Below are 107,838 nucleotides of genomic sequence, written 5' to 3' on the forward strand. Positions count from 1 at the left end.
TAATAGTGAAGACATCAATACTATGAGATAACGCATATGGAATCTTGTAGTAACCAAACATTTGTACAAAAATGTTGATTCTTCAATGTAGCAATCCTTTGCCTTGATGACAGCTTTGCACATTCTTGAAATTCTCTCAACCAGTTTCATGAGGTAATCACCTGGAATGCATTTCAATTAACAGGTGTGCCTTGTTAAAAGTTAATTTGTGGAATTTCTTTCCTTCTTAATACATTTGAGCCAATCAGTTGTGTTGTGACAAGGTGGGGTTGGTATACAGAAGATAGCCCTATTTGGTAAAAGACCAAGTCCATATTATGGCAAGAACAGCTCAAATAAGCAAAGAGAAATGACAGCATCAAGAATTTAAGACATGAAGGTCAGTCAATACGGAAAATTTCAAGAACTTTGAAAGTTTCTACAAGTGCAGTCACAAAAACAATCAAGCGCTATGATGAAACTGGCTCTCATGAGGACCGCCACAGGAAAGGAAGACCCAGAGTTACCTCTGCTGCAGAGTATAAGTTCATTGGAGCTACCAGCCTCAGAAATTGCAGCCCAAATAAATGCTTCACAGAGTTCAAGTAACAGACACATCTCAACATCAACTGTTCAGAGGAGACTGTGTGAATCAGGCCTTCATGGTCGAATTGCTGCAAAGAAACCACTGCTAAAGGACACCAATAAGAAGAAGACTTGCTTGGGCCAAGAAACACAAGCAATGGACATTAGACCGGTGGAAATCTGTTCTTTGGTCTGATGAGTCCAAATTTGGGATTTTTGGTTCCAACTGCCATGTCTTTGTGAGATCCACCGTGAAGCATGGAGGAGGAGGTGTGATGGTGTGGGGATGCTTTGCTGGTGACACTGTCTGTGATTTATTTAGAATTCAAGGCTCACTTAACCAGCATGGCTACCACAGCATTCTGTAGTGATACGCCATCCCATCTGGTTTGCACTTAGTGTGACTATCATTTGTCTTTCAATAGGACAATGACCCAACACACCTCCAGGCTGTGTATGGGCTATTTTACCAAGAAAGAGAGTGATGGAGTGCTGCTTCAGATGACCTGGCTTCTACAATCACCCAACCAATTGAGATGGTTTGGGCTGAGTTGGACCGCAGAGTGAAGGAAAAATAGCCAACAAGTGCTCAGCATATGTGGGAACTCACTCAAGACTGTTTGAAAGGCATTCCAGGTGAAGCTGGTTGAGAGAATGCCAAAAGTTTGCAAAGCTGTCATCAAGGCAAAGGGTGGCTACTTTGAAGAATCTCAAATATAAAATATATTTGAGATAACACTTTTTTTGGTTACTACATGATTCCATATGTGTCATTTCATAGTTCTGATGTCTTTACTATTATTCTACAATGTAAAAAATAGCAAAAATAAAGAAAAACCCTTGAATGAGTCGGTGTGTCCAAACTTTTGACTGGTACTGTACGTGTGTGTGTCAGTAGAGGCTGTCCTTGGTGGTGGAGGTGTGTGTGGTGGTGGAGGTGTGTGTGGTGGTGGAGTCGTCAGGTACGGAGCCCCTGCGGGAGGCTCTGTGTCTGCAGCGTAGGAGGGCCTGCAGCTCCCTGGACACAGAGCTGCTGAAGAAGGTGTAGATCCAGGGGTTGGTACATGAATTCAGACTGGCCAGCAGCATCAGGATGGTGAACGCCACGCCTACATAGAGAGAGAGGACACATGACGCAAAGACACACCCACACACGGCAAGACAAAGGCATATACTGTACAGAGCCTATAGAAAGTCTACAGTTGAACTGTTTTCACATGTTGTTGCACCACAAAGTGGGATTGAAATAGATGTAATTCTGATTGTTTGTCATTGATCTACACAAAATACTCCATAATGTCAAAGTGCAAAGAAAACTCAACACATTTTTACAAATTAATAGAAATTAAAGAACTAAAATATAGTCATTGCATAAGTATTCATCCCCTAAATTACGCTCAACAAAAATATAAACGCAACATGTAAACTGCTGGTCCCTCATATGTCATTTTAGAGAATTTAGCAGTACATCCAACCGGCCTCACAACCGCAGACCACGCGTAACGATGGCAGTCCAGGACCTCCACATCTGATTTCTTCACCTGTGAGATTGCTGGGTGGTTGGGGTGGTGCTGAGGAGTATTTCTGTCTGTAATAAAGCCCTTTTGTGTGGAGAACTCATTCTGATTGGCTGTGCCTGACTCATGGCTGCGCCCCTGCCAAGTCATGTGAAATCCATAGATCAGTGCCAAATGAATATATTTCAATTGACTGATGTCCTCACATGAACTGTAACTCTGCAAAATCTTTGAAATTGATGCATGTTGCGTTTCTATTTTTCTTCAGTATAGTTCAGAAGTAAAAATTGGTTTAACAAATCACATAAGTTATATGGACTCACTCTGTGTGAAATAAAAGGGCTTGACATGATTTCTGAATGACTAACCCTTCCTCTGTCCCCCATACATTCAACATCTGTAAGACCCCTCAGTCAAGTATCGAATTTCAAGCACAGATTCAACTACAAAGACCAGGGAGCTTATCGAAAGCCTCATAAAGAACGGCAGTGATTGGTAGATGGGTAAGAATAACAAATCAGACATTGAATATATCTCCAGTCGTCTGCAGCAATAGCCCATCCGTGAAAAGGATCGACGAGTTGTGCCATTTGGGACACCTCAATAGAGAAGTAAAGGTCATGAATCCCCGCCTTCTCTTTGGGATCAACAGAAAAAAATGAATATATAATAGTACCAGTATTCAGTACGGAAACGAACTGTTCACGAGTTTTCCCCAGTTTTTGGCTCTATTACACGTCCTGTAAATTTCCTTCTGGAACAAAAACCTTGAAACTTTACCTATTTAATTTAGCCACTTCTAACTTCTGATATTCAGTTTTTATGTAGGACACTCTGCACTGGCCTCTCTCTCTCTCTCTAGGACACTCTGCACTGGCCTCCTCTCTCTCTAGGACACTCTGCACTGGCCTCCTCTCTCTCTCTCTCTAGGACACTCTGCACTGGCCTCCTCTCTCTCTAGGACACTCTGCACTGGCCTCCTCTCTCTCTCTCTCTAGGACACTGCACTGGCCTCCTCTCTCTCTAGGACACTCTGCACTGGCCTCCTCTCTCTCTCTCTCTAGGACACTCTGCACTGGCCTCCTCTCTCTCTCTCTCTCTCTAGGACACTCTGCACTGGCCTCCTCCCTCTCTGCCTCTCTCTAGGACACTCTGCACTGGCCTCCTCTCTCTCTCTCTCTAGGACACTCTGCACTGGCCTCCTCCCTCTCTCTCTCTCTCTAGGACACTCTGCACTGGCCTCCTCTCTCTCTTGGACAATCTGCACTGGCCTCCTCTCTCTCTTGGACAATCTGCACTGGCCTCCTCTCTCTCTAGGACAATCTGCACTGGCCTCCTCTCTCTCTAGGACAATCTGCACTGGCCTCCTCTCTCTCTCTAGGACAATCTGCACTGGCCTCCTCCCTCTCTAGGACACTCTGCACTGGCCTCCTCTCTCTCTAGGACACTCTGCACTGGCCTCCTCTCTCTCTAGGACAATCTACACTGGCCTCCTCCCTCTCGCTCTCTCTAGGACACTCTGCACTGGCCTCCTCTCTCTCTCTAGGACAATCTGCACTGGCAACCTCCCTCTCGCTCTCTCTAGGACACTCTGCACTGGCCTCCTCTCTCTCTCTAGGACACTCTGCACTGGCCTCCTCCCTCTTCTAGGACACTCTGCACTGGCCTCCTCCCTCTCTCTCTCTCTCTAGGACACTCTGCACTGGCCTCCTCTCTCTCTCTCTCTCTAGGACACTCTGCACTGGCCTCCTCTCTCTCTCTCTCTCTAGGACAATCTGCACTGGCCTCCTCTCTCTCTAGGACACTGCACTGGCCTCCTCCCTCTTCTAGGACACTCTGCACTGGCCTCCTCCCTCTCTCTCTCTCTAGGACACTCTGCACTGGCCTCCTCTCTCTCTCTCTCTCTAGGACAATCTGCACTGGCCTCCTCTCTCTCTAGGACACTGCACTGGCCTCCTCTCTCTCTAGGACAATCTGCACTGGCCTCCTCTCTCTCTAGGACACTGCACTGGCCTCCTCTCTCTCTAGGACAATCTGCACTGACCTCCTCCATCTCTGCACTGACCTCCTCCCTCTCTGCACTGACCTCCTCCCTCTCTAGGACACTGCACTGACCTCCTCCCTCTCTGCACTGACCTCCTCCCTCTATGCACTGACCTCCTCCCTCTCTAGGACACTGCACTGACCTCCTCCCTCTCTGCACTGACGTCCTCCCTCTCTGCACTGACCTCCTCCCTCTCAGCACTGACCTCCTCCCTCTATGCACTGACCTCCTCCCTCTCTAGGACACTGCACTGACCTCCTCCCTCTCTGCACTGACGTCCTCCCTCTCTGCACTGACCTCCTCCCTCTCTGCACTGACCTCCTCCCTCTCTGCACTGACCTCCTCCCTCTCTGCACTGACCTCTAGGACACAGATGTGAACACCTGGAAGGGGTGTGCGAGCAGCAGGGGATAAAAACAGGTCATTTACTGACACTAAGATGTGTTATGTGTTCTGTGTTCTGTGCTTCAGATGAGAGAAGAAAAAACAAACCCAGAGTTTAGAAGTTGGAAGGCAGCTGTACTGTCAGTAATGACTTGGCTTATTGATTTGCTCTGCTTTGCTTTACCATGCACTGCCAGCTAAACTGGGACAACAACATAGGCTTTCTCTCCAACACTTGACAGAGTGCTAGTTGAGTTGAGTTATGTTACGGTGGTGTTACATAAATTATAGTTTTGAATCAGTGAATCAGAGGCAGTGCTCAGAGTAATGGATGCAACGGGATAAATGGACAGGTATAACCGATCAAAGACTTGGTTTTCATGCGTTAGATATATTATTATGAGACATCCTCCCACCAGCCTCCACTGTTCTGGATATGAAGAGAAGATCATATTTATTTTGACCTCAATGACTAAAATATTATATTCACTATAGATTTACTCCTAAAATTAAACTTAGATTTCGACTTGGGGTCTAGAGGTTGAAAGGAATCAAATTCACTCTGTATGGAAATCTAAGGCAAACTCCAGGGTGTTTTTGGACATACAGAGGAGCTCAGTGTTTCCATGTCCTCCGTGTGCTCCGTGTGCTCCGTGTGCTCAGTGTGCTCCGTGTGCTCCGTGTGTGTTTCCGTGTGCTCCATGTGCTCCGTGTGCTCAGTGTGTGTTTCCGTGTGCTCCGTGTGCTCCGTGTGCTCAGTGTGTGTTTCCGTGTGCTCCGTGTGCTCCGTGTGCTCCGTGTGCTCCGTGTGCTCAGTGTGCTCAGTGTGTTTCCGTGTGCTCCGTGTGCTCAGTGTGCTCCGTGTGCTCAGTGTGCACCGTTTGCTCCGTGTGCTCCGTGTGCTCCGTGTGCGTTTCTGTGTGTGTGTTTATGTGTATGCGTGTTTCTGTGTGTGCGTGTGTGTGTGTTGGGCTGTTACGGTGACCGCATTACTGATACACCGGCGGTCATGACCGCTGTCAAATTCGGCACTCTATTTTCCCTCTAATCATTCTGACATCAATGCAAACGTAATTGAAAATCAAATCAAACACTTAATATGACAATGATGAGATGGCCTATAGGGAGGAGGTCAGAGAACTGGCAGTGTGGTGCCATGACAACAACCTCTCTTTCAATGTGAGCAAGACCAAGGAGCTGATCGTGGACTACAGGAAAAGGCGGGCCGAACAGGCCCCCTTTAACATCGACGGGGCTGTATTGGAGCGGGTCGAGAGTTTCAAGTTCCTTGGTGTCCACATCACCAACGAACTGTCATGGTCCAAACATACCAAGACAGTTGTGAAGAGGGCATGACAACACCTTTTCCCCCTTAGGAGACTGAAAAGATTTGGCATGGGTCCCCAGATCCTCAAAAGGTTCTACAGCTGCCCCATCGAGAGCATCCTGACTGGTTGCATCACCGCCTGGTATGGCAACTGCTCGGCATCTGACCGTAAGGCGCTACAGAGGGTAGTACGAACGGCCCAGTACATCACTGGGGCCAAGCTTCCTGCCATCCAGGACCTGTACAATAGACGGTGTCAGAGGAAAGCCCATAAAATTGTCAGAGACTCCAGTCACCCAAGTTATAGACTGTTTTCTCTGCTACCGCACGGCAAGCGGTACCGGAGCGCCAAGTCTAGGACCAAAAGGCTCCTCAGCAGCTTCTACCCCCAAGCCATTAGACTGCTGAACAATTCATAAAAATCGCCACCGGACAATTTACACTGACCCCCCCTTCTTGTACACTGCTGCTACTCGCTGTTTGTTTGTTACCTATGCATAGTCACTTCGCCCCCACCTACATGTACAGATTACCTCAACTAGCCTGTACCCCCGCACACTGACTCGATACCGGTGCCCCTGTATATAGCCTTGTTATTGTTATTCTTATTGTGTTACTTTTTATTATAACTTTTTATTTTAGCCTACTTGATAAATATTTTCTTCTTTTTGAACTGCACTGTTGGTTAATACACTTGTTGTATTCGGCGCATGTGGCAAATAAAGTTTGATTTGATTTAATGAGAACCCATGACCTAATGTTGAGCATCATTTCTATAGGCTATTCATTTGCGTGAGAAAACAGAGTTTTGAAGGCCTCGATTAAAAAGAGGAGGATCCCATTAGCTTTTTATAGATGCTAGGCCGACTATATTTATTTCTAAACTTTCCTAATATAAAGCACATTGCTTTGCTTGTTTCCTCCATTCGCTATTTAAGTGCATAGATGACATGTATTTTTTCCGCTGCCCCTTTTCAGAGACAGGTGCATGATAATAGTCCATTCTAAATCAAAACTAATTTCACACAAATATTATTTAGTATATGTAAAGACAAGATTAAATCAAGAATAGTCTGATGGGTGACAATATTAGCCTATCACTTGTGAATAATATATTATCACTTGTGAATGATGCCCAGCTTGTGTGCTGTAAGACAAGAAACAGAGCATGCGTTTTTTTAGAATTAAAAAAAATCATAGTCGCACACCTCATGTAGCCTAGCCCATAGACCTATATGTTTTGATAAGGTTTGTATCACACCTAAAGTGGCCAACTAACTTCTTAAAATTAAGCACAATTATCCTCTTTACAACTGGTATACGTAGGTGGCGTGAGTTTCTAGTTTGGGGAAGAAAATACACCATAAAAATACACCTTTATGTTAAGGATCGGACCCTTTTTTTCAATTTTCGCCTAAAATGACATACCCAAATCTAACTGCCTTTAGCTCAGGCCCTGAAGAAAGGATATGCATTTTCTTGGTATCATTTGAAAGGAAACACTTTGAAGTTTGTGGAAATGTGAAAGGAATGTAGGAGAATATAACACATTAGATCTGGTAAATACAAGAGAAAGGCAATAATGTATTATTCCAGCCCAGTTGCCATTTAGATTTTGGCCACTAGATGGCAGCAGTGTATGTGCAAAGTTTTAGACTGATCCAATGAACCATTGCATTTCTGTTCAAAGTTTTGTATCAAGACGGCCCAAATGTGCCTAATTTGTTAATTAAGAACCTTTCATGTTCAAAACTGTGCACTCTCATCAAACAATAGCATATTACAGCTTTCACTGTAATAGCTACTGTAAATTGGACAGGGCTGTTAGATTAACAAGAATTTAAGCTTTCTGACAATATCAAATATGTCTATATCCTGGGAAATGCTCTTGTTACTTACAACCTCATGCTAATTGAATTAGCCTACGTTAGCTAAACTGTCCCGCAGGGGACCCACCGATCCTGAAGAAGTTTTAAAGCATTACATGCATTTGTGGTCACTTTTAAGAATGGTGTTTTCCCACTAATTGATAGAATTTTCGAACATTTGTGCTTATAGCCTACTGCCGTGTGCAAATTGCTGCTCTTATAATGTGAAGAAATAGCTTAATAGTTTATCAACATTTTAAGTTAAACGTTCTGATCTGTTGCATCAACCTCATTGCTTTGGGGATCTATCGCTTCCCACAACTGTCCCAGAGTGTTTGGAATATTTCTTTCTCACACAGAAGGACAAGTTGACCAATAGAATAGGTCGATTTTTATACTATGGGGAATTGTAGATTGACATAGGCTAGTGCTTTTGCTGTTTTTCAGGCCTACTCATCTTGTTGGCTGACAAAAAAAAGAGTGGGCAGTGAGAAGGACCCAATGACGTGACGGGCATTGGCTAATAATAATTGAGATATCTGAGAGAGGCATGTGAGTGAGCACGCAGCCGGGAGAAGGGAATTATAATTATTATATTCAGCCCAGGGCACAACGGCCACTGTCCGCAAAAGGCATGGATTAGAGGGCATTACAGCCACACAAGGGGGATGCCACCGGGAAATTTGAGGCATTATCAAGTGCTTGTCAAATTGTGAATGAGAGACTGATCAAGTGTGTGCAGCCTGCGCAAGAAACAGAGCAGAGCTCATGCCTTTCATGCAACTTTTTTCAAATCATCATTTGAAATGCAGCCTTAGAATGTTCAAAAAATCTAAACATATAGCCCAGACTTTGAATCACAACTAAAGTTGCATAAATAACTCTAAGTTAAGCATATAGAAGGACCTGTTTCTTTATTCATTTGTTAAATGCATGTGAGCACTCCCTCAGAAATCGTTTGGATAAAATATCCTTTCTATTCTATTCAGCTATGTTCAATTGTATTCTTCATACTATAAAATAATACAAAATAATGCCACGGAATTCTAAGCAGATCTTGTCTGCTAAATGAACTAGTGTAGCCCACAGCCAAATGGCATAGCCAGATCAGGGCCTAACATAAGGACAACACAAAGTATGCTATTCTGTTCTTCTGAAATAGACTACATTTTATTCATATCATGTTTCTTTAGGCCTGTCTAAAATAAATAATGGATTTACTGTGATTGTGTAGGCTATATTAAATTGATTTTTAACTGTTCCAAAGGTCTACATCAATGGCTATGCGTGGAAGCCAGGAGATGCTAAATGTGTTTATGTTAATTAATTGGCAATTGGCAATTATTTGCTTGACAATCACCAACTGACAAAATGTAATGACTGCCACAGCCCTTGTATGTGCGTTCGTGTGTGCTTTTTGGACCTCTTACCTTGGTCTGGAGGGTTGGGATCCCAGGCGGCCCAAAGCTGGACGATGAAGAAGGGGGACCAGCAGACTGTGTACACCAACACTATCACCAAAGTCATCCTCACCGTCTTAGACATGGCTTTGGAGATGGAGGGGGGCGTCAGGGCCAGGGGGGGTGGGGGAGGGTACTCCAGGGAGGGGCGTGGAGAGGGGACATGCCGGGTGGAGGAGGGGAGCTCGAAGGAGGTGTAGGACTCATGGCAGTAGCAGCCACCATTGTTAGGAGGCACTGAACCACCACTACATCCGCCAGAGGTGACTGGGCCATGGGAGTCATGTGATCTGGGAACTCCAGCTGTACTGGAGCCCCTTCGCTCACTAAGGCCATGGTTGGAGGGGAGGGGGAGGTTATCTGGGGTGTTGAAGGGGTTTTGCTGCGCTGCTGCTGCTGTGTGGTCATTGTGACAGCTGCTGCACTGTGGGCAGGGGGATGGGTAGTCATAGCAGTCTGATGGGGGCACAGCTGTAGACAGGGGGGAGAAGGGGGAGAGAGGGGTAAAGAGAGAGCTGGAGGGGTTGTTGTTCATAGTCTTTAGAAGCTGTCCTTCTCCTACTCCTCTTCCCCCTCCTCCACCTCCTCTCCCCCCTCTTCCCCCTTCTCCTCCTCCTCCTCTCCCCCCTTCTCCTCCTCTCCCCCCTCCTCCTCCTCTCCCCCCTTCTCCTCCTACTCCTCTCCCCCCTTCTCCTCCACCTCCTCCTCCCCCTCCTCCTCTCCCCCCTCCCCCTCCTCCTCTCCCCCGCTCCCTTGTCATTCTACCGTCCTCCTTTTTGACTCTGTGGAAGCGGAAGATGACAGCATTGTTCTTCTTGAGCTCTGCTGACACCATCCTCTCTGACTTCAGATAGATGTTGTTGTGAATCTCTCTGAAGATCCGGATCTGGAATGAGATACATTTTTTATTTCTCCTCTCTCTTCATGTAGTGTTGTGGTGTCTCTCTTTATGTAGTGTTGTAGTGTCTCTCTTTATGTAGTGTTGTGGTGTCTCTCTTCATGTAGTGTCTCTCTTCATGTAGTGTTGTGGTGTCTCTCTTCATGTAGTGTCTCTCTTTATGTAGTGTTGTGGTGTCTCTCTTCATGTAGTGTCTCTCTTCATGTAGTGTTGTGGTGTCTCTCTTCATGTAGTGTCTCTCTTTATGTAGTGTTGTGGTGTCTCACTTCATGTAGTGTCTCTCTTCATGTAGTGTTGTGGTGTCTCTCTTCATGTAGTGTCTCTCTTTATGTAGTGTTGTGGTGTCTCTCTTCATGTAGTGTTGTGGTGTCTCTCTTTATGTAGTGTTGTGGTGTCTCTCTTCATGTAGTGTTGTGGTGTCTCTCTTTATGTAGTGTTGTAGTGTCTCTCTTCATGTAGTGTCTCTCTTCATGTAGTGTTGTGGTGTCTCTCTTTATGTAGTGTTGTAGTGTCTCTCTTCATGTAGTGTCTCTCTTTATGTAGTGTTGTGGTGTCTCTTTATGTAGTGTTGTAGTCTCTCTCTTCATGTAGTGTTGTGGTGTCTCTCTTCATGTAGTGTTGTGGTGTTTCCCTTCATGTAGTGTTGTGATGTCTCTCTTTATGTAGTGTTGTGGTGTCTCTCTTTATGTAGTGTTGTAGTCTCTCTCTTTATGTAGTGTAGTGTTGTCTCTCTTTATGTAGTATTGTGATGTCGCTCTTTATGTAGTATTGTGGTGTCTCTCTTTATGTAGTGTTGTGGTGTCTCTCTTTATGTAGTGTTGTGGTGTCTCTCTTTATGTAGTGTTGTGGGGTCTCTCTTTATGTAGTATTGTGATGTCTCTCTTGTCGTGATGGGTGTTTTGTCCTGTATTTGTATTTTTAATCCCAGCCCACGCCCCCTGCAGGAGGCCTTGCATTGTATATAAGAATTTGTTCTTAACTGACTTGGCTAGTTAAATAAAGGTTAAATAAAATAAAAAGATAATCCATCCACCTGACAGGTGTGGCATATCAAGAATCATCATTACACAGGTGCACCTTGTGCTGGGGACAATAAAAGGCCAATCTAAAATGTACAGTTTTGTCACAGAACACAATGCACAGATGTCTCAACTTTTGAGGGAGCATGCAATTGGCATGCTGACTGCAGGAATGTCCACCAGAGCTGTTGCCAGATAATTTAATGTTAATTTCTCTACCATAAGCCACCTCCAACATCTTTTTAGAGAATTTGGTAGTACGTCCAACCGGCCTCACAAGCGCAGACCATGTGTAACCACGCCAGCCCAGGACCTCCACTTCAGGCTTCTTCACCTGCAAGATCATCTGAGATCAGTCACCCGGAAAGCTGATGAAACTGAGGACTATTTCTGTCTGTAATAAAGCCATTTTGTGGGGAAAAACTCATTCTGATTGGCTGAGCCTGGCTCCCCAGTGGGTGGACCTGGCTCCCAAGTGAGTGGGCCTATGCCCTCCCAGACCCACCCATGGCTGCACCCCTGCAAAGTCATGTGAAATCCATAGATTAAGGCCTAATGAAATTATTTAAATTGACACATTTCCTTATATGAACTGTAACTCAGTAAAATCTTTTAAATTGTTGCATGTTCCATTTATATTTTTTATTCAGTATAGTTAAAACTAATAGAAAAACGTAACATAGACAATAAAAACCTATTTTGTAACAGATTGCTAAACCCAATCATCCCAACACAGACACCAAACACAGACTTATTGTCCTTTTTAACTCAATTAAAAGTCCTAAATTCTGTTTCCGAAAAAAGCACATGACTCTAGCAGGCCAGGTCTGGGTCTTAGAACAATGTCCTGCCAAACCACATTAAGAAGGACATAATTTGATCAGACCTGGGTTCAACTACTATTTGAAATAATTTCAAATACTGTAGCTGAGCTTGATTGTGCTTGATTGTGCTTGCCTGGAACAGTTTTACCTAATTTCTATCAACATGTTAAATGTGCAACCAGAGGGAAAAGAACTCTGGACCCCCTATACTCCACACACAGAGATGCACACAAAGCTCTCACTCACCCTCCATTTGGCAAATCTGACCATAATTCTATCCTCCTGATTCTTGCTTACAAGCAAAGATTAAAGCAGGAAGCACCAGTGACTAGATCAATAAAAAAAAGTGGTCAGATGAAGCACATGCTAAGCTACAGACTGGAATATGTTCCGGGATTCCTCCAATGGCATTGAGGAGTACACCACAGCTGTCATTGGCTTCATCAATAAGTGCATCGATGACATTGTCCCCACAGTGACCATACATACGTACATACCCCAACCAGAAACCATGGATTACAGGCAACATCCGCACTGAGCTAAAGGCTAGATCTGCCGCTTTCAAGGAGTGGGACTCTAACCCAAAAGCTTATAAGAAATCCCGCTATGCCCTTCGATGAACCATCAAACAGGCAAAGCGTCAATATAGGACTAAGATCAAATCGTACTACACTGGCTCTGACGCTCGTTGGATGTGGCAGGGCCTGCAAACCATTACAGACTACAAAGGGAAGCACAGCCGAGAGCTGCCCAGTGACACGAGCCTACCGGACTAGCTAAACTACTTCTATGCTCGCTTTGAGGCAAATAATACTGAAACATGCATGAGAGCACCAGCTGTACTGGAAGACCGTGTGGTCATGCGCTCCGCAGCCGATGTGAGTAAGACCTTTAAACAGATCAACATTCACAAGAGCGCAGGGCCAGACATATTACCAGGACGTGTACTGCGAGCATGTGCTGACCAACTAGCAACTGTCTTCACTGACATTTTCAACCTCTCCTTGTCCAAGTCTGTAATACCAGCATGTTTTAAGCAGACCACCATAGTGCCTGTGCCCAAGAACAGTAAGGTAACCTATCTAAATGACTACGATCAGTAGCACTCACGTCTGTAGCCATGAAGTGTTTTGAAAGGGTGGTCATGGCTCACATCAACACCATTATCCCAGAAACCATAGACCCACTCCAATTTGCATACTGCCCAAACAGATCCACAGATGATGCAGTCTCTATTGCACTCCACACTGCCCTTTCCCACCTGGACAAAAGGAACAACTATGTGAGAATGCTATTCATTGACTACAGCTCAGCATTCAACACCATAGTGCACTCAAAGCTCATTAATAAGGTAAGGATTCCTGGGACTAAACACCTCCCTCTGCAACTGGATCCTGGACTTCCTGACTAGCCGCCCCCAGGTGGTAAGGGTAGGTAACAACACATCCGTCACACTGATCCTCAACACAGGGGCCCCTCAGGGGTGCATGCTCAGCCCCCTCCTGTACTCCCTGTTCACTCATGACTGCACGGCCAAGCACGACTCCAACGCCATCATTAAATTTGCCGATGACACAACAGTGGTAGGCCTGATCACAGACAACAACAAGACAGCCTATAGGCAGGAGGTCAGAGACCTGGCCGTGTGGTGCCAGGACAACAACCTCTCCCTCAACGTGATCAAGCCAAAGGATGTGATTGTGGACTACAGGAAAAAGAGGACTGAGCAAGCCCCCATTCTCATTGACGGGGCTGCAGTGGAGCAGGTTGAGAGCTTCAAGTTCCTTGGTGTCCACATCACCAACAAACTAACATGGTCCAAGCACACCATGACAGTCGTGAAGTGGGTACAACAAAACTTATTCCCCCTCGGGAGACTGAAAATATTTGGCATGGGTCCTCAGATCCTCAAAAGGTTCTACAGCTGCACCATCGAGAGCATCCTGACTGGATGCATCACTGCCTGGTATGGCAACTGCTCGGGCCTCTGACCGCAAGGCACTACACAGGGTAGTGCGAACTGCCCAGTAAATCACTGGGGCCAAGCTTCCTGCCATCCAGGACCTCTATACCAGGTGGTGTCAGAGGAAGGCCCTGAAAATTGTCAAAGACACCAGCCACCCCCTAGTCATAGACTGTTCTCTCTGCTTAACTGCACTGTCGGTTAGGGGCATTTCACTGTAAGGTATACACCCTATTGTATTCGGCGCATGTGACTAATAGCATTTGATTTGAACATTGGAACCGATAGAATAGCAAACACACCGAAATGGCAAACATACCGATCTGGGGAACTCCAGGCAGGTTAAATCAAACACTGAAAGTATATGAAAGATTTCAAATAATATTTTTGAACCCAGTTCTGCACTTGATATGAAACACAAATTAATTCAATGTCCTTAATCTTTGGTTGGGTTCTGGTTCATTTGTTTGATATTCTGGTTCCCTGTGGGGCACCTCACTGTGGGTAGTGTCCTGACAGGCTGGCCACACAGCAGTGAGTCTACAGAGGGCTGTGTTAATTAGGCCACTGGAAACATCTCCCACGGGATGCTACATAACACCAGCCACTGAGCCTGTCCAGTCTGATCTGATAGAACTGACCCCCTGGAGCTCATTCAACAATGCCTGCCAAATACCGCTCCATCAAAACAGAACACGTTTTATTCATGCTTGACATGCTTCAGTTTTTGGATTCTGTGTATTTTATTGCCTCGGGGGTGGCAAGTAGCCTAGAGGACTCTTTTCCCTATGTAGTGCAGAGGAGGCTAGTAGTAGGAGCAATAGGAGGACAGGCTCAATGTAATGGCTGGAATGAAATCAATGTTTCTATTTGTTTGATGTGTTTGGTACCATTCCATTGATTCCATTCCAGCCATTACAATGAGCCCGTCTTCCTATAGCTCCTCTCACCAACCTCCTTTGTTATAGTGCACTATTTAAGGAATAGAGTGCCATTTGGGAAAAAGCCATAGTTTAAGACGCGGGCAATAATGAAATGGGAACTGAACTGGTAACATGAGGGCTGCTGGTCTCTGATCCCAGGTTGTGCCGTAGAACAAGGCACCCTCCAGGAGCATCGCAACGTGGTTGACGCTGCTCCTCTCAATGTGTGTGTGTATGTGTCTGGGGGACTTGGGAAAAAGGCAAAGGACTCATTTCTATTCTAGGTTTGTTCTGTCGTCACACTGTGTTGTGTCCTTGTTGCCGTACCTGGCAGACAGTGATGATTAAGGCTGTGTGTGTGTGTGTGTGTGTGTGTGTGTGTGTGTGTGTGTGTGTGTGTGTGTGTGTGTGTGTGTGTGTGTGTGTGTGTGTTTGTTTTCAGTAGTAGACAGTACCTGGCAGACAGTGATGATTAAGGCTGTGTGTGTGTGTGTGTGTGTGTGTGTGTGTGTGTGTGTGTGTGTGTGTGTGTGTGTGTGTGTGTGTGTGTGTGTGTGTGTGTGTGTGTGTGTGTGTGTGTGTTTCAGTAGTAGACAGTACCTGGCAGACGGTGATGATTAAGGCTGTGTGTGTGTGTGTGTGTGTGTGTGTGTGTGTGTGTGTGTGTGTGTGTGTGTGTGTGTGTGTGTGTGTGTGTGTGTGTGTGTGTGTGTGTGTGTGTGTGTGTGTGTGTGTGTGTGAGTGTGTGTGTATGCGTGTTTCAGTAGTAGACAGTACCTGGCAGACGGTGATGATTAGTGCTGGCAGTAAGAACACTGCTAGGGTCATCCAGGTGATGTAGGCCTTGAGCCCCCACGGCTCAGCGAAGTGACCCCAGCACTCAAACTCTCCTGGAGACACCTCCGACCGCGAGAAAATGAAGAACTGAGGAGAAGGGAGGAAGGACGAGACAGATTGAGGAGGGGGGAGAGAGGGAGGGAAGAGTGCGAGGGTGGGAGGATGGAGGGAGGGAGGAGGGAGTGGTGAGGGAGTCAAAACCAAACACATTTCTAACTAACAGAACAAGAGGCCACACTGTCTAGGAAACTTCCACTGATGTCATGATACAAAAAATAAGCCAAAAATGGGAATATCTTGAATTTCACTGCAGGCTCTGGGGTCTGGGCAGAAGTGTCCCTTTGAGACTTTTACTTAACCTTTAGTCATGCTGAGACCAATGTCTCTTTCACAGATCAGCCCTGTATACCCATCTATCCACATAAAACACATCAATATACACTACACACATCAATATACACAACAATATACAGTACACATCAATATTCACATAAATACACAAAAAGCAAACACAATGAGCCAGCATGTCATCTATCTGGTGCACACCTGAGGTAGCCTATACCGAGGTACTACCTGAGGTAGCCTATACCGAGGTACTACCTGAGGTAGCCTATACCGAGGTACTACCTGAGATAGCCTATACCGAGGTACAACCTGAGGTACCCTATACCGAGGTACTACCTGAGGTACCCTATACCGAGGTACTACCTGAGGTACCCTATACCGAGGTACTACCTGAGGTAGCCTATACCGAGGTACTACCTGAGGTAGCCTATACCGAGGTACTACCTGAGGTAGCCTATACCGAGGTACTACCTGAGGTACCCTATACCGAGGTACTACGTGAGATAGCCTATACCGAGGTACTACCTGAGGTAGCCTATACCGAGGTACTACCTGAGGTAGCCTATACCGAGGTACTACCTGAGGTAGCCTATACCGAGGTACTACCTGAGGTACCCTATACCGAGGTACTACCTGAGGTAGCCTATACCGAGGTACTACCTGAGGTAGCCTATACCGAGGTACTACCTGAGGTAGCCTATACCGAGGTACTACCTGAGGTACCCTATACCGAGGTACTACCTGAGGTAGCCTATACCGAGGTACTACCTGAGGCAGCCTATACCGAGGTACTACCTGAGGTAGCCTATACCGAGGTACTACCTGAGGTAGCCTATACCGAGGTACTACCTGAGGTAGCCTATACCGAGGTACTACCTGAGGTAGCCTATACCGAGGTACTACCTGAGGTAGCCTATACCGAGGTACTACCTGAGGTACCCTATACCGAGGTACTACCTGAGGTAGCCAATACCGAGGAACTACCTATACTGAACAGCCGGGCCAGTGTCCCTACCTCCATCTTGTTCTGAGGGCACGGCGCTGCTGCCAAACCCTGAGCTCACCTGTGTGAATTGGTTGTTTGTTTATAGTTATATTGCTCAATATCTCTCAATTTTGAAACTGGATTTTACATTGCATGTGTGACTCTGTTCGTCCTGTTCATCCTGATCGCTGTAATATGCAAAAAAATGTACAATCACTACCGGAGGTTATATGTAGTCAGTGAGTAAATCAACCACAACCACCTTCTCCCGTGAGTTTCTACTCTCTTTCAAAGATAAAGCTCACACTCTCCAAAACAGCAATGTCTTGCCTGATGGTTGTTTTACAAAGTCAACAAGGGAAACTAAAAAGAAACTAGGCTCAAGAGGTGCTGTCAGAAACAGACAGACTACAGGGGTGGGAAAGCCATCACCCGCTCCCAGTGATCACCCTGTCAAATGTGCGGTCACTAAATAATAATCACTCCAGAGAATGCATTTCCACTGCTTCAGAGTCCAATGGCGGCGAGCAGTTCTTGTACTGACATTGCTTCCAGAAGCAGTTTGGAACTCGGTAGTGAGTGTTGCAACCGAGGACAGATCATTTTTACACGCTACGCGCTTCAGCACTCGGCGGTCCCGTTCTGTGAGCTTGTGTGGCCTACCACTTCGCGGCTGAGCCGTTGTTGCTCCAAGATGTTTCCACTTCACAATAACAGCACTTACAGTTGACCGGAGCAGCTCTAGCAAAGCAGAAATTTGACAAATTGACTTGTTGGAAAGCATCCTATGACAGTGCCACGTTGAAAGTCACTGAGCTCTTCAGTTAAGGTCATTCTACTGGCAATGTTTGTCTATGGAGATTGCATGGCTGTGTGCTTGATTTTATACACCTGTCAGCAACACGTGTGGCAGAAATAGCCAAATCTACTAATTTGAAGGGGTGTCCACATACTTTTGTATATAGTGTATGTGCCTGGACCTAACAATAAGGAAGCTGCTGACAGGATTACAGACTGTTCAATGCTTCAATTTCACGATCGGCTGACCAGACAGCATTTGTGCTTGGGGATTTTAATACGCTCTCACCTCCCCACTCTGCAACTGTACGTCACTTGTCCGACTCGCTCAACGCGCATTGTGGACCAGTGTTGTGGCAACGTAGATGACACATACAAGGCAGTGTGCAGAGCATCCATCAGGAAATCAGACCATAAAGTTATCCATATCCTATCGAGATACAGCCAGCAGGTGAAACACAAAAAACCTGTAGAGAAATCCATTCAGGCATGGAAAGAGGAGAGCAGGGAGGAGCTGAAGGACTGCTTTGATGTCACAGACTGTGGGGGGTTCCTTGACTGTTGTAGGAATCCCCATGAGTTGACAGACAGTATCACATCTTACATCCAGTTCTGGGAGGATACTGTCATTAACACAGAAACTGTGAGAGTATTTCCCCAAAACAAGCCCAGGGTGTCTAAGAAATTGAAAATGTGCCTAAATGAAATTAAGTTTTCTTTCCTAAAAGTAGATACGGATGCTGTAAAGAAGAAAGAAAAGGAATTCAGGTCAAACATGTGGAAAGCTAAAAGTGGAGCAGAGGTTCTGTACAGGCAATCCAAGACAAGCATGGGAAGGAATGCAATGATGGGAGGAGAGAGGAGGAGAACAGAGAACAATCACATTGCAGACTGTACATCCTTTGTAAATGACCTTAAGGAAGATTTGACACCGTTGATTTTTAAAGACCAATGTCAAACAAATATGTGACAGCATCCCCAATTCCTCTCCTGTTCAGATACCAGAGAACAAGGTGGCCTCAAGCCTGTCACATATTAAGCCACAAAGCAACGGGCCCAGACGTACTACAGGGCACGTAATGAAGGTCTGCACCGACAAGCTACAAGGGAGTCTTCACACGACTGTTTCAACTCCTGCTGAGCACCTGCACAGTGCCAATCTCCTGGAAGGTGCCAACCATTGTACCGGTGCCTTAGAAGCCAAGGGCCAAATCAACAAATGGCTTTCGACCTCTGGCCTTCATGCCCCTTTGGGCCAAATGCATGGTGAAGGGTTGTCAGTAAGCACCTTACCCTGTCCATAGCAGATCAACTGGACCCATTACAGTTAGCCTATAAGGCCCAGAGGAGGACTGAGGATGCTACCCTGACCTTGGTGAACATGGTGGCTAGTCACCTTTAACATGCAAAATCATATACATTTTATTTATTGATTTTAGTTCAGCTTTCAATACAATGCATATACACACACTGCTGAAATTACTGCTGGACCTGAATGTCAATGGAGGCCTCACATGTTGGATAAAGGACTTTTTCACTGACTGACCACAGAGGGTCCCCAGGAGTGGGGCCCTCTCTGATTAACTGACCCTGACCACAGAGGGTCCTCAGGAATGGGGCCCTCTCTGATTAACTGACCCTGACCACAGAGGGTCCTCAGGAATGGGGCCCTCTCTGTGGTCAGTGGTCAGTTGTGAGCGAATGTATCAATGTCCTCTATGTTTTTAGTTTACGCAGTATGATGGACTGACTGGTTTAAATGTGTGTGATGTGTGGATGCATGTGTATGTGATTATTTTAATGTCAGGTGATGCCAAAGATACATTTCCATCCTGGATGGAAAATCAACTTTTATTCTATTCTATTTATTCTATCTTGTTCTGAGGGCAGCTCTACCTCCATCTTGTTCTGAGAGCAGCTCTACCTCCATCTTGTTCTGGGGGCAGCTCTACTCCATCTTGTTCTGAGGGCAGCTCTACCTCCATCTTGTTCTGAGAGCAGCTCTACCTCCATCTTGTTCTAAGAGCAGCTCTACCTCCATCTTGTTCTAAGAGCAGCTCTACCTCCATCTTGTTCTGAGAGCAGCTCTACCTCCATCTTGTTCTGGGGCAGCTCTACCTCCATCTTGTTCTGAGGGCAGCTCTACCTCCATCTTGTTCTGAGAGCAGCTCTACCTCCATCTTGTTCTAAGAGCAGCTCTACCTCCATCTTGTTCTAAGAGCAGCTCTACCTCCATCTTGTTCTGAGAGCAGCTCTACCTCCATCTTGTTCTGGGGCAGCTCTACCTCCATCTTGTTCTGAGAGCAGCTCTACCTCCATCTTGTTCTGAGAGCAGCTCTACCTCCATCTTGTTCTAAGAGCAGCTCTACCTCCATCTTGTTCTGAGAGCAGCTCTACCTCCATCTTGTTCTGAGAGCAGCTCTACCTCCATCTTGTTCTAAGAGCAGCTCTACCTCCATCTTGTTCTAAGAGCAGCTCTACCTCCATCTTGTTCTGAGAGCAGCTCTACCTCCATCTTGTTCTAAGAGCAGCTCTACATCCATCTTGTTCTGAGAGCAGCTCTACCTCCATCTTGTTCTGAGAGCAGCTCTACCTCCATCTTGTTCTAAGAGCAGCTCTACCTCCATCTTGTTCTGAGGGCAGCTCTACCTCCATCTTGTTCTGAGGGCAGCTCTACCTCCATCTTGTTCTGAGAGCAACTCTACCTCCATCTTGTTCTGAGGGCAGCTCTACCTCCATCTTGTTCTGAGAGCAGCTCTACCTCCATCTTGTTCTGAGAGTAGCTCTACATCTTGTTCTGAGGGCAGCTCTACCTCGAGGTTTGTTGGGTGAAGTCAACGGTAAGTGGTCAAGCAGAGGCTGTCATGTTAGGGCTAGGGTTAGGGATGAGCTGGGATGTGGACATTAAGCTAGGGTTAGGGTTAGGGTTGGGGCTAGGGTTAGGGTTAGGGTTGAGGGTTAGGGTTGGGCTGGGATGTGGACATGAAGCTAGGGTTAGGGATGAGCTGGGATGTGGACATGAAGCTAGGGTTAGGGTTGAGGCTAGGGTTAGGGTTGAGGGTTAGGGTTGGGCTGGGATGTGGACATGAAGCTAGGGTTAGGATTGAGGCTAGGGTTAGGGTTGAGGGTTAGGGTTGAGGGTTAGGGTTGGGCTGGGATGTGGACATGAAGCTAGGGTTAGGGTTGAGGGTTAGGGTTGAGGGTTAGGGTTGGGCTGGGATGTGGACATGAAGCTAGGGTTAGGGATGAGGCTAGGGTTAGGGATGAGCTGGGATGTGGACATGAAGCTAGGGTTAGGTTTAATGTCCCCTACAGTACCTACCTGTGGTTTGGAGAGAAGTAGGGTCAGGCCCCATGACAGGGTAAGGGTCGGGGTCAGGGTTAGGGTCAGGAAGCAGTGATAGCGTTCCTACCTGTGGTATGGAGAGCAGTAGGGCCAGGCCCCAGGCCGTCAAGATAGGGGTGTTCCAGCGCGACACGGACCCACCACGGTAGGCTTGCAGTGGGCAGCAGATGGCATAGTGCCGATCTACCGTCATGGCAACGATCATATAGGAGGACGCGAACATCCCTACGATCTGCAGGTACTTTACTGAGCGACACAGAAAATCTGGCCCCTGGAACCTTTCTGTGATGTCCCACACCAGCTGGGGAAGTACCTAAGGGACGGACAGGAAACAGGAGGATATTAAACTTTGCTATGTTAGATACTAGCATACTACTTAGAATCCATCAATCAATACATGATGCTAGTGTGGAAATAAAAACAGAGTAGACTAGCTCCTAAAGCAATGGAATAAAAATAATATTTATTTGAATGCTCAGGCCATTTCCATTGTGTTTTGAGAACTGCGCCCAGTCCACCACACAATGGTGGGCGAGTGTGTACTTACTTGACAGGTCCACACTCAATACATAAGGGCAGCCAGTATGTCAGTGCGTTAGAGGGTTGGGGAATAGTTGACTCATTCATATTGTTGGAATCAAAGCCATTAGTAAACATACTAGAGTGGTCATGCTAGCTAGCTGCACCATAACAGTATGTCCTCATTACATAGATCACTCATAGGCTACTGATGATGAGTACACCAATGTGGTGCCTAGCAACCAGAAGAGGGTTGGGATCAATCTCAAGAAAACTGGAGTCGACTCCATACCCTGAGGTGTCAGTCTCACCTGGAACAGCGCCACCACCAGGTCAGCAAGACACAGGTTGACCATGAACAGGTGCATGGGAGCGTTCTGTTTCCTCCTGCGGAGCAGCACCCACAGTACAAAGCCGTTTCCCAGGGTAGTCAGGGCCAGCACCAGGCCCAGCACCCCTATCTCGGCCCGGGCAAGGCCCAGATCCCTCACCCTGGGCTGGGGTAAGGCTTGGGGCGTGGTGGTTGAGACGTTCTCTGGGATAATCCAATAGTAGGACCCTGCGCCTCCATGAGAACTGTTGAGGGACGTGAAGTCGGAGAAGAGGGAGGAAGTGAGGTTGTTTCTTCCTGCCGTCGCGGATGTCAGAGAGGAGTGGCCTAATCCATCCCAACCCGTTTTCTCTGAGATACTTTCCATGCCTAAGTAATAACAAAAATGAAACAACAGAAACCTTAGAAAAAGAATAATGATAAAATCTCTCCTGAGTTTGTTTGGGGAGGGAGAGGGAGAGGGCACAGAGGGCCTGTGGAAATAACCGAGGGCTAAATCCCAACTCCGGTCTCTACCGGAGCATGCGAGTCACAAGCTTACCTTGTTTGTTTACGTTCAAATAAACATTTCGGCTAAGATCTGATAATAAACCATTGGTTTGTTAGTTTGGGATAATCCCGTTTTTATTAAATTATCTTCAATTGCCCCCCAATTTGTTGGACAGACGAGTTGTCTTACTATCCCTCTCCCCTTCCTTCCTATGTCTTAGCACTGTCTCTGTCCAGACATCTTGTCAAAACTTCTGGCATCTTTCATTGACATCTTCCAGGGTCAATATAACAGGCACAAACTCTGTGATTTTGGGAATAGAGCTGCATGCTTCTAGCAAGAAAATAGAAGAGAGAGAGAGAGAGAGCGCGAGAGAGAGACAGAGCACTAAAATAGACCCCATTAGAGACAGCCCAAACACTTTGTTTCATTGATTGTGATCTTCCTGGTAGGTTTTGTCATGAAGATTTAAATAACTTTTACAGGTCATTTCATTGTCTTGTTATAAAACAAACATTTGACGGCCTTATCATTCATCACCATTACCACAAAATTGTTATGTTTGAACAATACAGTCAAACACAATATTTAATCAAACAAATCAAATATTGTAATGTGATTCAACTTTTCAACTTATTGCATATTTCCTGTCAGTGTGTATGTAGGTCAGTAAAGCTGTGTTTTTATGGAACACTTCTACAGTACAGACGGGTTGGTTGTTTAGCCACAAAATTGAGGCGTGCGCAACTATGGGACGAAATAGATCGGGTTGGCTTAAATGGTTGACAACATGTAAGCTATATTTTGTCTCCAATGTTAATTGAAAACATAAATAAATGAGCACAATTAACACTTGTTTGTCAAATACATTGTTACAGTTGTTGGTTATCTAGCTAGCGAATGTTAGCCATATGAACATTGATATGAAATCAGTCAAAACACCTAGGAATCTGACCATCCAGAATCACAACAATAGGCTGACTTCTGCTCTATGGAAGTGCACACATCGTTTTCGTGATCTCGTCAGCTAACCCATCTATGTCTGTTGGTGACAGTTATACTGTATGTATGTTGGTAACAGTTCCACAGTGTTGGTAACAGTTCTACAGTGTTGGTAACAGTTCTACAGTGTTGGTAACAGTTCCAAAGTATGTCTGTTGGTAACAGTTCTACAGTGTGTCTGTTGGTAACAGTTCTACAGTGTTTATGTTGGTAACAGTTCTACAGTGTTGGTAACAGTTCCAAAGTATGTCTGTTGGTAAGAGTTCTACAGTGTGTCTGTTGGTAACAGTTCTACAATGTTGGTAACAGTTCTACAGTGTGTCTGTTGGTAACAGTTCTACAATGTTGGTAACAGTTCTACAGTGTGTCTGTTGGTAACAGTTCTACAGTGTTGGTAACAGTTCTACAGTGTATCTGTTGGTAACAGTTCTACAGTGTTGGTAACAGTTCTACAGTGTGTCTGTTGGTAACAGTTCTACAGTGTGTCTGTTGGTAACAGTTCCACAGTGTGTCTGTTGGTAACAGTTCTACAGTGTGTCTGTTGGTAACAGTTCTACAGTGTATCTGTTGGTAACATTTCTACAGTGTGTCTGTTGGTAACAGTTCTACAGTGTGTCTGTTGGTAACAGTTCTACAGTGTGTCTGTTGGTAACAGTTCTACAGTGTTGGTAACAGTTCTACAGTGTATCTGTTGGTAACAGTTCCACAGTGTTGGTAACAGTTCTACAGTGTGTCTGTTGGTAACAGTTCTACAGTGTGTCTGTTGGTAACAGTTCTACAGTGTGTCTGTTGATAACAGTTCCGCAGTGTGTCTGTTGGTAACAGTTCTGCAGTGTGTCTGTTGGTAACAGATCTACAGTGTTGGTAACAGTTCTACAGTGTGTCTGTTGGTAACAGTTCAACAGTGTGTCTATTGGTAACAGTTCTACAGTGTTGGTAACAGTTCTACAGTGTGTCTGTTGGTAACAGTTCCACAGTGTGTCTGTTGGTAATAGTTCTACAGTGTTGGTAACAGTTCTACAGTGTGTCTGTTGGTAACAGTTCTACAGTGTGTCTGTTGGTAACAGTTCTACAGTGTGTCTGTTGGAAACAGTTCTACAGTGTTGGTAACAGTTCTACAGTGTGTCTGTTGGTAACAGTTCTACAGTGTTGGTAACAGTTCTACAGTGTGTCTGTTGGTAACAATTCTACAGTGTGTCTGTTGGTAACAGTTCTACAGTGTTGGTAACAGTTCTACAGTGTATCTGTTGGTAACAGTTCTACAGTGTTGGTAACAGTTCTACAGTGTGTCTGTTGGTAACAGTTCTGCAGTGTGTCTGTTGGTAACAGTTCCACAGTGTGTCTGTTGGTAACAGTTCTACAATGTTGGTAACAGTTCTACAGTGTTGGTAACAGTTCCACAGTGTGTCTGTTGGTAACAGTTCTACAATGTTGGTAACAGTTCTACAGTGTGTCTGTTGGTAACAGTTCTACAGTGTTGGTAACAGTTCCACAGTGTGTCTGTTGGTAATAGTTCTACAGTGTTGGTAACAGTTCTACAGTGTTGGTAAAAGTTCCACAATGTGTCTGTTGGTAACAGTTCTACAGTGTGTCTGTTGGTAACAGTTCTACATTGTGTCTGTTGGTAAGAGTTCTACAGTGTTGCTAACAGTTCTACAGTGTGTCTGTTGGTAATAGTTCTACAGTGTATCTGTTGGTGACAGTTCTACAGTGTTGGTAACAGTTCTACAGTGTGTCTGTTGGTAATAGTTCTACAGTGTGTCTGTTGGTAACAGTTCCACAGTGTGTCTGCTGGTAACAGTTCCACAGTGTTGGTAACAGTTCTACAGTGTGTCTGTTGGTAACAGTTCCACAGTGTGTCTGTTGGTAACAGTTCTACAGTGTTGGTAACAGTTCTACAGTGTATCTGTTGGTGACAGTTCTACAGTGTGTCTGTTGGTAATAGTTCTACAGTGTTGGTAACAGATCTACAGTGTGTCTGTTGGTAATAGTTCTACAGTGTTGGTAACAGTTGTACAGTGTGTCTGTTGGTAACAGTTCTACAGTGTGTCTGTTGGTAACAGTTCTACAGTGTGTCTGTTGGTAACAGTTTTACAGTGTTGGTAACAGTTCTACAGTGTTGGTAACAGTTCTACAGTGTGTCTGTTGGTAACAGTTCTACAGTGTTGGTAACAGTTCTACAGTGTGTCTGTTGGTAACAGTCCTACAATGTTGGTAACAGTTCTACAGTGTTGGTAACAGTTCCACAGTGTGTCTGTTGGTAACAGTTCTACAATGTTGGTAACAGTTCTACAGTGTGTCTGTTGGTAACAGTTCTACAGTGTTGGTAACAGTTCCACAGTGTGTCTGTTGGTAATAGTTCTACAGTGTTGGTAACAGTTCTACAGTGTTGGTAAAAGTTCCACAATGTGTCTGTTGGTAACAGTTCTACAGTGTGTCTGTTGGTAACAGTTCTACAGTGTGTCTGTTGGTAACAGTTCTACAGTGTTGGTAACAGTTCTGCAGTGTATCTGTTGGTGACAGTTCGACAGTGTTGGTAACAGTTCCACAGTGTGTCTGCTGGTAACAGTTCCACAGTGTTGGTAACAGTTCTACAGTGTGTCTGTTGGTAACAGTTCCACAGTGTGTCTGTTGGTAACAGTTCTACAGGGTTGGTAACAGTTCTACAGTGTGTCTGCCGGTAACAGTTCCACAGTGTTGGTAACAGTTCTACAGTGTATCTGTTGGTGACAGTTCTCCAGTGTGTCTGTTGGTAATAGTTCTACAGTGTTGGTAACAGTTCTACAGTGTTGGTAACAGTTCTACAGTGTGTCTGTTGGTAACAGTTCTACAGTGTGTCTGTTGGTAACAGTTCTACAGTGTTGGTAACAGTTCCACAGTGTGTCTGTTGGTAATAGTTCTACAGTGTTGGTAACAGTTCTACAGTGTGTCTGTTGGTAATAGTTCTACAGTGTATCTGTTGGTGACAGTTCTACAGTGTTGGTAACAGTTCTACAGTGTGTCTGTTGGTAATAGTTCTACAGTGTGTCTGTTGGTAACAGTTCCACAGTGTGTCTGCTGGTAACAGTTCCACAGTGTTGGTAACAGTTCTACAGTGTGTCTGTTGGTAACAGTTCCACAGTGTGTCTGTTGGTAACAGTTCTACAGTGTTGGTAACAGTTCTACAGTGTGTCTGCTGGTAACAGTTCCACAGTGTTGGTAACAGTTCTACAGTGTATCTGTTGGTGACAGTTCTACAGTGTGTCTGTTGGTAATAGTTCTACAGTGTTGGTAACAGATCTACAGTGTGTCTGTTGGTAATAGTTCTACAGTGTTGGTAACAGTTGTACAGTGTGTCTGTTGGTAACAGTTCTACAGTGTGTCTGTTGGTAACAGTTCTACAGTGTGTCTGTTGGTAACAGTTTTACAGTGTTGGTAACAGTTCTACAGTGTTGGTAACAGTTCTACAGTGTATCTGTTGGTAACAGTTCTACAGTGTTGGTAACAGTTCTACAGTGTGTCTGTTGGTAACAGTCCTACAATGTTGGTAACAGTTCTACAGTGTTGGTAACAGTTCCACAGTGTGTCTGTTGGTAACAGTTCTACAATGTTGGTAACAGTTCTACAGTGTGTCTGTTGGTAACAGTTCTACAGTGTTGGTAACAGTTCCACAGTGTGTCTGTTGGTAATAGTTCTACAGTGTTGGTAACAGTTCTACAGTGTTGGTAAAAGTTCCACAATGTGTCTGTTGGTAACAGTTCTACAGTGTGTCTGTTGGTAACAGTTCTACAGTGTGTCTGTTGGTAACAGTTCTACAGTGTTGGTAACAGTTCTGCAGTGTATCTGTTGGTGACAGTTCGACAGTGTTGGTAACAGTTCCACAGTGTGTCTGCTGGTAACAGTTCCACAGTGTTGGTAACAGTTCTACAGTGTGTCTGTTGGTAACAGTTCCACAGTGTGTCTGTTGGTAACAGTTCTACAGGGTTGGTAACAGTTCTACAGTGTGTCTGCCGGTAACAGTTCCACAGTGTTGGTAACAGTTCTACAGTGTATCTGTTGGTGACAGTTCTCCAGTGTGTCTGTTGGTAATAGTTCTACAGTGTTGGTAACAGTTCTACAGTGTTGGTAACAGTTCTACAGTGTGTCTGTTGGTAACAGTTCTACAGTGTGTCTGTTGGTAACAGTTCTACAGTGTTGGTAACAGTTCCACAGTGTGTCTGTTGGTAATAGTTCTACAGTGTTGGTAACAGTTCTACAGTGTTGGTAACAGTTCCACAGTGTGTCTGTTGGTAACAGTTCTACAGTGTGTCTGTTGGTAACAGTTCTACAGTGTGTCTGTTGGTAACAGTTCTACAGTGTTGGTAACAGTTCTGCAGTGTATCTGTTGGTGACAGTTCTACAGTGTTGGTAACAGTTCTACAGTGTTTCTGCTGGTAACAGTTCCACAGTGTTGGTAACAGTTCCACAGTGTTGGTAACAGTTCTACAGTGTGTATGTTGGTAACAGTTCTACTGTGTGTCTGTTGGTAACAGTTCCACAGTGTGTCTGCTGGTAACAGTTCCACAGTGTATCTGTTGGTGACAGTTCTACAGTGTTGGTAACAGTTCTACAGTGTGTCTGTTGGTAATAGTTCTACAGTGTGTCTGTTGGTAACAGTTCCACAGTGTGTCTGCTGGTAACAGTTCCACAGTGTTGGTAACAGTTCTACAGTGTGTCTGTTGGTAACAGTTCCACAGTGTGTCTGTTGGTAACAGTTCTACAGTGTTGGTAACAGTTCTACAGTGTGTCTGCTGGTAACAGTTCCACAGTGTTGGTAACAGTTCTACAGTGTATCTGTTGGTGACAGTTCTACAGTGTGTCTGTTGGTAATAGTTCTACAGTGTTGGTAACAGATCTACAGTGTGTCTGTTGGAAATAGTTCTACAGTGTTGGTAACAGTTCTACAGTGTGTCTGTTGGTAACAGTTCTACAGTGTGTCTGTTGGTAACAGTTCTACAGTGTGTCTGTTGGTAACAGTTTTACAGTGTTGGTAACAGTTCTACAGTGTTGGTAACAGTTCTACAGTGTGTCTGTTGGTAACAGTTCTACAGTGTTGGTAACAGTTCTACAGTGTGTCTGTTGGTAACAGTCCTACAATGTTGGTAACAGTTCTACAGTGTTGGTAACAGTTCCACAGTGTGTCTGTTGGTAACAGTTCTACAATGTTGGTAACAGTTCTACAGTGTGTCTGTTGGTAACAGTTCTACAGTGTTGGTAACAGTTCCACAGTGTGTCTGTTGGTAATAGTTCTACAGTGTTGGTAACAGTTCTACAGTGTTGGTAAAAGTTCCACAATGTGTCTGTTGGTAACAGTTCTACAGTGTGTCTGTTGGTAACAGTTCTACAGTGTGTCTGTTGGTAACAGTTCTACAGTGTTGGTAACAGTTCTGCAGTGTATCTGTTGGTGACAGTTCGACAGTGTTGGTAACAGTTCCACAGTGTGTCTGCTGGTAACAGTTCCACAGTGTTGGTAACAGTTCTACAGTGTGTCTGTTGGTAACAGTTCCACAGTGTGTCTGTTGGTAACAGTTCTACAGGGTTGGTAACAGTTCTACAGTGTGTCTGCCGGTAACAGTTCCACAGTGTTGGTAACAGTTCTACAGTGTATCTGTTGGTGACAGTTCTCCAGTGTGTCTGTTGGTAATAGTTCTACAGTGTTGGTAACAGTTCTACAGTGTTGGTAACAGTTCTACAGTGTGTCTGTTGGTAACAGTTCTACAGTGTGTCTGTTGGTAACAGTTCTACAGTGTTGGTAACAGTTCCACAGTGTGTCTGTTGGTAATAGTTCTACAGTGTTGGTAACAGTTCTACAGTGTTGGTAACAGTTCCACAGTGTGTCTGTTGGTAACAGTTCTACAGTGTGTCTGTTGGTAACAGTTCTACAGTGTGTCTGTTGGTAACAGTTCTACAGTGTTGGTAACAGTTCTGCAGTGTATCTGTTGGTGACAGTTCTACAGTGTTGGTAACAGTTCTACAGTGTTTCTGCTGGTAACAGTTCCACAGTGTTGGTAACAGTTCCACAGTGTTGGTAACAGTTCTACAGTGTGTATGTTGGTAACAGTTCTACTGTGTGTCTGTTGGTAACAGTTCCACAGTGTGTCTGCTGGTAACAGTTCCACAGTGTTGGTAACAGTTCTACAGTGTGTATGTTGGTAACAGTTCTACAGTGTGTCTATTGGTAACAGTTCCACAGTGTGTCTGTTGGTAACAGTTCTACAGTGTTGGTAACAGTTCTACAGTGTTGGTAACAGTTCTGTAGTGTATCTGTTGGTGACAGTTCTACAGTGTTGGTAACAGTTCTACAGTGTGTCTGCTGGTAACAGTTCCACAGTGTTGTTAACAGTTCCACAGTGTTGGTAACAGTTCTACAGTGTGTATGTTGGTAACAGTTCTACTGTGTGTCTGTTGGTAACAGTTCCACAGTGTGTCTGCTGGTAACAGTTCCACAGTGTTGGTAACAGTTCTACAGTGTGTCTGTTGGTAACAGTTCTACAGTGTTGGTAACAGTTCTCACAGTGTGTCTGTTGGTAACAGTTCTACAGTGTTGGTAACAGTTCTACAGTGTGTCTGTTGGTAACAGTTCCACAGTGTGTCTGCTGGTAACAGTTCCACAGTGTTGGTAACAGTTATACAGTGTGTCTGTTGGTAACAGTTCTACAATGTTGGTAACAGTTCTACAGTGTGTCCGCTGGTAACAGTTCCACAGTGTTGGTAACGGTTATACAGTGTGTCTGTTGGTAACAGTTCTACAGTGTGTCTGTTGGTAATAGTTCTACAGTGTGTCTGTTGGTAATAGTTCTACCGTGTTGGTAACAGTTCCACAGTGTGTCTGTTGGTAACAGTTCTACAGTGTATCTGTTGGTAACAGTTCTACAGTGTGTCTGTTGGTAACAGTTCTACAGTGTGTCTGTTGGTAACAGTTCTACAGTGTGTCTGTTGGTAACAGTTCCACAGTGTGTCTGTTGGTAACAGTTCTACAGTGTGTCTGTTGGTAACAGTTCTACAGTGTTGGTAAAGAGTTCTACAGTCTGTCTGTTGGTAACAGTTCCACAGTGTGTCTGCTGGTAACAGTTCCACAGTGTTGGTAACAGTTCTACAGTGTGTCTGTTGGTAACAGTTCTACAGTGTGTCTGTTGGTGACAGTTCTACAGTGTGTCTGTTGGTAACAGTTCTACAGTGTTGGTAACAGTTCTTCAGTGTGTCTGTTGGTAACAGTTCCACAGTGTGTCTGTTGGTAATAGTTCTACAGTGTTGGTAATAGTTCTACAGTGTTGGTAATAGTTCTACAGTGTTGGTAACAGTTCCACAGTGTCTGTTGGTAACAGTTCTACAGTGTGTCTGTTGGTAACAGTTCTACAGTGTTGGTGACAGTTCCACAGTGTGTCTGTTGGTAATAGTTCTACAGTGTTGGTAACAGTTCCACAGTGTGTCTGTTGGTAACAGTTCTACAGTGTGTCTGTTGGTAACAGTTCCACAGTGTTGGTAACAGTTCAACAGTGTGTCTGTTGGTAACAGTTCCACAGTGTGTCTGTTGGTAACAGTTCTACAGTGTGTCTGTTGGTAACAGTTCTACAGTGTATCTGTTGGTAACAGTTCTACAGTGTGTCTGTTGGTAACAGTTCTACAGTGTGTCTGTTGGTAATAGTTCTACAGTGTTGGTAACAGTTCCACAGTGTGTCTGTTGGTAACAGTTCCACAGTGTTGGTAACAGTTCTACAGTGTGTCTGTTGGTAACAGTTCCACAGTGTGTCTGTTGGTAACAGTTCTACAGTGTGTCTGTTGGTAATAGTTCTACAGTGTTGGTAACAGTTCCACAGTGTTGGTAACAGTTCTACAGTGTTGGTAACAGTTCCACAGTGTGTCTGTTGGTAACAGTTCCACAGTGTGTATGTTGGTAATAGTTCTACAGTGTTGGTAACAGTTCTACAGTGTTGGTAACAGTTCTACAGTGTGTCCGCTGGTAACAGTTCCACAGTGTTGGTAACGGTTATACAGTGTGTCTGTTGGTAACAGTTCCACAGTGTTGGTAACAGTTCTACAGTGTTGGTAACAGTTCTACAGTGTGTCTGTTGGTAACAGTTCCACAGTGTGTCTGTTGGTAACAGTTCTACAGTGTATCTGTTGGTAACAGTTCTACAGTGTGTCTGTTGGTAACAGTTCTACAGTGTGTCTGTTGGTAATAGTTCTACAGTGTTGGTAACAGTTCCACAGTGTGTCTGTTGGTAACAGTTCCACAGTGTTGGTAACAGTTCTACAGTGTATCTGTTGGTAACAGTTCTACAGTGTGTCTGTTGGTAACAGTTCTACAGTGTGTCTGTTGGTAACAGTTCCACAGTGTGTCTGTTGGTAACAGTTCTACAGTGTGTCTGTTGGTAATAGTTCTACAGTGTTGGTAACAGTTCCACAGTGTTGGTAACAGTTCTACAGTGTTGGTAACAGTTCCACAGTGTGTATGTTGGTAATAGTTCTACAGTGTTGGTAACAGTTCTACAGTGTTGGTAACAGTTCTACAGTGTGTCCGCTGGTAACAGTTCCACAGTGTTGGTAACGGTTATACAGTGTGTCTGTTGGTAACAGTTCTACAGTGTGTCTGTTGGTAATAGTTCTACAGTGTGTCTGTTGGTAATAGTTCTACCGTGTTGGTAACAGTTCCACAGTGTGTCTGTTAGTAACAGTTCCACAGTGTGTCTGCTGGTAACAGTTCCACATTGTTGGTAACAGTTCTACAGTGTGTCTGTTGGTAACAGTTCCACAGTGTGTCTGTTGGTAACAGTTCTACAGTGTATCTGTTGGTAACAGTTCTACAGTGTGTCTGTTGGTAATAGTTCTACAGTGTGTCTTTTGGTAACAGTTCTACAGTGTGTCTGTTGGTAACAGTTCCACAGTGTGTCTGTTGGTAACAGTTCCACAGTGTGTCTGTTGGTAACAGTTCTACAGTGTGTCTGTTGGTAACAGTTCTACAGTGTTGGTAAAGAGTTCTACAGTCTGTCTGTTGGTAACAGTTCCACAGTGTGTCTGCTGGTAACAGTTCCACAGTGTTGGTAACAGTTCTACAGTGTGTCTGTTGGTAACAGTTCTACAGTGTGTCTGTTGGTGACAGTTCTACAGTGTGTCTGTTGGTAACAGTTCTACAGTGTTGGTAACAGTTCTTCAGTGTGTCTGTTGGTAACAGTTCCACAGTGTGTCTGTTGGTAATAGTTCTACAGTGTTGGTAACAGTTCCACAGTGTCTGTTGGTAACAGTTCTACAGTGTGTCTGTTGGTAACAGTTCTACAGTGTTGGTGACAGTTCCACAGTGTGTCTGTTGGTAATAGTTCTACAGTGTTGGTAACAGTTCCACAGTGTGTCTGTTGGTAACAGTTCTACAGTGTGTCTGTTGGTAACAGTTCCACAGTGTTGGTAACAGTTCTACAGTGTTGGTAACAGTTCTACAGTGTGTCTGTTGGTAACAGTTCCACAGTGTGTCTGTTGGTAACAGTTCTACAGTGTATCTGTTGGTAACAGTTCTACAGTGTGTCTGTTGGTAACAGTTCTACAGTGTGTCTGTTGGTAATAGTTCTACAGTGTTGGTAACAGTTCCACAGTGTGTCTGTTGGTAACAGTTCCACTGTGTTGGTAACAGTTCTACAGTGTGTCTGTTGGTAACAGTTCCACAGTGTGTCTGTTGGTAACAGTTCTACAGTGTATCTGTTGGTAACAGTTCTACAGTGTGTCTGTTGGTAACAGTTCTACAGTGTGTCTGTTGGTAACAGTTCCACAGTGTGTCTGTTGGTAACAGTTCTACAGTGTGTCTGTTGGTAATAGTTCTACAGTGTTGGTAACAGTTCCACAGTGTTGGTAACAGTTCTACAGTGTTGGTAACAGTTCCACAGTGTGTCTGTTGGTAACAGTTCCACAGTGTGTATGTTGGTAATAGTTCTACAGTGTTGGTAACAGTTCTACAGTGTTGGTAACAGTTCCACAGTGTGTCTGTTGGTAACAGTTCTACAGTGTGTCTGTTGGTAACAGTTCTACAGTGTTGGTAACAGTTCTACAGTGTTGGTAACAGTTCCACAGTGTGTCTGTTGGTAACAGTTCTACAGTGTGTCTGTTTGTAACAGTTCTACAGTGTTTATGTTGGTAACAGTTCCACAGTGTTGGTAACAGTTCCACAGTGTTGGTGACAGTTCTACGGTGTTGGTGACAGTTGTACAGTGTTCGTAACAGTTCTACAGTGCTGGTAACAGTTATACAGTGTTGGTGACAGTTCTGCTAGCAGTTCTACAGTGTGTCTGTTGGTCTGTCTGTCTAACTCTCCTTCTGTCTGACATAAGTCCTGCTTTCAGTTGTTTTCATTCTCATACTTTCCCCGGCTTGATATGACTTCTTCTCCCTCTATCCCACTCTCTCTGAATCCCTCTCTCCCTCTCTCTTTCTTCGTATCCTTCTATCCCCCTCTCTCTCCCTCTATCCCCCCCTCTCTCCCTCTTTCCCACTCTCTCTGAATCCCTCTCTCCCTCTCTCTTTCTTCGTATCCCTCTATCCCCCTCTCTCTCCCTCTATCCCCCCCTCTATCCCCCCCTCTCTCCCTCTATCCCCCCCTCTATCCCCCTCTCTCTCCCTCTATCCCCCCTCTCGCTCTCTCCTCTTCTCCCTGTATCCCTCTCTCCCTCTCTCTTTCTCTGTATCCCTCTATCCCCCTCTCTCTCCCTCTATCCCCCCTCTCTCCCTCTATCCCCCCTCTCTCCCTCTATACCCCTCTCTCTCCCTCTATCCCCCCTCTCTCCCTTTATCCCCATCTCTCTGTATCCCTCTCTCCCTCTCTCTTTCTCTGTATCCCTCTATCCCCCTCTCTCTCCCTCTATCCCCCCTCTCGCTCTCTCCTCTTCTCCCTGTATCCCTCTCTCCCTCTCTCTTTCTCTGTATCCCTCTATCCCCCTCTCTCTCCCTCTATCCCCCTCTCTCCCTCTATCCCCCTCTCTCCCTCTATACCCCTCTCTCTCCCTCTATCCCCCCTCTCTCCCTTTATCCCCATCTCTCTGTATCCCTCTCTCGCTCTCTCTTTCTCTGTATCCCTCTATCCCCCTCTCTCTCCCTCTATCCCCCCTCTCGCTCTCTCCTCCCTGTATCCCTCTCTCCCTCTCTCTTTCTCCGTATCCCTCTATCCCCTCTCTCTCCCTCTCTCTCCCTCTATCGCCCTCTCTCTCCCTCTATCCCCCCCTCTCCCTCTATCCCACTCTCTCTGTATCCCTCTCTCCCGCTCTCTTTCTCCGTATCCCTCTATCCCCCTCTCTCCCTCTATCCCCCCTCTCTCCCTTTATCCCACTCTCTCTGTATCCCTCTCTCCCTCTCTCTTTCTCCGTATCCCTCTATCCCCTCTCTCTCCCTCTATCCCCCCTCTCTCTCTATCCTCTCCCTGTATCATCTCTCTCTCTATCCCTCTATCCTTCACTCTCATAATCTTTCTCATCCCTCGTTTATACCACATACATTCCTCCTCTCCCTCTCTTTTTTCTCTCTCTCGTTCACATTCTCTCTCGTTCACATTTGTTCACATTCTTTCTCTTCCCTCCAATCACACCCTCTCTTGATCCCAATAAAAAACAGTTTATTTTCTCCCATTTATAAATAAATAGCACAAAAGTAAATATAATTGATATGAATGAAACTGACAATTTGAGAAACAGAGTCGTGGGATAGGGAGACCAAATAAACAGACAGAGAGCAAGAGAGGGGAGGAGGAGGAGGAGGAGAGAGAGAGAGAGAGAGGGTGGATGTGGTGGAGGAAGAGAGAGTGGTGAGAGTATGGATAGAGGGAGCGTAGGGGCAGCTGAGGCAAGCCACCCAGATTAGGTGTAAGAATAACAGAAAAGGTGAAGACAGATGAAAGATAAGGCAGGCGCAGGAGAAGGTGGACAAACAGAGGAGAAGAAGAAGGGACAGGTAACTAGGTCATAATGATTCTAGAATTACCATGGTGAGAACAGGTGTGACCTGACTGATGTTATCAGGAAGTGGGATGTAAAATCCATCTGAATATACTTTTTATATACCGGTATTTATTTACATGTATATAACCTTTATTTAACCAGGCGAGTCAGTTAAGAATGACTAGTTATTTACAATAACAGACTACCTGGGTATAATACTCACTTTGAGAGTTAGAGGTCAGGTTGTTCTGGAAATATATATTTGGAAACTTCCATAGCTCCACTCATATTATTTCTTAATTGGGTATGACTAACAAGAAATTACAAGGTTTGCAATCAGTTCTACAACAGCCACTTAATGGGCAATTTGCTGCAAGAAATAATGTTTATACTGGCTGGTAAGCGTGATAATACAGCATGACTTATTCTTCTAAAGTGTTACCAACTGTGCTGCTCTCTGCCAGAGGAATGTTGCTGTAGAGAAGACCTGGGTTCAAATACTATTTGAAATCTTTCAATTACTTTGAGCGTTTGCACTATACTGTCTAGATTACCAGATGGGCGGGGTTTAACGGTTTGGGTATATTATATTGGTCCGTTAAGCCAGACAAGTTTAATCAAGCACAGATAAAGTATTTGAAATTATTTCAAATAGTATTTGAACCTAGCTCAGCTGTAGAGGCGTGACAACGCAACACAGCTGCATTGCTCTAACCTTGGCCCATGGGCTGGCCCACTCTGCTCAGCAGGCAGAGAGTGATTAAGAGAGAAGAAGAGGAGCAGAACCAGAGTCTCTTTCTCTCTGAAGTGTGTGTGTGTGTGGCGCGTGCACGTTCATGCATCTATGTGTGTGTGTGGTACAATATGTGTGTGTGTGTGTGTGTGTGTGTGTATGTGTGTGCCCATGTCAGGATAAAGTGACTAAGGGGACAGTTTAAATCAGTGAGGGGGACACAGTTTTGGAGGGTTCTTGCGTTGGAATTATATTGAATTCTGCTTATATCCCGCTATACCACAATAAACACCAAGTTTATATGCCGAGACTCCAAGACCATTGATTGAGTGCTTTTTGAAGTGACAGGTTAAGCCTATCTCCGCTGTGTCAGCAAAATGGACAGCACCTTACACACTAAAGCCGTTTTGGTAATTAATATAGTCTACGAGAGAGACAGTGTAATTCACCTGTTACAAACAGCCTATGTGAATGCAGCCATACCATCAGCTGTCTTAACAAAATAATTCAAACTAAATGCTGAAAGTAGTAGCCAAGTTATTTATGCAAACAAAAATACAGAATAGCGGTTTGGCTTAGAATACTGACACAACTGTGAACGAATGAATGCGAATAACATTTCAGCCGAACCAAGTCGGCCTAGAAAACTAAATATTACATTGATAAAGGCATTACAAAATCTACTGTAAATTTAGTTACATTAACAAACACAGATTAAAAAAAGTGAAAGGAGATCCAAATAATCAAAACATTAACTACAGCCTACTACAGTGATATACAGCCTACAGCCTACTACAGTGAGATGCAGCCTACAGCCTATTACAGTGATATACAGCCTACAGCCTACTACAGTGAGACACAGCATACTACAATGAGACACAGCCTACTACAGTGAGACACAGCCTACAGCCTACAGCCTACTACAGTGAGACACAGCCTACAGCCTACAGCCTACTACAGTGAGACACAGCCTACATCCTACTATAGTGATATACAGCCTACAGCCTACTACAGTGAGACACAGCCTACAGCCTACTACAGTGATATACAGCCTACAGCCTACTACAGTGAGACACAGCCTACAGTCTACTACAGTGAGATACAGCCTACAGCCTACTACAGTGAGACACAGCCTACAGCCTACTACAGTGATATACAGCCTACAGTCTACTACAGTGAGACACAGCCTACTACAGTGAGATACAGCCTACAGCCTATTACAGTGAGACACAGCCTACAGCCTACTACAGTGAGACACAGCCTACAGCCTACTACAGTGAGATACAGCATACAGTCTACTACAGTGAGACACAGCCTACAGACTACTACAGTGAGACACAGCCTACAGCCTACTACAGTGAGACACAGCCTACAGCCTACTACAGTGAGATACAGCCTACAGTCTACTACAGTGAGACACAGCCTACTACAGTGAGACACAGCCTACAGCCTACTACAGTGAGATACAGCCTACAGTCTACAGCCTACTACAGTGAGACACTGCCTACTACAGTGAGATACAGCCTACAGCCTACTACAGTGAGATACAGCCTACAGCCTACTACAGTGAGATACAGCCTACAGCCTATTACAGTGAGATACAGCCTACAGCCTACTACAGTGAGATACAGCCTACAGCCTACTACAGTGAGACAGACTACAGCCTACTACAGTGAGACACAGCCTACTACAGTGAGATACAGACTACTACAGTGAGATACAGCCTACAGCCTACTACAGTGAGACACAGCCTACAGCCTACTACAGTGAGATACAGCCTACAGCCTACTACAGTGAGACACAGCCTACAGCCTACTACAGTGAGACACAGGCTACTACAGTGAGATACATCCTACTACAGTGAGATACAGCCTACAGCTTACTACAGTGAGATACAGCCTACTACAGTGAAATACAGCCTACAGCCTACGGCCTACTATGGTGAAATACAGCCTACTACAGTGAGATATAGCCTACATTCTACAGTCTACTACAGTGAGACACAGTCTACAGCCTACTACAGTGAGATACAGCCTTCTACAGTGAGATATAGCCTACAGCCTACAGCCTACTACAGTGAGATACAGCCTATAGCCTACAACAGTGAGATCCAGCCTACAGCCAACAACCTACAGCCAACATTCTACTAGTGAGAAATGCAACCTACAGGCTACTACAGTGAGATGCAGCCTACAGCCTACTAAAGTGAAATGCATCCTACAGCCTACTGCAGTGAGATACAACCTACAGCCCACAGCCTACTACAGTGAGATGCAGCCTACAGCTTAATACAGTGAGATGCAGCCTACAGCCTTTTACAGTGAGATACAGCCTACAGCCTACTACAGTGAGATACAGCCTAGAGCCTACAGCCTACAGCCCGTGTATTGATGGCAGCATTCGCACAAAACTGAAAGCGCAAACCACTGCTTTTAATCAGGGCAAGGTGACCGGAAACATGACCGAATACAAACAGTGTAGCTATTCCCTCCGCAAGGCAATCAAACAAGCTAAGCGTTAGTATAGAGACAAAGTAGAGTCGCAATTCAACGGCTCAGACACGAGAGGTTTATGGCAGGGTCTACAGTCAATCACGGACTACAAAAAGAAAACCAGCCCCGTCGCAGACCACAATGTCTTGCTCCCAGACAAACTAAACAACTTCTTTGCTTGCTTTGAGGACAATACAGTGCCATCGACACGGCCCGCTACCAAAACCTGCAGACTCTCCTTCATCGCAATCAACCTGAGTACAACATTTAAACTTGTTAACCCTCGCAAGGCTTCCGGCCCAGACGGCATCCCCAGCCGCGTCCTCAGAGCATGCGCAGACCAGCTGGCTGGTGTGTTTACGGACATATTCAATCAATCCCTATCCCAGTCTGCTGTTCCCACATGCTTCAAGAGGGCCACCATTGTTCCTGTTCCCAAGAAAGCTAAGGTACCTCAGCTAAACTACCATCACCCTGTAGCACTCACTTCCGTCATCATGAAGTGCTTTAAGAGACTAGTCAAGGATCATATCACCTCCACCCTACCTGACACCCTAGACCCACTCCAATTTGCTTACCACCCCAATAGGTTCACAGACGACGCAATTGCAATCACACTGCACATTGCACACTGCCTTATCCCTTCTGGACAAGTGGAATACCTATGTTAGAATGCTGTTCATCGACTACAGCTCAGCATTTAACACCATAGTACCCTCCAAACTCGTCATTAAGCTCGAGACCCTGGGTCTCGACCCCGCCCTGTGCAACTGAGTCATGGACTTTCTGACGGGACTCCCCCAGGTGGTGAGGGTAGGAAACAACATCTCCACCCCGCTGATCCTCAACACTGGGGCCCCACAAGGGTGTGTTCTCAGCCCTCTCCTGTACTCCCTGTTCACCCATGACTGCATGGCCATGCACGCCTCCAACTCAACAATCAAGTTTGCAGATGACACTACAGTGGTAGGCTTGATTACCAACAACGACGAGACAGTCTACAGGGAGGAGGTGAGGGCCCTCGGAGTGTGGTGTCAGGAAAATAACCTCACACTCAACATCAACAAAACAAAGGAGATGATCGTGGACTTCAGGAAACAGTAGAGGGAGCACCCCCCTATCCACATCGACAGGACAGTAGTGGAGAAGGTGGAAAGTTTTAAGTTCCTTGGCATACACATCACGGACAAACTGAAATGCTCCACCCACACAGACAGCGTGGTGAAGAAGGCGCAACAGCGCCTCTTCAACCTCAGGAGGCTGAAGAAATTTGGCTTGTCACCAAAAACACTCACAAACGTTTACAGATGCACAATCGAGAGCATCCTGTCGGGCTGTATCACCGCCTGGTACGGCAACTGCTCCACCCACAACCGTAAAGCTGTCCAGAGGGTAGTGAGATCTGCACAACGCATCACCAGGGGCAAACTACCTGCCCTCCAGGACACCTACACCACCCAATGTCACAGGAAGGCCAAAAAGATCATCAAGGACAACAACCACCTGAGCCACTGCCGGTTCACCCCGCTATCATCCAGAAGGCGAGGTCAGTACAGGTGCATCAAAGCTGGAACTGAGAGACTGAAAAACAGCTTCTATCTCAAGGCCATCAGACTGTTAAACAGCCATCACTAACAGTGAGTGGCTGCTGCCAACATACTGACTCAAATCTCTAGCCACTTTAATAATTCAAAATTGGATGTAAAAGATTTATCACTAGTCACTTTAAACAATGCAACTTTATATAATGTTTACATACCCTACATTACTCATCTCATATGTATATACTGTATTCTATACCATCTACTGCATCTTGCCTATGCCGTTCGGCCATTGCTCATCCATATGTTTATATGTACATATTCTTATTCATTCCTTTACACTTGTGTGTAAAAGGTAGTTGTTGTGAAAATGTTAGACTACTTGTTAGATATTACTACATGGTCGGAACTAGAAGCACAAGCATTTTGCTACTCTCGCATTAACATCTGCTAACCATGTGTATGTGTCCAATAATATATGATTTGATTTGATTTACTACAGTGAGATGCAGCCTACAGCCTACTACAGTGAGATGCAGCCTACAGCCTACAGCCTATTACAGTGAGATACAGCCTACAGCCTACTAGAGTGAGATGCAGCCTACAGCCTACTACAGTGAGATGAGGCCTACAGCCTACTACAGTGAGATACAGCCTACAGCCTACTAGAGTGAGATGCAGTCTACAGCCTACTACAGTGAGATGCAGCCTACAGCCTACTACAGTGAGATACAGCCTACAGTCTACTACAGTGAGATGCAGCCTACAGCCTACTACAGTGAGATCCAGCCTACTACAGTGAGATGCAGGCTACAGCCTACTACAGTGAGATACAGTCTACAGCCTACAGCCTACTACAGTGAGATACAGCCTACTACAGTGAGATGCAGCCTACAGTCTACTTCAGTGAGATGCAGCCTACAGCCTACTACAGTGAGATACAGCCTACAGCCTACTACAGTGAGATGCAGCCTACAGCCTACTACAGTGAGATACAGCCTACAGCCTACAGCCTACTACAGTGAGATACAGCCTACAGCCTACTACAGTGAGATACAGCCTACAGCCTACTACAGTGAGATGCACCTACAGTCTACTACCGTGAGATGCAGCATACAGCCTACTACAGTGAGATACAGCCTACTTCAGTGAGATACAGGCTACTACAATGAGATACAACCTACAGCCTACTACAGTGAGATACAGCCTACATCCTATTACAGTGAGATAGAGCCTACAACCTACTACAGTGAGATACATCCTACAGCCTACTACAGTGAGATGCATCCTACAGCCTACTACACTGAGATGCAGCCTACAGCCTACTACAGTGAGATGCAGCCTACTACAGTGAGATGCAGCCTACAGCCTACTACAGTGAGATACAGTCTACAGCCTACTACAGTGAGATGCAGCCTTACAGCCTACTACAGTGAGATGCAGCCTACAGCCTATTACAGTGAGATGCAGCCTACTACAGTGAGATGCAGCCTACAGCCTACTACAGTGAGATGCAGCCTACTACAGTGAGATGCAGCCTACAGCCTACTACAGTGAGATACAGTCTACAGCCTACAGCCTACTACAGTGAGATGCAGCCTACAGCCTACTACAGTGAGATGCAGCCTACAGCCTACTACAGTGAGATGCAGTCTACTACAGTGAGATGCAGTCTACTACAGTGAGATGCAGCCTACAGCCTACTACAGTGAGATACAGTCTACAGCCTACAGCCTACAGCCTACTACAGTGAGATACAGCCTACTACAGTGAGATACAGCCTACAGTCTACTACAGTGAGATACAACCTACAGCCTACTACACTGACATACAGCCTACAATCTACTACAGTGATATACAGCCTACTACAGTGAGATGCAGCCTACAGCCAGCCTACTTCAGTGAGATGCAGCCTACAGCCTACTACAGTGAGATACAGCCTACAGTCTACTACAGGGAGATACAACCTACAGCGTACTACAGTGACATACAGCCTACAGCCTACTACAGTGAGATACAGCCTACTACCATGAGATGCAGCCTACAGCTTACTACCGTGAGATGCAACCTACAGCCTACTACAGTGACATGCAGCCTACATTTACTACAGTGAGATACAGCCTACTACAGTGAGATGCAGCCTACAACCTACTACAGTGAGATGCAGGCTACAGCCTACTACAGTGATATACAGCCTACTACAGTGAGATACAGCCTACTACAGTGAGATACAGCCTACTACAGTGAGATGCAGACTACAGCCTACTACAGTGAGATGCAGCCTACAGCCTACTACAAACAAATAGGCCTATAGGCTCGCTTAAAACATGGGAAATCATGCCGCTCATGAGTTCAGCAACACTGTGTGATATGGCACAATACACTACTGTCGATTAAATTTGACCCACGTAATCAATGAAGCAATACCAGCCTACCATAAACACGTTTCCAATACGTACAGTTCCATTTACGACCACGACAACAAATAGGCTACCAAGAAAACCATAATAGAATGTATCTATTTCTATGATGAAACATGCTGATATTTATCTATACCCTGGGGCATTATTTGCGTTCTTGCATTGGAATTATATACAATTCTGCTTATATCACGCTATACCACAATAAACGTAAAAGTTCAAATGCCGACACCATTGAGTGCATTTGACCAAGTAATGACAGGTTGCCACGAAATCGCCGCTGCGCTCTATCAGCACCATGGGCAGCGCCCTACACATTAAAATAAGTTGATAGAAAATCTAGGCTGGAGTCCTTTTGCAATTCCATACCCTAGATTTTTGTTGAAATGACGCAACTGGCTATACCACCAACATTTTGACAAAACCCCACCAGCTAGATTGTTTCTTACTTTTTCAGACGAGTTGCAGCCTCCTTGGTGCTATTTGGAACTTCCTGAGTAATCAATTATTCCATTCTCCCTAAACATCTTCTTGTATGATCACCTTGAAATGCGAGTTGGATTAGTTTAGATTTCCTCGGGTGTAGCATACTTCTTTTGTGCTGACTGAACAAGTTTGTCAAAGTGGAAAATTAGTTTTCGCATGTAGAAGTTGACACCCCAAAAGTCAATAAGTTTAAGTGCAGTAAGCACGGTCGGCATAGCGGAGAGAGGCCCAGATAATCGTTGCAGGATATCAAGTGGGGTCCATTTATCCTCGTTGGAGCTGTAGCGGCGATTTTAAGTCTGCAAAAACTGGTGAGCGACATTAAACTCAGCTTCAACCAAGTCTGTTTTACTTAGATCCAGCAGTGGTTTTACCTTTTTCACATCTAGAAAGTCATGGCTCTCTGGGTCAAGGGCGCACAGGGCCTCCACCAATTGACTGTTGCGTTCGCTGAATCGTTCAGACATTTCACCAACGACAGCATCCAACATGCTGAAGAACAGTCCTTTACACTCCTCTGTCCTGCTGGCCTACTGTACTGTCCACCACATATCGTTGGAGATTTGTACTTACATAACGTCGTCATTTGCTTGGAGCAGGTGGTGAGTCAGTGCCACTGGCACTGCACTGTGCCCGAATGGCTTCGAAATCGCTGTCACACCTCAGCTTATCGACGCACTAGAATGCATTGCGGACCACTTTGACTCCAATGTAAAGATCTGTTGCTTTTGCCTGGAGTAATTTGTTTGGAGGATCGAGAAGATTGAGGGTTATGTGCACCATGGTGGATGTAAACTTAAAGCCATGGTCTGGCACCGCAGTAGGCAGCCCTGAAGCCTCAAGTCTTACTTCTGGGTTGTACAAACACGTGTTTTCAATGTCAGAGAGGAACTTCACAATGCTGTCAACCACTGACACAGTAGCCAGTTGTCCCCTTCTCCTTTGGCTTTGTCTGGGTACTTTGACGAAGGCAATTAGACCCACCCACTGGGGAGCCAGGCTCAGCCAATCAGAATTAGTTTTTACCCACAAAAAGGCTTTTTTACAGAGAGAAATACTCATTCGCAAATCTTGCTGCTGTGATGGCACACTGTGGTATTTCACCCAGTAGATATTGGAGTTTATCAAAATTGGATTTGTTTTTCTTTGTGGGTCTGTGTTATCTGAGGGAAATATGTGTATCTATTATCGTCATACATTTGGCAGGAGGTTAGGAAGTGCAGCTCAGTTTCCACCTCATTTTCCACCTCAGTCTGCACATAGCCTGTCTTCTCTTGAGAGCCAGGTCTGCCTACGGCGGCCTCTATCAATATCAGACTATGCTCACTGAGTCTGTACATAATCAAAGCTTTCCTTAATTTTAGGTCAGTCACAGTGGTCAGGTATTCTGAAATGTTGTACTCTCTGTTTAGGGCCAAATAGAATTCTAATTTGCTCTTTGATTTTGTTAATTCTTCCTAATGTGTCAAGCAATTATCTTTTTGTTTTCTCATGATTTGGTTGGGTCTAATTGTGTTGCTGTTCTGGGGCTCTGTGGGGTGTGTTTGTGAACAGAGCCCCAGGACCAGCTTGTTGAGGAGACTCTTCTCCAGGTTCATCTTTCTGTAGGTGATGGCTTTGTTATGGAAGGTTTGGGAATCGCTTCCATTTAGGTGGTTAATGTCTCTTTTCTGGATTTTGATAATTAGCGGATATCGGCCTAATTCTGCTCTGCATGCATTATTTGGTGTTTTACGTTGTACACGGATGTGGGTGTTTGTCCCATTTTGTGAATTCTTGGTTGGTGAGCGGACCCCAGACCTCACAACCATGAAGGGCAATGGGTTCTATAACTGATTCTAGTATTTTTAGCCAGATCACAATTTATATTTTGAATTTTATGTTCCTTTTATGGTGTAGAAGGCCCTTCTTGACTTGTCTCTCAGATATTTTCACAGCTTTGTGGAAGTTACCTGTGGTGCTGATGTTTAGGCCGAGGTATGTATAGTTCTTTGTGTGCTTTAGGGCAACGGTGTCTAGATGGAATTTGTATTTGTTGTCCTGGCAACTGGACGTTTTTGTAACACCATTATTTTTGTGTTATTTTTGTGTTTTGTAACACCATTATTTCTGTTGCCCTCTGGGCATACCCTTCGCTACCTCTTCACCCCTCCCTACCTCCTAACCCCTCCCACCCCTCCCTACCTCCTACCCCTCCCTACCTCTTCACCCCTCCCTACCTCCGAACCCCTCCCATCCCACCCTACCTCCTAACCCCTCCCACCCCTCCCTACCTCCTACCCCTCCCTACCTCTTCACCCCTCCCTACCTCCGAACCCCTCCCATCCCACCCTACCTTCGAACCCCTCCCATCCCACCCTACCTCCGAACCCCTCCTTAACTCCTCACCCTTCCCTACCTCTTCACCCCTGTCTACCTCCTAACCCATCACACCCCTCACTACCTCCCTACCTCCAACCCCTCCCTACCTCTTCACCACTCCCTACCTCCTACCCCTCCCTACCTCTTCACCTCTCCCTACCTCCTACCCCTCCCTACCTCTTCACCCCTCCCTACCTCCTCACCCTTCCATACCTCCTCACCACTAGGGCTGTTGCGGTGACCATATTACCACCACACCGGCGGTCACGAGTCATGATGGCAGTCAAATTCCACATGACCGTTTAGTCACGGTAATTAGGCCTCTCCAAGCTCTGATGCTACTGCTGGTCACTAGTAGCCTACCAAACTTGCTAACTGCCTGGTACTCAGCACTGTATTGTCACTCTAATCACTCTGACATCAATGCAAATGTACCTGAAAATCAAATCAAACACTTCATGAGAGCCCATGAGCTCACGATGTGCAATATTTCTATAGGCTATGCAATTGCGTGAGAAAACAGAGTGATGGCTTCTAATAAAAAGAGGAGGCTTCCATCAGCGTTCTATAGGCTAGGCCTACTATATTTATTTCTCAACTTTCCTAAGCACATTGCTTCTCTTTACAACAGGAGTATAGCCTACCTGGCTGGCATGACAATAAACCACAGGGAAAAGCGTCCTCCATTCGCTATTTAAGTGCATATATGACATGTATTTTTTCCCGCTCACATGTTTCGATACAGGTGCATGATAATGGTCCATTCTAAATCAAAACAAATGTCACGCATGTATTATTTAGTATATGTAAAGACAAGATTATATCAAGAATAGTCTGATGGGTGACAATATTAGCCTATCACTTGTGAATTATATATTATCACTTGTGAATGATGCCCAGCATAAGAAACAATGCATTGTCCGCTAAATGAACTAGTGTTTTTTATTTCACCTTTATTTAACCAGGTAGGCTAGTTGAGAACAAATTCTCATTTACAACTGCGACCTCGCCAAGAATAAAGCAAAGCAGCAAAGCAGACACATACAACAACACAGAGTTACACATGGAATAAACAAACATTCAGTCAATAATACAGAACAAAAAAAGTCTATATACAGTGTGTGAAAATGAGGTAAGTTAAGGGAAGTAAGGCAATAAATAATATACTAATTAAACACTGGAGTGATTGATGTGCAGAGGTTGAATGTGCAAGTAGAGATACTAGGGTGCAAAGGAGCAACATCCATTTGGCATAGCCACATCAGGACTTAACATAAGGACAACTCAGAGTATGCTATTCTTTTCTTCTGAAATAGACTACATTTTCTTCATATCAGGCTTCTTTAGACATGTCTAAAATAAATAATGGATTTATTGTGAAAGTGTAGGCTATATTAAATGGATTTATTAGACTAAAATGGCTTGTAGGCTATGTCTGGAAGCCAGGAGATGCTACCTGTGTTTATATTACGGATCGGACCCTTTTTTTCAATTTTCGCATAAAATGACATACCAAAATCTAACTGCCTGTAGCTCAGGACCTGAAGAAAGGATATGCATATTGTTGATATCATTTGAAAGGAAACACTTAGAATTTTGTGGAAATGTGAAATTACTGTAGGAGAATATAACACATTAGATCTGGTAAAAGATAATACAAAGAAAAATGCAAGAGAAAGGCCACAATGCATTATGCCAGTTTAGGCACAATTTAGAGTTTGGCCACTAGATGGCAGCAGTGTATGTGCAAAGTGTTAGACTGATCCAATGAACCATTGCATTTCTGTTCAAATTCTTGTATCAAGTCTGCCCAAATGTGCCTAATTGGTTTATTGATACATTTTCAAGTTCATAACTGTGCTCTCTCCTCAAACAATTGCATTGTATTATTTCACTGTAATAGCTACTGTAAATTGGACAGTGCCGTAAGATTAACAAGAATTTAAATTTTCTGCCTATATCATACTGTACGTCCTGGGAAATGTTTTTGTTACTTAAAACCTCATGCTAATTACATTAGCGCATGTTAGCTCAACCGTCCCGTGGGGGGTTAACCAATCCCGTAGAGGTTAATTAACAGTCAATTACCGTGAGACTGACAGTTATTTGCTTGACAATCACTGGCTGACAACATTTTGTGACTACCACAGCCTTACTCACCACCCCCCTCTCTCTACCTCTTCCCCCCTCCCTACCTCCTCACCCCTCCCTACCTCTTCAACATGTACTGCACTGATACAAAATGACTGATAATTTGAAATTTATTTGAAATTGAAGAAATTGATAATAAGAAGATTGTGGGAGCTGTAATGTTAGGTTTCAGTGCAGCCTTTGATATTATTGACCATAAGCTGTTGTTGAGAAAACATGTGTTATGGCTTTTCAAACTCAGATTGCCATATCGTGGATTCAGAGCTATCTAATACAACTCAGAGGGTTTTCTTTAATGGAAACTTCTCTAATGTCAAACACGTCAAGTGTTGTGTACTTCTCTTTTCTATTTTTACCAATGACCTGCCACTGGCATTAAATAAAGCATGTGTGTCCATGTATGCTGATGATTCAACCATATACGCATCAGCAAGGACAGCTAATGAAGTCACTGAAACCCTTAACAAAGAGTTGCAGTCTGTTTTGGAATGGGTGGCCAGTAATAAACTGGTCCTGAACATCTCTAAAACTAAACACATTGTATTTCGACCATGTAATGTGTTCCATGTTCTTCATTCCAGAACGTCCATTCTCATGTACATAAAATATGGATTCTTTTTTATTTTTGAATTTCCCATTAGGTTGACTACAGAACAGCCAGGTACAGCAGAACATTGTCATGTCTGTGTCTTAAAATGGCACCCTATTATCTCTGGTCATGTGCCGTCGCTGGGTTGCGGCTACGAAAGGTTCAGCAGGCTCTTAGCACTTCATATCTGTCTTAAAATGTACTGGCACTCTATTGGCATAACTTTTATTGACCATTTCAACACTTTTTGGAAACAAAAGATGCACTCAAAACATCCAGGAGCCTGGACACTCTCTTCACATTTCAAGGCACGTTAAGATATTGACTCAGAGACAGACCAAGTCCCGCTTAGGTAATACCTACCCTCCTTTATAAGCATTATTGTCGTACTGTTGTCTATATTGCCAGGGTTGTTGTCAGTTGTAATCTTGTACCCATTCGTTTGAACTCCACTCTCAGATCTGCTATTGTTAGCTCAAAAGGGGAGTCCACTGGTCTTCTCACCCAGTGTGTTAAGTTTAAATGTGAATTCCATAAACTTCAATACCCCCTCGATTTTCAAATCACGTAGAGGGCTTGGGCTGTCGCACGATAGCAACCAAAGCACATGTAAGTCAGTTTCTAACATTCCATCATTGGTTACTATAAGAGTTCCTCATATGGACATTGGCTGCGGCCTCAGGCCCTATGGTGCAGTTCTATGCAATCTTATGGCGAAATCAACTATATTAATATCAACCATCAGACGGCCCGCAACCACCTATTGAACGTAGCTTGTTTGAGTTGGAGTTTCCATGTGACTTTAAAAATCATAAAGGACTTGGGTTGATACATCTGAACATTAGGACCTTACTTCCTAAACTGGATTATATCAAGATCTGGGCTACGCAGGCAAATCCAGACATTCTGGTATTGACTGAAACTTGAATCTCTGGGGATATTCTGGACTCTGATATTTATATTGAGGGTTATCATGTGTTCAGAGCTGACAGACAGGGTAGAGGTGGTGGAGTGGCACATTTTTACTGAAATCCATTTCCCTTGCAAAAATGTTTATCCATAACTGTTAAACGGGTCTACCATCGTCCCTCGGCTAACCTTTATGCAGTGGAGGAAATAACTAGATTGATGTCTTCTTTTACTAAATCAAAAGTCATTATCCTGGGTGACCTAAATTATGATTGGGAAATGCAGGGTTCAGACAATCTAAAAAAAAACCTATGTAATGATCTTAACCTGACCCAGCTGGTGACTAAGCCTACACGGCCCAACCCTAGACATCCTTCAAAGTCAACTGATTGATCTTATTTTAACAAATACACCAGAGCAATATGTTTCTACTGGTGTCTTAGCCAAAGACATTAGTAACCGTTGCCCAGTTGTTTGTGTTAGAGATGTGAGAATACAAAAATCAAAACCTTGTGACATCACAAAGAGGAACTTTAAAAACGTCAGTGAACAGGCTTTTTTACATGATCTTTATTTTAGTGATCTTGGTTGTTTTCAGCTATCCCTGAACCTGATTTAGCTTTGAGCCTCTTTACAGATGTCTTCAATGCTATTGTGGATAATCATGCTGGATTCAAATAATTAAGAGTTAAAGGTAGATCAAATGCTTGGTACACTCCGTAATTATCAGAAGTCATTCATAAAAGAGATGATGCTTGGGTCAAGGCCAGGAACGCAGGCTTAGGCCTGGACTGGCAAGTTTTAAAGCAACTGAGGAATCATTGTGTAAATCAAATCGGAAAGGCTCTGATTATTATGTAACCACATTTTCATATTGTAATGGGAACCCGGCTAAATTCTGGAAAACTGTCAAATCCCTGAAGGGTTCTACATCCTCCTCTCTGCCATAACGAATTAAATCAGACACGGGCCTCATTATTGATGCGTTTAATCACCATTTTATTTCAGTGGGCGATCTCTTTGAAATAACTTCTACGCCTATTCACAATGATTTGGGCAGGATGTTGATAGGGGAAACTTGCTGAATGACCAGAGGAATGATAAACAAAGCTTTAATTTTGGGCTATTTACAGAACAATAAGTCATAGATGCTTTGCTAGCAGTAGACAACAAGAAATCCACAAGGGCCAACCAATTGGATCCTGGTCGCCGATAGAGATGGCAGCTTCGCTTCAAGTCCTTAGGAAACTGTGCAGTATTTTGTTTTTTTATGTATTATTTCTTACATTGTTAGCCCAGAAAACCTTAAGTGTTATTGCATACAGCTGGGAAGAACTATTGGATATCAGAGAGACGTCAACTTACCAGCACAACCAGCACTACATCCAGGAATACAACTTTCCCAAAGCGGATCCTTTGTCTATACCTCCCAGGGCATTTGAACTGATTCCAGAGGCTGACCCAAAACAACGCCGTCGGAGGAGAGGGTGCCGGAGCGGTCTTCTAATGAGGCTTCGGATGCGCACACACCACCCACCGCTTCCGAATATATTACTCGCTAATGTCCAGTCCCTAGTTAACAAAGTCGATGAAATTAGGAAAAGAGTTGCTTTCCAAAGAGATATCCGGGATTGTAACATACTCTGTTTCATGGAGACATGGCTAGCTGGGGCCATGCTGTCGGAGTCCGTACAGCCAACAGGATTTTCAGTGCATCGCGTCGACAGGAACAAACATCTCTCTGGTAAGAAGAAGGGCGGGGGTGTATGTTCCATGATTAACGACACATGGTGTAATTGTAACAACAAAAACTCAAGTCCTTTTGTTTACCTGATCTTTAATTCCTCACAATCAAATGCCGACCATATTATCTCCCAAGGAAACTATCCTCGGTTATCGTCACAGCCGTTTAGGCAGATACCAAGATGGCCATCAAGGAACTTCACTAGACTTTATGCAAACTGGAAACCATATATGCTGAGGCTGCATTTATTGTAGCTGGGGATTTTAGCAAAGCTAATCTGAGAACAAGGCTTCCGAAATTCTATCAGCATATCGATTGCAGTACACGAGCTAGTAACACACTCGACCACTGCTACTCTAACTTCCGCAATGCATATAAGGCCCTCCCCCACCCTCCCTTTGGCAAATCTGACCATGACTCCATCTTGTTGCTGGCCTCCTATAGGCAGAAACTAAAACAGGAAGCGCCCGTGCTTAGGTATATCCAACGCTCGTCTGACCAATCAGATTCCACGCTTCAAGATTGCTTCGATCACGTGGACTGGGATATGTTCCGGGTAGCCTCAGACAATAATATTGACGTATACGCTGAATCGGTGAGCGAGTTAATAAGGAAGTGTATAGCAGATGTTGTACCCACTGACTATTAAAACCTTCCCTAACCAGAAACCGTTGACTGATGGCAGCATTCGCGCAAAACTGAAAGCACGTAACACCGCTTTTAATCATGGCAAGGCGACTGGAAACATGACCGAATACAAACAGTGTAGTTATTCCCTCTGTAAGGTAATCAAACAAGCAAAGCGTCAGTATAGAGACAAAGTGGAGTCGCAATTCAACGGCTCAAACACGAGACGTATGTGGCAGGGTCTACAGAAAATCACGGATTTAAAAAAGAAAACCAGACATCGACGTCTTGCCAAATTAAACAACTTCTTTGCACGCTTTGAGGACAATACAGTGCCACTGACACGGCATGCTACCAAAGACTGTGGGCTCTCCTTTCCCATGGCCGACGTGAGTAAAACATTTAAACGTGTTAACCCTCCCAAGGCTGCCAGACAGCATCCCAAGCCGTGTCCTCAGAGCATGCGCAGACCAGCTGGCTGGTGTGTTTACGGACATACTCAATCTGTCCCTATACCAGTCTGCTGTCTCTACATGCTTCAAGATGGCCAACATTCTTTCTGTTCCCAAGAAAGCTAAGGTAACTGAGCTAAATGACTACTGCCCTGTAGCACTCACTTCTGTCATCATGAAGTGCTTTGAGAGACTAGTCAAGGGCCATATCACCCAAGGATCATATCACCTCCACCCTACCTGTTACCTTAGACCCACTCCAATTTGCTTACCACCCCAATAAGTCCACAGCCGATGCAATCGCCATCACACTCCACACTGCCCTATCCCATCTGGACAAGAGGAATACCTATGTAAGAATGCTGTTCATTGACTACAGCTCAGCATTCAACACCTTAATACCCTCTAATTTCATTGCTTGCTGTTTGGGGTTTTAGACTGGGTTTCTGTACAGCACTTTGCGATATCAGCTGATGTAAGAAGGGCTATATAAATACATTTGATTTGATTTGACAGGTGCACAATTGAGAGCATCCTGTCGGGCTGTATCACCGCCTGGTACGACAACTGTACCACCCACAACCGCAGGGCTCTCCAGAGGTTGGTGCGGTCTGCATAACGCATCATCCGGTGGCAAACTACCTGCCCTCCAGGACACCTGCAACACCAAAGGAACGAAAAAAAGATCATCAAGGACAATAACCACCCGAGCCACTACATGTTCACCCCACTCCATTCAGAAGGCGAGGTCAGTGCAGGTGCATCAAAGCTGGGACAGAGAGATTGAAAAATAGCTTCTATCTCAAGGTCATCAGATTGTTAAACAGCCACCACTAGCACAGAGAGACGGCTGCCTACCTACAGACTTGATATCATTGGCCACTTTAATAAATGGAACACTAGTCACTTTAATAATGCCACTTCAAGAATGTTTACATATCTCACATTACTCATCTCATATGTATATAATGTATCCTTCACTATGTATTCTTTACTATCTATTGCATGTTAGCCACTCTGTCACTGCTCATCCATATATTTTATACTTATATATTGTCATCCCATTCCTTCACTAGATTGTGTGTATTAGGTTTTGTTGTGGAATTGTTAGATATTACCTGTTAGATACTGCTACACTGTCAGATCTAGAAGCATAAGCATTTCACTACACTCACAATAACACCTGCTAACCATGTGTATGTGACCAATAACATTTTATTTTATTTGGTCTGCTTCAGTGTGCAGCTCCCATCATTGTTGGCTCAATAACCCACATTTTTAATTCAACATTGTTCTTAGGAAATATTCCAGAAGTATGGAAATCATCTCTTGTGCTGCCACTCCATAAGGGAGGGCATAGTAGGGATCTTCATACTTATCTCCCCCTTTCAAGGCTTCCTTCTCGAATCAAATCAAATTAATTTATAAAAGCCCTTCTTACATCAGCTTATATCTCAAAGTGCTGTACAGAAACCCAGCCTAAAACCCCAAACAGCAAGCAATGCAGGTGTAGAAGCACGGTGGCTAGGAAAAACTCCTTAGAAAGGCCAGAACCTAGGAAGAAACCTAGAGAGGAACCAGGCTATGAGGGGTGGCCAGTCCTCTTCTGGCTGTGCCGGGTGGAGATTATAACAGAACATGGCCAAGATGTTCAAATGTTCATAGATGACCAGCAGGGTCAAATAATAATAATCACAGTGGTTGTCCAGGGTGCAACCTTGGTCAATGTATACCTTTTTTATCTGAGAAATGTATTTTGAATGTAAACCAGTCAGGGTTTAGGCCTGGGCAGAGCGCTATTAAAGCAACCACTTTAGTTATTAATGATCTTGTCAGTGCTTCAGACACTAAAATGAAATGTGCTGCTTTGTTTGTGGACCTGTCTAAAACTTTTGATACTGTTGATCATGTTATTTTATATTGCATTATATAAGGCCTTATATAAGGAATAGGGGGCTATTTGGGTCATATTTTTCTCAGATAATAAAATAAATAAAAAATCCTCTTCCCGTGCAACCCTGCCTCTATGTTAACACAAAATGCACGATAAGCATGATTTGCACACATACATACACTGATGAATGATGTGGTGAAGAGCTGCACCGCACGCACGCACGCACGCACGCACGCACGCACGCACGCACGCACGCACACACACACACACACACACACACACACACACACACACACACACACACACACACACACACACACACACACACACCACTCTTTATATCAGTCATTTTTCACATTGATTATTTGATGTATAGAGTTATTAGAGAGGTGGGAGTCATACAGCCTAATCTCTGCTAATTTCACTGGCAGAAAACAAGCACTCCCATTCACAACCTTCGTGCGAACTAGAAATTGTTCCGTCATATTTTGTGAGATGGTCTGTAGCCACACACTCCCCTCAGAGCCTTTCTTTACCTTAAAGGCCCAGTAATCTCCAAATTCAGTTTTTTTTATCATATTGTACAACATCTAACTAACACTGTAAAAGTGTGAAAAAATGTAGCAGTATTATTTCTTGATAGTTGCTGGTTTAAAATACAAATCTACACAGGAACTTTTAATCAGCAGGTTTGCATGGGCGGGAGTTTTGGCTTTCCATGGTTACATCACCTTGCGGTAAATTGGTTAATAGACCAATAACAAAGAGAGTTCCAAACCTCTCTGCCAATAACAGCTAGTTTTCAGTTTCCCCTCCCCAGTCAGACCACTCCCAGGCAGTCCTACCAAAATTCTTGCTTGAGAATCGTTTTTTGCAAAAACAAAAAATAGCTATTTTTGGCCGTTTAAATGGAAATCTATTACAGTAAGGTACTTAATTGTTACCCAGAAATGATTTGATATTGACATAACGGCTGCAGCTTTTACTCTGATTAAAACAAATAAACCTGATCCCTGCTTCCTGCTTTCCTTCTGGAGAGTGTGGAACCATCCCCATCCCTGTCCCCCTTCACACCTCCATACATGCCTCTCTGTCCCCCTTCACACCTCCATACATGCCTCTCTGTCCCCCTTCACACCTCCATACATACCTCTCTGTCCCCCTTCACACCTCCGTACATGCCTCTCTGTCCCCCTTCACACCTCCGTACATGCCTCTCTGTCCCCCTTCACACCTCCGTACATGCCTCTCTGTCCCCCTTCACACCTCCGTACATGCCTCTCTGTCCCCCTTCACACCTCCGTACATGCCTATCTGTCCCCCCTTCACACCTCCGTACATGCCTCTCTGTCCCCCTTCACACCTCCGTACATGCCTCTCTGTCCCCCTTCACACCTCCGTACATGCCTCTCTGTCCCCCTTCACACCTCCGTACATGCCTCTCTGTCCCCCTTCACACCTCCATACATGCCTCTCTGTCCCCCTCTCCTTTCCATCTTTTCTCCCCCTCTATCTTACAGAAGCTTATAGAAATGTTTTTAGTGCCTTAGGGTTTTACCCTGACACCAAACAGGTAGTTACAGTGCTGGAGAAAACATTGTAGTGGTCGGTTACATCTTTCACCATATCTCTCTCTCTCTCTCTCTCTCTCTCTCTCTCTCTCTCTCTCTCTTTCAATGGGCTTTATTGTAATGGGAAATATACACTGCTCAAAAAAATAAAGGGAACACTTAAACAACACATCCTAGAAATGAAAGAAATAATCTTATTAAATACTTTTTTCTTTACATAGTTGAATGTGCTGACAACAAAATCACACCAAAATAATCACTGGAAATCCAATTTATCAACCCATGGCGGTCTTGATTTGGAGTCACACTCAAAATTAAAGTGGAAAACCACACTACAGGCTGATCCAACTTTGATGTAATGTCCTTAAAACAAGTCAAAATTAGGCTCAGTAGTGTGTGTGGCCTCCACGTGCCTGTATGACCTCCCTACAACGCCTGGGCATGCTCCTGATGAGGTGGCGGATGGTCTCCTGAGGGATCTCCTCCCAGACCTGGACTAAAGCATCCACCAACTCCTGGACAGTCTGTGGTGCAACGTGGCATTGGTGGATGGAATGAGACATGATGTCCCAGATGTGCTCAATTGGATTCAGGTCTGGGGAACGGGCGGGCCAGTCCATAGCATCAATGCCTTCCTCTTGCAGGAACTGCTGACACACTCCAGCCACATGAGGTCTAGCATTATCTTGCATTAGGAGGAACCCAGGGCCAACCGCACCAGCATATGGTCTCACAAGGGGTCTGAGGATCTCATCTCGGTACCTAATGTTGTTTAAGTGTTCCCTTTATTTTTTTGAGCAGTATATGTTTACATTGCCATAGCAAGTGAAATAGATAACAAGCAAAAGTGAAGTAAACATTACACTCACAAAAGTTTCAAAGGAATATTCTGTCTTTCTCTCCCTCTCTCTGTCTCCGCTCACACATGCTCCATCCGTCAGACCAGGCTCAATGAGACATGTGCCAAATGTGCTGTGAGACTGTGAATGTGAAATGTGTGAAATGTGAATGTCACCTCTCTATCTGTCTATGTCCATGTCTTCGTCTGTCTGTATGTCTATGTCTCCGTCTGTCTGTCTGTTTGTCTGTCTATGTCTCCGTCTGTCTGTCTCTGTCTATCTGTATGTCTATCTGTCTGTATGTCTATCTGTCTGTCTGTCAGCCTATCTGTCTGTATGTCTGTCTCCGTCTATCTGTATCTGCCTGTATGTCTGTCTCTGTCTGTCTGTCTATTTCTTTCTTTCCACCTCTTCTCTCTTTTCATCTTTCTCTCGCTCTCTCAATTCAATATACTTTATTGACAGGGAATGTTAAACACTTACATTGTCAAAGTAACCATATAACCATGATGGTCCAATAAGACAGGAGCATTTTATTTTCTTACCTTTATTTAACTAGGAAAGTCAGTTAAGAACAATGTATTATTTTCAATGACAGCCTAGGAACAGTGGGTTAACTGCCTTGTTCAGGGTCAGAACGACAGATTTTTACCTTTTCAGATCGGGGATTCGATCTTGCAACCTTTCGGTTACTAGTCCACCACTCTAACCACTAGGCTACCTGCCACCCCTACTAGGCTGTTAGTAATAAAGCAATAATAATGATAATGTTAATAGTGGTAATAATATTAACAGCAATTACAAATACTTATGATAATAATGAGAATTCTAAGAAAAACATTAATACTGGTATTATTTGTAACCATTCTCTCTTACACGCATGCACACACACACACACGTATGCACGGACAGACTCACACACGCACGCACGCACGCACACACATACACAACAACAAATGCAACAACAGAGCTATCTGCCTGCCTCCCTGGAAAAAATGCATGGCTCAACCTTTTGTGTGTGAGCTTCCTGTCTTACGACATGTTGTACTGTGAACCAACTAAGCAAGCAGCGTTAAAGTGGAGCAGTCGGCTGTATGCTACACCGCTCAGCTCGCTCCGTATTGTCAAATACTTTACTTACATACCAATCAGTAACACATTATTCAGCTGAGCCAGGATGATTCAGTCGCTGACACACACTGTGGGTGCCGTGCACTTCTAGAACCTGTGATCAGTATTCTGTTCTGGAACACGTGGGAACAGAACATTACCATTATAGACTGGTGTTGTCCTCTAGCTGTCCACCTATACTTCAGCTCTCCCACACCACAAACTATCAGAACCCCTACTACTCACTTATGTTAGGAGTTGTATTGCCTTTTTGTGACCTTGTCCAGTCGATTAGAAAGTCAAATGAACTTTCAGTCCATATTAATCATTATCGTTTTGCAGAGGGTGGCATGTCCAAAACACTCTCTTTGTAGCCTATACTGTGAAAGTCAAATCCAGAAGCTGACTTCTCTTGAACTCCTGAAGTATCCTGTAGCTCCCACATAATCAATCTGTCCACTCAATCTCCATATAACCCCCCTTTCAGCCGTTTAGCCTTTATAGCACCATAAAGGACATGCAACAATACAGGTGAATGCTTTGTCCCACAATAGCATATCTTGCCAAAACAACCTATTAAATGTTAATAGAGCCGACAACACCTCATTGCACACACTGATACAGCCATTACTCACCGACCTGCAGTACACACAGTTGTGTAGCTGCTTGACTTGCATTGAGGGTTCTCTCCTTGAGTCATAGTCAATTCAGGTTGCCACTATTCGACTTGCACACATCTTTCTATTTACACAATAGACAATCAAGGCCAAGGGGGTTGTTGGGTTTAGGGCCGGTTCTAGCCTTTTGGGGGCCCTAAGCAATACTTGGTTGGTGGAGAGAAAAATATACGTTTTAATTTACATTTCCTGCAATTCTACACATTTTGCCATTGGGCAGAGAGGAAAAAGTTTTACTGCCAATTTCCTGCAATTCCTCCCATTTTGCCATGATGTGAAGAGATATTTTTTCAGTTTTAAAGCAAATATTCTGCAATTCTACACATTTTGTCGATGACTTATGCCATGTTAATGATATCTGAATGAGAGTGACAAAATGATAAAATCAATGGGGACACATGGAGTTCAGGGCCCCTGGGCATGTTCCCTGCGTGACCGGGCGGTATTCGACCATGATTACTAAGTGATTACCATGATTAACTTTAGATAGCTGGCTAGACTAATTTACCAATAAAAAAAAATTGTTCGCTGACTGTCAGTGACAAATTTCTAATTTGCACCTTGTTTATTTAATTATTCTAACTGGGGGGGAGGGGGGGGCGTGGGGCCCTAGGCGACCGTTTATGTCTCTTATGCCTGGAGCCGGCCCTAGTTGGGTTTTACCTCAGGGACCTAGGAGGAAACCTTGAGAGGAACCAGCCTCTAAGAGTATATGGCCATGAAGGCCTTGAAGATGTTCAAACGTTCATAGATGACCAGCAGGGTCAAATAATAATCACGGTGGTTGTAGAGGGTGCAACAGGTCAGGTGGCTATATCAGTTGGCTTTTCATTGCCGAACATTCAGAGGTCGAGACAGCAGGTGGGGTAGAGAGAGACAGAGAGAGGGAGAGAGAGTCGAAAACAGCAGGTCCGGGACAAGGTAGCACGTCCGGTAAACAGGTCAGTTTGAGGCAGTGCGTGAAATGGGGTTGTGAGCAGGTGAGTCTGGGAAGGGGTGATGATGTGGATGTTTGTGTGTGTCCATATGTTGTCGTTTGTACAGTTGAAGTCGGAAGTTTACATACACCTTAGCCAAATACATTTAAAACTCAGTTTTTCACAATTCCTGACATTTAATCATTGTAAAAATTCTCTCTCTTAGGTCAGTTAGGATCACCACTTTATTTTAAGACTGTGAAATGTCAGAATAATAGTAAAGAGAATGATTTATTTCAGCTTTTATTTCTTTCATCACATTCCCAGTGGGTCAGAAGTTTACATACACTCAATTAGTATTTGGTAGCATTGCCTTTAAATTGTTTAACTTGGGTCAAACATTTTGGGTAGCCTTCCACAAGCTTCCCACAATAAGTTGGGTGAATTTTGGCCCATTCCTCCTGACAGAGCTGGGGTAACTGAGTCAGGTTTGTAGGCCTCCTTGCTTGCACACGCTTTTTCCGTTCTGCCCACAAATTCTTTATAGGATTGAGGTCAGGGCTTTGTGATGGCCACTCCAATACCTTGACTTTGTTGTCCTTAAGCCATTTTGCCACAACTTTGGAAGTTTGCTTGGGGTCATTGTCCATTTGGAAGACCCATTTGCGACCAAGCTTTAACTTCCTGACTGATGTCTTGAGCTGTTGCTTCAATATGTCCACATAATGTCCCCTCCTCATGATGCTATCTATTTTGTGAAGTGCACCAGTCCCTCCTGCAGCAAAGCACCCCCACGACATGATGCTGCCACCCCCGTGGTTCACGGTTGGGATGGTGTTCTTCGGCTTGCAAGCCTCCCCCTTTTTCCTCCAAACATAACGATGGTCATTATGGCCAAACAGTTCTATTTTTGTTTCATCACACCAGAGGACATTTCTCCAAAAAGTACAATCTTTGTCCCAATGTGCAGTTGCAAACCACAGTCTGGCTTTTTCATGGCGGTTTTGAAGCAGTGGCTTCTTGCTTGCTGAGCGGCCTTTCAGGTTATGTCGATATAGGACTCGTTTTACTGTGGATATAGATACTTTTGTACCTGTTTCCTCCAGCATCTTCACAAGGTCCTTTGCTGTTGTTCTGGGATTGACTTGCACTTTTCGCACCATAGTACGCTCATCTCTAGGAGACAGAACGCGTCTCCTTCCTGAGCGTAATGACGGCTGCGTGGTCCCATGGTGTTTATACTTGCGTACTATTGTTTGTACAGATGAACGTGGTACCTTCAGGCGTTTGGAAATTGCTCCCAAGGATGAACCAGACTTGTGGAGGTCTACAATTGTTTTTATGAGGTCTTCACTGATTTTTTGATTTTCCCATGATGTCAAGCAAAGAGGCACTGAGTTTGAAGGTAGGCCTTGAAATACATCTACAGGTACACCTCCAATTGACTCAAATTATGTCAATTGGGCTATCAGAAGCTTCTAAAGCCATGACATCATTTTCTGGAATTTTCCAAGCTGTTTAAAGGCACAGTCAACTTAGTGTATGTAAACTTCTGACCCACTGGAATTGTGACACAGTGAATTATAAGTAAAATGATTTGTCTGTAAACAATTGTTGGAAAAATGACTTGTGTCATGCACAAAGTAGACATCCTAACCGACATGCCAAAACTATAGTTTGTTAACAAGAAATTTGTGGAGTGGTTGAAAAAGGAGTTTTAATGACTCCAACCTTCCGTCTTCAACTGTATGTGCATGTTTTGTCATGTTAAAAAAAAAGTTACAAAAAAATATATATAGGATCCAATCGGTTACTTTTGATTTCCAATAGAAAAAAAGTAGTCCAATAGGATTCTGATAAAGGTGACACAAAATCCTATAGGACTGCAAGATTCCTATAACATCCAATATGATTACTTTTTATTTCCAATAATATAAAAGTAGTCCAATAGGATTCCAGTAGGATTCTGATAAAGGTGACACAAAATCCTATAGGATTCTATTGGAAAAATCTCTAAACCTATAAGATCTTGGACTTGGGGATCATATCCACACAAGTTCCAAATGTACACTGAACATAAATATAAATGCAAGTTGTAAAGTGTTGGTCCCATGTTTCATGAGATTAAATAAAAGATGCCAGAAATGTTTCATATGCACAAAAAACGTAGTTCTCTAAAATGTGGTGCACAAATTTGTTTACATCCCTGTTAGTGAAAATTCCTCCTTTCCCAAGATAATCCATCTACCCGGCAGGGTGATTAAACAGCATGATAATTACACAGGTGCACCTTGTGCTGGGGACAATAACAGGCCACTCTAAAATGTGCAGTTTTGTCACACAACACAATGCCACAGATGTCTCAAGTTTTGAAGGAGCGTGCAACAAGCATGCTGACTGCAGGAATGTCCACCAGAGCTGTTGCCAGAGAATAGAATGTTAATTTCTCTACCAATGTCGTTTTAAAGAATTTCCTTATATGAACTGTAACTCAGTAAAATCGTTGAAATTGGTGCATGCTGCATTTATATTTTTGTTCAGTATAACTGAATCATCAGAACAAGAAACACCCTTTGATACGAAACGATCATTCGTTTTCCTGATGGAAGCTCAGTATGCACAAACAAGAAAGCAATTTGAACATCTGCCTTTTCCTCTGATTGAAATATGTATACCAATACCGTAGAGTGTGCCAAGAGGGAAATGAGAAGAATCATCTGGGTGTTTGACATAAAAGACTTACTAAAGAATTTACTACCTACTTACTTAATAACAAACATCCATTTATAAGGATGGTCATCAACATAAATATAAAATGTAATGATTGAAGATTTTCAAGATTATTTTCCTTATTAGATGAACGATATGAAAAGCCATCAAAGCCATTTTAGATTTTGTCTGCGTCTGTCTACTATTAATACTTTATGCGTGTATATCTGGATAATTATCAGGGTTCATAAATGTATTAATCAACATCAAAAGAGTTTTGGTTAGTGTGGCAGAACACACACACACACAAGCGAACACACACACACAGAAACACACACACACACACACACACACACACACACACACACACACACACACACACACACACACACACACACACACACACACACACACACACACACACACACACCACCAAGGTGAGTCTATATCTTCTCTCTGCCTCTCTTGGCTCTCACCTTTCTGTCAGTGCATGGTCATCCTACTCACCCGTGTCCTGTCCTCTCTCTGAGTGTCCCTACAGCAGGGGGAAGGAAGGAGGTAGAAATGGTTGGTGATAACCACATCCTACAAAAACCTCAAAACAGGGCTTAGGGGTGTACATGAAAATAACAGAAAGGTCCACACACTATATGCTCTTTATACCACCTTATTTATTTAACTAAGCAAGTCAGTTAAGAACAAATTCTTATTTACAATGACAGCCTACCCCGGCCAAACCCGGACGATGCTGGGCCAATTGTGACCAGCCCTATGGGACTCACAGTTACAGCCGGATGTGATATTGTAATGAATACTCAGGGAGAAAAGGGTGTAGATTCACGCGCAGGGAACGGCAGTTGTTTATTAAGCCTTTGCAGAAGGCAGGAATCGTGGTCACAGGCAGGCAATGGTCATACACAGGTAGGCAAACAGGCAGGTGAATCAAAACTAGGACTGAAGGCTATGACTGGTTCTCACAAACGAGCTAGGAACAAGCTTAGTAGAGTCAAAACGAACAATACCTCACAAAGGCACAAACAGAATGAACTGAACTAAATAAGGAGCTGATGAGACCAGGTGAGTAATTAACACAGGTGAAATCAATGAACAAAAATGAAAGATAGAGCTACGTTCAAGAACACAATGAACAGAACACAAGGTTGACTAAGAAAATAAATACAGAACCTTACAGTACCCCCCCCCCTCCTCCTCCCCAAGGGAGGCTCCTGACGACCCAACGGCACCAGAGGGTGGAGCGGGCGGGCTGGGAAGCAGAGGCGGCCGCCTACCTCGGGGGCGAGGTCCGACAGGCTGGTTCGACAAGGTCGTGGACTGAGACGACATTCTGCGTCGGTCAGTTCGGGGGTTGACCCTGAGGTCAGGGAGCGGGACGATCCAGACAGTTACGGGGGAATGCCTGAATCATCTCTGGGTCGAGGATGTCCTAGTCGGGGACCCAGGACCGGTCTTCAGGCCCATAACCTTCCCTGTCCACTAGATAGTGGATGCGGCCTCTCAGGCATTTGGAATCAAGGATGGCCTGAATGGTGTAGGCAGGTTCCCCTCCGACGTCCAACGGTGGGGGCGCACTGCGGGTTCAAACTGGAGGATGAAGAGGACTGGAGGATGAAGAGGACTGGAGGATGAAGAGGACTGTAGGTGGCCGGTTTTAACAGACACATGGAAGGACGAGGAGATTTGATACTGATGGGGTAACTGGAGGCGGTACGTGACAGGGTTGATGTGATTGGTTATCTTGAAGAGACCAATGAAGCAAAGACAGAACTTTTTGCAGGGGAGGCGGAGCCGGATGTCTCTGGTAGAGAACCACACAAGCTGTCCGGGGTGAAAGAGTGGCGTAGGTCGGCGGCGTCTGTCGGCAAAGTGTTTCTGGGTATTACAGGCGACAGCTGGGACAGTACCAGGCTTCGCCTCCCAGGGAAACATGGGGGGTTGGTACACACTGTACACACTGAAACAGAGTAAGGCGGAGGGATGAATGCATGAGTGAGTTCTGAGCGTATTCGGCCCAGGCCATATTCCGACTCCAGTCGTGTGGAGAGGCAGAACATTGTTGGCGGAGGTACTTCCCTATTTCTTGGTTCAGGCGTTCCGTCTGCCCATTGGTCTGGGGTTGGTATCCGGAGGAGAGGCTGAGGGCGACCCCCAGTCAGTCACAGAAGGCTCGCCACACCCGGGAGACAAACTGGGGCCTGCGGTCATACCTCCTTATACCACCTCATACCACGTCATACCACCTTATACCGCCTCATACCACCTCATAGCACATTATACCACCTTATACCACCTTATAGCAACCCTTACCACCTTATACCACCTTATAGCACCTCATACCACCTCATAGCACCTCATACGGCAGGTAGCCTAGTGGTTAGAGCATTGGGCCAGTAACCGAAAGGTTAGATCGAATCCCCGAGCTGACGAGGTAAAAATCTGTCGTTCTGCCCCTGAACAAGGCAGTTAACCCATTGTTCTTAGGCCGTCATAGTAAATAAGAATTTGTTCTTAACTGACTTGCCTAGTTAAATAAATGTCAACATTTTTTATATTACCTTATACCACCTTGTACCACCTTTAACCTCCTTAATGACAACGTTTCAATCCAGAGTATCATCAGGTCAAACATTGTCATCAAATGTGATATACAGAGCATGTAGTGTGCTGGCCTTTCTGTACTTAACTAAAAGTCTAAGCTGTTTGATAACAATGTTCGTTTTTAGGCCAACCGTTCGGACAATACAGGCATTTTTGTGAGAAGATTTTTGGGACGTCTTAAGGTCTGACAAACACCGCTGTAAATTGGCCACCTTCCACCACAGATGTGGAAGGCTGAAATAGGCGGGTGTGGCGCATTGAGACGCAGCCCATGCAACAAAAAAAACATCTCTAGCTTTTTTATTATGTTACTTAGATTGACGCATGGGTGCGTCACTAGACTCTTACGGATGAAGGAGCATATAGCGTGCTGGCCTTTCTGTCCTTGTCACAAAAGGAGAGAGACTCATTTTCCATCAACATCAAAATGGATCATACTGATGATAAGCTGATCTATACACAGTCACGTTTCAGGACCTCCCATAGGAATCTCTACAACACATAGCTACTCACCTTGGATGGGACAGTTCTAACATTAATGAACTAACTCAGATAAGTATATCAGGAGTGTTGACATAAAGGCTAGCTGGCGACATTTACATAGCATGACTCTATTTTCGAGAGACACATCTGAATGTCGAGGCTAGCAGGTTTACCATAAAGCTTTTAGTATAATCTTATCTCATCATGTCTGTCAGTATGCAAAGTCTGTTTATGAAATGCATCCACACACACACACACACCTTACTGAATATAAATTGTTGTAAACTGCCGTGCTCAGACAAACAGACAGCTGCGGTAACATCTGAGGATTCCGTTACTAGACAAAGTGAAAGGTAGCTAAACACAGAGGTGAGTTAAAAGGTGAGGGACTGTACTTACTTTTGCTTGTGATCCTCTTCATTGATGTTTCACAAAGGTGTCCAAATCCGCACCAAAATTCACATCTTTGTCCCTTTGATTCAACAGTGAAGTCCATGCATGTCCATTGTCTCTGTTTTTGTGTGAGGGATCATTGAATCAGTTTGTCTGTTTACGCTAATATAGATGAAGAGACCAGTGTTAGAACTGTCTGTCTCAAATGTTGTGTGATCTAAATGTGTTCAGAGCTTGTAGGGTGTTATAGGCTGTAGTTAAATATGTGTCAATATATCTGTACTGTATTTGCCTTGTGGTTGATGGCATTTGGCTGCTGTGTAGTTCACAACAGTCTGAGAGTAATCCATTAGTTGCCAGGCTCCGTGTGTGTCCCTCTCTCCTCTGCTACCTCTGAGAGACTCTACTCACTGACTGGACTGAATATAAGCTCCGTCTGCTATTACCATCCCTCCTTCACTCTTCTCCCACCCTCTCCTCCTCCCATTTTGCCCTCCTCCTGGGTCAAACTAGCTGTCCTCTAGGATGGGAGGAGGAGCTAACATCCAGAGGGGAGGGGAGACAATGTTTTTATACATACCAATGAAGTATATGAGAGAGAAAGAGTCTGTACACTGTACATAGCCATAATATGACATTTGAAATGTCTCTATTCCTTTGAAACTTTTGTGATTGTAATGTTTACTGTTCATTTTGTATTGTTTATTTCACTTTTGTTTATGATCTATTTCACTTGCTTAGGCAATGTAAACATATGTTTCCCATGCCAATAAAGCCCTTTGAATTGAATTTTGATAGAGAGAGAGAGAGAGAGAGAGAGAGAGAGAGACAACCCATTGCAATAGGCTAGATATACTATACTGTATGCAACCTATACGGATGTTGTTGTTGTTGTTGATGCTGTTGTTGTTGGAGAGAGAGACAGAGAGAGAGAGAGAGCGAGACAGAGAGAGTACATATACAATACTGTTTAAGGTGTTGCTATGTGTTTACTGCGTCACTGACAATTTACTCCTGTCCTTATTATTAGTTATTGTTGTTTTCACGCTGTCTCATCACTTAATCCCCCCCTCTGTTCACAACATTGTTACTAAACATGTACAACCTGTGGTAAGCAATATGGGGTTTCCTGTTGTGGCCTGCCTGATCACCTGAATACCACAATCTATGAATAACTATAGGCTGACTCAGTTAAGTCAACTACACACCCCACCTGGCACTACCCGAACACACCTGTGTATTGTAGGTAGGTAACTACACACCCCACCTGGCACTACCCGAACACACCTGTGTATTGTAGGTAGGTAACTACACACCCCACCTGGCACTACCCGAACACACCTGTGTATTGTAGGTAGGTAACTACACACCCCACCTGGCACTACCCGAACACACCTGTGTATTGTAGGTAGGTAACTACACACCTAGTCTCACATTGCCATACCTCCAAAATCACTTTGCTGCCGATTGGAAAAACGGTTTGAATGAAATACTCCACCAGACATGCCACCAGGGGTCTTTTCACAGTCCCCAAATCCAGAACAAATCCAAGAAAGCGTACAGTATTATATAGGGCCATTATTGCATGGAATTCCATTCCATCTCATATTGCTCAAATTAATAGCAAACCTGGTTTCAAAAACAGATAAAGCATCACCTCATGGCACAACACCTCTCCGCTATTTGATCTAGATAGTTTGTGTGTATTTGTGTGGAACCCAGGAAAAGTAGCTGCTGCTTTCGCAACAGCTAATAGGGATCCTAATAAATATCCAAAAATTCCATAAGGACCCCAAAAAACGGAGGCAGTGGGAGAACCTATTCAAGTAAGTAAATACATTTTTCAAATGTTACAAACCCGCTGCGCCACTCAGGAGGCCCCTTGGCTAAGTTAATTAAATGTCATCAGCTAGCTAACTTCCTATTAGCTAGCTACAATGATGTATTCATTGGAATTTAAAATCACAGTCCCCAAATGTATTTGTAGATAACAGCCATGGAAGAGTGTGAAATTGCAGCTCCAGTTGTCAGTAAAGTGAGAGTGTAGGCTGCTGTACTGTCATTAAAGTGAGAGTGTAGGCTACTGTACTGTCATTAAAGTGAGAGTGTAGGCTACTGTACTGTCAGTAAAGTGAGAGTGTAGGCTACTGTACTGTCAGTAAGTGAGAGTGTAGGCTACTGTACTGTCAGTAAAGTGAGAGTGTAGGCTACTGTACTGTCATTAAAGTGAGAGTGTAGGCTGCTGTACTGTCAGTAAGTGAGAGTGTAGGCTGCTGTACTGTCATTAAAGTGAGAGTGTTAGCTACTGTACTGTCAGTAAGTGAGAGTGTAGGCTACTGTACTGTCAGTAAAGTGAGAGTGTAGGCTACTGTACTGTCAGTAAAGTGAGAGTGTAGGCTACTGTACTGTCAGTAAGTGAGAGTGTAGGCTACTGTACTGTCAGTAAGTGAGAGTGTAGGCTACTGTACTGTCAGTAAGTGAGAGTGTAGGCTACTGTACTGTCAGTAAGTGAGAGTGTAGGCTGCTGTACTGTCAGTAAGTGACAGTGTAGGCTACTGTACTGTCAGTAAGTGAGAGTGTAGGCTGCTGTACTGTCAGTAAGTGAGAGTGTAGGCTACTGTACTGTCAGTAAAGTGAGAGTGTAGGCTACTGTACTGTCAGTAAGTGAGAGTGTAGGCTACTGTACTGTCAGTAAGTGAGAGTGTAGGCTACTGTACTGTCAGTAAGTGAGAGTGTAGGCTACTGTACTGTCAGTAAGTGAGAGTGTAGGCTACTGTACTGTCAGTAAGTGAGAGTGTAGGCTACTGTACTGTCAGTAAGTGAGAGTGTAGGCTACTGTACTGTCAGTAAGTGAGAATGTAGGCTGCTGTACTGTCAGTAAGTGAGAGTGTAGGCTACTGTACTGGATAGGGCAGGTCCTTTTTTCTGTTTGCCTGAAATGATACTTTAGTAATAAAAGCCTACTTACTACTACGCCTTGATCTGTTGTTGTTTAGACTAAGCTGTCTAATCTTTACATACCAGTTAGCTTATTTGTACATTTTTAAGTGATGAAGTGTTGATTCTTTAAAGTGTTTAAACTTGTTTTAATTGTTCAACTATTATTCAAAGTGAACTAGTGTAAATGTTGATGAATCACATATCATAATCCTGCAATAAAGAGGGGAAGGGGTAAGTCTGTAATGTGTTTGTGTTTCTGTGTTGTATTCTCAAATGAACCTTTTCTTTTTGTCTAGTTGTAAACTCTCCAATCTGTTTTATTTGATTGTCAATCTCTCTCAGTATATCATCTATGTGAATCCACCTAGCACCATATCATATTACATCCATTGCCAATGCAGCCATAGGCCTACAGTATGATGGACATTTTCTGTCCTCACGCACTGTTGTTCCTACAGCACTAATCTGGAGAGCACTGATTTCCACCTGGTTCCGACCCCGCTTTAGCTGCTTTCTATCCTGGAACTTCCCCAGGCTTCCCGTTTTAGGGTTTGTGACAAGGCTATTACACACCCCACCTGGAACCTCAACACACCTGTGTAGGTAGGTATCTACACACTCTACCTGGCACCTCAACACACCTGTGTAGGTAGGTAACTACACACCCCACCTGGCACCTCAACACACCTGTGTAGGTAGGTATCTACACACCCCACCTGGCACCTCAACACACCTGTGTAAGTAGGTAACTACACACCCTACCTGGAACCTCACCATGCCTGTGTAGGTAGGTAACTACACACCCCACCTGGAACCTCAACACCTGTGTAGGTAGGTATCTACACACCCCAACTGGAACCTCAACACACCTGTGTAGGTAGGTATCTACACACTCTACCTGGCACCTCAACACACCTGTGTAGGTAGGTAACTAAACACCCCACCTGGCACCTCAACACACCTGTGTAGGTAGGTATCTACACACCCCACCTGGAACCTCAACACACCTGTGTAGGTAGGTATCTACACACTCTACCTGGCACCTCAACACACCTGTGTAGGTAGGTATCTACACACCCCACCTGGAACCTCACCATGCCTGTATAGGTAGGTAACTACACACCCCACCTGGAACCTCACCATGCCTGTGTAGGTAGGTAACTACACACCCCACCTGGAACCTCAACACACCTGTGTAGGTAGGTAACTACACACCCCACCTGGCACCTCAACACACCTGTGTAGGTAGGTATCTACACACCCCACCTGGCACCTCAACACACCTGTGTAAGTAGGTAACTACACACCCTACCTGGAACCTCACCATGCCTGTGTAGGTAGGTAACTACACACCCCACCTGGAACCTCAACACCTGTGTAGGTAGGTATCTACACACCCCACCTGGAACCTCAACACACCTGTGTAGGTAGGTATCTACACAGTCTACCTGGCACCTCAACACACCTGTGTAGGTAGGTAACTAAACACCCCACCTGGCACCTCAACACACCTGTGTAGGTAGGTATCTACACACCCAACTGGAACCTCAACACACCTGTGTAGGTAGGTATCTACACACTCTACCTGGCACCTCAACACACCTGTGTAGGTAGGTATCTACACACCCCACCTGGAACCTCACCATGCCTGTATAGGTAGGTAACTACACACCCCACCTGGAACCTCACCATGCCTGTGTAGGTAGGTAACTACACACCCCACCTGGAAACTCAACACACCTGTGTAGGTAGGTAACTACACACCCTACCTGGCACCTCAACACACCTGTGTAGGTAGGTATCTACACACCCCACCTGGAACCTCACCATGCCTGTGTAGGTAGGTAACTACACACCCTACCTGGAACCTCAACACACCTGTGTAGGTAGGTAACTACACACCCCACCTGGAACCTCACCACACCTGTGTAGGTAGGTAACTACACACCCTACCTGGCACCTCAACACACCTGTGTAGGTAGGTATCTACACACCCCACCTGGAACCTCAACATGCCTGTGTAGGTAGGTAACTACACACCCCACCTGGAACCTCACCATGCCTGTGTAGGTAGGTAACTACACACCCCACCTGGAACCTCACCATGCCTGTGTAGGTAGGTAACTACACACCCCACCTGGCACCTCAACACACCTGTGTAGGTAGGTAACTACACACCCCACCTGGAACCTCACCATGCCTGTGTAGGTAGGTAACTACACACCCCACCTGGAACCTCACCATGCCTGTGTAGGTAGGTATCTACACACTCTACCTGGCACCTCAACACACCTGTGTAGGTTGGTATCTACACACCCCACCTGGAACCTCAACACACCTGTGTAGGTAGGTATCTACACACTCTACCTGGCACCTCAACACACCTGTGTAGGTAGGTAACTACACACCCACCTGGAACCTCAACACACCTGTGTAGGTAGGTAACTACACACCCCACCTGGAACCTCACCATGCCTGTGTAGGTAGGTAACTACACACCCTACCTGGTACCTCAACACACCTGTGTAGGTAGGTAACTACACACCCCACCTGGAACCTCACCATGCCTGTGTAGGTAGGTATCTACACACCCCACCTGGCACCTCAACACACCTGTGTAGGTAGGTAACTACACACCCCACCTGGAACCTCAACACACCTGTGTAGGTAGGTAACTACACACCCCACCTGGAACCTCACCATGCCTGTATAGGTAGGTAACTACACACCCCACCTGGAACCTCACCATGCCTGTATAGGTAGGTAACTACACACCCCACCTGGAACCTCAACACACCTGTGTAGGTAGGTAACTACACACTCCACCTGGAACCTCACCATGCCTGTATAGGTAGGTAACTACACACCCCACCTGGAAACTCACCATGCCTGTATAGGTAGGTAACTACACACCCCACCTGGAACCTCACCATGCCTGTATAGGTAGGTAACTACACACCCCACCTGGAACCTCACCATGCCTGTGTAGGTAGGTAACTACACACCCCACCTGGAACCTCACCATGCCTGTATAGGTAGGTAACTACACACCCCACCTGGAACCTCACCATGCCTGTATAGGTAGGTAACTACACACCCACCTGGAACCTCACCATGCCTGTATAGGTAGGTAACTACACACCCCACCTGGAACCTCACCATGCCTGTATAGGTAGGTAACTACACACACTACCTGGCACCTCAACACACCTGTGTAGGTAGGTAGGTAGGTAGGTCACCATCATGGCCAATATTGAATTATGTAACGTGTTTGGTTTGGTAACCCTGATTAAAAGCACTTAAAATGAATTTGACTTGACTAATCGTGAGAGAGAGAGGTTGTGTGTGTGTGTGTATATGTTTCAAAAACAGACTTTGTTGTGTGCATACAGTATGTGTGTTTGTGTGTGTACACTGTCTCTGTTTTCATGTCAACGACACCAGCACGCAGATAAAAGAGTGTTTTACCAGGAGTATGGTCTTTCTCCCTGCTTGCGCAGAGTACACCAGCATGGAGCTGGCCCTGAGCCAATGGAGTGTCCCATGATGTCACAACTGAAGCCAGAGAGCTCTAGAACTCGAGCAGTGCCAGATTCTCCTCACATGCCACCTTCAATCAAACTCTTTTGATGTTCTACCGATGGAAGTTGTAACATTGCCCAGAGTTCTCAGAAACAAGTGTAATATGATTATCCTGTCTCCTAACAGGACATTGGCTTTGTCCTAAATGGCACCCTATTCCCTACATAGGGCATTACTGGTCAAAAGTAGTGCATTAAATAGGGAATAGGGTGCCATTTGGGACATAGCCATTATGTCACATCAATCCCTGATCCACTTCTCCTCTATTAAAGTGAAACAGTGGAGTGAGAACATGAAGGGGAGGCAGCAGGAAGACTTCTGACCAAAGACAGATAGTAAACACTTAATGAAAGTACCTCAGGCAGCCCGTAAACACAAAAAAATATGAGTCTGTATGCCTAGGACCGGTGTAAATCCCTAAGAGGAAACCTATTGTGATCGTAGCCAGGAGGAAAACATTTGATTATGCCATGTCACTCAGACAGGGAGGGTGTGAGTAGTCTGTCTAAGAAAACAATAATAACGCTTTGACAGAAGACCAGTGAGACACATTTAAAAGATGCACTACAAAGAAATCGCTCCACCATTTCCTGGTGGCAAAAATTGCAATAGTTCGCCTAATTTCAGTTTATTTATTTTATTTTATTTTTATTTATTTCACCTTTATTTAACCAGGTAGGCAAGTTGAGAACAAGTTCTCATTTACAATTGCGACCTGGCCAAGATAAAGCAAAGCAGTTCAACAACATACAAAAACACAGAGTTACACATGGAGTAAAACAACATACAATCAATGATGCAGTAGAAAAAAGAAAAAATAAGACTATATACAATGTGAGCAAATGATGTGAGATAAGGGATGTAAAGGCAAAAAAATGCCATGGTGGCAAAGTAAATAAAGTATAGCAAGAAAAACACTGGAATGGTAGATTTGTAGTTTGAAGAAAGTTCAAAGTTAAAATATAAATAATATGGTGCAAAGGAGCAAAATAAATAAAATAAATAAATACAGTAGGGGAAGAGGTAGTAGTTTGGGCTAAATTATAGATGGGCTATGTACAGGTGCAGTGATCTGTGAGCTGCTCTGACAGCTGGTGCTTAAAGCTAGTGAGGGAGATAAGTGTTTCCAGTTTCAGAGATTTTTGTAGTTCGTTCCAGTCATTGGCAGCAGAGAACTGGAAGGAGAGACGACCAAAGGAGGAGTTGGCTTTAGGGGTGACCAGAGAGATATACCTGCTGGAGCGCGTGCTACAGGTGGGTGCTGCTATGGTGACCAGTGAGCGGAGATAAGGGGGACTTTACCTAGCAGGGTCTTGTAGATGACCTGGAGCCAATGTGTTTGGCGACGATTATGAAGCGAAGACCAGCCAACGAGAGCGTACAGGTCGCAGTGGTGGGTAGTATATGGGGCTTTGGTGACAAAACGGATGGCACTGTGATAGACTGCATCCAGCTTGTTGAGTAGGGTATTGGAGGCTATTTTGTAAATGACATCGCCGAAGTCGAGGATTGGTAGGATGGTCAGTTTTACGAGGGTATGTTTGGCAGCATGAGTGAAGGATGCTTTGTTGCGAAATAGGAAGCCAATTCGAGATTTCACTTTGGATTGGAGATGATTGATGTGAGTCTGGAAGGAGAGTTTACAGTCTAACCAGACACCTAGGTATTTGTAGTTGTCCACAAATTCTAAGTTAGAACCGTCCAGAGAAGTGATGCTGGACAGGCGGGCAGGTGCAGGCAGCGATCGGTTGAAGAGCATGCATTTAGTTTTACTTGTGTTTAGGAGCAGTTGGAGACCACGGAAGGAGAGTTGAATGGCATTGAAGCTCGTCTGGAGGGTTGTTAACACAGTGTCCAAAGAAGGGCCAGAAGTGTACAGAATGGTGACGTCTGTGTAGAGGTGGATCAGAGATTCACCAGCAGCAAGAGCGACATCATTTATGTATACAGAGAAAAGAGTTGGCCCAAGAATTGAACCCTGTGGTACCCCCATAGAGACTGCCAGAGGTCCAGACAGTAGGCCCTCCGATTTGACACACTGAACTCTGTCAGAGAAGTAGTTGGTGAACCAGGCGACGCAATCGTTTGAGAAACCAAGGCTACTGAGTCTGCCGATGAGGATGTGGTGATTAACAGAGTCAAAAGCTTTGGCCAGGTCAATGAATACGGCAGCACAGTATTGTTTCTTATCGATGGCGGTTACGATGTCGTTTAGGACCTTGAGCGTGGCTGAGGTGCACCCATGACCAGCTCTGAAACCAGATTGCATAGCGGAGAGGGTGCGGTGGGATTCCAAATGGTCGGTAATCTGTTTGTTGACTTGGCTTTCGAAGACCTTAGAAAGGCAGGGTAGGATGGATATAGGTCTGTAGCAATTTGGGTCAAGAGTGTCACCTCCTTTGAAGAGGGGGATGACAGCAGCTGCTTTCCAATCTATGGGAATCTCAGACGACACGAAAGAGAGGTTGAACAGGCTAGTAATAGGGGTTGCAATAATTTCGGCAGATAATTTTAGAAACAAAGGGTCCAGATTGTCAAGCCCAGCTGATTTGTTGGGGTCCAGATTTTTCAGCTCTTTCAGAACATCAGCTGAATGGATTTGGGAGAAGGAGAAATGGGGGAGGCTTGGGCGAGTAGCTGTGGGGGGTGCAGTGCTGTTGGATGCAGTAGGGGTAGTTAGGTGGAAAGCATGGCCAGCCGTAGAAAAATGCTTATTGAAATTCTCAATTATAGTGGGCTTATCGGTGGTGACAGAGTTTCCTATCCTCAGTGCAGTGGGCAGTTGGGAGGAGGTGTTCTTATTCTCCATGGACTTTACAATGTCCCAGAACTTTTTAGAGTTGGAGTTGCACGAAGCAAATTTCTGTTTGAAAAAGCTAGCCTTGGCGTTTCTAACTGCCTGTGTGTATTGGTTTCTAACTTCCCTAAAAAGTTGCATATCGCGGGGGCAGTTCGATGCTAATGCAGAACGCCACAGGATATTTTTGTGTTGGTTAAGGGCAGTCAGGTCTGGGGAGAACCAAGGGCTATATCTGTTCCTGGTTCTAAATTTCTTGAAAGGGGCATGCTTATTTAAGATGGAGAGGAAGGCATTTAAAAAAAAAATAACCAGGCATCCTCTACTGACGGGATGAGGTCAATATCCTTCCAGGATACCAGGGCCAGGTTGATTAGAAAGGCTTGCTCGTTGAAATGTTTCAGGGAGCGTTTGAAGGTGATGAGTGGAGGTCGTTTGACCGCTGACCCATTACGGGTGCAGGCAATGAGGCAGTGATCGCTGAGATCTTGGTTGAAAACAGCAGAGGTGTATTTAGAGGGCACGTTGGTTAGGATGATATCTATGAGGGTGCCAGTGTTTGCGGCTTTGGGGTTGTACCTGGTGGGTTCATTAATAATTTGTGTGAGATTGAGGGCATCAAGCTTGGATTGTAGGATGGCTGGGGTGTTAAGCATGTCCCAGTTTAGGTCACCTAGTAGCACGAGCTCTGAAGATAGATGGGGGGCAATCAGTTCACATATGGTGTCCAGAGCACAGCTAGGGGCCGAGGGGGGTCTATAGCATGCGGCAACGGTGAGAGACTTGTTTTTGGAGAGGTGGATTTTTAAAAGTAGAAGTTCAAATTGTTTGGGTACAGACCTGGATAGCAGGACAGAACTCTGCAGGCTATCTCTGCAGTAGATTGCAACACCGCCCCCTTTGGTCGTTCTATCTTGTCTGAAAACGTTGTAGTTAGGGATGAAGATTTCAGAGTTTTTGGTGGACTTCCTAAGCCAAGATTCAGACACAGCTAGGACATCCGGGTTGGCAGAGTGTGCTAAAGCAGTGAATAAAACAAACTTAGGGAGGAGGCTTCTAATGTTAACATGCATGAAACCAAGGTTATTACGGTTACAGAAGTCATCAAAAGAGAGCGCCTGGGGAGTAGGAGTGGAGCCAGGCACTGCACTATGTGACAAAACAAGCTAGTATAGTGTAGAGAATCATTGTACCATCTTAACCGCTGTGAAATATTGTTTCCATAACCAAAAATATTGTATTTACAGCTACTTGAAGGTGGTGTTCAAAACCGAAAGTAAAAGATAGAATTTATTAATCACGAAATAATTGACACTCAAACAATTACAGTGCTACAGTGTTACAATACATGTTATATTACAGAATGATCTAGGGGCGAAATAAACACACACCTATTTAGGCGAGGTGCTGGCTAGCGGAGTGGAACACTATTAAAAAATAAAGGAGAGCCGCACGCTCTAAGCAAGAACACAACACTAACATAAGGCAAAACGCCGATACACAAGAACAATAGAAACTGCTGAGTGAACCTGGGAGAGTGACATATAAAGGGAAGGAAATGATGAAGGTAATGGAGTCCAGGTGTGAATCAAAATGATTCACAGGTGCGCGTAATTATGAGTGCCAGGTGTGCGTAATGATGAATCCCAGGACCGGTGGTTAGTACTCTGGCGACGTCGTACGCCGGAGGGGAGGAGCAGGCATTACAGTACCCCCCCCCCCCCCCCCCCCCCGGCGTGCGGTTCCAGCCGCAGGACGACGCCGACCAGGGGGGACGACCCCGAGGACGAGGAGCGGGTCGGTCCGGGATGCAAAGGTGAAAATCACGGATGATGTTGGGGTCCAGAATGTCCTCCACCAGAACCCAACACCGCTATTCTGGGCCATACCCCTCCCAGTCCAATAGATACTGGAGCCAACCCCCACGATGTCGTGACTCCAGTAGGGATCTGACAGAGTACGCCAGGCTCCCCTCGATGTTACGTGAACCTGTGAATCATTATGATTCACACCTGGACTCCATTTACCTTCATCATTTCCTCCCCTTTATATGTCACTCTCCCAGGTTCACTCACCAGTTGGTATTGTTCTTGTGTATCGGCGTTCTGCCTTATGTTAGTGTCATCTTCTTGGTTTTGTTGTTTTATTAAACGTTGCACCTGCATCCAACTCACAGCCCACTCATTACAGGCAGGAGTAACACACCCAGATTCTAATCTAATCAACTCAATTTGAATGTTTTGACCAATCCAGTCACTTAAATACATCAAACAGAAAACATACAATGCAATAAGACATCAAAATGTGCAGCATCTTTATAAACTCTTGAAACAATCCAAGCATGACAATTTAATTCACACAGTAACACCAATTTCGTCAATTCAAGTTTTCATCAGTCGTCACACCTCTTGTGGTGTCAGTGACCCCAGGACTTCCAGGGGAACATCTTTTCCCCCGAGATTTCCACTAGAAGGTGTGAGATGCAAATATACAGCCATCCATCCGGACAAGGCCAAATTGAAACAACATGCCAGGTTAGCGTCAGCAGGTGGAATCTTGATCACTTCATCATCGTTCACATTTGTTCACTCTCAATTTTTCCATTACAGCATATCTATAAATCATATTTCTATGTGAATTTGGTCGGGTCACCTCAAAAGTTACATATTGCAGCTTTAATTTAACCACACGTGACTACAAAGACTCACACGCTGCATTGAACCGTCGGCACTGCAATCGCAGGTGGAGATATCGCATCCTTTTTGGAGACATGGTTTTGCCAGGTGCTATAGCAACCTTCACTGGCTAGCTAAGAATGAGAACTGCAAGGTGTGTACAGTAATGTTCACTTTTTGGGAGTTTGTGACAAGCATATACCAACTCTTGCGTCAGTTTTATATACACCACAATGCTCTACTTGAGTAGGAGCCTACCAACATGAGTAGTAGCCTACCAACATGAGCAGGAGCCTACCAACATGAGTAGGAGCCTACCAACATGAGTAGGAGCCTACCAACATGAGCAGGAGCCTACCAACATGAGCAGGAGCCTACCAACATGAGTAGGAGCTTACCAACATGAGCAGTAGCCTACCAACATGAGCAGTAGCCTACCAACATGAGCAGGAGCCTACCAACATGAGTAGTAGCCTACCAACATGAGCAGGAGCCTACCAACATGAGCAGGAGCCTACCAACATGAGCAGGAGTCTACCAACATGAGTAGTAGCCTACCAACATGAGCAGGAGCCTACCAACATGAGCAGTAGCCTACCAACATGAGCAGGGGCCTACCAACATGAGCAGGAGCCTACCAACATGAGCAGGAGTCTACCAACATGAGTAGTAGCCTACCAATATGAGCAGGAGTCTACCAACATGAGCAGGAGCCTACCAACATGAGCAGCAGCCTACCAACATGAGCAGCATCCTACCAACATGAGCAGGAGCCTACCAACATGAGCAGGAGCCTACCAACATGAGTAGGAGCCTACCAACATGAGCAGGAGTCTATCAACATGAGTAGTAGACTACCAACATGAGTAGGAGCCTCCCAACATGCGTAGGAGTCTACCAACATGAGCAGGAGCCTACCAACATGAGTAGGAGCCTACCAACATGAGCAGGAGCCTACCAACATGAGTAGGAGCCTACCAACATGAGTAGGAGCCTACCAACATGAGTAGGAGCCTACCAACATGAGCAGGAGCCTACCAACATGAGTAGGAGGCTACCAACATGAGTAGGAGCCTACCAACATGAGCAGGAGTCTACCAACATGAGCAGGAGCCTACCAACATGAGCAGGAGCCTACCAACATGAGCAGGAGCCTACCAACATGAGCAGCAGCCTACCAACATGAGTAGTAGACTACCAACATGAGTAGGAGCCTACCAACATGAGTAGTAGACTACCAACATGAGCAGGAGCCCACCAACATGAGTAGGAGCCCACCAACATGAGTAGGAGCCTACCAACATGAGTAGGAGCCTACCAACATGGAACCCATAGAATATGGTAGTGAGAGGAAGCCCACTGACCGGTAGTGGGAGAAGATGGAACGAGATGGATTTTGGCCAACATTCTGCAAATGTTCTCATCGATGAAACATTTTATCTCAATTCAGTTTTCTGTTCCCAAAACTAGAATCTGTTATGAACAGAGTGTACTACGTTTTGTGGACTTTACGCTTTGCAAAAGTTTTAAAAAATTGTTTTGTTTAGGAGTGCAAAGGTGAATTTAGTTATTGCACACGCAGATACATGCTAGAACATGCCAATAGGATCTCTCTAGCCCGTGCTTGGCTCTGCCACCTCCTTGCTTGTCCTCCCCACTATGACTAATTTGTTCCCATTGGAAACAACAGGCTGTGGTCTATGTTGCTTTAGTTGTAAAAATCTTTGCCCATAGTCTGTATCATTCTATTTCTATGGTGGAACCCCAAGTGCAAACATCTCAATGTCCTCTGCTATCAAAACGCTCCCCTACTCTTCTGAGGTTTCTGGCTGGGCATTCTCCCACATGTTAAGGCTCAATTCCAGCTCAGTATTGGAGTATAGTAACAAGGCTATAAATAAAATGATAGCTGTTTTCTTCTGAGATGGTTAGCTTGCGTTCCAAATGGCACCCTACTTTTGACCAGGGTCCTTTTGACCAGGGTCCTTAGTCTCTTATGCAAAACATTTTAGCGCTTCTTCGACCAGACCTCCTTGTTCTAATGGCGATGTTGAACGCTCTGCAATGCACTTTGTTGTATAATGTTCAATGAATCAATCATGTGGTCAATCATGGACTGATGGACGTTCCTTTGTTCCCCGCCCCGCCCTGGGGGATAGCAATACATTGAACCAGGCCCAACGTCAGTCCTTCAGTCTGCTTTTCTGTCTGATGGGAGGGAGATGTATGGAGGACAGTAGTGTCAGGAAAACACTTGGAGCTGAAGGTAGAAGCTGGCAGCATTGCAGTATGGAACATCTGAGGAAGCTATTATCTGTCACCTGTCTCGTTAATAGCAAAGACATATGAGGAATTTGGGCCCATTGTGCTCGACGGATGCTGTATTTCGGTGAAGAGATATTGGCAGGATTATTTCACTAATAAAATGTTGTTTTGTCGATTTAAAGGGCTTAGAGTTCATCAGGCTCAGCCACCTTTTATTCCACACTGTCCTTCTCTTCTTTTTATTAATACACAGCTTTATTTTCATGACATTTCTGGACTTTTTGGAATGTAAAAATCTTTGACCATTAAAAATCCTATTTTCCCTAACCCTAAACCTAACCCATGGGGTGGCAGCTAGCCTGAGGTTAGGAGCGTTGGGCCAGTAACCAAACGGTTTCTGGATCGAATCCCCGAGCTGACAAGGTGAAAATCTGTCATTCTGCACCTGAGCAAGGCAGTTAACCCACTGTTCCCCGGGTGCTGAAGATGTGGATGTCGATTAAGGCAGCCTTCCACACCTCTCTGATTCAGAGGGGTTGGGTTAAATGCAGAAGACACATTTCAGTTGAACGCATTCAGTTGTACAACTGACTAGGTATCCCCCTTTCCCCAATCCTTAAGCTTAAAATAGCAAAACAACAAATTCAGGACCTGAAATAAAGTTCTGACTTTTCAAAAAAAGTTATTGGTTTCCTACCTTTTCAGCATATTCAGGTGAATTGTTAGGACATTGGGGTCCTGATAATGTAGGAAAACATGTAAACACACATGCACGCACACACACAGAAAGGTTTCAGTTGGGTGACTTTCACAGAGAAACACATCTATCTATTCACTCACTCCACGCTACCAATCCTATGTTAATATATGTATTGTCTGTTAAATAATTTATTTAAAGAAATATTTCAATTATTCATAAACCTGTACATTCATCCTTACCTCAGCATGCCATTCATGTGGTCTGCATCCCACATGGCACACCATTCCCAATATAGTGCACTACTTTTGACCAAACACCTATGGGCACTGGTCAAAGGTAGTGCACTACATAGGATGGGATGCATACATGATACATATGGTCACAGTAGGATGCCTCTAACCACTATTCATCCCAGAATCAAGTTATTATATTAGATCTGTTCACTGTGCTCTATCACGTTAATGGTAGTGAAGGACATAGATGGATGGTCTGGCTAGCGGGCATGTCATTTCCGTAGTGACAAGACGGATGGATGGATGCTGAAGTAAGTCTACAGATTAACATTTTGTCTTTCAGAGATAATACACAGCTAGGGTTACAAAATTCACACCATTTTCCCTAAATTCCCAGGTTTTCCAGAAATCCTGGTTGTAAAATTCCTGGAAATCTGGAATCCTCCAACCAGGATTTCTGTAAAAGTGGGATTTTTCAACACTGTACACAGCGAAGTGTCAACATCACAGAGGGATAGAGATATATGTTGACTGGTAATCGTAAGCAGTGTTGGGGAACTTGCATTGCATTTAAAGTAACTTGTTACGTTACAACCTTATCTCCTACACTGATTACTTAAATTGAAAAGCTAACTCGTTAGCTTACTCGTTACCACAAAAAGTCATCTGAGTAGGCTACTCTAACACTTTACTTTGTAACGCGTTACTCCCAACAGTGATCATAAGGGACCGTTTCAGACAGACAGTAGACAAGACTTTCATCTGAGAGTGTGGGGAGTGGTCTGGTTTCTCAAATCAAATCAAATTGTATTTGTCATATGCTTTGTAAACAACCGGTGTTGACTGACAGTGAAATGCTTACAGGCCCTTCCCAACAATGCGGGTCCTTTTACATACAGGTTATTTTCCAACAGTTAAAGATAAATAAAAAACATAAAAATAGTGACACAAGGAATAAATACACAGTGAATAACGAATAACAATAAAGAGTAAAAATAGCATGGCTGTATACAGGGAGTACCAGAAAGGGTACAAGGTAATTGAGGAAGCTATGTACATATAGGTAGAGGTAAAGTGACTAGGCAAGAGGATATATAGAGAGTAGCAGCAGCGTGTGTGTGTGTGTGTGTGTGTGTGTGTGTGTGTGTGTGTGTGTGTGTGTGTGTGTGTGTGTGTGTGTGTGTGTGTGTGTGTGTGTGTGTGTGTGTGTGTGTGTGTGTGTGTGTGTGTGTGTGTGTTGGGATTTCAGGCATACTGTAGAGTCAGTGTAAGAAAGTAAGTGCAAAAAAGGGTCAATGCAGGTTGTCCGGGTAGCCATTTGATGAGCTATTTAGCTGTCTTGTTTAGCAGTATCATGGCTTGGGGGTAGAAGCTGTTCAGGGTCCTGTTGGTTCCAGACTTGGTGCTCTGGTACTGCTTGCCGTGCGGTAGCAGAGAGAACAGTCTATGGCTTGGGTGGCTGGAGTTTTTGGCAATTTTTTGGGCCTTCCTCTGACACGGCCTGGTATAGAGGTTCTGGATGGCAGGGAGCTCAGCCCCAGTGATGTACTGGACCATACTCACCACCCTCTGTAGCGCCTTGCGGTCGGTGTCTTGCAATTGCTGTACCAAGTGGTAATGCAGCCAGTCAAGATACTTTCAATGGTGCAGCTGTAGAACTTTTTGAAGATCTGAGGTCCCATGCCAAGTTTTTTCAGCCTCTTGAGGGGGAAAATGCACTGTAGTGCCCTCTTCACAACTGTGTATGTGTGTGGACCATGCTAATTCCTTATTGATGTGGACACTGAGGAACTTGAAGCTCTCGACCCGCTCCACTATAGCCCCATCGATGTGGATGGGGGAGTGATCGCCCCTCCGTTTCCTGTAGTCCGTGATCAGATCCTTTGTTTTGCTGACGTTGAGCGAGAGGGTGTTGTCCTGGCACCACACTGCCAGGTCTCTGACCTCCTCACTATGGGCTCGCTTAATGTCATCGGTGTTCAGTCATACCACCGTAGTGTCGTCAGCAAACTTGATAATTGTGTTAAAATCGTGCATGGCCATGCAGTCGTGGGTGAACAGGGAGTACAGGAGGGGACTAAGCACACACCCCTGAGGGGCCCCCGTGTTGATGGTCAGTGTGGCGGATGTGTTGTTGCCTACCCTTACCACCTGGGGGTGGCCCGTCAGGAAGTCCAGGCTCCAGTTGCAAAGGGAGGTGGTCAGTCTCAGGGTCCTGAACTTGGTGATGAGCTTGGAGGGGACAATGGTGTTGAATACTGAGCTGTAGTCAATGAACAGCATTCTTACATAGATATTCCTTTTGTCCAGGTGAGTGAGGGCAGTGTGGAGTGCAATAGAGATTATTATCTGTGGATCTGTTGGGGCGGTATGTTAATTGGAATGGGTTCTGGATGTCTGGGATGATGTTGTTAATGTGAGCCATGACCAGCCTATTAAAGCATGTAATGGCTGTAGATGTGAGTGCTACACGGCTATAGTAATTTAGAAAAGTTACCTTGGAGTTATTGGGCACGGGGACTATGGTGGTCCGCTTGAAACAAGTTGGTATTACAGACCGGGTCAGGGATAGGTTGATAATGTCTGCGAAGACATTTGCCAGCTGGTCAGTGCATGCTCTGAGTACGCATCCTGGTATTCTGTCTGGCCCCGAAGCCTTGCGAATCTTAACCTATTTGGCTTATCTGGTCGGCTCGTGTCTCTGGAAGCTCGCGGCTAGGTTTCCCTTTGTAATCCGTGATAGTTTGCAAACCCTGCCACATCCGTTGAGCATCAGAGACAGCATAGTAGGATTAGATCTTAGTCCTGTATTGACGCTTTACCTGTTTGATGGCTCGTTGGAGGATGTAGCGGGATTTCTTATGTGTCCGGATTAGTGTCCCGCTCCTTGAAAGGGACAGCTCTAGCCTTTAGCTCAGTGTGGATGTTTCAAATATCAGTGTGTGTGTGTGTGTGTGTGTGTGTGTGTGTGTGTGTGTGTGTGTGTGTGTGTGTGTGTGTTTTTTAATATTTATTTAGTTTTTAAAACAAAAAACTTAATGCATGCTCTTCAACCGATCGTGGCCCGCACCCGCACCCGCCCGCCCGACTAGCATCACTACTCTGGACGGTTCTGACTTAGAATATGTGGACAACTACAAATACCTGGGTGTCTGGCTAGACTTAAACTCTCCTTCCAGACTCATATTAAGCATCTCCAATCCAAAAATAAATCTAGAATCGGCTTCCTATTTCACAACAAAGCCTCCTTCATTCACGCTGCCAAACATACCCTCATAAAACTGACTATCTTACCGATCCTCGACTTCGGCGATGTCATTTACAAAATAGCCTCTAACACTCTACTCAGCAAACTGGATGCAGTCTATCACAGTGCCATCCGTTTTGTCACCAAAGCCCCATATACCACACACCACTGCAACCTGTATGCTCTCATCGGCTGGCCCTCGCTACATATTCATCGCCAGACCCACTGGCTCCAGGTCATCCATAAGTCTTTGCTAGATAAAGCTCCACCTTATCTCAGCTCACTGGTCACCATAACAACACCCACCCGTAGCACGCGCTCCAGCAGGTATATCTCACTGGTCATCCCCAAAGCCAACACCTCCTTTGGCCGCCTTTCCTTCCAGTTCTCTGCTGCCAATGACTGGAACAAATTGCAAAAATCGCTGAAGTTGGAGACTTATATATCCCTCACTAACTTTAAGCATCAGCTATCTGAGCAGCTTACCGATCGCTGCAGCTGTACATAGCCCATCTGTAAATAGCCCATCCAACTACCTACCTCATCTCCATATTAGTTTTATTTACATTTTTGCTCTTTTGCACACCAGTATTTCTACTTGCACATCATCATCTGCACATCTATCACTCCAGTGTTCATTTGCTAAATTGTAATTACTTCGCTACTATGGCCTATTTATTTCCTTACCTCCTTACTCCATTCGCACACACTGTATATAGATTTTTTTATTGTGTTATTGACTGTACTTTTATTTATTCCGTGTGTAACTCTGTGTTGTTTTTTTTTTGTCGCACTGCTTTGCTTTATCTTGGCCAGGTCGCAGTTGTAAATGAGAACTTGTTCTCAACTGGCCTACCTGGTTAAATAAAGATGAAATAAAAAATGTAAAAAAATATCAGTGTGTGTGTGTGTGTGTGTGTGTGTGTGTGTGTCACATGGGATCCTGATGACAGAAAGTCAGAAAAGACCCAGAGAGCAGATGTTTCCTGGCTATGATGACTGTCTCTCTCTGATAGTCCTCCCTCTTCCCTGCAGTACCTTATCTTCCTCATCATCCGTTATTTTTCGTCTCCTCCTCCTCTTTGTGTATCTCTCTCCCTCGTTTATTGTTCTAGTGATGCCTGGTCCCTGTCTCTCTTTTGTAGCACTGCTGTCTAGGGACCGAATGCACGCATGCTGACGCATGCACAAACACACATATGCACACACGAGCACACACCAACATGCACACACTCACTCACAAACACACACACACTTTTCTAGGGATAAGGGGGAGATGGGGGTAAACAGCAGAACAAGCATATTGGGAAGAGATAGAAGAAGAAAGAAACAGGGGAGGAGGAGGAGAGATAGAAGGAGGGATAACGCCAGGATAGTCAATAAAGGGAATGTTATGTTTCCATGTTATCACTCTATAAATGGACATGGAACATTTGTCGACCTAGATTCAATCAATCAAAGACGTTTTTCTTTAATGAGTCGGACGCGAAGGATTTACTTCAGACACCGGACAAGGCCCAAATCCCCATCTTTCAATTGAAGAAGAGCTGGAGATATCGGGGATGTAGGTTGGGGTGCCTTGTAAGGATCTGATGGTGAGTGGGTAATCCACCTCTACCATCAGTCCTATTAGCCAACGTGCAATCATTGGATAATAAAATGGATGAGCTCCAATCAAGACTAACCTACCAACGGGACATAAAAACTGTAATATACTGCTCAAAAAAATAAAGGGAACACTTAAACAACACATCCTAGATCTGAATGAAAGAAATAATCTTATTAAATACTTTTTTCTTTACATAGTTGAATGTGCTGACAACAAAATCACACAAAAATAATCAATGGAAATCCAATTTATCAACCCATGGAGGTCTGGATTTGGAGTCACACTCAAAATTAATGTGGAAAACCACACTACAGGCTGATCCAACTTTGATGTAATGTCCTTAAAACAAGTCAAAATGAGGCTCAGTAGTGTGTGTGGCCTCCACGTGCCTGTATGACCTCCCTACAACGCCTGGGCATGCTCCTGATGAGGTGGCGGATGGTCTCCTGAGGGATCTCCTCCCAGACCTGGACTAAAGCATCCGCCAACTCCTGGACAGTCTGTGGTGCAATGTGGCGTTGGTGGATGGAGCGAGACATGATGTCCCAGATGTGCTCAATTGGATTCAGGTCTGGGGAACGGGCGGGCCAGTCCATAGCATCAATGCCTTCCTCTTGCAGGAACTGCTGACACACTCCAGCCACATAAGGTCTAGCATTGTCTTGCATTAGGAGGAACCCAGGGCCAACCGCACCAGCAGATGGTCTCACAAGGGGTCTGAGGATCTCATCTTGGTACCTAATGGCAGTCAGGCTACCTCTGGCGAGCACATGGAGGGCTGTGTGGCCCCCCAAAGAAATGCCACCCCACACCATGACTGACCCACCGCCAAACCGGTCATGCTGGAGGATGTTGCAGGCAGCAGAACGTTCTCCACGGCGTCTCCAGACTCTGTCACGTCTGTCACGTGCTCAGTGTGAACCTGCTTTCATCTGTGAAGAGCACAGGGCGCCAGTGGCGAATTTGGCAATCTTGGTGTTCTCTGGCAAATGCCAAACGTCCTGCACGGTGTTGGGCTGTAAGCACAACCCCCACCTGTGGACGTCGGGCCCTCATACCACCCTCATGTAGTCTGTTTCTGACCGTTTGAGCAGACACATGCACATTTGTGGCCTGCTGGAGGTCATTTTGCAGGGCTCTGGCAGTGCTTCTCCTGCTCCTCCTTGCACAAAGGCGGAGGTAGCGGTCCTGCTGCTGGGTTGTTGCCCTCCTACGGCCTCCTCTATGTCTCCTGATGTACTGGCCTGTCTCCTGGTAGCGCCTCCATGCTCTACGCTGACAGTCACAGCAAACCTTCTTGCCACAGCTCGCATTGATGTGCCATCATGGATGAGCTGCACTACCTGAGCCACTTGTGTGGGTTATAGACTCCGTCTCATGCTACCACTAGAGTGAAAGCACCGCCAGCATTCAAAAGTGACCAAAACATCAGCCAGGAAGCATAGGAACTGAGAAGTGGTCTGTGGTCCCCACCTGCAGAACCACTCCTTTATTGGGGGTGTCTTGCTAATTGCCTATAATTTCCACCTGTTGTCTATTCCATTTGCACAACAGCATGTGAAATTTATTGTCAATCCATGTTGCTTCCTAAGTGGACAGTTTGATTTCACAGAAGTGTGATTGACTTGGAGTTACATTGTGTTGTTTAAGTGTTCCCTTTATTTTTTTGAGCAGTGTATATTATGTTTCACCGAGTCGTGTCTGAATGACACCATGGATAACATACAGCTGGCGGGGTTTTCCGTGCATCGACAAGATAGAACAGCTGCATCCGGTAAGACAAGGGGTGGCGGTCTGTGTCTATATGTCAATAACAGCTGGTGCACAAAATCTAATATTAAGGAAGTCTCGAGGTTTTGCTCACCTCAGGTAGAGTATCTCATGATAAGCTGTAGACCACACTATTTACCAAGAGAGTTTTCATCTATATTTTTCGTAGCTGTCTATTTACCACCATAAACTGATGCTGGCACTAAGATCGCACTGTCACGGTTGTGTGGAGAGACAGACCGAGGCGCAGCGCGCTCTGAGTTCCACATATTTAATTTAGTGAAACTTACAAAAACAAAAGGAAACAAACAACTAACCGTAACATCAGAGGTGCTACATGCACTAACTCAAAACAAGATCCCACAAAACACAGTGGGGAAATGGCTACCTAAATATGATCCCCAATTAGAGACAACGATAAACAGCTGCCTCTGATTGGGAACCATACCAGGCCAACATAGAAATAGAACACCTAGATAGAAACACCCCCCGTAGTCACACCCCGACCTAACCAAAATAGAGAATAAAAAGTCTCTCTATGGTCAGGGCGTGACACGCACTCAATGAGCTGCATAAGGTCATAAGCAAACAAGAAAATGCTTATCCAGAGGCGGGGACTTAAATGCAGGGAAACAAATCCATTTTACTAGTTTCTACCAGCATGTTACATTTACTCTAGACCACCTTTACTCCACACACAGAGACACGTACAAAATTCTCCCTCACCCTCCATTTGGCAAATCTGACCATAACTCTATCCTCCTGATTCCTGCTTACAAGCAAAAACTAAAGCAGGAAGTGTTCAGATGACGCAGATGCTAAACTACAGGACTGTTTTGCTAGCACAGACTGGAATATGTTCCGGAATTCTCCCAATGGCATTGAGGAGTACTCTAACCTGGACTCTTATAAGAAGTCCCGTTATGCCCTTCGACGAACCATCAAACAGGCGAATGAATCGCACTACACCGGCTCCGACGCTCGTCGGATGTGGCAGGGCTTGCAAACTATTACGGACTACAAAGGGAAGCACAGACACGATCTGCCCAGTGACACAAGTCTACCAGATGAGCTAAATTACCACTATGCTCGTTTCGAGGCAAGCAACGCTGAAGCATGCATGAGAGCACCAACTGTTCCGGACGACTGTGTGATCCTGCTCTCTGTAGCCGGTGTGAGTAAGAACTTAAAAAAAGTAAACATTCACAAGGCCGCAGGGCCACTACCACATTCTCATCGACAGGGCTGTAGTTGAGCAGGTTGAGAGCTTCAAGTTCCTTGGTGTCCACTTCACCAACAAACTATCATGGTCCAAACACACCATGACAGTCGTGAAGAGGGCACGACAACACCTATTCCCCATCAGTAGACTGAAAAGATTTGGTATGGGTCCTCAGATCCTCAAAAAGTTATACAGCTGCACCATTGAGAGCATCCTGACTGGATGCATCACTGCCTGGTATGGCAACTGCTCGGCCTCCAACCACAAGGCACTACAGAGGGTAATGCGCACTACAGAGGGTAATGCGTACTGGGGCCAAGCTTCCTGCCATCCAGGACCTCTATACCAGGAGATGTCAGAGGAAGGCCCTAAAAATTGCCAAAGACTCCAGCCACCCTAGTCATAGACTGTTCTCTCTGCTACCGCACAGCAAGCAGTACCAGGGCACCAAGTCTAGGTCCAAAAGGCTTCTTAACAGCTTCTACCCCAAGCCATATGACTCCTAAACAGCTAATCAAATGGCTAGCCAGACTATTTGCATTGACCCACCCCCATTTTTACACTGCTGCTGCTCTTTATTTAACTAGGCAAGTCAGTTAAGAACAAGTTCTTATTTACAATGACGGCCTAGGAACAGTGGGTGAACTTCCTTGTTCAGCGGCAGAACAACACTAGGCTACCTGCCGTCTGCTCTCTGTTCACGATCAATGCATAGTCACTTTACCTTTACCAACATCAAATCAAATCACATTTATTTGTCACATACACATGGTTAGCAGATGTTAATGCGAGTGTAGCGAAATGCTTGTGCTTCTAGTTCCGACCATGCAGTAATATTTAACAAGTAGTCTAACCTAACAATTTCACAACAACTACGTTATACACACAAGTGTAAAGGAATGAATAAGAATATGTACATAAAAATATATGAATGAGTGATGGCCGAACGGCATAGGCAAGATGCAGTAGATGGTATAGAATACAGTATATACATATGAGATGAGTAATGTAGGGTATGTAAACATTATATAAAATGGCATTGTTTAAAGTGGCTAGTGATACATTTATTACATCAAGATGGCAAGATGCAGTAGATGGTATAGTGATGGCTAGTGATACATTTATTACATACATTTTCCCATTATTAAAGTGGCTAGAGTTGAGTCAGTAGGTTGGCAGCAGCCACTCAATGTTATTGATGGCTGTTTAACAGTCTGATGGCCTTGAGATAGAAGCTGTTTTTCAGTCTCTCGGTCCCCGCTTTGCTGCACCTGTACTGACCTCGCCTTCTGGATGATAGCGGGGTGAACAGGCAGTGGCTCGGGTGGTTGTTATCCTTGATGATCTTTTTGGCCTTCCTGTGACATCGGGTGGTGTAGGTGTCCTGGAGGGCAGATAGTTTGCCCCCGGTGATACGTTGTGCAGACCTCACTACCCTCTGGAGAGCCTTATGGTTGTGGGCAGAGCAGTTGCCGTACCAGGCGGTGATCCAGCCCGACAGGATGCTCTCGATTGTGCATCTGTAAACGTTTGTTAGTGTTTTTGGTGACAAGCCGAATTTCTTCAGCCTCCTGAGGTTGAAGAGGCGCTGTTGCGCCTTCTTCACCACGCTGTCTGTGTGGGTGGAGCATTTCAGTTTGTCCGTGATGTCTACGCTGAGGAACTTAAAATCTTCCACCTTCTCCACTACTGTCCCGTCGATGTGGATAGGGGGCTGCTCCCTCTGCTGTTTCCTGAAGTCCACGATCATCTCCTTTCATTTGTTGACATTGAGTGTGAGGTTATTTTCCTGACACCACACTCCGAGGGCCCTCACCTCCTCCCTGTAGACTGTCTCGTCGTTGTTGGTAATCAAGCCTACCACTGTAGTGTCATCTGCAAACTTGATTGTTGAGTTGGAGGCGTGCATGGCCATGCAGTCATGGGTGAACAGGGAGTACAGGAGAGGGCTGAGAACGCACCCTTGTGGGGCCCCAGTGTTGAGGATCAGCGGGGTGGAGATGTTGTTACCTACCTTCACCACCTGGGGCGGCCCGTCAGGAAGTCCAGGACCCAATTGCACAGGGCGGGGTCGAGACCCAGGGTCTCGAGCTTAATGATGAGTTTGGAGGGTACTATGGTGTTAAATGCTGAGCTGTAGTCGATGAACAGCATTCTTACATAGGTATTCCTCTTGTCCAGATGGGTTAGGGCAGTGTGCAGTGTGATTGCGTCGTCTGTGGACCTATTGGGGCGGTAAGCAAATTGGAGTGGGTCTAGGGTGTCAGGTAGGGTGGAGGTGATATGATCCTTGACTAGTCTCTTAAAGCACTTCATGATGACGGAAGTGAGTGCTACGGGGCGATAGTCATTTAGCTCAGTTACCTTAGATTTCTTGGGAACAGGAACAATGGTGGCCCTCTTGAAGCATGTGGGAACAACAGACTGTGATAAGGCTTGATTGAATATGTCTGTAAACACACCAGCCAGCTGGTCTGCGCATGCTCTGAGGACGCGGCTGGGGATGCCGTCTGGGCCGGAAGCCTTGCGAGGGTTAACACGTTTAAATGTTTTACTCACGTTGGCTGCAGTGAAGGAGAGGCCGCAGGTTTTGGTAGCTGGCCGTGTCAGTGGCTCTGTATTATCCTCAAAGAGAGCAAAGAAGTTGTTTAGTTTGTCTTGGAGCAAGACATCATGGTCCGCGACAGGGCTGGTTTTTCCTTTGTGGTCCGTGACTGACTGTAGACCCTGCCACATACCTCTTGTGTCTGAGCCGTTGAATTGCGACTCTACTTTGTCTCTATACTGACGCTTAGCTTGTTTGATTGCCTTGCGGAGGGAATAGCTACACTGTTTGTATTCGGTCATGTTTCCAATTACCTTTCCCTGATTAAAAGCAGTGGTCTCCGCTTTCAGTTTTGCGCGAATGCTGCGATTAATCCACGGTTTCTGGTTGGGGAATGTTTTAATAGAAGCTGTGGGTACAACATCACCGATTCATTTGCTAATAAACTCGCTCACCGAATCCGCATATTCATCAATGTTGTTGTTTGACACTATGCGGAACTTATCCCAGTCCACGTGATCGAAGCAATCTTGAAGCGTGGAATCCGATTGGTCGGGAGCTTCCTGTTTTAGTTTCTGTCTATTGGCTGGGAGCAACAAAATGGAGTCGTGGTCAGCTTTTCCGAAAGGAGGGCGGGGGAGGGCCTTATATGCGTTGCGGAAGTTAGAATAACAGTGGTCTAGGGTTTTGCCAGCCTGGGTCGCACAATCGATATGCTGATAAAATTTAGGGAGCCTTGTTTTCAGATTAGCCTTGTTAAAATCCCCAGCTACAATAAATGCAGCCTCAGGATATGTGGTTTCCAGTTTACATAGCGTCAAATGAAGTTCGTTCAGGGCCGTTGATGTGTCTGCTTGGGGGGAATATACACGACTGTGATTATGATAAAAAATAATTCTCTTGGTAGATAATAAGGTCGGCATTTGATTGTGAGGAATTCTAAGTCAGGTGAACAAAAGGCCTTGAGTTCCTGTATGTTGCTATGATCACACCACGTCTCGTTAATCATAAGGCATACACCCCCACCCTTCTTCTTACCAGAGTGATGCTTGTTTCTGTCGGCGCGATGCGTGAAGAAACCAGGTGGTTGTATCGGCTCCAATAGCATGTCTCGAGTGAGCTATGTTTCCATGAAACAAAGAACGTTACAGTCTGATGTCTCTCTGGAAGGCAACTCTTGCTTGGATTTCGAGCAAGGGTTACCTCAATTACCTCGACTAACCTGTGCCCCTGCACGGTGACTCTGTACCAGTACCCTGTGTATATAGCCTCGCTACCGTTATTTTATTGTTGCTCTTTAATTATTTGTTACTTTTCTATTTTCTTCTTATTTTTTTAAAACCTTTTTACTTTAGTTTATTTTAGGAAATAAATACTTTCTTAACACTTGTTTTTCTTAAAACTGCTGTTGGTTAAGGGCTTGTGAGTATACATTTTACTATAAGGTCTACACCTGTTGTATTCGGTGCATGTGACAAATAACATTTGATTTGTTTTGGTGTAACTGTGTTGCTCTTGCAGCCGCTCTTGCGATCAATGGTGGAGTTATTTTGCATAGCCCGGTCCCCAGAGAGGGTGGAGATTAAGAACTAATGGGAGGATGTAAAATGAGCAAACTCCGCCCACCCGGGGGCCAGCAACACAAAATTCACTTGATCATTGTCATGAAGCCCCCCCTCCCGCCGACCCCAACCCAACCACTCAGGGGTATGAAGAGAGGAAAGGACAGGTGATAGAGGAGCGAGGGTTGGCTTTTAAAGGACAGGTGACAGAGGAGCGAAAGATGGCTTTTACTCGTTTGTTTGGATCTAACTACATGAATCCCATTAGAGCTATAGTAAACCCATGGGAGATGGATAGAGCAGGAGAATGAAAGACAGAAAGAGAGAGATGGATAGAGCAGGAGAATGAAAGACAGAAAGAGCGAGATGGATAGAGCAGGAGAAGGAAAGACCGAAAGAGAGAGATGGATAGAGCAGGAGAATGGAAGACCGAAAGAGAGGGGTGGATAGAACAGGAGAATGGAAGACAGACAGGGGAGATGGATCGATGAGCGGATGGGCCAGAAGAGAGAGAGGTATACAATAGAGGTGTATTAATCTCACTTAGTCATCACAAAAGGATCTAGACACACAAATAGAAACCCAAAGACCAGTGGACTCCAACAGGAAGACTCCAATAGGAAGACTCCGACAATATTTACAGAGATAACCAAACTCTCCTCCTGGATGTTTTAGAGTATGGCACCAATAAATGGAGCCAATGGAAAGACAATGTAAACACTGTGAAGATGTAAAGTTGTTAATAAACTCAGAGTCAGAGTTAGAATCCCTAGAAGGCTCTGAGATGAATACAGTACAATGTATATTTAAGCAATAAGGCACCTCGGGAGTTTGTGGTATACCGTGCATTCGGAAAGTATTCAGAATCCTTCCCTTTTTCCACATTTTGTTACATTACAGCCTTATTCTAAAATGGATTATATACAACAACAAAAAACTCATCAATCTACTCCCCATAATGACAAAGTGAAAACAGTTTTTTTGTACATTTTGCTAATTTATACAAAAATAACAATACCTTATTTACATAAGTATTCAGACCCTTTGCTATGAGACTCGAAATTGAGCTCAGGTGCATCTGTTTCCATTGATCATCCTTGAGATGTTTCTACAACTTGATTGGAGCTCTGGTCAAATTCAATTGATTGGGCATAAGGTCCCACAGTTGAAAGTGCACGTCAGAGCAAAAACCAAGCCATGAGGTTGAAGGAGTTGTCCGTAGAGCTCGAAGACAGGATTGTGTTGAGGCACATATGTGGGGAAGGGCATCAAAACATTTCTGCAGCATTGAAGGTCCCCAAGATTATTAGTATTTAGTATTTTCCATCATTCTTAAATGGAACAAATTTGGAACCACCAAGACTCTTCCTCGAGCTGGCCGCCTGGCCAAACTGAGCAATTGATGGAGAAGGGCCTTGGTCATGGAGGTGACCAAGAACCCGATGGTCACTCTGACAGAGCTCCAGAGTTCCTCTGTGGAGATGGGAGAACCTCCCAGAAGGACAACAATCTCTGCAGCACTCCACCAATCAGGCCTTTATGGTTGAGTGGCCAGACGTAAGCCACTGCTCAGTAAAAGACACATGACAGCCTGCTTGGAGTTTGCCAAAAGGCACCTAAAGGACTATCAGACCATGAGAAACAAGATTTTCTGGCCTGATGAAACCAAGATTGAACTCTTTGGCCTGAATGCCAAGCTTCACATCTGGAAGAAACCTGGCGCCATCCCTACGGTGAAGCATGGTGTTTTTCAGCGGCAGGGACTGGGAAACTAGTCGGAATCGAGGGAAAGATGAACAGAGCAAAGTACAGAGCTCCTTGATGAAAACCTTCTCCAGAGCTCTCAGGACCTCAGACTGGGGCAAAGGTTCACCTTCCAACAGGACAACGATCATAAGCACACAGCCAAGACAACGCAGAAGTGGCTTCGGGAAAAGTCTCTAAATGTCCTTGATTGGCCTACTCAAGCCCGGACTTGAACTCGATTGAACATCTCTGGAGAGACATGAAAATAGCTGTGCAGCGACAGAGCTTGAAAGGATCTGCAGAGAAGAATGGGAGAAACTCTCCAAATACAGGTATGCCAAACTTGTAGCATCATATCCAAGAAGACTCAAGGCTGTAATCGCTTCCAAAGGTGCTTCAACAAAGTACTGAGTAAAAGGGTCTGAATACTTATGTAAATGTCATATTTCAGTTTTTTGCTTTGTTTTTGTTTTTGTTTTGCTTTGTCATTATGGGGTATTGTGTGTAGTTTGATGAGATACATTTTTTATATACATTTTAGAATACAGCTGTAATGTAACAAAATGTGGAAAAAGTCAAGGCGTTTGAATACTTTCAGAATGCACTGTATGGCCAATATACCACAGCAAAGGGCTGTTCTTAGGCACGACGTCTGGATACAGGCATTAGCTGTGGTTTATTGGCCATATACCACAAACCATCGAGGAGCCTTATTGCTATTATAAACTCTTTACCATTGTAATTAGAGCAGTAAAAAGTATTATTCATGGATTTTACTTTCATGTTGTATACGGTGTGATATACCACATCTTTCAACCAATCAGCATAAAGGGCTAAAACCATCCAGTTTATCCAGTTTCCCTCTCTCCACTGGGATTCTCTGCCTCTAACCCTATTACAGGGGCTAAGTCACTGGCTTACTGGTGCTCTTCCATGCCGTCCCTAGGAGGGGTGCGTCACTTGAGTGGGTTGAGTCACTGACATGGTCTCCCTGTCTGGGTTGGCGCACCCCCTTGGGTTGTGCCGTGGCGGAGATCTTTGTGGGCTATACTCGGCCTTGTCTCAGATATCCCTCTAGTGGTGTGGGGGCTGTGCTTTTGCAAAGTGGGTGGGGTTATATCCTGCCTGTTTGGCCCTGTCCGGGGGTATCATCGGATGGGGCCACAGTGTCTCCTGACCCCTCCTGTCTCAGCCTCCAGTATTTATGCTGCAGTAGTTTATGTGTCGGGGGGCTAGGGTCAGTCTGTTTTATCTGGAGTATTTCTCCTGTCTTATCCGGTGTCCTGTGTGAATTTAAGTATGCCCTCTCTAATTCTCCCTTTCTCTCTCTCGGAGGACCTGAGCCCTAGGACCATGCCTCAGGACTACCTGGCATGATGACTCCTTGCTGTCCCCAGTCCACCTGGCCGTGCTGCTGCTCCAGTTTCAACTGTTCTGCCTGCGGCTATGGAACCGTGACCTGTTCACCGGATGTGCTACTTGTCCCAGACCTGCTGTTCTCAACTCTCTAGAGACAGCAGGAGCGGTAGAGATACTCTCAATGATCGGCTATGAAAAGCCAACTGACATTTACTGCTGAGGTGCTGACCTGTTGCACCCTCGACAACTACTGTGATTATTATTATTTGACCATGCTGGTCATTTATGAACATTTTAACATCTTGGCCATGTTCTGTTATAATCTCCACCCGGCACAGCCAGAAGAGAACTGGCCACCCCTCATAGCCTGGTTCCTCTCTAGGTTTCTTCCTTGGTTTTGTCCTTTCTAGGGAGTTTTTCCTAGCCACCGTGCTTCTACACCTGCATTGCTTGCTGTTTGTGGTTTTAGGCTGGGTTTCTGTACAGCACTTTGAGATATCAGCTGATGTAAGAAGGACTATATCAATACATTTGATTTGATTTGATAATGATGTATAAATGAGGTATAAACACATATATATAGAATAGTTGTTCCTGCCAAAGCCAGCACCTGGATCTAGATGGAATGCTGTTGTCTCTTTCTGTTTTGCACTGAATATGTATCCTACATGTATGTGAATGTACAGTATGTCTATGATTAAACCTCCTAGTAATATATGTGTGTATGTGTGAGTGTGTGTGTGTATTTCTGTGTGCCTGTGTCTGTGTCTGTCTTTGTCTGTGTACATCTGTGTGTGTGTGTGAGTCGGTGCCTGTGAGTCTGTGCCTGTGAGTCTGTGCCTGTGAGTCTGTGCCTGTGCTAGAGGTCGACAGATTAATTATGGCCGATTAATTAGGGCCGATTTCAAGTTTTCATAACAATCGGTAATCGGCCTTTTTGGACAATTACATTGCAATCCACGAGGAGACTGCATGGCAGGCTGACCACCTGTTATGCGAGTGCAGCATCAAAAGGACCTTGTGGCTGCAATGAGCCAAGGTAAGTCGCTAGCTAGCATTAAACTTATCTTATAAAAAACAATCAATCTTCACATAATCACTATTTAACTACACATGGTTGATGATATTACTAGGTTAACTAGCTTGTCCTACGTTGCATATGATCAATGCGGTGCCTGTTAATTTATCATCGAATCACAGCCTACTTCAACAAACGGGTGATGATTTAAATAAAAACGCATTCTCGAAAAAAGCATATTCGTTGCACAAATGTACCTAACCATTGTTAACTCACAGACACTAGAGAAGCTTAACCAAGTTTATGTCACGGTTTTCATCGTGTTGCGGAAAAGACCAACATGCAGCGGGATTGTGGACACTCATGTTTATTAAAGAAAACATTTAAAGCATCCACTTGAACAAAAAAAACAATAAACAGTACTTACAACGGCAACAGTGTGGCAGGCTCAAACACAGTGCACACAAACAATCTCCCACAAAAGACACATACAAACACACCCTAATATATGGGACTCTCAATCAAAGGCAAATGGACAACACCTGCCTTCAATTGAGAGTCCCAACCCCAATTGACCACACATAGACATACAACAGCTAGATCAATCATAGACATACATAACAAGGAACAGTGCCCAAAAACCCCGGAATACACAAATCAAATCCCCTACAACAAACACACCACCCCGAATCACATAAAACGAATACCCTCTGCCACGTCCTGACCAAACTACAATAACAATTAACCCTTATACTGGCCAGGACGTGACAGTTTATTTTTGCCCAAAGGGTCTTTACAGCTGTAATTCAGACAGCCAAACATTTCTCAACATCACAGGTATATATATATATATATATATCCCACTTAAGACACTCCTCCTTCTTTCCAATACTTACGTCTTATGGTTTAACAGGAAGAGGGTAACAGGATACTAAACCCTTATAACTCCCTTCAGGGGATCTGACCTGACCTCCTGACCTCAACCCCTTCTTCACCTAGTCCACAGATGTCCATCTGCTTCCCTATAATAATCCTGTGATCTCCTCCCGTCCACCCAGCACATTCCACAGCCACTCTGTCTTTCTACAGATCTCACTCCTTTATATACTATGCTCTGATCTATCATGTCTTCAAAATGTAGACTCCAACACCATCAACATCAATGCCTTTCTTAAAATCAATACACAGAAGTATATTTTTTTTAAACCTGCATATTTAGTTAAAATAAATGCATGTTAGCAGGCAATATTAACTAGGGAAATTGTGTCACTTCTCTTGCGTTCCGTGCAAGCAGAGTCAGGGTATATGCAACAGTTTGGGCCGCCTGGCTCGTTGCGAACTGTGTTTCTTCCTAACAAAGACTGTAATTAATTTGCCAGAATTTTACATAATTATGACATAACATTGAAGGTTGTGCAATGTAACAGGAATATTTACACTTAGGGTTGCCACCCGTTCGATAAAATACGGAACGGTTCCGTATTTCACTGAAAGAATAAACGTTTTGTTTTCGAAATGATAGTTTCCGGATTTGACCATATTAATGACCAAAGGCTCGTATTTCTGTGTGTTTATTATAATTAAGTATATGATTTGATATTTGATAGAGCAGTCTGACTGAGCGGTGGTAGGCAGCAGCAGGCTCGTAAGCATTCATTCAAACAGCACTTTATTGTGTTTGCAAGCAGCTCTTAGTAACGCTTGAAGCACAGCGCTGTTTATGACTTCAAGCCTATCAACTCCCGATATTAGGCTGGCAATACTATAGTGCCTATAAGAACATTCAATAGTCAAAGGTATATGAAATACAAATGGTATAGAGAGAAATAGTCTACACGTCAAAATTCCTATAATAACTACAACCTAAAACTTATTAACTGGGAATATTGAAGAACTTGGAATATTGAACCACCAGCTTTCGTATGTTCATATGTTCTGAGCAAGGAACTGAAACGTTAGCTTTTTTACATGGCACATATTGCACTTTTATTTTCTTCTCCAACACTGTGTTTTTGCATTATTTAAACCAAATTGAACATTTCATTATTTATTTGAGGTTAAATAGATTTTATTTATGTATTATATTAAGTTAAAATAAAAGTGTTAATTCAGTATTGTTGTAATTGTCATTACAAATATATATGAAAATCGTCAGATTTATCGGTATCGGCTTTTTTTGGTCCACCAATAATCAGTATCGGTGTTGAAAAATCATAATCGGTCGACCTCTAGTCTGTACCTATGAGTCTGTGCCTGTGAGTCTGTGCCTGTGAGTCTGTGCCTGTGAGTCTGTGCCTGTGAGTCTGTGCCTGTGAGTCTGTGCCTGTGAGTCTGTGCCTGTGAGTCTGTGCCTGTGAGTCTGTGCCTGTGAGTCTGTGCCTGTGAGTCTGTGCCTGTGAGTCTGTGCCTGTGAGTCTGTGCCTGTGAGTCTGTGCCTGTGAGTTTGTGCCTGTGAGTCTGTGTTGTGTTTATATCTTGAATTACCGGATTCCCCTCTGCCGTGTATAATGTATTCCAAATCGTTACGCCTAATGTTCTGAGTGTCACGCTATGATTGGTTATAGCTGAATTCTCACTTCATAATTCGATGGATGTCTTTAGCGATGTCTGGCCCATGATAACAAGCTGAGGTGTGTTTAAAGGCTCAGTCCTGCGTTTTTTCATCTATTCTGATTTATTATAGGACAGAGCTTCATACAGTACTAAGACTATCCCTCTGACGGTGTAAAATAAGCTCAGTGGTGTTTTGGATTGAGATATTAATGTGTGTCCCAAATGGTTGCCTATTCCCCATGTAGTGCACTACTTTTGACCAGAGCCCTATTGGGAATAGGGAGCCCACTCACTACTGTATATTGGGAATAGGTTGCCATTTGGGGCGCAGAAAACAAGGCTTGAGGTGTGGTCATAATAGAGAGAGGCTAACAACAACCTTTCATTCAAAATAATAAAATAAGGGGTATCAGAATAAAGACGTCTATAGCAACAATGCCAATGGCATCAACAATCACAAGAAGTTCATTTGATAATGATTTGCCCTCAAAAATTCACAAGTAAAAAAATACAACAAATGAATTAAACGTACTTGCAGAACAGAGATAACTCTGCAATTACACCACACGCTCTACCTTACACGCATCTCAGAGAAACAAATGGGATTTTTAACCATTACATTTACCATTATTCATCATTTTATCATCATTTCATAGCACTGCACTGCAATCATGTAAAGATAGCATAGGCTACATGCAGTACATATACTATAACCGGCAAAGATTTGATCTCAGGCAAAACAAATATCTAGTGGCTTTGAAGTGAGGTTTAAAAATGTGGCAACAATATCATGTTAGTCATAAGAGCAGATTTGAGAGTTTCTTTCGTCTAAGGTCCTTGAATAGCTGTTTCTCATTATTCAATATCAGGGAGGAAAGGGGGAGGAGAAGGTCACAGGGAGGGAGGGAGGAAGAGGAGGGAGGGAGGGAGGGAGGGAGGGAGGGAGGGAGGGAGGGAGGGAGGGAGGGAGGGAGGGAGGGAGGGAGGGAGGGAGAAGGAGGGATGGAGGGATGGAGAGAAGGAGGGAGGGAGAGAAGGAGGGATGGGGGAAGGAGGGATGGAGGGAAGGATTGATGAGAGGAGGGAGGGAAGGAGGGAGGGAGGGAGAGAAGGAGGGATGGAGAGGAGGGAGGAAGAGAATGAGGGAAGGAGGGATGGAGAGGAGGGAGGGAGAGAAGGAGGGATGGAGGGAAGGAAGGAGGGAGAAAAGGAGGGATGGAGCGAAGGAGGAGGGAGGAAGGGAAGGAAGTAGGAAGGCCAATAGAGATTAAGTGGCTATACAGAGCATAAAAAACACTGAATGGACAGTGAGAAATTTTAGTTTTTATCTGGAAAAGTAGTTGTTATGTGATACAAGGTTATATGGGAAAGATGGCGGGGTAAGAGATGGGGAAGATACATAGGTAAGGGGAGACGGAGAGAGGCAGTAAAATAAATAGGGAGAGGGGAGAGAGAGAGAGGAGGGCAGTAAAAGAGAGAGGGAGAGAGGAAATATAGAGAAATAGGCAGTAAAAGAGAGGGAGAGGGGGGAGAGAGAGAGAGGCAGTAAAAGAGAGGGAGAGAGGCAGTAAAGTGAGGAAGAGAGAGAGGCAGTAAAATAGAGGGAGAGAGAAAGAGAGGCAGTAAAAGAGAGGGAGAGAAAGAGAGGGGCAGTAAAAGAGAGGGAGAGAGAGAAAGGCAGTAAAAGAGAGAGAGAGAGAGGCAGTAAAAGAGAGGGAGAGGGGAGAGAGAGACAGTAAAAGAGAGAGGGAGAGGGGGGAGCGAGAGACCAGAGAGACAGAGAGAGACCTGAGCCCCTATTCATAAAGCATCTAGAGTATGAGTGCTGATCTAAGATCAGTTTAGCCTTTTACTGAATAATACGATTACATGGACGCGACCTAATACTAGGTCAGCACTCCTACTCTGAGACATTGTGCCCTGGGTTCAAATAGAATTTGTTTTCTTTCAATTGGTTCAAGCGTTTCATTACCAGGTGAGATGGGGGAATTCCATCGCAATTCCATCGCAATTCCATCGCACCAGGCAAGCTAAATCAAGCACAGCACAAAGCATTTGAGAGAATTATAATTATATTTGAAGCCAAGTGTGCTGAACATAAGACTAACTAGGTGAAAATCTAGTTAAGTAACAGAGTTAAGTCCCAGACACATACTTGCTGTTTTAGGATGTGCTGTTCTATTTGTTATGCATTCTCTCTCTCTCTCTCTCTCTCTGTCTCTCTCTCTGTCTGTCTCTCTGTCTCTCTCTCTGTCTCTCTCTCTCTGTCTCTCTCTGTCTCTCTCTCTCTCTCGCTCTCTCTCGCTCTCTCTCGCTCTCTCTCTCTCTCTCGCTCTCTCTCTCTCTCTCTCTCGCTCTCTCTCTCTCACTCTCTCCTCTCTAGATATGTGAGTTTATCAAAATGGGGTTTGTTTTCGAATTCTTTGTGGATCTGTGTAATCTGAGGGAAATATGTGTCTCTAATATGGTCATACATTTGGCACCGGAGGTTAGGAAGTGCAGCTAAGTTTCCACCTCATTTTGTGGGCAGTTTGCACATAGCTACTCTCTCTCTCTCTTTGTTTGTCTCTCTCTCTGTTTCTCTTTCATCTGGTCATCCATATCTACTTTCAGAGAGCAGCAGCCAATCTGAGGGAGGGATGCATTCAGTATCTGTAAATGAATCTGGTTATGACCCCTGTAGTTCCCAGGCCAGACCAGGATGTATGTATGTATGTATGTATGTATGTATGTATGTATGTATGTGTGTGTGTGTGTGTGTGTGTGTGTGTGTGTGTGTGTATATATATATGCAAGAGCGTGTGTGTTCCCAGGAAAGATAGGACCATGGGTTTATAACGTTCTGATCACATCCTGGCCTGTGTGTGCTATGACCAAGCTTTGTGTCCTCTGGCCATTTTAACAGTGAATTGTTTCTAACTGTGCATGATGTTGGAGGAATCTCTGGTGGTAAACTACTCTAAGATTAGGGCTGTGTCTGAAATGGCACCCTGTTCCCTATGTGGTCTGGTCAAAAGTAATGCAGCACCATGTAAGCTGGGAGTTAGTGGAAAGTGAGCTCACAGCCACAGTTAAGACCTGCTGACGTCTGATCCTAGATACCATTTATCATGTACGCACGTACGCACACGCACATGCACACACACACACACACAGACACAGCTAGACCTGCTTACGTCCAATTCTGCGTCCCACTCACCACCACACACACAGTCAATGAGGATGTGAAAGGGGTTTGATACTGTACTAACTGACCGAATTAGGTCTGGGATTTATTGACCTTGGATTAGCTGTTCTCTTTGCCTGGTGTGTGTGGACCTGAACCACTGGAACTACTTGACAATGTTAATATGGCACATTGGATTGAATGAAGATGTCCTTTCTAGTAAATCCATTTTGGTTACACTTGTAGATGATCTACAGATGAGCATACTATCAACACACTCTGTTGATAAAGGGTTAGGTTTAGAATAATGGTTCATGTAAAGGTTAAGGTTAGGTTTAGGATTTAGTAGGGATAGGATAAGGGTTAAGGTTAGGGTTAGGTTTAGAATAAGGGTTAATGTAAAGTTTAAGGTTAGGTTTAGGATTTAGTAGGTATAGGATAAGGGTTAAGGTTAGGGTTAGGTTTAGAATAAGGGTTAATGTAAAGGTTAAGGTTAGGTTTAAGATATAGTAGGGATAGGATAAGGGTTAAGGTTAGGGTTAGGTTTAGAATAAGGGTTAATGTAAAGGTTAAGGTTAGAATAAGGGTTAATGTAAAGGTTAAGGTTAGGTTTAGGATTTAGTTTAGGGTTAGGATAAGGGTTAAGGTTAGGGTTAGGTTTAGAATAAGGGTTAATGTAAAGGTTAAGGTTAGGTTTAGGGTTTAGTTTAGGGTTAGGATAAGGGTTAAGGTTAGGGTTAGGTTTAGAATAAGGGTTAAGGTTAGGGCTAGGGCTAGGGTTAAGGTTTATTTTAGGGTTTGGTTAAGGGTTAAGGATAGGGTTAGGTTTAGAATAAGGGTTAGGGTTAAGGTTAGGGTTAGGGTTAGTGGATAGTTAGTTTAAATGTTGTTGACAGTTATTGAACACCTTCAAACCATCTACAAACTGTCTACTTGGGACTATCCAAATAAATTGCTACCATGTATTTCTATTGTTTCATAGTGTTCTTCCGTCCTCTCTCAGGACTGAGCTGCTCTACATAAACCTGCAGTTGATTATTAGATAGATAGATAGATAGATAGATAGATAGATAGATAGATAGATAGATAGATAGATAGATAGATAGATAGATAGATAGATAGATAGATAGATAGATAGATAGATAGATAGATAGATAGATAGATAGATAGATAGATAGATAGATAGATAGACATGTCAGACGTGCTCCCTTCACAGCACAGCAGACAAAATAACAAGGGCCGTATTGCTATAGGCTGTGACTGGAAGGAGGTCCTCAGAACAATGGTACAGTAGGTCAGTCATACAGTCATACACTACACTATAGAGTCATAGAAACAGTCTAGTAGTGATAATATTGGGTCATGCTAAGGCAAGCATGTAAGCAATTAGCAGTTCAAACGCTTTCATGCTGCATTCATGCAACACAACAGTTCAGACAGGCATGTACGATTTAAGGCTGACTTTACACAAGTGGGGATTGGTTGTTGTGGGAAGCTCTATGGGAAGACAAGTTTCAGTTGAAGATGCCCGATCCTTGTGCTTTCCTGGTGTGAAAATGAAGTATATCTTAGTGGTGCTTCCCACATTCCAGAAGCAGTTGCCTGAGGCTGACTCTGTAGTGATCCATGTAGGATCAAATGGCTCCCGAGTGGTGCAGCGGTCTAAGGCACTGCATCTCAGTGCTAGAGGCATCACTACAGACCCTGGTTCAGCGGTCTAAGGCACTGCATCTCAGTGCTAGAGGCATCACTACAGACCCTGGTTCAGCGGTCTAAGGCACTGCATCTCAGTGCTAGAGGCATCACTACAGACCCTGGTTCAGCGGTCTAAGGCACTGCATCTCAGTGCTAGAGGCATCACTACAGACCCTGGTTCAGCGGTCTAAGGCACTGCATCTCAGTGCTAGAGGCATCACTACAGACCCGGGTTCAGCGGTCTAAGGCGCTGCATCTCAGTGCTAGAGGCATCACTACAGACCCTGGTTCAGCGGTCTAAGGCACTGCATCTCAGTGCTAGAGGCATCACTACAGACCCTGGTTCAGCGGTCTAAAGCACTGCATCTCAGTGCTAGAGGCATCACTACAGACACTGGTTCAGCGGTCTAAGGCACTGCATCTCAGTGCTAGAGGCATCACTACAGACCCTGGTTCAGCGGTCTAAGGCACTGCATCTCAGTGCTATAGGCATCACTACAGACACTGGTTTGAACCCTGGTTTGATCCTGGGCTGTATCACAACCAGTTGTGATCGGGAGTCCCATAGGGCGGCTAAAAATCTGCCATTCTGCCCCTGAACAAGCCAGTTAACCCGCTGTTCCTAATCTGTCATTGTAAGTAAGAATTTGCTCATAACTGACTTGCCTGGTTACATTTTTATTTTTTTTATTAGGCCATGGATCAAATGCAGGTTCAGGGATGGCTAATGATGGAGATCTCTTTGATCTCCACTGAAATGGTTTAAGTGTTTCTGGAACAATCTCCAAAACACCCTGAAATTTGAGGAATTGGTGCCTCGAGGGCTTCTCAGACGGCTGTTAGAGGACCTGTTTATTGGTGAATATATTTGTTTTTTTATGATTGTTTTGTATGTATGATTGTGCGGATTAGTTTTTTATGATGAACATGTATATTAAGTGTTTTTATTGTATAGATATGTATAGTTTTGTATCTACAGGACTCACCTTGGTCTCAGCGTGACTTTCATATAGTATTAAATACTATGCCTTAATATTAATATATATATACCCTAGGAAGCTCTTTGCTACCTTCTCCTCCCTCCTGAATCCTCCTCCCCCTCCCCCCCCCTCCTCCCTCTCTGCGGATGACTTCGTCAACCATTTTGAAAAGAAGGTTGACGATATCCGATCCTCGTTTGCTAAGTCAAACGACACCGCTGGTCCTGCTCACACTGCCCTACCCTGTGCTTTGACCTCTTTCTCCCCTCTCTCTCCAGATGAAATCTCGCGTCTTGTGACGGCCGGCCGCCCAACAACCTGCCCACTTGACCCTATCCCCTCCTCTCTTCTCCAGACCATTTCCGGAGACCTTCTCCCCTTCCTCACCTCGCTCATCAACTCATCCTTGACCGCTGGCTACGTCCCTTCCGTCTTCAAGAGAGCGAGAGTTGCACCCCCTTCTGAAAAAACCTACACTCAATCCCTCCGATGTCAACAACTACAGACCAGTATCCCTTCTTTCTTTTCTCTCCAAAACTCTTGAACGTGCCGTCCTTGGCCAGCTCTCCTGCTATCTCTCTCAGAATGACCTTCTTGATCCTAATCAGTCAGGTTTCAAGACTGGGCATTCAACTGAGACTGCTCTTCTCTGTGTCACGGAGGCTCTCCGCACTGCTAAAGCTAACTCTCTCTCCTCTGCTCTCATCCTTCTAGACCTATCTGCTGCCTTTGATACTGTGAACCATCAGATCCTCCTCTCCACCCTCTCCGAGTTGGGCATCTCCGGCGCGGCCCACGCTTGGATTGCGTCCTACCTGACAGGTCGCTCCTACCAGGTGGCGTGGCGAGAATCTGTCTCCGCACCATGCGCTCTCACCACTGGTGTCCCCCAGGGCTCTGTTCTAGGCCCTCTCCTATTCTCGCTATACACCAAGTCACTTGGCTCTGTCATATCCTCACATGGTCTCTCCTATCATTGCTATGCAGACGACACACAATTAATCTTCTCCTTTCCCCCTTCTGATAACCAGGCGGCGAATCGCATCTCTGCATGTCTGTCAGACATATCAGTGTAGATGACGGATCACCAGCTCAAGCTGAACCTCGGCAAGACGGAGCTGCTCTTCCTCCCGGGGAAGGACTGCCCGTTCCATGATCTCGCCATCACGGTTGACAACTCCCTTGTGTCCTCCTCCCAGAGTGCTAAGAACCTTGGCGTGATCCTGGACAACACCCTGTCGTTCTCCACTAACATCAAGGCGGTGACCCGATCCTGTAGGTTCATGCTCTACAACATTCGCAGAGTACGACCCTGCCTCACACAGGAAGCGGCGCAGGTCCTAATCCAGGCACTTGTCATCTCCCGTCTGGATTACTGCAACTCGCTGTTAGCTGGGCTCCCTGCCTGTGCCATTAAACCCCTACAACTCATCCAGAATGCCGCAGCCCGTCTGGTGTTCAACCTTCCCAAGTTTTCTCACGTCACCCCGCTCCTCCGCTCTCTCCACTGGCTTCCAGTTGAAGCTCGCATCCGCTACAAGACCATGGTGATTGCCTACGGAGCTGTGAAGGGAACGGCACCTCCATACCTTCAGGCTCTGATCAGGCCCTACACCCAAACAAGGGCACTGCGTTCATCCACCACTGGCCTGCTGGCCCCCCTACCTCTGAGGAAGCACAGTTCCCGCTCAGCCCAGTCAAAACTGTTCGCTGCTCTGGCACCCCAATGGTGGAACAAGCTCCCTCACGACGCCAGGACAGCGGAGTCAATCACCACCTTCCGGAGACACCTGAAACCCCACCTCTTTAAGGAATACCTAGGATAGGATAAAGTAATCCTTCTAACCCCCCCCTTAAAAGATTTAGATGCACTATTGTAAAGTGGTTGTTCCACTGGATATCATAAGGTGAATGCACCATTTTTGTAAGTCGCTCTAGATAAGAGCGTCTGCTAAATGACTTAAATGTAAATGTAAATGTAAATATTAGAGACAGAGAGGGAAAATGAGAGGAGGAGGGGGGGATGAAATGTGAAATGTGACTGTGGGTCTTTGTGTTTTCAAAGCCCTTGTCTTTTGCTACAACCTGTTTAGTGGGTTTCTGTATTGTATGTCTATAGAAAAGGAGAGGACCAGAGGAGAGAGGAGTTGATAGAGAACAGAAGGTGCTAATGCCTATGTTGTGTCCGCCAATGATTGTTGAATGGCGGCCATCTTGGTTCGGAGAGACCCGCGTCCTATTCAGTGTCCTTAAAGTTGAATTTAAATCGAGTCAATTCCGGAAGAGTTAAGTACCGTTAAGTACCTTCAGTTATATGTTAATTCAAATTCGGAGCATGTCTGAGTGTCTTGGAGGCTTTTGGTTGAAATTTTCCGGGAGAATCTGATGGTCTCTTCGGTTCGACCTCTTTTGACACTAGCAAATAAAACAATTGCCCTGGAAATTCTGCCGACAGTTGGCCTAGCTTGTTAGTCAATTATTATATAAATGTTCTCAACAAATATTCAAGGTGAAAAGCAAGCTTGCGATTTTTTTTGCAGGATGTAAAATATAGCATAGAACAAATTGCAGTGAAGGTTTAAAAGGAGAGAAAGTGCAGTGGTGATGAAGAATCAAAACATTGTTACCCTTCCCCCATAGTTGGGTCATGGGATGAGGGCATTCCAAGAGATTAATGTTGAAGATTAATTGGGTGGTTGTCTGTTGTATTTAATTTGACCCTAAATCCTATCCTTTTCTGGAAGCCGATTTGGTTATTTTCCCTCATTTTCTCCATAAACAAGAACATTGTTTATCTCAAGACACACACTTACTTGTCAGATGGAGGGTTCTTTCCATGGTTTCAAGTTCATTAGGTTAGTTTAGCAATTGATCAGCACCCTGAGGAGTGAGACGAAGAAAGGTCTGTTTGTCTGTGATTGGCAGAAAATGTTATTTTAAAACCAAAACCACACAGTGCCATCACCAGACACATATACACAGAGAGGCAAGAGAGATAGAGAGAGAGAGGCAAGAGAGAGAGGCAAGAGAGAGAGAGAGAGAGGCAAGAGAGAGAGAGAGAGAGGGGGGCAAGAGAGAGAGAGAGAGGC

General features: G+C 44.7%; 1 protein-coding gene across 1 annotated transcript; it reads right to left on the minus strand.

The window, feature by feature from the left end:
- Positions 1-1,407: 1,407 nt before the first annotated feature.
- On the minus strand, positions 1,408-65,508 carry LOC106572707 (vasopressin V2 receptor). The gene is made up of 8 exons (XM_045696361.1): positions 65,092-65,508; positions 62,070-62,128; positions 21,933-22,321; positions 21,170-21,415; positions 15,569-15,715; positions 9,914-10,050; positions 9,135-9,490; positions 1,408-1,673 (listed from the first exon to the last, which is right to left on the minus strand). Exons 3-8 carry the CDS (start codon positions 22,317-22,319, stop codon positions 1,456-1,458), a joined length of 1,491 nt encoding a protein of 496 aa, XP_045552317.1. The 5' UTR covers positions 22,320-22,321; positions 62,070-62,128; positions 65,092-65,508; the 3' UTR covers positions 1,408-1,455.
- Positions 65,509-107,838: the final 42,330 nt, after the last annotated feature.

This window comes from Salmo salar, chromosome ssa15 (genome assembly GCF_905237065.1).
Source record: "Salmo salar chromosome ssa15, Ssal_v3.1, whole genome shotgun sequence".
Classification (NCBI taxonomy): domain Eukaryota; kingdom Metazoa; phylum Chordata; class Actinopteri; order Salmoniformes; family Salmonidae; genus Salmo; species Salmo salar.

What these genes read in the sequence shown, in the direction of transcription:
- LOC106572707 (XM_045696361.1), bottom strand. Translation starts at nt 22,319, where the DNA reads ATGGAAAGTATCTCAGAGAAAACGGGTTGGGATGGATTAGGCCACTCC. An exon ending in TGGTGGTGGCGCTGTTCCAG is followed by an intron (nt 21,416 to 21,932) that starts GTGAGACTGACA and finishes TCCGTCCCTTAG; the next exon opens with GTACTTCCCCAGCTGGTGTG. An exon ending in TACTGCTCTCCATACCACAG is followed by an intron (nt 15,716 to 21,169) that starts GTAGGAACGCTA and finishes CCTTCTCCTCAG; the next exon opens with TTCTTCATTTTCTCGCGGTC.